Source organism: Panicum hallii, chromosome 2 (assembly GCF_002211085.1).
Source record: "Panicum hallii strain FIL2 chromosome 2, PHallii_v3.1, whole genome shotgun sequence".
Lineage (NCBI taxonomy): Eukaryota > Viridiplantae > Streptophyta > Magnoliopsida > Poales > Poaceae > Panicum > Panicum hallii.
In genome coordinates, this window is record NC_038043.1 from 8,207,478 (window position 1) to 8,316,011 (window position 108,534).

General features: G+C 44.8%; 11 protein-coding genes and 1 long non-coding RNA gene across 15 annotated transcripts; 7 read left to right on the forward strand and 5 right to left on the reverse strand.

Annotated features, from left to right (window-relative positions):
* Positions 1–4,791: 4,791 nt before the first annotated feature.
* LOC112882157 (rho GTPase-activating protein 2-like) lies at positions 4,792–7,918 on the reverse strand. The gene is made up of 5 exons (XM_025947144.1): positions 7,605–7,918; positions 7,349–7,469; positions 7,120–7,239; positions 5,773–6,003; positions 4,792–5,696 (listed from the first exon to the last, which is right to left on the reverse strand). The coding sequence occupies exons 1-5, from the start codon at positions 7,916–7,918 to the stop codon at positions 5,046–5,048; spliced, it is 1,437 nt and encodes a 478-aa protein (XP_025802929.1). The 3' UTR covers positions 4,792–5,045.
* A 4,227-nt stretch (positions 7,919–12,145) lies between these two features.
* On the forward strand, positions 12,146–13,670 carry LOC112882934 (lipase-like). The gene is given in 3 exon segments (XM_025948133.1): positions 12,146–12,424; positions 12,533–13,621; positions 13,623–13,670. Coding segments are annotated over 3 exon segments (1,416 nt in total).
* A 791-nt stretch (positions 13,671–14,461) lies between these two features.
* Positions 14,462–26,351, reverse strand: LOC112883037 (spermidine synthase 1). Of its 2 annotated transcripts, XM_025948257.1 has the most exons (10): positions 26,336–26,351; positions 17,785–17,982; positions 17,328–17,404; positions 17,098–17,220; positions 16,888–16,992; positions 15,899–15,971; positions 15,380–15,451; positions 15,108–15,303; positions 14,896–15,025; positions 14,462–14,808 (listed from the first exon to the last, which is right to left on the reverse strand). In XM_025948257.1, exons 2-10 carry the CDS (start codon positions 17,939–17,941, stop codon positions 14,743–14,745), a joined length of 999 nt encoding a protein of 332 aa, XP_025804042.1. In that variant the 5' UTR covers positions 17,942–17,982; positions 26,336–26,351; the 3' UTR covers positions 14,462–14,742. The 2 variants fall into 2 exon arrangements, with proteins under 2 accessions (XP_025804042.1, XP_025804040.1); XM_025948255.1 differs by lacking the exon at positions 26,336–26,351 and having other exon boundaries at positions 17,785–18,112.
* LOC112883038 lies at positions 23,152–24,688 on the forward strand. Its single transcript, XR_003226748.1, has 2 exons — positions 23,152–23,326; positions 24,461–24,688. It is a non-coding gene; the product is annotated as an uncharacterized LOC112883038 (long non-coding RNA).
* Positions 26,352–26,493: 142 nt separating the features above from the next.
* LOC112883036 (synaptotagmin-5) lies at positions 26,494–36,173 on the forward strand. Its single transcript, XM_025948254.1, has 11 exons — positions 26,494–26,900; positions 27,061–27,162; positions 29,378–29,428; positions 30,282–30,402; positions 31,178–31,296; positions 31,387–31,485; positions 32,338–32,418; positions 32,506–32,588; positions 33,673–33,898; positions 34,331–34,498; positions 35,512–36,173. The coding sequence occupies exons 1-11, from the start codon at positions 26,796–26,798 to the stop codon at positions 35,881–35,883; spliced, it is 1,527 nt and encodes a 508-aa protein (XP_025804039.1). The 5' UTR covers positions 26,494–26,795; the 3' UTR covers positions 35,884–36,173.
* Positions 36,174–39,331: 3,158 nt separating this feature from the next.
* LOC112881540 (protein Barley B recombinant-like) lies at positions 39,332–41,108 on the reverse strand. Its single transcript, XM_025946282.1, has 2 exons — positions 40,949–41,108; positions 39,332–40,732 (listed from the first exon to the last, which is right to left on the reverse strand). The coding sequence occupies exon 2, from the start codon at positions 40,603–40,605 to the stop codon at positions 39,595–39,597; it is 1,011 nt and encodes a 336-aa protein (XP_025802067.1). The 5' UTR covers positions 40,606–40,732; positions 40,949–41,108; the 3' UTR covers positions 39,332–39,594.
* Positions 41,109–41,298: 190 nt separating this feature from the next.
* On the forward strand, positions 41,299–43,620 carry LOC112881539 (D-ribulose kinase). Of its 3 annotated transcripts, none has more exons than XM_025946279.1 (7): positions 41,299–41,473; positions 41,555–41,772; positions 41,872–42,011; positions 42,108–42,505; positions 42,577–42,964; positions 43,076–43,145; positions 43,232–43,620. In XM_025946279.1, the coding sequence occupies exons 1-7, from the start codon at positions 41,407–41,409 to the stop codon at positions 43,445–43,447; spliced, it is 1,497 nt and encodes a 498-aa protein (XP_025802064.1). In that variant the 5' UTR covers positions 41,299–41,406; the 3' UTR covers positions 43,448–43,620. The 3 variants fall into 3 exon arrangements, with proteins under 3 accessions (XP_025802064.1, XP_025802065.1, XP_025802066.1); XM_025946280.1 differs by having other exon boundaries at positions 41,567–41,772; XM_025946281.1 differs by having other exon boundaries at positions 41,301–41,473; positions 42,598–42,964.
* Positions 43,621–46,193: 2,573 nt separating this feature from the next.
* LOC112881531 (calcium-dependent protein kinase 18) lies at positions 46,194–53,677 on the reverse strand. Its single transcript, XM_025946268.1, has 12 exons — positions 53,225–53,677; positions 51,757–51,887; positions 51,372–51,413; positions 50,729–50,840; positions 50,544–50,622; positions 50,278–50,447; positions 49,305–49,431; positions 48,636–48,751; positions 48,435–48,542; positions 47,599–47,661; positions 46,773–46,946; positions 46,194–46,551 (listed from the first exon to the last, which is right to left on the reverse strand). The coding sequence occupies exons 1-12, from the start codon at positions 53,492–53,494 to the stop codon at positions 46,396–46,398; spliced, it is 1,548 nt and encodes a 515-aa protein (XP_025802053.1). The 5' UTR covers positions 53,495–53,677; the 3' UTR covers positions 46,194–46,395.
* Positions 53,678–62,364: 8,687 nt separating this feature from the next.
* On the reverse strand, positions 62,365–76,276 carry LOC112880559 (protein EXPORTIN 1A-like). The gene is made up of 32 exons (XM_025945242.1): positions 75,922–76,276; positions 74,701–74,817; positions 73,821–73,913; positions 73,654–73,725; positions 73,409–73,516; positions 73,243–73,325; positions 72,875–73,013; positions 72,723–72,791; positions 72,485–72,562; positions 72,338–72,397; positions 71,688–71,732; positions 71,309–71,416; positions 71,149–71,229; positions 69,709–69,921; positions 69,560–69,619; positions 68,836–68,946; positions 67,995–68,092; positions 67,796–67,904; positions 67,478–67,543; positions 65,884–65,982; positions 65,728–65,808; positions 65,541–65,630; positions 65,019–65,104; positions 64,739–64,819; positions 64,487–64,669; positions 64,258–64,324; positions 64,063–64,173; positions 63,828–63,935; positions 63,614–63,751; positions 63,407–63,538; positions 63,232–63,336; positions 62,365–62,885 (listed from the first exon to the last, which is right to left on the reverse strand). The coding sequence occupies exons 1-32, from the start codon at positions 76,018–76,020 to the stop codon at positions 62,763–62,765; spliced, it is 3,213 nt and encodes a 1,070-aa protein (XP_025801027.1). The 5' UTR covers positions 76,021–76,276; the 3' UTR covers positions 62,365–62,762.
* A 3,036-nt stretch (positions 76,277–79,312) lies between these two features.
* On the forward strand, positions 79,313–81,568 carry LOC112879489 (60S ribosomal protein L8). Its single transcript, XM_025943750.1, has 2 exons — positions 79,313–79,842; positions 80,962–81,568. Exons 1-2 carry the CDS (start codon positions 79,403–79,405, stop codon positions 81,305–81,307), a joined length of 786 nt encoding a protein of 261 aa, XP_025799535.1. The 5' UTR covers positions 79,313–79,402; the 3' UTR covers positions 81,308–81,568.
* Positions 81,569–101,960: 20,392 nt separating this feature from the next.
* On the forward strand, positions 101,961–102,570 carry LOC112883554. Its single transcript, XM_025948864.1, has one exon. The coding sequence runs from the start codon at positions 102,034–102,036 to the stop codon at positions 102,274–102,276; it is 243 nt and encodes an 80-aa protein (XP_025804649.1). The 5' UTR covers positions 101,961–102,033; the 3' UTR covers positions 102,277–102,570.
* Positions 102,571–107,295: 4,725 nt separating this feature from the next.
* On the forward strand, positions 107,296–107,937 carry LOC112883045 (antifungal protein ginkbilobin-2-like). The gene has a single exon (XM_025948263.1). The coding sequence runs from the start codon at positions 107,392–107,394 to the stop codon at positions 107,827–107,829; it is 438 nt and encodes a 145-aa protein (XP_025804048.1). The 5' UTR covers positions 107,296–107,391; the 3' UTR covers positions 107,830–107,937.
* Positions 107,938–108,534: the final 597 nt, after the last annotated feature.

The window sequence follows — 108,534 nt, forward strand, 5'->3', positions numbered from 1 at the left end:
GTTTTCTTGTTAAGGGTGTATAACGCTGTACATCTATGATGCATTTTTCATTTTTTTTCCGTTCCAAAAATGCATACATTTTATGAAATGTTCTCTTTGAAATGCAATAACTGAATACAGAGTTATGACCACAAGCGGATTTCTATCTGAGTACTGGCAATAAATTTCATTATATGGCAAATCACCCTCGAATTAATAAAGCAAATTAGGGACCTCAGAATTTGAATCTGAATTCAAGGAGTGGCAACAAAAGAGATTGTTTTGACACTTATATAAAGGCAAAATTGACATAAAGAAACTTTCCAGTCATATATTAAAAAATTTCTGCATTCTCAACTTTAGAAAAAAAAACTTTGGAAGCTAGGAAATTACCTCCTCCATTTGAAAATGCTAGCTTCTGCAAATACAAATTAGCAAAGTAGCCTGTTGTTCCACTATAAACCACGTAGAAAAATGACACGGAATATACATTATTATCAATATTTAGGAAGAAAAGTTACAAATTGTTGTTAAAATCCTATATAGATATAAGATTTTCGTAACTTTTAAGTTAAACATACAAAACTCATAATTAAATTAGAAAACTTTTTTGCCTCACATATCTAAAACTTTCGACATCTGAACTTTCACACATATTAAAAACTTTATAATCAAATATCAGAAACTTATGAATTGTGTATACTAAACTTTCAACATCCGCGACTTTCAATTTACAAATTTAGACCTTCATACTTGGATTTCAGAAACTTTCAAATCACGTACACAAATTCTTTCTACATCCCTCTCTTCAATTCATGCATTGCAAACTTCATATTCGACTTTCATGGACTTTCAAACCATGTCTACAAAACTTTCTAGATCCCCAACTTTCAATTCATATATCTAATATATATATATATATACGACGAAACTAAAATACAACAAGGTGTATTTACTATAGCAAATGCACAGACCCTCCGTCGATCTCGCATACCTGCTAGTCTACCCTCATGCATGCAAAATTAGGTGGAGTCAACCAACCAGAGCTCACCCCTCTGCCACCCATCATGAAGCATGCATGTAGAGAATCTTTTCTTGATTCGGATCGGAAAAATGCAATATTTTCTAAACCGTAGCTCCGATTCCAGATCCGTTTTGCATCAGGTTGTCGGAAAAAATATTCTTAACAAACCGAGATCCATGAAGACTATATTTGATGATTTTTTTCAAGTATATAATTACAACTTAATTGTACAATGAGTTGCCATCACACACACAACACGATTGCAACTTGGATGTAGCGTAGTTAGCGCTTGTTGCAACCACTTAGAACCTAGTTTTTACCCAATTTCTACTAGTTGCAACTAGCTCCAACATAGTTGCAAGCTTAGTTAGTAAAAGTTGTAATCGTTACTACCCAATTACTACTTGTACAACGAGTTACTACTTATTGCGAGCCAGTTACTATTAGTTGCAACCATTACTACTAGTTGCAGTCAATTACTACTCATTTGCAACCCAGCTATTACTAGTTGCAATCAGTTACTGGTCAGTTGCAACCCAGTTACTGTTCCAGTTGCAACCTAATTACTACTGGTTGCAATCCGATTATGTTGCAATCAGTTACTACTCGGTTGCATCCAGAATTACAAATGAACCTAATTATAGAGATCAGATGTAAATAATACATATAGTTATAACTAGTTGCAACTCGATAATATACAGAGTTGCAATCGGTGGTATACAGAGATGCAATTCGTATAAAAAGAATAAAATATATTGATATTGGATCTAAATTTTGTTAAGCATATTTTTTTGAGTAAGATGCAACAAACGGTTTGTCAATCGGTGTTACGGTTTAAGAGAAATTTTATTTCAAAGAATCGAACCAACAAAAGATTCCATCCATGTATGCATGCAGTCTCCTTAAATTTTTGTGCTTCGTGGCTTTGTATGGACGGTAGATAGCACAAATTAGTATGGGAAGCGGTCGGGGAGGAGCATCAGGACGGTCTCAGGCTAGTTGATTGGACTAGACGCGCCAGTTGGTCTGGGTGCATAAATTTCCTATACAGAAGTCCATAAATTTCTAGCTTCCAAGTTAGACCACAAAAGTTCAAAACATTTGCACTTGGCATTCAAAAAAATTTGAATACACATGCAAAACATCATGCACTCCTAACTTCTAAGTCACATGTCAGAACCCTTTATTCCCAAATCCAAAAACTTTCAAATCCTATGTTCAAAACTTTCAAATCATATATTAAAATCTTTGTACATATTATTGCTCAAATTATCTGGCAAAAATAATTTGAGAATATCAAACCCTTGAGAAATATAAAACTAGTGCAAAAATATTGCTCAAGACAAAAACATATTATTTGGCAAATTGATAAAAGAAGCTGGTTGTGACGCCAGAAGTAGCGAGACAACATGAATCCTAACTTCCATGTGTCATTATCGTGTTGGACACATGGCGTGATCTGGTTGGTCCATGTGGGCCGTTTTCGTTGGTCCACGTAGGAGGTCCACAAGGAAGTTCCAGTTGTTCTTGGAAATCCATTTAGAAAATAATATTACTTTAGGCCCAAATATCTTCTAGCAACATTGTTCTGATTATTTTAAAGCCTATTGTAAATAATTAAAGAGATATATTAGTTACACATCATAAATATATTTACATATTCCACAAATATAACATATTAGGCACAACAACAGTTCCAATAGCACGGCATCAGCCAAAATCCAAGTAAATGTAACTCGTTGATGACATATGCTCTCTTGTCTTCTCCAACGCAGACATGCACCAGGCAGGCCTCACACAAAATGAGCAAATCACTATTTAAAGTGTAACATAAAACAATACAACAGCACAGTTTGCATATCGATGCCCCGTCAGGAGGAGTGTATTTAGCGACCGAGGACTATCATCAACAGAATTCGAGCTTTCATCAACAAGAATCTTTGGGAAATAGCACCTCGTGCGAGGCCATGTCGAGGGAGGTTGAGGAAGGAGTGTTTAGAAGAAGAGGATCATTTTTAATGTCTCATCTGTTTCAACATTAATTTCTCGGAAGAGGTACTGTAGGTAGCCCATCGTGTCCCCGTGTCAAGGTAACGTCCAAGATGTTTCGTATACACCAAGGAATATGTCTCGACATTGACCATCGTATTGTAGTCCGTAGGACTCATCTTTTTGTTCAAAGGATCATAGGGGCTAAGGTGATCGAATCGAGTGAACCAAACTCACATTCTTGTCCTCAATTATCAATAGATGCAAATCAAATCAAGTAATTCAAAACTCACATCTTATTTCTTGATTTTGATTGATGCCCAATAGAAGTTATAATCACACTTCATATCATTTGGACTTCTATTGGAAGCTTAGGATGGATTCTTTTGCCACCACATTCATCTTTGATAAAATGCAGGGCTTTCTACCTAAGGAGGCGATGGGTTGAAAGAAACCCATTTCCCTTGTGACCCGAACTCGGAATTGTTCCTATAACCCATAGAGTTACACATCCTCTTCACTAATGGGACCATGGACGTTCTTGAATTGCTCTATCCAGAGATCAAGCTACCCACTCCATGAGCTTGAAGTTTCATCCCAATTCATCACAAGGATCATGCTCATCCTAGATATCTCCAAAATCTATTGTTCGTTGTGCCAAGTCGCTACGAGTCATACGATCATCTAAGGGTTTCCCATCATAGATGCCTTTTAGGATGGTTGTATTTGGTTCTGCTTATCATAATATCTATGCAGGGGTCCGTAGTTCTATTTGTCCACTAACCTTGCAGTTTGAACGACGATAAGTCAACAAATAGTGGTGAAACTGGAAACTACATCACAATTGATAGCTGCAGGATGAATCCCACATGAGCGAGCTTGTGACCATAAATAAAGCATTGCCGAGAGATAGCCCGGATTTTCTTTAAAAAATAATAAATAAGTAAAAAAATATTGCTCCTAAAACAAGAACATGTTTTTAGGATAGTATGCACCTTCGGGTATCCTTGATTCTTACTATTTCAGGTTAACATTAAGAAGAGCCGGGGACATACCATGCCCGAGAATATGGGGCTGCATCAATTGTACATATTGATGCTCTCTAGTGATGCAACACACTCGAAAGGAGAGACCGAGATTGCACATTTGACTTTTATACAAAAGTCCAAGTGTGGAGGAAATCGTTGAGCATCTTGTTGCAAGTTCCAGTCATACCAGTCGTACCAAGAAGTATCCTGGTTTATAAAAGGTGTCAGCTCTGGCTTGTTTTAAAAAAGTGAAGAGAGAGAGAGAGAGAGAGAGAGAGAGGGAAAACAAGATAGATGAAAAAAAGAGAGAGAGAAAGGGGAGAAACAAAGAAGAAGAGAGTAAGAGTAAGCCAGCATGATCCACAAGGATCAAAGGCTGCATTATGAGCGGGCCTCCAAGGCATGGCATTGCACCTTGATAGATATTATTTCGCCGCCAGCTCCACCCAGCCTTGCTCTCGTTTACGCTTCCAAAGTCTTGGCATAATCATCATCCACTCTCAGCTTTGCGTAGCTTCGCTCCAGCAGCTCCTGCGCATTATGCAAGAGGAATGCTCCTCTTCCTTTCTATGCCTTTGCTGCTTCTCTCCGATTGTCACTTGTTCGCATGCATGGAAGGAGACGTACTTTGCGCAACATTCACAAATAAATCCGCAAGCGCAACTGGACGCATTAAAATAGCGCAAAACATCGTCTCTGAAGTCTAAACTGAAGCAATGCATGAATTGTGCACCTAGTTTCAAATGCGTCCGGTTGCAAGGGTACAGCTAGTTGCAAGGTTTGAAACCTTTTCAACAAAGGTCTCTGGAATAGTTTACCGAGGTCCAACTAGCTAGAAACTGGTTGTTTCAGCTTCAATTAAACCACACAACTACTCAACTACGCAGCTCATGCTCGAGAGCGTGCGAAGAATATTACAAGGACAAAGTTCTCTAGTCTCGTGTTGACTGAGGGACTGCCAAGAACCGACTTACAACTTCACATAAACTTACATGAAAGACAACCAGCGCCCTTGTGACGATAGCTTATGAGCAAAGAATTAGCTCGCCTTTTGTAGCATTTCTTACCTCTGTATCCGTCATTTCAATTCTGATTTCCATTTGCCTCAGCTCATTGATAGTTACATCAATGGCATTGCTTGTCACGTCTCTGTTTTCAACAGTTGTGTTACTACCTTCTGTAATACTTTCAGACGAGCTCAGCTGATCTGCCTCTTCCTTGGCTGCAGGAAAACTGCTAATGTTGTCTTCAGCAACACATTCCCTCACAGCTTTCCATTCTAGCCTTCTTAAGAAACATTCTTCAATATCATCCAGCGACGTGTCTTCATTGTCATTTTCAAATCCAATGAAAGGCAAATGGCAGTCAATTGACGTGTGCCTCCTGGACGCACCAATTAGCTGTTCATTGTCGACTCTTAGTGCAGCAGCCTTGTCAATATCTTTTGGTCTTTTGTGATCATCGCAGTTACAGTTCTCACTGCCACTATCATTTTCATCATCCTGTTGGTCATGACCCTCCTCATCGATTTCTTCAGATAAAGATGATGAAGATGAAAATGATGAATAGGCTCCTGCATCATCATCGTCACGTTCCCGAAGTGTTTTGAGAATCAAGGTCTTGAGCAAGTTCATGACTTGAACAGCATGCATCAGAGCAGTCAGCGGATCGGACATCTGATTGGAGGAAAATTTCAGTTCTCTTGTTAGCGCTTGTGTCAATAAACAAGGTTGATCTGTTAGAGGGCAATACCTGTGTCATATTAGGTGCAAAAACCATGGCAACATTTCTCGCATTCATCTTATTTGACTCCTCTTCCTCAACAACATCAGCCATGAGCTCTACGACCCAATGAAGAAGTGCAGCTTGAGTTGGTGGAAGAAGCTCCACGAGCTCAATGCACTGCTCCTCTGTGTTGCAGTGAAGGACTTGCTCAGGTGAGAGGCTGTCAAGCACACCCTCAGGGAGTTCTCTGAACCAGGCCTGTATCACATGTGCAGTACATAATGTAAAAGATCAGACCACAGGAGATTCAGTGCCATTGCTCCATTCACGGTTTCAGGATTGCTCTAGTGCCAATGTTTAAAGGAATATATGCTAACAGCACTATCAAGTATATTAAAACTATTCCCATACAGAGGACAGCATTGTTGATTTTTATTTTTTAAGAAAGCCATGTGCAATGGGAAAAAAGGAAAAAGTATGCAGATAACATGACTTCATGACTTCCGGATTAAAAATCAGGATATATACAGGGTTCAACTAAACTAACAAGAAGCATCATCAGACTTATTTTTCTTCTGAAAACAAGCATACATCAGATCTAGGGAGCCCAACTTCATCTTAAGATCTGAAAAGGTTAACTTAAGAGTTACAGACTCTCAGGTCACACCTATGTCAATAAAATTAGATAACTAGCATTCAATCTGTACTGCTCCATCTGCCTAAAATGTATGCAGTTTTGACTCCCAAATGAGGGTGTAGTCTACAAGAGATCTTCTATCACAACATGTTGGTTAACTCTGAAATTTCAGACTAAAAGTTTTTTCATGGAAAGAAAAAAAAAACAAGAACTGCCAACACATCACCCCAGTATTTGAAAACTTTGAGCACAGATTCTAAAATGGCATCCATTTGTATATTGAATAGCATTTCAACAAGCATATTTTAGTACTAGTACCGATTTTAGGTGCTTGAATTAAGAAACATCTAACCAATTTGGTTTGGCTCTTCCAATAAAAGAACAACAAGACTGAACAAGTGAACAGGCAATCAGGCATGGCTTATATACAGAAAAGGCACAAGCGTTATAAGATGCAGAATGCTGCTCATGCCTCAAGACTAACACATCAGGCTCACCTTCCAACTTGACAGGACATTATCAAACGGCTTTTGTTTCAGTGTCTTGAAATTTCTTTTAAGAGAAGTATGAGAATACTAAGGCGAAAATGCTTGTTAATTCCTAGAGTAAATTTCTACTAATGACCATCGTTTTTCTGATTAATTGGGTACAAACAAATATATTAAACATTTAATGCCAGCACATCGGTTTTCATCTGTTTGATTGCCCAGACACACCAGCAAGGCATTGCCGCTTACCTTGATCAAACTGGCCAGGCAATGCACGTCGATATCGTCAGGCACGATACCACTGTTGAGCTGCTCCCTGACATGCTCCTCCTGGCTGTTCTCCGGGGTGATCCGGAAGATGCCCTCTGCCTGAAATTCCAAAAATAAATAGGAAAAATACTTAATTCAACTGCGCTCGGACACCTGTGCAGCTTCCAAACCCCTATTGATAAGGCTTGAACGACCGAAAGGCTCGTACCTTGAGTCCATCCTGCGCGTACAGCCGCTCCTGCATGAGCAGGAGGATCTTGGGCACTGAGTTCCCCTTGTCGTCGTAGCCGCACTGCATCGACTCCGGCGACACCCCGAACACGCTCGCGCTGCACGAATTCAAAAAAGGTAAACGTTAGTAATCGAGGCAGCTTGGGATTGAACATTCGGGCCTCAGCTGGGCACACGAGGAGTGAACAGAGGCCGTGTTCCCAGACACGCACCCCCCCCCCCCCCCAACCGACCTGGCGCTGGGGACCTGGCCGGGGATCTCGAGCTCGAACTCGACGGGGAGGCCGAGGAAGCCGTGAAGGCGGTCAAAGGTGACGTGCGCGACGTGGCGGACGTCGGTGGGCCAGCCGATCTCCATCCCCCAGGACGCCCCCGCGGGGTCGTCGGCGTCCGCCATCTGGCACGGCAGCACCACCGACTTGCGGAGCGCGGCGAGCACCAGCGCCAGCACCTGCCCCTGCCCCTGCTGCTGCCCCTCCTCCGCCTTCCCCTCGCCTCCCCCACCGCCCCCGCCGCCGCAGCCGGGCGCCATCACCACCTCGACCATGGCGTCCCACCCGTCGCTGGCCGCCGTGGCTCCTCACGGGCGCTCGATTGAGCTGGGCTGAGCTGAGCTGAGTTGAGTGATGCAGGGTGAGGAGTGAGGGCAGCCTCGATTTGGGGAAAGAGGTGGCCTTTTAAACGTGGTCAGGCAGGAGAGACGGGGCTTTTGGTTCTGTGTCGTTGCGGTTGCGATCCGCGAATTTGAATTGGGGGGAAAGCTCGTGGGGCCCAGGACCAGACCGCGGGGGGGGGGGGGGGGGGCTCCAACGGCCGTGAAATTCGAATGTCCGGCCGGCTTGTTTTGCATCTGGGTACCTTGAGTTTTACCATATATCGCAAGGGTAACAACTGCCTATAAGGACCGTGTCAAAAAAATTGTGTCCAAAGATTAGAGATATTATCGGAGATAATATCTTTTTAACGAACATAGAGAGGATGGTTTCATTTCCATAAAATTGTTATCATGACTAAAGTGTAGTTCTTTGAACCCAAAATAAGCATAAATCCCGTAATATGAATGCAAAAATTTGGTGTTTTTACCAATCAATAGAAGAATAGAGACAAGACTAGAGATGGAAGCACAACATGAAGCCAACCAAAACTCGGTAATCTCTCTCTCTCTCTCTCTCTCTCTCTCTCTAAGACAAATGGAACTATGTACACATATTCTAGCCCTATGTTCCATTTGTATTTTGCACCGTGACTAACTAAGTTCTTTTTTTTTCTATCCATGTGTTTGTTTGCGTTTGCAGTTTTTCCTTTGTGGGTCTCACAGACTCACACTAGCTTATGTTGTGCATCCATGACTTGGTCCAATTTGGTAAAAGAAGATAGACAAATTTTAGTTGTTACATAAGCGAGCAGTCTTTCGTTAAAGTTTAAGCTATGTTTTTTTTAGCTAAAACACATCCATCCACCATAGTTCGTGTGTATAGTTTGACAATCGTGCAGGTCATTCACTGATTCACCTTGCCTAAAACCGGAGGTTTGCGAGGCATTGGATTTATTTAGCCACATGAAATGGAGACTCGAAGCCATGAGTTGCGGTTGGGTGTGTGAACCTGCTGTCGCGGCCATGCTCCGAGACAAGGACGTGTCTACCAGAGGGCATGGCGTGCCATAGGTTTGAGTTAGGGATATCCGCCGCTCCAACCCAAGTGTTCGTACGCTTGTCATTTCAAAGAAATGCAACAAGCCTGTCAGAAACCACCATTTCCGATAGAATATGTATTGGAACCAACCAAGTGTTGCGACATAGAAATGAGGATCGCAGATAAGGTTTGGAGTATTTGCCACAGGTCTAGACTACTTGCTAAAGAAAGAAAAGGGCTCCCTGGCTCCCTGCCTAAAGTATCCGGCACTCTTCCAAAAGAATTATGTTTCATTTGCTATAGACGCAAGGTTTGTGGAGACAGTGAAGGAAAGCGACGACACGAGGAGAAGGATAGGAGCAACGGATGTGCCGTTATCTTTGCGCAAATGAAAAAAACGCCGTGAGCTTTTTTTTTTACCTAGCCTGTGCCTGTCCTGTGTCACGCGAGATGGACCCACTGCCTGACTGCCAGGTGGGTTCCCGGGGCGCAGCGTGCCGGCCTGTCACGTGGGGACCAGCCCCGCGTTCGCGTGGCGTGCAGGGCGCACGCCGGTTTGAGCTCGCGCGGCGCGCCTGGCCTGGTGGGCTGGTGGCTGCTGCTCGGCAGCTGCGGCGCGGCGGTTTCGAATTCCTCGGGAGGGAAGCTGAGAAGCTTCCGCTTTCAAGTCGCCTGTTCCTTCCTGTCCGGCGGCTGGTCCCCTGGATACATACGGTGAGGGTGTGCGTGCTCGCGCGCGTCGCGTGCGCGGCTAGCCGGCTACGGTACACTGACCACCTGCGCTGTAAAAAAAATGGAGAGCTAGAGAACGGCGTGCGTTTTGGAGGCACCTCCGGAACTTGGTTGGATAACAAGCTGGCTCGGCTTGATCCAGAATCTAGCTCGTTATTTTAAGGAGCAGAAGAGCCTGCTCGGCTCGGCTCGATCCAGCTCGGGCAGCTCGCGAGCCGCTGCCTATTCCGTCGCAGGCACCCTCGTGCATCAGAGGATGGAGCCAAGGGCATGGTGGCCTACCGGCGCAGCAGGGGGTCGGGCCGGCCGGGGTTACCGTACCACGGCGCGCTCCTTCTCCTTGCTTCTCCTTGATTCAATATTGGGTAGGGCCTGCTCGAGCTCCTCATCCTCCATGGCGGGCGGCGGGGAACGGGGGTCCTGGTGGCGGCTCCTATGGTCGGGTGCCTAGTGTCTACGTCGCTAGGAGTAGGGATGGGTCGGAGAGGAGAGAGCAGAGGGACCGCAGAAGGGATCAGGCAGAGGCTGTGGGCGGCGTCACCTCCGCGCCTAGCAGACCATGCAACTCGGAGGAGTGGGGGAGGAAGGCGGCGCAAGCTGAGGGAGGGGGAGAAGCGATAGGAATCGGAAGAGGGAGGGGCGACGGGCGACGCGAACTTGGGGCGGCGAGCAATGTGAGTCCGGGGAAGGGGTGACGTTGCGACGGGAATCAGGAGGACGGGGAGGGGCGACGTGAAGACGGGAATAAGGAGGGGGCGGCTCGAGGTCTGAGGGGGTTGGTCAAGTACCTAAGGCCTTGATAGGCTCTAGGGTTTAGAAGTTCAAACTGTATGTTGGGCTGGTGACCGGTGGCCTGATAGTATGGGCAGCTCGCGAGCCAGCTCGGAGCTGGCTTGTTATACTAACGAGTATAAAGTCTTGCTTGGCTCATTAGGAATTGGACCGAGCCGAGCTAGCTGCGATTACAGCGAGCTAACAAGCTACGAGCAATTTTTCCAACCCTGCACCTACCGCGCATACCTGATGCACACTGCACGCACGGGGGCTCCCAAATTCGGACGCTCGAATTCAGACAGGAACCAGACAGAACAAAAACCCATCACTACTACGCACGGATTCCTTCTCCTTACCGCCTCCTCTTCATCCTCCGCCGAGAGCACGCAACCACAACGGCCTGCGTGCATCACACCAACGCATTACGTATCCGCATCTAAAAAACAAACCCTTTTGGTTTACTCAACATGTGATTCAGAGAAAGGCTGCTTATTTGTGTTTAGCTCACAATGACTGAGCTCCTCTCGTATCCAAATGGTCGTAAACCATAGTTTGCAACCCAAGCTTACGTGAACCTGGTTCTTGTTGTTTGTTCAAATCATACTTGGTTAAGCCTCTCGCGAGCTACCAGTTGATTTCTCGTTGCACTCATGTTACTTTAATATCAGCACACTGCTAAGATGAATACGTATTTGGTGGTGATTCTGGGCGTTCTTTCAAGATGAAAATGCTGACTGTTTTTCTATGGGTTTCGTGGGGGGGGGGGGGGGGGGCATGGTTTGCCATGTTTCATTTGTAAGAGTCAGCCATGATGCAATTCCAGTAGCTAAGGTTATTTGGTAGCCGACATGTAGATTGGCAATTATTCAGACGCTAGATCTATTGTCACATATCTTATGCTCGTGTGGACCGGTTCAAAGATAGCTATCTATGGGCTGACAAGGCCCACGTTGAGGGGCATGTCGGTTATGGGCTGTGGTCAAGTGTCCATGATACTTTTGTACAAAGCACTTAACTATTTTTTAGAAAAATTAAAATACAGTAATTGCATAGCACAGACCATGTATGCTAGCACATACACATTCAAAATATTAAGTTTGCAAATTAGGTGAATCTCAAAAAAACCTTTTCTTAAATTTCTTTTGGAAGGTTAAATCAGGGCAAACAGTTTGAAAATTTTCAAACGGTGCATGTTGAGAAAACACTTAAGAATTTTTGAAATTTAATAACACTAACTAGGTAATGTCCATTGATGACCATATATGCAAAATGAAATGCGCACATTTTAATAGCATGTTTGTGAAGTTTTATAAATTTTCAGTTCCGTTGCTCCAGCCATCACATTTTAATAAGCTGCGTGGGCCCACATGTCAGCCTCCGGTTCGGATCCCGGATGAAGCCGAGGGGAGAAGAGAGGGGCCCTCCACCAACGAGCACGAGCACGGCGTGGAGCCGTGGCCAACTCAGCATTGCAAACTTGTCTCTACAAACCACCAGACTTCTCCGGATGGGTTTCCCTCCAAAAAGCTTGCACAGCACCGGCCACCATCGCCGAGCAGAGCAAACCACGCGGGAGAGAGCAGCGGCAGCGGCAGCGGCAGCGGCGGCGGCATCGAGGTGGGTCTCGTATGACTATGAGGAGCTGGGTGCGGGCGGCGCTGATGGGCGCGCTGGGCGCCGCCGAGCTGCTCGTCAGCGCGGCCGTCCACCTGGGCTACGCCTTCTACGTCTTCGGCACCGCCGTCGCCGCCGACGTCGCGGCCTCCCTCGTGAAGGGCCTCATGGCCGGCGGCTGTGGCGGCGGCGTGGCCAAGGGCGTCGCCGTCGGGAGCGTGGACGAGGCCGCGGCCGTGCTCGACGGCGCCGTGCCGCCGATCGTGCTGGTGCACGGCATCTTCGGCTTCGGCAAAGGCGTGCGTGGATGCTCACTCTGTTCTCCTCTCGCTGAATGAATGCTCTGCTTTCCTCTCGCTCAACGCCCTCAAGTCTCATCAGAGGTCGTGGGTTTGTCGCCGTTGCAGAGGCTGGGCGGGCTCTCGTACTTCGCCGGCGCGGAGGAGAAGGACGACCGCGTGCTGGTGCCGGACCTGGGCTCGCTGACCAGCGTCCACGACAGGGCCCGGGAGCTCTTCTACTACCTCAGGGGCGGGCGCGTGGACTACGGCGAGGCGCACAGCGCGGCGTGCGGCCACGCCCGGTTCGGCCGGACCTACGAGCGCGGCCACTACCCGCTCTGGGACGAGGACCACCCGGTGCACTTCGTCGGCCACTCCGCTGGCGCGCAGGTGATCCGCCTCCTCCAGCAGATGCTCCACGACGGCGAGTTCGCGGGCCACGCCACCTCCGAGCGCTGGGTGCTCAGCGTCACCTCCCTCTCCGGCGCGCTCAACGGCAGCACGCGCGCGTACATCGACGGCGTGCGCCCCGAGGACGGGCGGTCGCTGCGGCCCATGTGCCTCCTCCAGGTCTGCCGCGTCGGCAGCGTCCTCTACCACTGGCTCGACCTCCCCTGGCTCAAGCGCTACTACGACTTCGGCTTCGACCACTTCGGCATGTCGCGCCGCCTCGTCGGCGTCAGGGGGCTCGCCGACATCCTGGTCGCCGGGAAGCGGGGCCCGTTCGCGACGGGGGACTGGATCCTGCCGGACCTGACGATCCAGGGCGCGGCGAGGATCAACGCCCGGGTGCGCACGTTCCCGGGCACCTTCTACTCCAGCTACGCCAGCCGGCGCACCGCCCGGACGCGGCGGGGCGCCACCGTCCCCTCGGGGCTGCTGGGGATCCACCCGCTGCTCTTCCTCCGCGCCCTGCAGATGTGCCGCTGGCGCTACCCCGCCGGCGCGCCGCCGCCGTACGAGGGGTACCGGGACGAGGACTGGGAGGACAACGACGGCGCGCTCAACACCTTCTCGATGACGCACCCGCGGGTCCCCGACGAGCACCCGAGCGTGCCGGTTGAGGAGGACGGCGCCGGTGGCCGCTCGCTGCGGCCCGGCGTCTGGTACTACCGGATCGTGGAGGCGGACCACATGGCGTTCGTCATCAACCGCCGCCGGGGGGGCGTGCAGTTCGACCTCGTCTACGACAGCATCTTCCGAAACTGCCGGAGGCTATGTCTTCCGGACCGCGCCGACGCCGACGCTTCCGGATCAGAGCTGAGTCCGGACCGAGATCTGCGACCGAATTAATGAAATCCATCCGTTCTTTACTTGCAGTGATTCTTCTTTCGGTAATGCTAAGATTAGAGCATCCGACGCGTAAAAAAAATCGGACGTTCCGACCCGTTGCAAGAGACAAGTACCGATGTTTATGAAACGTGATATTTTCCATCCTCAAATCGGATATCAAAGTTATTTGTATACATATTTTTTTGATGTTGCAAACGTTGATTTTTAATATTGCACCTCTTATTTATCAATATTGTGACTAGACTGTCCCATCGAAAAATTCTGATCGGACTTCCGGGTGCTAGCAGTGCCAATATTCTTTGGACAGGTTCCTGTGAATATCATCGGATGATGATGATGATGGAACTTTTGAATAGCTTCGTTCCCGCTACCGCCTGAAAGTAATGCATCTCCTACTGATTGAATGTGGCCCATCAGAATTGAACTACTGGTGGTGAAGTACACTCAAGCAGAGCAGACTATCAGACGGCCATGAACTTGGGCTCCGCGGTTTCAGCTCTGTCAAGATGACCTGCTTGCACGATTTGGGATATCGCTGTAAGAACAAGTTTCACTAATTCACCTGTAGAGAAGCAATTCAAAAGCATATATGGGTCAGCAGATGGGAGGCCATCGCCAAACGCCCCAAGCTGCTGGATTCTGGAGCGAATCAGGGAGCTGAACTGGCTATTTTGTTTCACCTTAGCTCAAGTCTTCTTTATTTCGCGACTTAACTTGCAAGTATGAGTTTTGGTTCAGATCTTTCATCCAGGTATGGAACCGGAAACACAATACATGATGCCAAAACTCATATTGATAAAATGATCTGAGGACTGCCGAAAACAGCTATCGCAAAATGTTTTCATGGCTGCACCAGGCAGCCAAGACATATGACTAACAGAATCATATGGTTCGACGACTCCGATAACTGCTAGCATCTCATCTCCGATGCTTATTTCAAAGGGAAAAAAGGAGATGCATCCCCTTTTCATGCTACAACAAATTTTGTGTTGTTCCTAAGGTACTTGATCCAACTGACCAGACTTGATGTAATCCCTTGGCATCTAGTTGGCCTTTGATCCAATGACCCTCTTTGCAAAAGAGGGCAAACAAAATGATGCTGTGTGGATCTGAATAGCAGAAATAGGATCAGGAAACAGCCACGTGAATTCTCATGCAACGGTTGTAGGGACTGGGAAGTCGGTAAAAATACAAACCTCGGAGTTGTAGAACTTCAGCGGTCCTTTCGATTTTGTAGAATGCTCATCCTCCTCAATGTTAAAAACAGGGTGCTGGAAATCAACAGCAGGCCCCTCGGTGGAGCAAAGCATGAAGCCAATCACACCGCTGCAGTGGAAGCATGTAAGGAACGGTAGCTAAAGAGGGAAACTGGTTCAGTCACATACTAGACAGCATTGGCTGAGCATACCTAGGGTATGTAGGTACTGTTGTCCAAGCATAGTTAACCGAGCCTTTGAAAACTTGGCGACAATTGGCAACAATGTCTTCAATGATGTGCATATGTAGCCAAATGCTCTCTGCCTGGGTGCATACAACTCCACCTGGATGTAAAGCCCTGGCCACCAACTGGAAGAAAGGCTTCTCAAAAAGCTCTTGAGCAGGACCTAGTTATGCAGAGAAATGCTGATGAAACATGAACAGCACAGGATGCACAAAAAGCACGTGATTCACAGAAGTTACCAATCGGATCAGAGGAATCCACAATCACTGCATCGTAAGTACCCTCTGGAACGTTTTTCAAAAAGGCCACCCCTGCATCAACAAATCAACAGAGTTTAAATGCACAAAAATATTAAGGATTGACAACTAAAACATTCCTCAAATAAAATTCAAATTCAAATAAGTGAAATGAGTATAGACTTTTTTAAAAATACTAGGGAAAAGACATGGCTTAAAATACTTACGCTGGGACATCAAGAAATATGTTAATGATGGAATCAAAATGCAGTGTGTTCTCATTAGAAAGAATAAACAGCTGAGAAATTCCACATCGATGCTATTTAACAAATATTAGAATAACATATCATTCAGAAGTCCATCACTAATTGAGATAGGATGAGACAAAAAATAAACTGAAGATATTCACAGGAGTAGAAGCGTTGAAATCAAAAGTTGCACATCCCATTTTCTAGAGCAGTCATTGCCACATAAACAAAGTATGATACAAAGTAAACCACCCTCATATAGCATGCTACTAACCATCTCCGATGTGTAATGATACCCGAGGGTCCTCAAATCCAACAGCCAGATGAGGGAAAAATTCCTTGGAGACCTGCATGATTGAGCAGACAAAATAATAAGTACAGAGAGAAGGTTTTAAGAAAGAGTTTTGCTAAATCTAGAGAGTACATCTCAAGTGCATGCACAGCAAACTCTTGATGATTAACCAACAAAATGCTATTAGAGCAACAATACACAGGACAGTAATTTGAAAATGATGGCAAGATTACAAAATTTTATCAATAAAGAAACTTCATATTGAGAAATCTCAGCATGCCACATGCTTTCCATTAATTTTATGGAAATGAATGAAAATTAAATTGAGGTTATATGGCACAAAACAACGGCCAAACGGTATCATTTTAGCAATATGGACTCTGTCGGTACACTGTCATAACCGACGTGGCAAAAAGATGTGAAGTGAAAGAACCATGAAGTCAGCCAACAAAATCACCCAGTAGATCTAGAATTGCAGCAGGAAACTTACACGAAACAAGACATAAAACCTTAGCAAGATTAGGTTCAATTAGAAATAGTATCACTTCACTTAACTATTACTATAATTCAGATGCTAGCAAAGCACAGCACAAAGTACAGTACGAAAGTATGAAAATGAATGACTCTTAAATATTGCAAATAGAATGCCAGAAGTAGCTCATGTCACTGTCAAGAAATCAAGTGATGTATGTCAAATCAATTATAGACCTAAACTTGAAAGGAAAACATGAATACTAGTTGAGCCTTAAGCCTATTTATGAATAACTCCTTTGACTAATTAAGGCTACTGCAAACTGGAGAAGAACATTATACGGATTACACAAACAAATCCAAAAGAAAGCAGGTCTTATTTGATGCATCAAACATCTAGAAGTCCTTATGCCACAACCGTTGAAATTGAATAGTTATTACACAGAGAACAGTAAGAGAAATGGCCATTATGTGTTAGTGATAAGAGAAGGGTGTCTTACATCTACCACCATCTTGTCAATTTCACAAATGTCAATTTGTTCCACAGAGGAATGTCGTGAAACCTCACGCAGAACACCACCGTCTCCTCCTCCAATAACCAACACCTGCACATCATGAAAGAAATAGAGATTAACCCCAATAAGTTTACCTTCTTGAGATTAACCAACAACTGCAAGGATATGACAGCAAAAGGGGCCCATGGGATTTACCTTCTTGGGATCTTTGATGGAGCAAAGGGGAAGGTGGGTAATCATCTCTTGGTATGCGCACTCATCCCTCTCAGTAACCTGAATCACTCCATCCAGCACGAGCACCTTGCCGTACGTAGAGGACTACAGGAAAATACGAAACAGAGAAACAGATTATCGCCCACTGTGAGCAATGGCACACGACGAATTGCAGACGGTTTGGGCGCACGCAAAATAATAATAACAATTACCTGGAAAACCATGACATTTTGGTAGTCCGACTTCCCTTGGAACAGCACCTTCTCCACCTTCAACGAGTGCGCCTCACCTACCATGGAGACAAGAGAATCCGTGAGAAAAAGCAGCTAAAACACGCGCATGGCATGAGTTGCGGCGAGAGAATAAAACGCATCGATATCATTTCAGTAGTAGCAGAGCAAAAAAAAAATTATCTCTTATGCCTAAATAAAGCTAGCTCAGAGTACAAAATTAGTCTCCTCCGCAAAAAGGATAATCAGGTTTGTAAACAAATTTAGCACCCCCCGTGCGCCATCCCTGCCAAAAACTGCAAAAGTACTTGCAGTGACGGCACGAGGCATCTGCTAGCCGAAGAGCAAACCCAAACCGAATCCGCGGAGCAGCACGGCACGGAAGAACGGAACAATCAGCAGAGGGCAGAGCAACGAGCACAGGGCAACAGGGACGCACCGGGCCACATGGGGCTGATCTCGGAGAACCACCCGGGGATGACGGCGGAGATGCCCGCCTGCTCGCCGGCCCCGGCGGCCGCCCCGGCCCCCGCCCCCGCCGCCACGGCGTCCTCCGCGGTCTCCCTCGCCCTCTTGGCCGCCGCCTCGGCCTCCATCCCGAGAACCCGGAGCGCGCGCCGAGGAGGAACGGAGGAGCGGAGAGAGAGAGGGAGGGAGCGCCGGCGAGCTCGGCGGGCGTGTGGCGGCGGCTGGGGGGAGGAGGGACGAGGAGAGGGGGAGCGCTCGCAGCCGCGGCCTTGAGATTAGGGCTCCCCTTCCCGGATGTGTGGCTTTTGCGGGGGTTTTGGGCTTCCGCGCCGTGCCGTTATAAATAACGGGCCAGGGCGAGCGGCGCGGCACCCATCCCATCGCCGATAGATTCCGGCCTTCCGGGGCTCCCCTACCGCCACGCGCGGCACCGCTCGTACCCTCCTCCTACTCGCTGATGTGAGGGTCCTCCCTCTTGTGAGGGCCAGAGTGTCAGTGACGGCGCCCGTCTGAACCGCGGAGACCGCTGCGTTTATTCGGCGGAGTGGGGGCGTCCCCGGTTGCTCCTTTCGGGACGGGGACTCCTTTATTCCATGATGCCCGGTTGATTGGCCTGCCTGTCGTATTGGGCAGCACGCACGCCGCAGAGACGACAGAGGATGCGTTGGTGCTGCTGGCTAAATGGCTAAATAGACGTTTTAGTCTCTTAACTTTGAGCCGAGCAGAGTTAAATTTATTTCTTAACTTTTAGATTGGTTGATATGGTCCTTTAACTTTCATTTTTCATCAAACTTATATACTGCGTAATAATATAAGATTTATGTAAAAATCCTCTTTACGCTTAACTCATTCCCTTCTAAATTCATTTAAGAGCTGAACATTATAAGTGTTTAATTTAAAACATAGAATTTTATTTATCCATGCATCGTATTATATTGCGAACGCATGGAGAGTAAAATTAAAGCTACTTATTGCATAACTACATACCACCATATAAAATATTGCGGAAAGTTGAGCGAAACAGTGTTTTACAGTGGAAATTGAGGAGGGGAAAAACAAAGGGTAAAAAGGACTTTTTGCATTTATTGCATGTTATTGTAGAGTGTAATATGAGTACAAGGACGAGTTTAAGTTGAGAAACTAGTCAATTTGAAAGTTGAAGGACGAACCTGACTCTCGGTACGAAGTTCTGAAGTTGAGGGACCAAAATGTTTTTGCCTAATCTAAATCCGTCAGCGTGGTTTGATCTTTAATCTAATTATTATTATTAAAACAAAATTTGACATCGATCTAAAAAAAGAGAGCAAAAAGGAAAGTATTATTCAATTTGGCTGCAGCTGGGAGAAATTTGGCGTTAATGTGAGAAGAAAAAAAATGGAGAGGAAAAGGAAAGCTGTTACTATTTCAATTCGGCTGCAGCCGATCCGAGCTCAACTCTATTGTGTTTTACTCTGAGAGCGCCTTGACGCCTGGTGTCACCGCATGACCGCAACTTCTGACCGCTGACCGATGCGGCGGGCGGATGATGGGTGTGCCTCATGTTCTCGCAGACTTTTGCTCTGTGCTGAGCCGCACTTCCGTTTCGGCATGTTTCCAATTTCCACCTCCAACAACTCCGTCCAGCGGCGCTTGCGCGTGAGGGCGGTGACTGCTGCAGCGGCCGTGCGCGGCGTAGAGCTTGACAACAGCAGAGCCCTCGGTCAGTATGAGTGTGGGGGCGGTCGGAGCGCGGGTGGCAGATCAGCATCAGTGGGCTGGGACCGATCCTCCACGTCTCACGAGTGATGCATACACGGGAATATGTATCCACGTGTGATGCATTTATGCGTAGGGGAGGCATAATCGAGGGCTCACGGCCTTTCATTTGTCTGTTATATATGGGTGCATGTAACTTTTGTCATTTTGTGGTTGTGATAGCGAATAATGGAATCAAAACAATGATTTTGCTTTTTGCTCTTATTTCAACCAGATGTGTTCAATGTTAGAAAAGACGGTTCTAAGCGACCGCCTAAGCGCGACTAAGCGCTAGGCGAGAGGGTTCCGCCTAACCTAGGGGATAGGCGGTCCCCTAGGCGGCCACCTAGGCGCGACTAAGCGCTTGGCGATAGGGTTCCGCCTAACCTAGGGGATAGGCGGTCCTCTAAGTGGCTCCAGCTCGTCAGCGGGCGAGAGGATGGCCCATCCCTGGTGGCCGCCGCGCAGATCCGCCAGGCAGGGACATGTAGGGGAGGTGGGGACGCCATGCGTCGGCGAGGGAGGAAGGGATATCAAGTGGAAGTGGCGCGCGGAGGAGGTGAGAGCCTGAGAGGAGGAGGCGGCGGCGTCTTATGCGCTTGGCGGCCGCGAAGGAGGCTGAAGCAGAGCAAGTGGCGGAGGAGGAGGAGGTATGAGCAGACGGACGGGCGACATCGTCCTGGGCAATGGAGGAGGAAGCAAGGGCGGGAGGGTGGTCATGGCCTGGGCAGCAGAGGAGACGGGTGGAGGAGGAGGCAGGGTGGGGAGCCGATAAGGTCGAGGCTAGGGATAAGATGGGATTGATTGTTGAGACTAGGTTGGGCTGTTTGGATGGGCCTTCTATCTAACTTTAGGTCCATTGTTTTCTGGTTTCCCTTTTTCTTTTAGAGATAGTTGATGTGTATGACAAGAAATGTCTACATATACAGCACTGCCTAGAAAATCGTCTTGAAACGCCTAGGCTCGCCTAGGCTCTAGGCGGTGGGTCACCGCCTAGATACTGCGTAGCGCCTTTTTAAACATTGAATGGGTTCTTGTTCCACTAGAACAAATCTCTACTATTTCTAAAGCAAGCAATGATTCCTTGGCCCGTTAATTGTAAACCTAATCGAAATCGAACAGATTAATTGGAACCCTAATTGGAACCTGGGCAAATCAATTGGAATTCCAATTGGAACCCGAACAATCAATACCTCGCGTGGTTACGGTACGGCTTGTACATGGAGTGAAAAAATATAAAATTGGTAGTCTTATGTACGTCCGGGTAAAATTTATAATACCCGTACCAACGCACAGGCACTATGCTAGTCCAGATATAAAGTACCTACTTAGCCTAGTTAAAGAACACCCTATTTGGATGTAAATATTCAGCTTTAGAATTCGGAATTGATATTTGTTAGCTTCAAGTACGGTTGTTTGGATGGATTGGAATTTGGAATTGGAAACTTAGCCCAATACGACTTGATATTCTGCACCTGCGCACCCTCGCCTGTGAGGCCAAGCCTGACCCCTCGGTATTGCGCTGAATCGGTATTCCCCTCTCAGGCGCCCCTCTTGCCGCGCGTGGTCCCTCTCCTCACGCGCCGGTCTGCTCCCTCCCTCTCTTCTCTTGGGATCCCCTCTCACCTGTCGGCCCCTCCCTCCTTCCCTTCCCCAGCGCAGGAGGTCGGGCCCCCTCGCCGCGGTGGCGGTGGTGGCGCAGGAGGTCGAGCCCCCTCGCAGCGGCGGCGGCGCACGAGGTCGTTTGGCGTCTCTTTCCTTTTGTTCTTCCTCAACGCTGGCGCCCATTTCCTCCCGCCGAACCGGATGCCGCTCCGCTGCGGACCTTCTTCGCAGCGCCGGCTCCCTGCGCCACCGCGTCGGCCCCTGCACCACCGCACCGCTCCCTGCTCTCCTTTGCCCCTCCCTCCACTCGTATCCCGTTGGCTCGGAGCTTCGCGAGGAGGAAGAAGAGGAGACAGCAGCGGGCGATTGTCGCAGGCCGATTCTAATTTCACAGCACGCACATCCAAACGTGAATTGGTATTTGCCTCCAGTTGAATTCCATCAATCAATTCCATCTACATCTAAATAATAGCTTTGGTATTACTATCCATTTTTAAAACTAGTCTAATTTGGTATTCAATCCAATTCAATAGCAAGCTCTTCAATATCGACATGATCCCTTATTACCTGCTTTGGGGGAGCTTTTAGAAGATAAGTTGAGCCGTGGAAGAGGCTGGTATTGGGGTGGACAGCCGAGGCACTGGAGACGCCAGCGGAGGACTCTTGGCCTATTGGGCGGCACTAGACTACTAGGACTTGGAAGCCATGACGAGAGCCTTTCAGTTTCAGAGGGATAGAAGAGGGCAAGGCGTGATAGGGAGTGAGACGAGAAAGATAATACGTGTTTGTTGCAGCTCTTTCCTGAGGAGATGAACCACATAAAGAACAACACTATAGCGCTTCTCTTTCTCTCTCTAAGCACTGTATTGTGTGCGTTAGTATTGACTATTTTGTCCGTTGAAAGACACATGAAAAAAGAAAGTTTGCTCTGACGTTGGATGGCTAATGTTATCCTGTCCTTTACTCGAAAGCGCAAGCAAAAATTCGAGCTTTCCATGGCCGAGACATTGACGGAAAAAGCATGTTGTACAGTTGGTTTTGCAAGGGTCAATATATGCTTGTAATAGTATAGCACTTAAGAAGACGTGCCCGTCATTCTCCAGCTACATTACTCAAATACTAACACCGCGGACACATCAACGGAAAACCTAAATAAATCAAGATGTTGTGTAAAGTCAGTCCAACTTGCTTAGCAAAAAAAAAAATTCTAAATTGATACTACACGCAAAACAAGAGTGCAAATAATTTTGTTTTCCTACAACAAGGGGCAGCTGGATGAGCCAGAACATGTCTGATCTGCTTGTTTCTAGCTCAAGCAACTCGTAGCTCTACAGAGAGTCGAGAAAACCACGTCGTGCAACCGAGCTTTCCGGTTTTGCGCAAGAGAAGGTGACAACCAGCTGAGGTGACTGATGGAGAGTTTATGCGAGAGGCCCGGAAAATCTCCGGTGAAGCAGATGCCCTCTTCCAAATCGAATTCTCAAGTTGCTTGGCCGAATCGAATGGAGTGCTTGGTATCTTTTTTTTTCTTTGTGAACTTGTAGGGAACCAGGGACCGGGGTGGTGCTCCAAAAGGATAGGCACAATTGTGTTGGTGCCCCCAAGAAATCAGCGGAAGAACTCAATGAGTCGGCGGTGTTTGCCCACGCTGGTTTGTTATGGAAATATAATCGAAATGGAGCACCTTGCAGGATTGAATTGTCAAATTTATAGAAAAAAAAGCTGCACTTCTTTTCGGCCAATGTGACTCTTTTTTCTTTCGAAATTTCTATCTGCCCATCTGGTGATTATCTGTGTTATTTTCACTCAGTTTTCTACGTCCATGTTTCCTTCAAGATTCGTGCATCAGGTGCTAAAATGGGTAGGTTTTATGTTCTGTCCTGTTGTTGTTTGTTTCATTTGATGGCCCGTTTGCTTTAATCGGCCCGTGGCCCATTACTCAGCTAGTCAGCTGTCCTTTATCCTCCTGGCAGCTCTAGTGGGCGTGGGTGACTGCGTTTTTTCTCATGATGAGAGGCTGTCGTGCTCCTGGTAGCGAGCCGCAGAGCAGAAGACGGTCAGCGCAGGCGACGGATAGCAAGACGGCATCGTAGTATCGATGAAGGTTAGGACGGATCGCGTCTTCCTCTACCTCTCTCTACCCGGTGCATCTCAACCGCACCTCACTAATCAAGGTTTCTCATTGGTGCCTCTCTTCATTTATTTTTTCAGTTCATTCGTGGCCTGATTTTTATTTCAAATTTGCAGTAATTTGCCTTGTGGATTCATGAGCAGGGCGATTATCAATTTTTTTACTTTAGGGTTAGTTATTTTGGTTAACGAACCGAATGTCTTGTGCACATGCCGCAATCGGGTGGATGAGTTCTTCTTCTTCTTGTTCTTCTTCTTCTTCTTCTTCTTCTTGCTATTCGGGTGTGGTGTGGTGTGCTGTGTTGAGAGTTTGCCGGATTTAATGGCTCCCATTTCCTTGACTATATGTTTTTTTTTGGTGGTTCTCCCATGTTGGAGCGTCTAGACATTTTGTTCAGTCTCTCAGTAATTTGCCACTGTATTGTGAATGGTCCTTTCTTTAAATGGAGAACCTGTTCAAAGAGAAGCAGCGGAGAGTACATAGTGCTGTATTGTGCTATTGTTTAACGATTTCATGTCCACCACTTATTTTCAATCATTAGCTGCCAACTAAAAACATACAGGAGCCTGATCTTCACTGATCACACTGCTACATACAGTGGGAAATCCTACATTCAAGGAGCACGCATGCTTTTTCATTTTTCCATAAAACCAAGCAGAATGATAGTTAAAAGATCTATTGAATCTTTCCACTCCTTGAAATGGCAGTCAGTTAAGTCAGGTTACCTGATTCTGAATGAATGGCAAACGAATCCTCCGCAGAGGGGCTCGGGTTGCCGGTGAGGACAGCAAGCAACAAAGCAGCAATAAACTAAGTGAAAGCGATAAAGCACCACCTCAAGTATTTAAAGTAAATCAAAATTTAAAGAAAGATTAATAACTCTATATGTGTGTGCTTGTGGTCAATACTAGTTTATTGTAAGAACTTTTGTTCTATAATTTAATAAATATGTATTTTTGGATGTGTGCTGCTGATGAGGGTTTATCCCCCATACTCCGACTGTGTTTTTAGGGAAATACATGTGTACTAGCAATTAAATATTTTATATTTATTTTTTGGATTTGGTTTCTTATTCAATTCCTCCTATCTTTATTATTAGTGTTTCTAATTTAACTATGCATTGTGTTGATCACTTGTCTGTAGAGATAAAGAAGCTCCTATTCTATTTTTTTTTCAGGTTATTGATAACTATGACAGCTTGTTTACGAGGATCACGATGGCAAGTGCGGCAAGTCCTGCACCTTTCCCATTGAGGATTTAGTTTTCAGTTTTACTTTTCAGCTTAGATGTTCTGCATGTTCAGTTTCACTGTTCACGGTTCAGTTTCTGTTTCAGTCAACAGTATCTGCGTTTTACACTATTTTTCCCACTAATATATGTAGATTGTATGCAGTCAACTAATTAACATACTCAGTGCCAATATAGGACCAATCTAATGTTTCATGCAGTTTTTTTGACATATTCAGTGCCAATTTTGTATTGATGGGAGAGGGGGAGCAACAGAAATCCTGATGTTACCTATTGTTAAATCTGTGCTCCCGTATTTGGTTTGGTTTAATTTGTCTTTAGTATAGTTCCAATTCTTACTGCATGGTCCCTTATTTCACGTGGCATGGGAAGTTCGATCATGTCATGTGGGTCTCAGAAATCTAAGTAATTTTTCTTTTCATTATCACTCACTTTTCATTATTATTTTATCTTGTGTTTGTGAGTGATTTTAGTGGCTGTATCAACCATCTTTCATATTTGTTGTACTGATGGCGTGTTAACATTCTATTGGATTAAAAAGTGATTGAGAACTGAGTGAGAAATCACGCGGATGATAGGTAGCAACTCCCTTTTTTTTTAAGAAGTGGTTCTCAGGTCTTTGATTCTCGAATGCCTGAAGTTGGCATTGGCATTTACGCTTAGCCCATCATCTTGTTCTCAGCCTCCGACTGGGGTTAGATAAGACTAGGGTATCAGCTCACAGGAACCTACTACTTCCGCGGTGCGAGAGGACAGCAAAATGGAGGGTGCCCGGCCCAATTCTAAAAAGAAAAGATGTCGACTGTGTTTTTTATGTTTTCTTCTTAAATTAAATTGGGACTAGACAGCAGACAGGGTTGGAACAAAATTGGCTTATATATACTCCTTTTTGTTGAACTTGTGTTCCACTTCACGTTCTGGTTCATCGATATCTTTGTGACTTTGTGAGGATCAGAGTGAAAATATCAACTTAGAAAATTAGATACAAAGATGATTTGTGCAAGTTTTCACAGATCCGTTTGCATGTCTGTTGTGTTTGAACTTTCTCCAACGGTCCAACCCCCTCTTCGTGAGGGAGTGTGTGTGTGTGTGTCGTTTCGCATGTTCCTATATAGTAGTATGCTGTATGCACGAAGGGTTTAACAGAACTTCAAGGGCTAAGGAGATAAAAAAGAAATACAGATCATACACAAATAGTTAAAAGGTATTAGCAAACCCAACATGAGTTGCTTTGAAGAAAAAAAGTGCACGATTCTAAAAAGATATAACACTATTTGTGTAGTGCTACTTTTTTTTTGATAGAGGAACCATTCCTACCAACTTGAGAAAAAGGCCCGAGCCCATCCCTAGTTTGGAGCTAACAATTCCTTTTTGGCGAGGAAATGTGGGATTTGGAAAATGGTTGGTTAAAATTTGCCGTCAAGTGGAGTATTCTAAGGATGAAAATGAGACCTAGGAAGTATCTCACGATGAAAACGAGAGCGAGGAATCAAAGATAGGAGCATGGCGCAAGCCATGGCTTAGGTGCTTAGCGGAGAGCGATCGTATTTATGCCCATGAGGCATCAAACTTTGTGTTGATGTCGTGTACTTGTCCGTTTCTCATTAGTGCAGCTATTACTTTAGTTGTAGATGATACCATGCTGTGTCGTCCTGTGCTAAAAAAAGTGCCGTGGGATCGTGCAAGCCTAGGAGCGTCCACGTAAAAAAATTGACACACCACGTCACCACAGCGATGTTAACCATTTCCTTTTTCCAAACCTGGTGGTTTCTTTTTCCAGGAGTAAAAACAAAAAGCAAGAGAGAGAGAGAGAGAGAGAGAGAGAGAGAGAGAGAGAGATCCAGCTCACGTGGCCCGCCGGTTGCCTCCACCCGCGGACACGCCGCGCCCGCTGCCGACGCGCTGTTTTGTCCTAATCAACTCGTTATCCCCAGACCGCCAAGTTGACCCCCCTCCTCCCTCTTTCCGCGGGCCTCCTCGCCTCGGGGGTTACGACCACCAGCTCATCCCTCCCTCCCCCTCCCCCTCCCCCTGCTCGTTAATCACCCCACTAACCACGCAATTAATCCTCTCCCGGAACTCCCCACCATTCCCCAGCCACAAACCGCGAGCGCGAGCGCAGACCCCCGTCCTCTTCTTCTTCGCCAAGACTCCTCGCGCCCGCCCCGGATCTCGGGGCCGGTCGCCGCCTCATGAGGTAGGGGAAGCCGAGGCGCGCCGGGCGGAGCGGTGAGGTCAGGCGGCGGCGGCGGCGGGGGGACAGGATGGGGCTGATCTCCGGGATGGTGATGGGGGTGGTGGTCGGCGTGGCCATCATGGCCGGCTGGAGCCGCGTCATGCTCCGGCGCAGCAGGAAGCGCATCGCCAAGGTGGGTTCGCTCGCGTGAGGGGAATGCCTCGTCGGTTTCTCGCTCGCTCGCTGCGCCGGAGTTGGATTTGGCCAGGACTGCTTGCGTGTGACAGTGTGAGGCTTGGTTTCCGCGGGTTTCTGATGAGCCTTGCTGTCTGGGTCTCTCTTACTTGCTGCAGACCGCGGATATCAAGGTGCTCGGGTCTCTCGGCAGGGACGACCTCAGGAAGCTGTGCGGCGACAACTTCCCCGAGTGGATATCCTTCCCGCAGTTTGAGCAGGTTAGAGGCACTCCTGCCACCAAAATGCCCGTGCCCCTTGAACCGGGCCATTCTGGTGTGGTCACTTCTGGGTTCACAGGGTTTAAATCGTAGTGATTTTCCTTCTATTTTTCTGGGAGGAAGTAAGTTGCCTGTACTTGTTAGAAGGAATAGCTTAACAAAAGTCTGTTGGTTTGCCTGTTTCGAAACTACATGTGGGTGTGGGCAGAAGCTAACTAGGTGGACCAATGTAAGTCTGGCTCAGTCCTGTTGCCCAATGAAACAAAAATGCTAAGCATATATGATATTGATCGTGTGGATTGCGAGATAGCTGAGCTCTTGGTTTGTAGTTGACCCAGTCACAGGTGATGTTGGTTTAGGGAGGGCTTGTCGTGGGTGTGATTGATGTTTTGGGGTCGCAATATTTGGACCAGCCAGCCGGCCACTAGGGTAGGTTTTAGCTTCTCGGTGCTATGCATGGCTACTGTCAATTTGATGCACAACCACTGTAGGTTCAGATAGCATTAATCATGAAACAGGGAGTCAAAGTACCCTAGGTTGAATCTAATTGCATAAGACTAACGCTAACTTCTATCCACCAAGGCGTACGGAAAATACAACGAAGTGCATGGTTGATTGATATGAAACTTGTGCACCATCCATTATGATAAAATATATTAGGTAAAATTACGGTAGGGTCATTGAACAATCTGATATGCTACATGTTCTATGAACATTATTTAGATTGAAAGAAAATAATTGCACCATCCAAACTTTATGTCTCTCTAAACCATTTGCTCCGAATACTGTTGCAACATCTGATAGAAGTTCTTTGCGTATGTGTACTTGACTGATAGAAGCTCTTTGAATTTCTGTTAACCATAATTCTTTACTGATAATGTAAGCACCGAATCATGAGTGTGGAACTGCTACATTAGGTAGGTATGCATTGACAAAAAACAGGCGTGTGATTTGTATCGTAGTGGCTGTTTTGTTGGCCATGATTGAGAGCAACAGAGGGGCAGAGTGTGAGGAGCCATTTGAATTGTCTTTGATTCAAACGAACATGTTGATGCCCATTGAAGCTGAGAGCTAACATGTAATCAACCGGGCAAGAAACATGTTAGAACACAACTAAAATTCTGGATAGCAAGCAGGTACCGTTCATTTGAAGTGAAAACAACCCGGGTTCATGAGTAGAACATGTTTAATCACCTTAGGCTGCGAAATTGAAATTTAATTTCACCACAAGCTTCACATGAAACAAGCAAATTACAATCAGATTTCAAATTTGATTTGAATTCAATCATCAAACATGACAACAGGCCTATTTGGTTGGCTCCTAGGCAGAGCTGCCCGGCTCAGCCAGCATTTCCAAGCGTCCGATTTCGTTCACCTGCGGCTGGGATCGCTGCTCAGCCAGTTAGCTGCCTGCCAGAGCTCGATCCAAACACACTCAACATGTGGTGCTACAAAGATGAAGAAGCTTTTGCTCATGAGCATGAAGTCTGAGATGTGACAGAGTGACTAGAGGAATTGATGCCCGGTCCATATGCGTCCACTGCTTCAGGTTAGGGATGTGGGATGCTCAGCTTCTGGATGTAGATTGTCAATGAAATGGATGGAGTAGTGGCTGAGGAGAAGCTTGGAACCCCTTGTTCCACTGCTTAGTGAATCGATCAAAAGACATTGATCTTGTACATTCAGCGGCCATGTCTGCTTGATGTTTCCCTTAGATAAATGAGTGCTTAATTCACAAAAGGGTGCCAGTAGTTCCCTGTCTTCATAGGGAAGTTCTGAACACAAGGTTTGGTCGTTAATTATTAGCAACTGAAACATTTTGTAGTGATCCAACACAGAAGGGTGTTTTCTACAAAGTGAGGGAAGTGGAAGGGTGTAATATTTTATTCCCCAGCTCTTACTTCATTATGGGACTACAGAAGTAACAACTGTTGAATTTGTATATTTAGATATTTTGTTACTTTTATTTCCTCGCACTGTTATGTTATGATGATTGGTTTGACTATGTCGACTGTTATGATATCATGGTAGTTCATAGAGTTTGTACTATTAGTTATTTCCCTTTCCTACAGAATATTCTGTACATACAATATTGGGATCCTGACATTTGAACATTATCTTATTAGTTCATTTCTTTGCAAGAAGCCAGGAAGCTGTTCATGGTCATCTGTACCTCATCTGATCTGCAAAATTAATATTTAGTTGTTTGCTACAGGTGAAATGGCTGAACAAGCATCTAAGCAAGCTTTGGCCATTTGTTTCAGAAGTAAGTTTAAAGGTTTTTTTGGGTCTTAATCTTAGTTATAGTTCTGCAAAATCATTTGCTTATTGTAAATCCTTTCTAGTAATGATAATCCATATACTATTCCATTATAGTGATTTTCATTCCTTGTATGATGTTTCGTCTTACTGTTGATTTGCTAACTTGTGTGTCTAATTGTATTCCTTATTATTTTTTGTTTTGTTGATGATGTTATTGTTCTGCCTACCTGACCTCTTGAATCTGTTGTCACTGTATTGAGCACAATAGAATTTTCTGAGCATTATAAATAACTAGGTTTTGGGCATTTGGAGTCTCCACTTTGTTTCTATCAAGTGTCCACAGCTTAGGCTAGTATAACCTTCAAATTGGACTTGAGTTTAATCATAAGGACAATTGAATGATCATGTACATGGCATTTTCTATGCAATTAATTGCTCTTTGGGTAAGGCCACAGGGTTGATTGGGTTAGAATTTGATTCAAACTTATCCATCCGATTCCTAGTATTCTAGATTCACTGAAAAATAAGAATATGAGACATGTTAAGTGGTCCTGCATTTATAAAATTTCGAATCGGTACCTTATGAGTACGGTTTCAGTCAGGGATGTATAGAGTAAGCCATTTGGTTATCCATCTTTGTCAGCTAAGACATGGCTAGCTGTTTGTTTTACTGCATTCTTGTGCCCTAAGACATTGTCTAGCAATACCAATTTCATAGAGCTTGCTTATCCATCTTTGTTAGCTTAGACATGCCTACCTGTCTGTTTTGCTGCATTCTTATGGCCTAAGACATATTGTCTAGCAATATTGATGTTCATAAGCCCCATGTGCTGAACTTACTTGAAATTTGGTTTTAGGCTGCAACAGCAGTGGTTAAGGAGTCCGTTGAACCACTGCTAGATGATTACCGGCCACCAGGAATAAAATCTCTGAAGTTCAGCAAATTTTCTCTTGGGACCGTGTCACCAAAAATAGAAGGTTTTCCTAGTTTATATGTTTGATATTCAATTTTATTTATCTCATATTTATCTTCTTTGGTGCATACATTTCTCACCATTGAAAATTTCCCACAATATTTTTTTCCAATATGCAAAAGGAAAAAAATAGTTCATTTCAGTCCTATCGTGAAGACAACTCTCAATTTTATCGGGATAATAGAAGCAACATATCCTTAAATAACTTGGTGGTTCGTATGTATATGTTAAAATACAGTAAATCTTTGAATCAGCACCTTAACAGAAAGAGTTTCCAGGAAGGTGGTTTCTAAAACGTCTATGAGACTGATCACGCCTGGTCATTTGCAGGTCCAAGCGCATATCATTAATATTCCTCCTCCTGTCGCTTCTTTCTATATGATAAAAGTGTTTATACACAACATTGATATTCTGCCTGTAAATCTTTGGAAATCAGGCATGCTTCTTTTTTATCATAATTGACATTACCTCCTATGGAAGATTATTGGCTGAAATCACTCAGACTTAATGAAAAATTATTTCCTAGAGATTAACAGTGACAAATACATGTCAACTAGTTGGGTTTCCAGCATTTATACTTGATGTAATCCTCATTCCTGAAGTCAACTGTGTAGGGTATAGAACTTCCTTGTTTAAATGAGTTTGTGATTTGATATTAGTAATGCCATTCAAACCTAAATTGTGTTTATCATGTATATCATCTTGAAGCTTGCTGCAGGACTTCATAAAGATGACTTAAAAGTATGTTGTGTTTTGTTTGTTTGTTGTGATTTCTGTAGGTATTCGTATTCAAAATCTTCAGCCAGGCCAAATCATAATGGATATAGATTTCCGTTGGGGTGGTGATCCAAGCATAATCCTAGCTGTTGATGCTGTTGTTGCATCACTACCTATTCAGGTTTCATCTTTTTGATCTTCACCACATGATGATATATGGAGACAACTTTTCTTGATTAGAATTACTTATATTTTACCAACCAACTTGCAGCTCAAGGATCTTCAGATCTACACTGTCATACGTGTCGTTTTCCAACTGTCAGAAGAGATTCCTTGCATATCTGCTGTTGTTGTGGCTCTCCTTGCTGATGCAAGTTCTACTAACCAATATCGGTTACTACTTACTTTTTATCTGATGTTTTAGATTTTCAGTACATCGACCACATTTCCTTATTAAATCTACATCTTTCGCAACATTTGAACTATAGTGCCCACCTTTCCGCAACAGTTAAGCTTTTGAATGGACTGGATGGTGCATGAAACTCAATATGCCTTGAAAGTCCAAGGTCCTGAATTTGAGACTTTGCAAACAAACTTTGAAGGGAAAAAATGTGGCACACTTTTAATCCATGTTTGTGTTGAAGTTAATTGCCCACTTTTCCTGAATAGCTTTAGCTATTGCATGAAATTCAACATTACATCATTAATTTTTTTCTATCCCCTAAACTATACAATAATCTGAGTGGCTGATGAACAACTATATTAAATCTTGTAAAAAGCATATATTAAAAGAAGTGGGGAAAATTAGGAAAATGTAGTCGTTTGCTTTCAGAAATTGTATAAAATCAGTTAAAAGAGAGTACTTTCACGCTCCTGAAACTTCAATGAGAAAAGAGAATGGAGGAACCACTATTGTTTGGTGAATAATGATGCTATGAGCATCTTTTTAATCATGATGATAACATGAATTCTCATTTGGGAACATTTATTCATGATATCTGGCATCTTGTTCATGCGATTTGTTTTTACATTTTTTTCCTGCACATTTTGAATCCAAAATTTGATCTGGAGGTTGACTGACAAGGACATTGTGTGAATGAGGACATAAAATGGGACAAAAATTGACAATGCCACATGGATTTATTTCAATATTGAACAAGAAATCTTAACTGATTCTTGCTTTTCCCATGTGTTTCTTTTAATTGGGTTCTTTGTGCTTCAGCCAGAGCCAAAAATTCAGTACACCCTGAAGGCCATTGGAGGAAGCCTAACCGCAGTTCCTGGACTTTCTGACATGATTGATGTATGATGACTAGACAATATTTTGAACATTCTAGTCCTACCAACTACCGAATATAAATGTAACCATGATTCCTCTACCTTTGATTAGGATACTGTGAACTCAATTGTTTCTGATATGCTCCAGTGGCCACACAGGCTAGTTGTTCCACTTGGTGTTAATGTTGATACAAGGTGAGTTTCTTCAACCTATTATTTTTGCTCTTCTTTTTCTTTACCATCTTAGAATGCGCACTGCAGTTATTAAATAAAAAATGAGCTCAACAAAGATTCAGCTGAGTTTTGCTGACTATTTATGGAAATTCCATCATGATAGATGAAAATATGAGTACAGTACTACTCAATTATGTTGATTGAGATAATGGAAATTTGAAAGAGCAGTGCATTGGGTTGCGTCGTCCAACGCTGCTCATCCAACGAATTGGCGTCATCATTTTTTTACATTGTAGGCCCAGGCAAAGAGCACGAAACTGTAGTCTTAAACTGGTCAGACAGTTGGGTTGGACATGTAGTCTAGTCATTCTCAACTTGAAAATGGCACTGCAATGTTGCAGACAGTAGGCATGCTGATTACAGAATGCAGTTTCGAGATGGATGCATACTATTCCCTGGTTTTACAGCGTCATATGCAGGTGGCCATAATGAACCGTTAGGTTGCAATGGTATATTTAGAATAGGCTTGTTTACTTTTGAAAGAATATGATTAAGCTAGTTTGATTAAATTAGCTCTTATCCTTTTTTTCCTGAAAGAAACAACTCTACCTTTTTTGAAGGATCTAAGAAACACTCGATGTATTAATCTAGCAAGGTTCCAACAGTAGAAGATAAAATTTAAAGGGGAAGGATTTCTAATCAAATCACACAGCTAGTATGAAGGATTTGTTTATGATCATCTCACTGCCTGAATGAGCCAATCTGTATGACACTGTTCAGCTGTAATATGCTGTCATGTAGAAAAGAATTTGTCATGCACCATTGTCCTAGAGTTTCCAAAATTTTTCTTGACATCATGTTAGCAAAGAGATCCGCTGCAGTCAATCCTCAACTAGACCTTAAGACTGCAATTGCAGCTAGATACTAATTATTATGGTAACCAATCATGTATATTTTGATTTATGAACCATTTTAAGTATTTCTTGCTAGCTTAGAAGGAAACGCTAATGATAATTATAATTTCTTTCTGCCTAGCTGGAAATGGTTTCTTTATCAGATCCCCTTTGATGTTGGTTGACTTGTACTGCCTGTTCTTTCTCTTCAGTGACCTGGAGCTTAAACCTCAGGGAAAACTTTCTGTTACTGTGGTAAAAGCAACTTCTTTGAAAAACAAGGAGTTGATTGGTAAATCAGATCCTTATGTGAGACTGTATGTGCGACCAATGTTTAAAGTCAAAACAAAAATCATAGATGACAACCTGAATCCAGAATGGAATGAAACATTTGAGCTGATTGTCGAAGACAAAGAAACCCAATCTGTCATTTTTGAGGTAATTCTATATTTCTATATTATGTTCAAATGTATCCCATTTTCTTGTGTCATTTACGTTTTAGGCTTCAGAAAACACTAAGAAGTAAGGATTATATGAATAAAAAAGGCACTAATGAACAGTCCATGATAACATTATCTAGCTCATCTTTTATCCTGGAAATGAAGCCTCTAGCGTATTGGTCATTTGATGAAGTCTTGTGGATGGCTGATAAACTTTGCATGGAGCAAACAGTTTTCATTTCTAAACTTATTCTCTGTGGAGGCTTAATAGAAATGGCTTCGATCACTGGGGAAAAAAAAGAGACTAGACAACCTTTTCAAAGTGCCTGGCTTCATAATTATGCTTTTCATATTGTTAACACTTGTAATCCAATCTTCTGAATTTTGTTCGATGTTATGGAGTTAAATATGTTCATGGTGGATTTCACAGGTTTACGATGAAGACAAACTTCAGCAAGACAAAAGACTTGGTGTGGCTAAACTAGCAGTGAACAGTCTTGAACCTGAGATCACCCGTGAAGTCACTCTGAAGCTGCTGCATTCAGTAGATCCACTTAAAAATAGGGATACCAAGGATAGAGGCACATTGCATCTTAAGGTTAGTGCGGGTTTTATATATTCTTTTACATCTTTGACCTTAAAATATCTATTTCGTGCAAGCTAAAGATCCTACAGGATCTGTGAACAAGAAATGCATTTGTGCTACATAGACACGCCCTTTTCTGTTTGCCCATCAACATTACCAATCCAGCTTAGTATTTCTCAGTCTATTAGTACATCCTGTCACATACTCACATATGGTTTGGAAAAATCCATATGATACACACCAACCAAGCCTCCCAGGGCCTTCAGATTGCGAGCAAACCATCCAGATGTGCGCTGGCAGCCCACATTTCAGATACTACTTTGGATCACCAGCTAAAATACCCTGGGCCTGACTTGCTCTACTCCCTCATCCTAACTTCTGACTTGCTGGCAAAGGCTGCTGCAAGAGTCCTGCTACCCCTCCTATCTGCATTATGCCACCACCTCTGCACTCCCCCTCGCAATAATGATGGTGACAGATGGCTTGATCTGTGCCTTGATGGCTGAACGGCACCAGCATCAGCCAACGGCAACAGGCAGCTGCATGCTCACCCCTGACCACAATCCTGATGATGTTTCTTTGCCAAATATGTAAATAACATTTTAGATCACATGCTACTGCATATATATAGCTACATCATCTTGTTTTTACTCCTATGTTAGGAGTTACTCTATGTATAGATCAACCATATTTCAACCTGTAAAATTTGGGCTCCATCTAGCCATCTGGTAGCTATTCACACAAAACTAATACAAGAAGATGAACTGAAAATGAATTGCACATGAATCCTAAAGTATTAGCCATTACTCTGCCATTATAAACTGTTTCTCCATTTGTCTGTAGAAGTTCTTGGTTTATCTATTTACCTAGGTTTGGTGAGGAACAGGCTTCCAAATTTTGAGTCTCCGGATTAACAGGCGTTCGAAATCTAGATGGTTGCATCTGCATAGTGGCAACATTGGTAGTTGGCCCGAAATGTGTACAATTTAATATGATGGTGCTGATATATTGTTTCAACCCTTCAGGTCATGTATCATCCGTTTACAAAAGAAGAGCAATTTGAAGCCCTAGAGGCGGAAAAGCAAGCCATAGAGGAGAGGAAGCGTCTGAAGGAGGCTGGGATAATTGGTAGCACAATGGATGCAGTTGGTGGCGCTGCATCACTAGTTGGTTCTGGTGTTGGACTTGTGGGCACTGGCATTGGTGCTGGTGCGGGGCTTGTTGGCTCTGGTATTGGTGCTGGCGTCGGGCTTGTTGGTTCTGGTTTTGGCGCAGTCGGCAGTGGCCTTGGTAAAGCCGGGAAGTTCATGGGCAAGACTGTGGCAGGGCCTTTCAGCATGTCCCGCAAGAACGGCAGCAGCTCTACTGCTCCCCAGCCTGATCAACCTTCCAGGTAGTCTGATGTACAGTGAAAGACAATTCCCATTTGTGACAGGGTTCCCGTTCTACTTTCTGTAAACCTGCGAGGCTGCAATATCTGGGATTATACGGAGTTTTATGTTTGCATTTCAGCACACTGCCATCCGCGGTGCTGGTTATATGAAATATCTGCTGGTTTATTTTGTTCGTTGTAACGGTACTTTTATAGTAAAGATTACTGTAAATTAGATCGCTTTGACAGATTGATGTAACAACGCCGTCGTATTGAAGTTTACGGAAAGTCTATGACGTGCTAGTCTGATATTAATCCGTTCATGTTAATTGTTATTATCTCGTTGGTTTTCTTTGGTCTATTTATATTCGGGGTGAAACGATAATCAGTTTTGATTTTTTTTTCTATAATATAAACTTCTAAAGAATGAGAATGCGACACATCGCCTATAGTATTTGAAGGGGAACCAGCCATATTCAAATTTCCTTTTTGAAGCTAATATGCGTGAATCCGAGCTTGGCAACGCACACGAGAGCTACATTTCACAATTCTTTGTGTCAAAATTTAAAGGCATGATTTGGTCCTCCGTCTTGCTTTTGGGGTTGGTGCGGCCACGTGGAGAACCAAAATGACGTCACTAAAAAATATTTAATGCCTCTATTTTAAATATATGATATTGGTCCTTCACCCATTTTTTTTTTTGATAAAAAGTCGTTCACCTTGCTTTTGGAGTTGGTACGACCACGCACGTAAACCAGGAGAACCAAAACACGTAAGGAGGCGGTGGTGGGCCGTAGGCGCGTGCCACTACGCTGCAGCACAAAGTGATTGTGCAGGGTGTTTTACTTGTCCTGGTGTTGCAAAAATTCCCGTAACAGTAAGTATAATGCTGTTGATTAAAGAAAACGTTCATCAACCTGATGTGGCCCAGATTCGACACAGCCAGGGACTAACAAAAAACATCCCCCAAAAAGCCACGCAAATCGTGCAGGATCAACCAATACCAACACACCAAAATGAACTTGAGCCCCAATGAGCTCTCAAAGGAGAATAGAAACATTCTTTTACAGTTTTACTAAGGGCGAATGTATCATGCTCACTTGCCTATCAAAATCCAAAAAACGGTGAAAGGAGGTAAAGTACAACATTCAGAGGAAGCAACCAACCCAATATTCTGCAGGTCCCTTCAACAACATAATTTTGCTATACCCCTGATAAAACAAAAATCTATTCCAAACAAGGAGACTAAAATCACTAAATCACCCTATTTGTTAGCTATATGTGCATGCACCACATACTTCACTCTACTTCCCAATACATCAAGACAGAAGATCCATTTTACCGTACTGTCTGAAACCTGTTACTAGACAAATCATAGTAATAGTTCCGAACCACATTCCTGCATCCAAAATCTTGCTGCAGAAGATTCAGGGTTAGGTAATAACATAAGACAAGTCCCATACTGCCCATGACACATTCTCACATTGTATTCTTCATCACTTCAAGATGTGCACTCGATGTTTCAGTGACATATGTCTTGAGGGCTACATGCAAGTGAGCCATAGGTGCCAAATCCTGAATGACAGCTAGGGTGGCAAATCATAATTTTTCCCACAAATAAATGCTCTAGGGTTCAAGGATAGCATCTTCACTCTAATATCAGTAACCAGGACAAAATTGAAGTTTAGTGCAAACAAAACTAAATAAAACTAAATATTACATCATCCGATGCACTCTTTCAGCAGGGAAAAGAAACTACTCATACAATCCAACTTAATAGCAAATGTTAAAGTGCTACGGCATTTTCAGGGTAGTCAAGTAAGGTTGCACAATATAGACCTAAGCACATCTTTGCATTGGAGGTTAAAGAGGGTAAACCATCAAGGATTCTACTTCCTTGAATCAAAGGAGATGGGAAGCATCAGGTCAATAGGAGTAAAGGTAAACACTACTTGCACAATATGAGTACTACTCCCTCCGTTCCAAATTACAATTCGTTTTGGCTTTTTTAGATACATAATTATTGCTATGTATCTAGACATAGTGTACATCTAGGTGCATAGCAAAATATATGTATCTAGAAAAGCCAAAACGAATTGTAATTTAGGACGGAGGTAGTATTTCATAAAAAAAAAATGTTGAAAGAAGTAGCATGTAGCAAACGGAAAATATCTCCTAGCCCAAATATTGCTAGCAATAGTCTTTCACATAAAAATCCTCTACATCATACAATTAAAAAAAACCAGAGACACAAACATTGTTCACATTAATTTATACCATCTAAGTTAGAGACTTGTGCCGCTTCAACTTCTAAACATAAAGACACAGACAGATCTCCATGAATTTGAGAGCTGTATTATCTGATACAGGCATGTAAATTAATTCCACAGAACTGAGAATGGCTACAAGCTGTAAAACTTCTCCAGATTGGCACATACAGAATAGATATGTTCAGAAGGTCTCAAACTCAGGACAAGCATGTCATTTACCTGATTCTTACAAACTTGTTTGTGCCATGCTTAGCCTAAAAGGTCTCAAACTTCAAAACTATATGTTCAGAAGAACATGATCCAATACCCACAAAAATTATAGAAGTTTATCCTAGCTAGTAACATAATCACACAAATTTTGAGAAAACTATCCGATACTGACATCCCAAAGTGCACAAGACTCCCATAGACTAAAAGAGAAGGATGTATCATACCAACTTGACTATCAAAGAAAAGTAGAACTACAAATCTCCAACCAGATTAAACAAACGAAACGACTCAATTTGTCTTGGATTGCCCTGCAAGAAATAACAATGGAGAAACCAAACAATATGAAAATTACTTAGTTTTGCTACATCTACATATCCATTCAATGAAATGAGGAATCAAATCATAAATATTACAACTAAAATAAAGCCTCTGCATTAAGCACATACTGTTTGCACCATGGAATATTTCAACTTTCCAAATATTCCACCATGACCTCGGATCCATATTGTCATACAGTTGAAAATCTGCTTCGCCAATCACATCTTTATACAAGCTTTGTAACCAGATTTGAACACCTGAACTCTTGTAAAAAATTGCCCGAAAAGGCATTTCTTATCTATTGATGCTCATGGTGATTCCATAAGACTTCTCAACCATTTTTGACACTAAGAAATGGTCCTAGGCTCAACTATAGCCTCTTTATTCTAATAAGGAACCAAAGCAATCAAATAACCTCAACTTCACACACTCTTTCTGAAGAAATGCTACATGCCAACTAGCACTTGACAAGAACAATACACCGTAAATTAAACACAAAGTTCTATGCACATTTCACGTTGAGCAAGATGGCCATAAATAACAAAGCTTGCTTTTCACAACCTAAGATACCGTGTACAAAAATTCACAATTAGCTCCTTGTCCAAAAATGCCGGTAAATGCCTTTCGGCTTTCGCTATAGAAAACCTCCACATAACGCCACTAATTAAACAGATATTTAATGCAGTAAAATTCATGCCATCTAAATTAGAGACTGTTAGTGTACACTACAATTTGCAAAGTGAAGGATACAAACCGACTTCAATGAGTCGATATCTGAAGCTCAAGACAGGCATGACAGTTAAGTCAGTGAAACTGAGCATGGCTACAAACTATCCTAAAAGTTTCTGCAGATTGGCGCATAGAGATACAAGCAATAAATCAGGCCTAACTGCAGCTCTACAACCTACAAAGCAACAAACATAGCCTGCCTTTTTTCTTTACCTGATCGTTACAAACTTATTTGTGCCGTGCTTGGCCCAAAAGGTCTTCAAGTCAATTGGATTAGCAAGGTTGTAGCCTTCACCAACTAACTTCTCAAGCACCTTTTTGAATGCACCTTGGCTCATCTTCCTTCCAGCAATACGTGCGCCCCGCCGCTTTGTGTTCATTGGCAGTGGATATGTTGAGATAGAAGTTGTGCAGCACGCAGACTGCCAGCCACCTGCACCCCACCGGTAGCATTGCTGGGGAGCTCCAGTGCACGAGCACACCGGTGTTGGTATGTTTGAAAGGTCCAACTCAATCCCATTGATCACCATCCCCACAGTCTTCTTAGGTCCCCTCCCTCGGGGTGCATGACCATTGACTGCCCTATCCTCACGTGGAACAGCAACCTTCTTAGGCTTCTTAGGCTTCGGTGACTTAGGCTGCCTACCCTGCTGCCTCTTCTTCACAGGCGGCTCAGTCTTGACCAGGGATTGATCCTCAACCAGTGGAGGGGGCACGTCATCCTCCTTACATGGAGGAGGCTCCTGCAGTTGTGACTGAAGCTGTGGTTGCACTTGCATCATCTGGAGTGTGTGTGGTGCATCTGTCATCATCCCATAGCCAGTAGGTGGGTGATGCACAGCATGTCCGCCATGCCCAGGATGGCCAACATGTCCAGCTGGCCCGACAGGCCGAGCATGAAGGACCTTCTGCTCGCGGGGGTGTTGGTGGTGCGACGGGTGCAACCAAGCTTCGTTGCGTGAGAAGTCCATGTGAATAGACTGCGGCTCAGTGGGCATGCCGCCGGAGGTTCCGGCGCCACCAGAGTCGCGGGAATGGTGCGAGTGGAGCTGGTGCGGGGCATTGTGGTGCCCATGGTGATGCAAGAAGGCACCGGCTGGGAGCAGCGACTTTGTGTCCCTGTCGGCCGGCACGGACGACATGAGCTGCAGGCCGAGGCTGCCTTTCACTGTGTCGTAGAAGCCCCAGTTCCTAATGCCGAGGCTGCCGTCATCGTCCATCTCCGACTCTGAACGCGGACCAACCAAATCCACCTACAGAGACCGCAATCCGGAGAAGGAAAACCGAATCTCCCCGTGGTTCCGGTCAGCCCATCTCCCGCAATCGCCCTCCTCCAATCGCCAATCCCTACACACCCATTCCGCCAATCAGATAAAGCACCAAGGTTCCAACAGAAGCAGGACCTAGAAATCGAAAATTCCGGGGCATTCTAACCAACCAAACCCTAGGTACCAAATCGAAGCTAGTGGGTATCATAGACAGATAGTTGCAACCGGGTCAGATCCGGATACGAATCGCTCGCAGCTGGGTTCCGCGCAGCAGGAAGAGAAGGCGCGGGCGTACCTGGTGGACGCTCGTCGCCGGCGAAGAACCCGACGTGTAACCGGCGAAGGGCGCCGCCGCGCTCCCCAGTCGTCGCCGCCAACGAGAGACAGAGCCGGGGCACGGGACGTGAGGCGAACGGATCCCTCTGGCGTTTTTCCGAAACTACGTCGGCGGCGACCGGGCAGCGCCCACCGGATCGAACGCCCTCGTGTAGTGGTGGGCTTCATAGCTGCCGCCCAGATGTGCGGCCCAGTGCGCAACCCACGAGGTCGGCCCAATAGAGCCCCCACTGTGCGTCCGTTTCTTCAGGTCCGGCCCAATAGAGCCCCTACTGTGTCCGTTACTTCATGCCCGGCCCAACAAAGACCCGTGGCGCTCCGTCCAAAGGTTCCTTATCCTTCTTCCTCGGCCGGCCGCACGCGCCGCCGTCTCCGTCACCGGCCGACACAGTATCACCTCCTCCTGCATCGCACCCCATGGTGCCAGCTCTCACTCTCTCCGTGGAGCCGCTGGCTCACCGCCACCACCACCCTGCAAGACGAGGCAAGTGATCGTTCATACGCACGCGCTGCTGATCCAATCCGAGGCCCGCAACGTGTGGCTGATTCGGCGCGCATTTCCCAGCACCTTGTTCAGGATCATCGGGGTTTCGGAGGTCTCTCAATCGTGCAGTGACATCGAGGGCAAGGGTCACGATGCTCAGCCGGCAGGATCCGGGAGCTGATGGCGCCGCCGGCACGCCTCTGTTCCTCGGGATAGACTTCGGAACATCCGGGGCAAGATACGCTCTGATCGACAGGCAAGGGGCCATCCATTCCGAGGGGAAACGAGCTTACGCACCTGTAAGATTTCGGTTATCCATGACAATTGGGTAAAATTGTGCGTCGATCTTGGGCATCTCATCATGCAAACTTGATTGGATCATTGGAGTTGCTAGGCAGGTCGGCGACGCCGCGGGCTGGGCGAGCTCCTGGCGAGCGGCGCTGTTCCAGCTCCTCGGCGACATCCCACCGGCTCACCGGCCGTCCATCTCCTCCATCTCCATTGACGGGACCTCGGCGACCACGCTCATCGTCGACAGGTCTTCGTCGTCATCCACACCGTACCGTCACGACGAGACACGGTAACAAGTGTGTGACAGTGACAACATTCTTTTCTTTATCTGCGAGGGATGCAGCGAGACCGGAGAGCTCCTCGCCGGCCCGTTCCTCTACAACGAGAGCTTCCCGGACGCGCTGCCGGCTGTGGAATCGATCGCGCCGGCGAACCACACGGTGTGCTCCGCCTCCTCCACCCTCTGCAAGCTCGTGTCGTGGTGGAACACGGCTGGCAGCGACGGCACCGGGTCCGGCTCGGCCGCCGTGCTGATGCACCAGTCCGACTGGCTCCTCTGGCTCCTGCACGGCCAGTACGGCGTCTCTGACTACAACAACGCCCTCAAGGTCGGCTACGACCCGGAGGCCGACGCCTACCCGAGCTGGCTCATGGCGCAGCCGTACTCGCGCATGCTGCCCTCCGTCATGGCGCCGGGAGCGCCCATCGCCGCCGTCAGAGACGACGTGCTCTCTCAGTACGGTAAAAACACCACCTCGTCAGCAATGTCTCTCATCCACGGAGATCATCTTTGTCTAGCTGAACATGTGAAGGTCTTGCCGCCTGGCCGGCAGGGCTCTCCAAGGAATGCGTCGTCTGCACCGGGACGACGGACAGCATCGCGGCGTTCCTCGCGGCGCGCACCGCCGGGCCGGGGAGAGCGGTGACGTCGCTGGGCTCGACGCTGGCGGTCAAGCTCGTGAGCGAGGCCCGCGTGGACGACGCGAGGTTCGGCGTGTACAGCCACCGCCTGGACGACGCGTGGCTCGTCGGCGGCGCGTCCAACACCGGCGGAGCCGTCCTCCGGCAGCTCTTCACCGACGACCAGCTGGTGGTGCTGAGCAGGGACATCGACCCGGCCGCCGCGTCACCGCTCGACTACTACCCGCTGCCGAGGAAAGGCGAGAGGTTCCCGGTCTCCGACCCCGACATGGCGCCAAGGTTGATGACAACAATCTGAAACCCATTGATGCAGGGATCTCCTCATCTGCAGATCGACCACGAACTGATGAACACATTGCAAATTCACCGTTGGCTTTTTTGCCTCTGAAGGTTGCAGCCGCGCCCCGAGAGCGACGCGGAGTACCTGCACGGCATCCTGGAATCGATCGCGCGAATTGAGGTTGAAATCAAACTCTAGTTCATCGGACACACTAGCTCCCAAGTAGTCTTTGAAAATGTTTCTGAGTTTGTGGCACGAACAACTAGGCCAAGGGGTACAGTCTGCTGAGGGAGCTCGGCGCGACGGCGGTGGAGGAGGTGTTCACGGCGGGAGGCGGAGCGCAGAACGAGAAGTGGACGACGATTCGGGAGAGGGTGCTTGGCGTGCCGGTGCGGAAGGCGGAGCAGACCGAGGCGGCGTACGGAGCGGCGTTGCTAGCACTGAAGGGCGCGGATCGCCGAGTAGGAGCAATAGCTAGCTAGAGCAGATGCTAAAGAACTCTGGGCAAGTACGACGCTAAAATCTGGACAATCTATGATGAATTGTGTAGGTGACATATGCTTGAAAATTCTTCCAAGATAGATTTCTGGTGCAAAGAGGAGAAGTGCAGATGATATCTTCTTTTACAGAGTAATAAGGCCAGCTTTAGCCTTTAGCCTCGAACCTTTTTCAAAATTAAGCTGCAGATTAGAGTTGATTCGGATCCAAAATTGTCTGCAAGCTCAAAGCTTTTTTCTTTTTTTTGCAAAGCATATTGATTCCCATGATAAATCTACCGGTTAACTCATAGAATAAATTTAGAAACATGCGAATACCCACGTTGGGCAGGTCTGACCACAAGGAACCTTAAGAGTTAAGCTAGCTCACCTAGCAGCTCAAAGCTATTTGCCTCAAAGCATAAGTCTCCATCAATGCTAAAAGAAATAATAAAGAAACCATTCTACAATGAATCGACCAAGTCTAACCATGAAGTTCATTGTTTTCCAATACGGTTCATATGATGGTCACTCGATACCATCCATCTCCCTTCCCTTCCTATTGGTTATACCATCTATCAGAAATTACATCTTCTTTCTTATGATATTAAATACTGTCAACATGTTTATGCAATCACTAGGAGAAAGTTTACTAATGGATTGAGACAACATTTCATCCCTGTTGTCTCCATTGGCCAAGTACTCATCGAAAAGGGACGATATCTCATTTTCTATGCGACATAACATAGTTATGAGATCAAGGCGCCGCCTCATGAAGGAGTTGTAAAGGTGAATGTTCTCTTCTTTCTCGATGCCAGGAAGAGCGGTAAAATCCTTAAAGACCTGACAAGCACTCCGTTGAGATGGGTGATTTTTTGGCTGAAAGATTATAGGGATCTTGATGCCATAGTAGGCACTTAGATTAGCCACCCTCTTCAGTTGGTCGCGTTGGTGCCTTTCAAATGCTCGGCGACCCCTAATACGTCTAACAACCCATGCAATTTTGATCTTTATGGATTTCATTTCTATGATGCAAACTAGTTTGTGGGACTAGGCTAATTGTTATGATATTTATAGGCAATTCAAGTTGGTTGGATATGCATCATTAGTAGTATGTGCCCAATTTTTATTATGTGAAATATGGGCAATATTTAAATACGGCTTATATTAAAAAGTAACAGAAATATAGGTCGAAACATATAAGTTAATTCTTAATGCAGCTATATCGGTCTATACTATGGACTCTCATGCTTTGGAAGCAATTTGATGTTGTACAGAAAAATATAATTTTTTGGGGGGCCGAATACATAGTGACTTTTAGTTTAAATTATCCAAATCTAGAGGTGGCGCTGTGGATCTAAAATGCAAATCTTGATGCAAATTGTACAATTCCTTGATGTCGTAACCTACCCTCATAGTTGCCTGCATTAGCTGTGTGCTCTTCTTGAGAAACAGTTGATATCTTATGTTCTAAGCAAACCAAATAGCGGCTATGACATCAAGGAATTGCTCTCATGGAGTTGTGAAGGAATTGTTTCCAGCTTTCTTGATGCCAGGAATTATGTTAAAATCCTTGAAGACCCAGCAGCATTCCGTTGACATGGTGGTCATCATGTTGAACAACTTGAGGGACCTTGATGTTTTAGGTGTCACTTAGATTAGACACCCCGTGTCTAAAATCCATTTTTTCAGTCTAGCTCCTTTAAGTGGCATGCATGAACTGCATACGCATAATAGCTCTCCTACACTTTCATCATTGTTTTATGTAAAATGACTAACCCAAAGATGCTATATTTGGAGTTACAATGATTATAATTTGGTCTCAACCCCTAAACTTCCAAAATGGTACTAAACCATCACACAACAACCAGGCACATGGGCCAACAACAACTGCTACTATAGTACATCCTCTTATGTATAGATCTTGTTGTTATCTGTCCTCTATTTGGCTATCCTTGCTATGTCCAAGGACCATTGCAACATTGATCTTTGGAAGCAATTTTGTGGGACCACGGGCTATTTTTTTGTAATATTTATAGACAAGTAAGCTTTGTGATTGGATATGCATCATTGTAGGGTTTGCTAAATTTGTTATGTGAAAGATAGCTGAGTTTTAAACGAGGCTAATATCAGAAAGTAACGGAGATGTGTGCCAAAACACGTGTGCAATCTCCTGATGCAACTATATTCTTGTATACCACACATTCTCATGCTTTTTGGAAGCAACTTACTCTCGTCACGAAGCACAACTTTTTGTAGACCACATATGTATTGTTTTTTTTATTGATGGAGTAAATATTGTTACAACAGTAGAGGCAACGTTCTACATTTGAGGCCATGCAGATATGTAATTTTTAAGTTTCTGCTACTCTACATTTGGTTTGTTGAACAAGTGTACATTTGTTCTTGTTGCAAGAAGACTGACTAGATGTTTCACAACTAGTGGTTGTCTTGGTTTGTTGAGGAAGTATATTTGTTCTGGTTGTCTTAGATGTTGCCGACGGTGTTTCACATCGTTGCACACGTGTGACCAATATGTTTCATGAGGTTGTAGACTAACATCAAATGCTGTGATGTGTCGGATTTTCACGTTGTAGGCTAACATCCTTTTTGTTGTAGATCAAACCTGATGAAGAGCCTGTTGAGTCTGCTTCCTAAAGTTAAGAGTTGCCGCATTCGATTTCATATTTTCAAAGCTCAATAGCAGAACTTGCTGGAAACAAACGAAACCAAAAACAGACACCACGAACCATATGTGAAGTGCACTCCTGCATAGGAAAATACATCTTCAAGGAACAACTACAGGTCGGCTCCATTTCATGTGCATTGATTGTATAATTTACATCAAGAAGCCTTTCCGGCAACAATTCTCAATTACATGTGCCGCCGAAAAACATCTCACTGTTTGCTGCTCCCTAGCTTGTTCAGTGGAGTGAACTATGAAAATTGAGAAACTATGACATGCGAACGCCCCTCGGAGTTTGTACAGTGCGCGCGCTCATGCTTGCAGTTTTCAAGAGCCTGCGGAATTCATCTAGGCTTATTTTGCCATCTTTGTCAATGTCAGCCTCCTCTAGGAGGGGGTCAATAGAACCCTTCATTCCTGTATGCTGTAGACAAGGATCAACATGTCAACGACCAGCCAAAATACATTTATAATTCAATTTCTGCACTATATAACAATACAATAAGTAAAATGTCAATGAAAAACCAGAAATGCATAAATAACTGGGTTCCAGTACTAGTAAAAAATTAGGAAAGTACAGCAAAGAATGAGCTAAGTAACCAAAAGAACAAAGAGAATAAGCTCTGGCAATTTTCTTAAGCATACCATTCTAAGTTCATCAGATGTGATATAGCCATCACCATCAACATCAAATTTATCAAATGCAGCTTGAGACAATGATTTCCACTTTTGAGTATCATGTTCCACCAGCTGATGCACGTGTAGTGTTGCCGCAACAAACTCTTCAAAATCAACTAGCCCATCTGTATTACTATCAATCTGCCCAAGAATGGAATGTTGGCTGTCAATTCCTGAAACTCGAATGAAACATTTAACTATATGCATTGATGCTAAAAGGATTAAAAGACAGCCATGTTTTAGCCATACAGATATAGGAATGGCAGTGGATGTATTTGTATCATTCCAATCAAATAAAGACATCAGGGGAACAAGCACTTAGTTCTAATGGCTTAAATACATACTACTAAAAAGCATTGTTACAGTGAACATGCAACATATACCATTAATTAAAAGAAAAAAACAGTCGGGAAATTATTTTAGCAAATCTCATTATCACCATTCAGAGACAAAGAAAATGTTACAGTTCTTCCAAGTTTCCTACAAGAAATCGTGTAAGTATTTTAAGCTATTATAATCATGAAACTGTAACAGGTATAACACATAGGTTTGGGAATTCGTGAGTTGTGATCCAAGACCGCAAAGCAGTATAGTACATAAATCAAACAGACTAAGGAGTCGAAACGGGCAAGAAACAAGGAAAACTGCTACACACATATACACATTAACAAATACCACACTTAAAATAACACACACTTTGTTCCAAACAAGCATGTCCCATAAAACATGTGAACTTAAAACCAATACGTGACAATACTGCTACAGTGCTACAGCATAAGCCAAAGTAACATACCGCCTCTATAATCTCTAAAACACGAGGACCCTTTAATCTCCACGGAACATCCTTTGCAAGAGCCTGCAGATTAGTGTTGACACCAAATTATCATGATTGATGAGTATAAGATCAATCACCAAACACAGGTCCTAGAACAAAATAAGGAATCTAACTGCCAACTTTTGTCTGTTCCTGAGAAGAAAATTCAATACCACATAGAATTTTTCTTTGTTTTGAGAACAAGAAATGTTTCTCAAATTTATAAATAAATAGTACTGGCTTTGTAAAAATTTGTGAGTATAAGTGAATAATACTGATCAACTTTAACTAAATTAACATACTATAAAAGGGCATCTCTTTAGAAAAGATGGAGCAATACAAATACAAAAGTCAAAAAAACATTTTGCAACAACTGGTTATTTTGAAGCATCAGCTGACAATTGAAAGAACTACATTCTTTCATTTTTTTAAGAATGTTGTGTGTTGCTTAGAATACTGGCACATGATTAGTCTTGTGGTGGGCAAAACAATAGGATACGGTGGCAACACCCCTAGCATGGCTAATTTTGAGGTAAGTCTTATGGTAGTTCAGAGAGAAATCTGGAACTAGTTCAGACCGGCGACAAAAAAGCCAGCTAGCTGTTCATATTAGTCGTAGATAACCTTGCGTCTTTTCTTATGCAATAGTTAAATTTTGATGTGGTTTGCTTAGGTTTCCAATAACTGTGAACTCTGATAAGTGTCTTACAATTGAGAAGCTCATTCTATGCAGTCCAGAGTTTTTTTTTGTAAGAGTAGTCCAGAGTTATGTTAGAAAAAACAGTTACTCAGCAAGGACATCCAACCAAACTTACCTGCTTCAATTCCTCCAGGCTAATTGTTCCATTTTTGTCAACGTCAATGGCATTGAACTGATCACGAAGATCAGACAGCTCTTCTGAGTTTAATGTAGATGCTAATGCCTACAAAAGTTGTATCAACCATTTCAATTGACTTGATCAAATCTCCTGAAGTAATGTTCAAGATCTTCACAAATTCTGGCACCTTTAACTTACCCTTAAAGCAAATTGCTTGAAACGACTATATTTCACAAACTGTCGCATATTATGTAATACTGATATATCCAAGGGTATTTCAGATGCCTTTCCTCCTTCTCTCACCCAATCATGTGCTGGAGAAGAACACAAAATTAAACAATAAATAACTTTAGAAGAAACACTATGATATACCTAGTCTACAAAAACAAGGTTCTTTTTGTTTTCCCCCAAAGGACACTTTTTCTGATAACCAATCATAGTCAGCACGAAACACTCTGTAGTCTGTAGTCACTGATAGTAGTAGCATCCTAGTTACGTTTTGATAATACTGTAATAGCTTGGAAGATTGTACCAGCCCTTGATCATGTCACCTACTATGCCCAACCGCGAGAAATGACAGAAAGGAAGTTTCTATGAAGTGGCATAAAGGCCTAAACATGCATAGTTTATACATGGGCAAAAAGGAGCGAAAAAAATCAAATCCCCCCACACCAAACAAGGGAAACTAGACAACGAGCCACTGGCATTAGTTAACAGGATATACTGCAAACCCATCCTTTGGTCTAACTATGACCATTGGATAGTGAGGTGTGACCCCTCATATAGTCAGATTTGTATTAGTTACACTAACCAGATTAGCAAACTTAAAGAGTTAATATTTTTCAGGATGGTAACATAGTCACATACATAATGCCTGTGCAGCAGTTAGTCTTGCACGGGGATCCTTAACTAGTAACTTTTGTACAAAATCTTTTGCAGCTGGAGTAATATTTGGCCAAGGCTTGCGGCGAAAATCTGGCTTGTTTTTTAATACCTGCATCAAAAAGAAAATAGCAAAATCGGTACAGTAATCATACAGATCATAACTAGGAGACACTAGCTGAGTAGAGTAACCACATACATTCATGCTTTTGTACATGCAAAGGTGATGTTTAGGACTGCTTTCGTAGTTTTGTTAGTGCATTAAAGCTAGGAGAAAAGAGAGGAATGATGATTCTCCCCAAGAGGTGAATCTAGAGGCATCCATGCTAGAAATTTCTGGACATTGAGCCTTCACCAAGGATGGTTTGTTCCTACATTATCCAAATAAGCATGCTTTAATTCAGACAACCCTAGATTTTCCTTTGTTGCATAGGTTTAGGAAGATAAGAGAATTTAAGGTTTTTCTTTCAAGACCCAGTTTTGTGAACACCAAAAGAACTTGTGAACCCAAAAGATCGCTTGCTCCTAATTTGTATTCACGTATTTCCAATATACATCTTTTGGCTTGCCATTTCCTGGATCGTTTTTCCAGCAATATCCTTGGATGACATCGTTATTTGGGAACAGGAGTTCTAGTGATTCTTAGTCACTTCAAGTACATAATTGTTCTAGTGCAACGCTAATAAGGATAAATTGGCGAGAAAATTCCCTATATGGCACTAGATAAAAACTTGGTTCCCTATATGGCAATAGAAAATTTTACTTCCCTTCACTGACACTGAAAATTTTAATCTGTATTCAATTAGAATTAGGAAATGATATCAAGATCATGTAGCAACATTGTAGAATAAAATGGAAAAATAATTAATATGGGACATGTCAATGAAAAAAAGTAATATATAGAAAATGAAAAACATGTAAAAATGATTACAGGGCAGAGATAATGTAGGCTAATAACCTCTTTAAATATTCCATCTTCAGTTTTGTCCCAGAAAGGCCGTCTTCCACACAGCAAAATATAGGTAATAACGCCTATACTCCAAACGTCAGATTCTGGCCCTGACTTACGCTTGAGTACTTCTGGTGCCACATAGTAGGCACTTCCGACAATGTCACGGAATTGCTTTCCTGCAAAAGCACACAACAATGTTTAAGTGCAAGCTATAACCAGCACATACAGTGAGTCAAACAGGGAAAACCACGTAATAGTAAATTAAAACGTACCTGGTCTTATGAAGTCTGAAAGGCCGAAATCTGTAGCCTTAAGGGGTGAGTCCTCCTTTGTTGATTTGAATAGGAAGTTCTGGAAACAGGAAAAACACACCAAAACGTTAGGTATTCCTTTTTGTCGAAATATATTATCAGTTACTCTTGATGACAAGATTCCATCGTATACTTTCAGAGTATACCTCAGGTTTCATGTCCCGATGAACCAAACCATGCAGGTGGCACTCAGCTGCAACCTTGAGCATCTGTCGGACAATTACTGCAGCATCTTTCTCGCTATAACGGCTATCTTTCCTGTTTGGACACAAAATATCTGAGTCTCAGCATGGCAAATATCTTCTACATACATCAGAACAAAGACTCTTGTATAAAAGGGTATAAACATATCATACAAGAGTAGAATGTCCTTTTTCTACTGTTGCTGAAAAGTGACTAGGATACTCCACCTCTACCAATCAATAAATGCTGTAAATCCATATTATGCAACTCCTTACAGTGTGGTGCACTATTTGCAGTTGAGAGAGGAATCAAACTGTGGCTAAGCCTAGTAGGCACAGTTATATGGAAAAACTATCCTTCAGAAAATAAATCAATGTTTGTATAGTCCAAGAAAGAATAATAATAACAAAATTTGAAGACATATTTTAGAATAAACTTTGAAATGAGAAAGTATAATTCAAAAGGAACACTTAGCCGAACAAAAGAAGGAAACATTTTAGCTCAATAATGCAAATAAAAGAGAGAGAACAAGGAATGGAATATTTCTGCAATAAAGGTAGGAAGTAAGAACTGTCATAAACATCTAAAGGTTATAATATTTCTTACTTGGCTAATATCCGATCAAGTAATTCACCACCCTCACATAATCTGTCAGAAGATACCACAGAAAGTCAGATGTTTCATTTAGTATATAAAGTGATAAACAAAGAATAAAGACTGGAAAGCATCAAAATTGCTTGCCAACTAATCTGATCCCTGTTTTATTTTATCCTGAATTTTTATATAAACCAGCACTATCCTAGAATTTGTTCAGGAATAAAAAATTATGCTAGTTTGAATATAATGTCATTGATTCATGTCATTAAACCCCCAACTACCCCCCAGCCCCACTTAGCTCAACCCCAGCCCCATTCGGAGTTCACACAGGCCTTGTAGTGCAAAGGAAGCTTCAAAGATTCCAAAAGCATTTGAGAGATTTTCCAAAACTTACTCCATGACTATATACACAAAGTTGTCATCTTCAAATGCATTGTAAAAATGTACAACATTTTCATGCCCTTGTAAGGCCTTCAATATTTTAACTTCTCGCTTTACGTCTTCAACAGCAACAGGAAGGACCATCTGCAAGGAAAACAGACCTTTCATACTAAGTTAATCCTGACCACTTTATTTTGCAAATATGGGTTAATTCAGTATGCTTTATATTCTGTAAAAATGAGAATATGAGTTAGTTCTGTACTTTCTTGATATTACGTACAAATTACAGTGGCTAAGATGTACCTATACTGAATATGCAAAAAAACATCTGCAAAGGCAAATAGCAGTTATCTCCATTTGGACAGACGGACAAAAGCCAAACATGCTTCCAATACATCTACGCTACTGTTATGATGTAAGGCCAAAGCAGAGCTGACACTAGCTATTATATGCTTACCGGTAACTTGTCTGATACTAACTTGCTCTAGAACCAGTGGCGGAGGACGGATAAAAACTAAGGTGTGGCGAAGTCAATCGATCTTCAAGCAACCAAACTTGCTATTTGCTGCGCGGATGTGTGACTGTGCAGGCCACTTGATCACTCCTGCTGCTGAACAAGAGCTCCCTCTTTTTCTACATTCCTCTACCATCAAATGCTCATTACTTAATGCTCATCCATAGCAGTGCCATAGGATAAGTACAGAACTAAACTGATCGATATTGAGCATTAAGAGGAGTAGACTACCATGGCAAAAACAAGGTATGGCAGTGGGCCATACCTTGCCATCACTATCTAGAACGGTGGACAGCCTGAGCAAGGACAAGTTGGCATATTGCCACTAACCATGACATAGGTACCGGTGACCTTCAGAAACCAGAACAAACCATCAGTCCTGTTTTGTGTAACATTCATGACTGCTATCTATCCCTAACTTGCACACATTATACAGATCCAATTATCCAAAGATGAGCAGCTATCCGACTCGTCCTCCTGAAAGGAAACTTGCCCGAGGTAGCCCATACGTACAGAAAGCCCAGATAAGCCAGCACGTCATTATTCTTTTTAGATTGAAGCACGTCATTATTCGGGAATCCGGTTCCTGCTGATTCGCCATGTGCAGTCTCCCCGGACAATTGGCGTTTGTCATCTCGTGCTAGCAACTTTGCACAAGCTATACGGCAGCATCGCGGGTACCACCGCAGATTCCCGCATTTGGCTTTCCTATCGGCACCTCCCCCAATCCACGTGGTAAACGGGAAGCACCCACTCCACCACCCCCCGCAAGCTCGGCCAGGCTAGCCCAGCTGTCGCGACGCGGGCCGAGGAGGTCCCAGGCCTGGCCCACCCGTCAGCCAGACACACGGCACGTCCACCGTCCCGCCTCGGCTCCTCCGCAAGAGAAACGGCCCGAGAAAAAAAAAACAGAGGGAGGGAGGGAGAAATGAAGACCCGGTCACCACCGGCGAACGGAGCACGGTACCTTGTTCTTGTCGATGCGCTTGACGGCGACGCGGTCGCCGGACGCGCGGTCAACGGCGGCGAAGGTGTACCCGAACTGGCCGTGCCCCAGCAGCTTGCCGAGCGAGTACCGCGCCTCGAAGTCCTTGTCGTAGCCGAAGTCGGTCCGCTTGCCGCAGGCCACGATCCCGCGGCCCTTCTCCTTCTCCCTCTTCCCCGCCGCCGCACCGGCACCGGCGCCGGGCCGCCGGGTGGTGTCCGCGGCGGCGGTGCAGGAGCTGCAGAGGCCCATCGTCGTGGTCGCCGGCTCCCCGCTACCGGTGCCCCCGCGACCATCAATGGAGTGGGGATTCCGGGGAGGGGTCAAAGCCGGAGGAGACTTTGTAGCAGTCTCTGCTCGCTGGGGATCTCCCACTGGTGGCGATGTCGTCGCTCTCCGCTCCCCCTCTCCTCCTGGTTTCGCGAGTAAGAAAATGGCGGTGGCCTACCGCGACGCGGTGGCCTGCCCCTGAGGATGACGCGGTGGGGACAGGGGGTACAGGGCCCCGCGTGTCGGTGGGGCGCGCGGGTCGGGAGCCGGGTGGGGTTTGTTTGGGCTTGGGTGGTGCGGGGTGACGTGGCGGGGGAAATGGGGAGGAAAGGAAGGCGACGCGATTTGGTGCGCGGGTGTTGGTGACCTGGTGGGTACTCGCTCGCGTGTGCTGGAGGCCCAGCGCGGGGCCCGCCACGCGGAGAGAGTTTTTTTTTCTTCTTTAAATTAAATTAAATGGGGAGACCGAGACCGAGGCAGCAGCCAGCAGAAGCTCGGCTCCTGCAAGACTTCGAGTCTCCGATAGCATTGCGTTTCGCGTGTGGACTTGCGTATTTTATATATACGCGGTCGGGTACTGAGATACGGGGGGCAAATAGAAAATCGAAACTGAGAAAATAATGCAGGAGGGTACGATGGAGGATCCTCGAAAAGAAAAGAAAAAGGTGGAGAGACAAAAAAAAATGTGGAAATAAGTGGATGCATTGCGTGGATGAAAAAAAAAAAATGGGCGACTACAGGAAGCGCATAAATGATGAGGAGTGTACTAGAAATGTACTACTTGTACACGTTTCAGTATAATCTGTATGCTGATCCTATTCGCTCAAAAATTTAGAATTTATGAAATGCTTAACTTCTTCAGCTTGTTATTAGTGGAGGGCACATGAGGAAAGAAAGGGAAATGCTATTGCGCATGTGATTGTTTTTTGATACATTTTCTACCGATCAATGAATGCTTTCATTCACGGACTTCCTCCGAATAGAATGATACGTAGCTCTTCAAGAAAAAAAATGCTATCACGGACTTCATATCGTTTATCTTCTTTGCACGGTTAAAAACATATGCCACCGTATTAGCGGCGTCCTCTAGCGTTCCTCCCTCACCGTCTGTCTCTCTTTTTCTCTAGTTTTCCACTCACCTACTGCCGCTCATCTAGTCATCTCCTAGCAACACTAGAACAGACCTACAACCACTGTCAGCCTACCGAGTACCGACTCAATTCAGTCCTCCTTATTACAACATCTTCAGCACATTACTCATACACTAAAAAATTTCCCTCCATAACCAATAATTATATATTTATATTTTTAAAAATAGTTGATGCAGCACACTATCAAAGGCTAATTACCGGTAGATAGGGTAGAGAGATGAATACCATTCATTCAGATAAGAGGGAGGTGTGTTTTTGTGATTAAAGAAATGGTAATGATAATTGGATTATAATCTGCCAGAGCATCTGCATATCCGATTGCTAAATGCAGGCTTGACCTGCTGGAAATGCTCACCGACATCCCTCCTCTAATACTGGCAGCCTCTTTGCTGACATCGTGCTGCCGGTATGAGTTAGCCATGAACTGAAACTAAAGCTGATTCCAGGCCCATAAAGATATAGCTGTGATGAACTTTTATTTTCTGTTCCAACTGGATGAACTTTTCTTACCACTTCTATATCATACACCCCTGGATGAAAATAAAATTTCATTGCTACGAGATAGTTTTTGAACTGGCTACAACGTGATATAGTAGTCAGGGCGGCTACGTGATGGCCTGGTAAGACCGCAACTCGGAAAGACATCAAAATTGATAGCACTCTACGCTCCTATGAGCTACTATGAACAATCCACCTGGCCCCCATAAAGGTACATATAATTTGTTCTGCGTGTGAAACATATTAATTAACAAAAAATGTGAGCACCTATTCTTAGACGAAGAATTGAACCTAAGGGAACTGCTTTGGCTAGAAGAAATCTAAGCAGTGACCCAACCCAAGCATATGTAAAACCTACGATAAAGTCGAATTCCCTGTAGTATTGAGATACGCAACTCTTTTTTACCACCTATGCATCATATTTAGGTGCATCTTACTTAGTTTTAATCCATTCAGATGTAAGCTCTAGAACATCAAAATAGCTAGCTATACGTAGAAGTAAATTATATGACAAGTGATGCTGTGTGAATCCATGTAGATCTTTTATTACTGATTTGAATTAGTCATGCAATAATGGAATCATTATATATGTATAGTAAGATTCTTAGAGCATCTCCAGCAGTTCCGCTTTCCCCGATCAATTACCACTATTGGGAAAAAGAAGTATTCCAGCACTCCCCCCAAAATCTCTCCCTTCTCCTAATAATTATTAGTTTGTCCCAATAATTCATCCCACCTCCTCTCAAATAAAGGGAGAGTTCATTCTCTCCCAATACAATAGTTGTATTGGTAAGATTATTGGAAAACTGTAAGAGTATTTCTCCCGATAACTCATGAAAATAGTATTGGAATAACCTAATAATATCTTATTGGAAAGGTTTATTGGAAGACTGCTCGAGATGCTCTTAGAACACTATGATAATACATCAATACGAATAAATATGCAAGTTGCAACACCATATTAACTTTTTCCTTGTAATTGGAAAAAGAAAAAGGTTCCATATCTTGAACCATAAATATATACATATATTCCATTGAGAGATCTTGAAACTAGTAGGACAATAGAAAGTTTCAAAACTTTTCAGTGGGGAAGCAGCTGCTGCCCCTTTGTTTTATTTTCCCATGAGCAACTTGTGTTTTGTTTAGTCGGAAGAACCGATATGAATGTCTGCAGTGCACGTGGTAAAGGTGCCTGAACATGCACCACAACCACCACTGCAAGGAGGCCGAATAAATCAAGTAAATAGCAGATCTCGGGTTCAAAAATCAGGGCGCTAGCTGCAAACCTGCAAAGCAAAGGATTGATGAGTTGTTTTTAGTGAGATGCAGCATGGATTCATTATGTTAATCGTGCGTTTAATTCCAAAAGTAAACTAAACTATGGTCTGCGTCCTCATTATTGAGTCACTTCCGGTTCCTAGTGAACTTATCTGAACCAACTTTAATTTTTCTTAGAACCTTGATTTCATTAACAAAAACTACTATGTTATTGCACATATTACTACTATAACGAGTGGAAATTAATCTTTGTGGCGACCAGCATAGAACATCCAACGTATTACTCCTTCATCCGGTCGTTTTAACTTTTTACATAATTTTTGCTATGCACGTAGGTAAACACTGTATCTAGAAAAGATAAGATAACATATAATTTGGAACATAGGGATCAAGCACTAAGAAGAAATTATAACAACGTAAAATAAAAGATGATCGTCCTGTGTGCTAAAAAGGACATCTTTTATGCTACTGTCTTCAAAGACCGGAGAACAGGGAACTAATTTATTTGCCCTAAACATCATATATTTAAAAATGATGGAGTATAAGAATTCCAATTGTTTTTCACAAAACAAAGGGAATACAACTCTATCAATTCAGTGTTTGGGTGTTCTTGTCAAAACCAACCTACGAAGAATGAAGAATCTGCCCTTCCCTAATAACGTGCGCCACTGATCGATGGGTCAGAGACATGGTCCACATGGGAGTGCGTGCCGCGGCTTAGCCCTTCTCGTCAACGTAAACAAAGCAGGCAAAGCTCGTCTACTACACGTAGGGCTCGGATTATGGTATCATCCTACTTGTTGATCGTAGTGGGAACACGCGCCACGCCACCATTGATGCTGCGGATTTTATGCGTGTAAAAATGGAAAATCCTTTCATGTGACAACATGATGAGTGCTACAGGCCATAGCAATATAGTAGTATCTGCCGGTGCCAAGTGTCCCAGGACATGTGCCTCGACCGAAGTAAGTTAACACTCGTCTACTCCGATCCCTGTCCTGGCCTGGTCGATCGGGTGCTTAAACTAAGAGCAGTGACCCTGACACAAGTTGATTAGCTAGCGAGTCCAGTGGCCAACAGCAGCTGCAAGGACCAGCTCGATCATGGCGCTACTGGAAGGGGGGACCAGGATGACTGGCCTCATCACGATTCATATCACAAAGTCGCGGAAGAACCTCTATAGTTTATCGGTTGATGGAGGTCTAACAGACAGTATGATTGTTTGATCTTTTAGTTTGGAGAGTTCTGTTGACTGATGTCACGCCCCAACCGATCGATTGCATGTTTTCTCCGATCCCTTGGGTCACAAGTACGAGTAATTTGTGTACTACTCCCTACATTTACAAAAGATGAAAAGAGTGTTACTTCAGTTGCGCGGTTGGTACCTTCAAATCTGGCCACCAATACCAATTTAAAAGTTTTAATTGATCCTTTGAAAACAGTACAGCTAGATATTCCTTTCCGAATAGTAGCTTCATAATATTCCAACTTTTCTATATTTTGTGTACTCCTATTTTTACAAGACGCATTAGGATTTGGAATAATTTTCTAGAAACTATATTACATGACCACCAATTTCTCTTGCAATATATATAGTATGATCAATCGATACAAATTAAAACAATCATGAACAGCAAAACATGTAGCAGTTCATTCAGTAATAATGCATGGTCATGCTGACCAATACATCGCTATTATTTTCTAGCAGTCATTCAGCTTTGTTCATTCTGATTTTGGTGGTGCACAATAGGTGCACTGGCATCCCCCCGCAGCACAATAGCCCGCAGCTCCAAAGCCAATGTCGTTCCGGCAACTCTGAGAGCACGACGCAGGGGCGCATGGACCTGGGCGGGGCGGCAGCGTTCTGCAGTCTTGAGGCGCAAACGAGCCACCATGTCCACATGCAACCGCCTTTTTCGCCATCGCGGTATCTAAGGAGAAGATTGCAAAAACGAAAGATGCAGAAAGAAACATAACATTTCGAACGTACAAAATGAAAAAGATTTAGAAGGATATCTACCCAAAGAAAACTACAAATACCTGGGTACTGCGCCACCAGAGCAACGACGATCAATAGTATGCAGGATGTCCTCATCCTAGCTAGGTTTGTTTGGGGATGGTTGTGACTTGTGAGGCAAATTCTGGTGCTTTCCTGGTTGAAGTGCCCCTCCTGGGGAGGCGGCTGCCATAGGTTTTATACTTGAAATATGACCCCGCCATTGATGGAAATTAAAACAATAATTGTGTATACTACAGCTGCAAATGAGTTTTATGGAGATTTTGTATTGTAACCCAGGGTAGATATGTGTACAGCTCACCGCTAGTTATTCAGGTTCAATATGGAGCGATATTTTCTGGTGGATTATTGCTCCTTCAATACTCCACTAATTTCAGTAAATGCTTTCCAAATTTTAAGCACCATCTCAGCCTTCCTTGTGTGTATAATATACTATCTGAAATAGTAATGTGAAATAAAATAAATACACTGCAGATCTCCTAAATAAAAAAGGACTTATTTATCTAAGAGAAGGAAACAAATTATCACCATCCTACAAAGTAGAAACTGAGTGCTGGGCACTACCCTGAGTAAAATATAAAGGGTAAAATGTTAATAAAAATGTTTTGGATCTCTATAAGGGGCTAGCAACTGTGACACTTTACAAGGGAAAACTGTTTATCTATGGGATTTCTGGACATATATTCGGGGGAAATGGCTCCTACAGTCCTGCAAAGCATACAGAGCTCTCAAAGGTCACATAGGTACTCGATCATCAATGGTATTCCTGGCTTTGGAAAAACACCTGCCAACTTAAGCACAAGATCTTTTCCTGGCTGCTCTTGAAATACAAATCAAAAACCACAAAATTTTTAAGGAGAAAAAAATATGGCAGAGTTAAGCATGGGTTCTCTGTTCACAAAATGTACAGAAACCTTTGCAACATCTCTTTCTGCAGTGCCCATTCTCAGCACAACTTTGGGGTATTTTGCAGCTACAAATAACTCCAAATATGCAGCCCTTCAGGATCCTGGAATCACTGAAACTGCAACTGAATAAGCCCTTCTTCATGGAAGTTATTGTCCTCATGGCATGGAGCATATGGACAACCAGAAATGGAGCAATTTTCACTCATCAGCAGCCAACCATACAAATCTGCAAACATATGTTTAACATGAATTTGCCACGGTTATACATTTGACAAAAAGAAATATTTCCCACAAGTAGTAGAACGGCTAGATCACCTTGCGTAACCTCTCTTTTCTTGCTTCATGTAGGGGCTTTCACCTCCCATTGCCTCAAACGAAAATAAATATACAGAAACCGGTATTTACTACCATATATAGTATAAGCTCTAATAAATATTGACTATATTGTCACAAGACACTAGAGCTACTACCAAGAACGGTGCTACCTAATTTTCCCATCATCACTAGGAGTTATTAGTCTAACTTTGGGTGCATATTTTTCATTCCAATTGCTACTCTACTCCTGTAGAAGTTTGATACTTCGAACAAGCTGCCATCCTAAACTTCATGGAAATTGGTAGTCAAATTGGCCTGTTTGGATGGGTTAAAGTTGAGTACTAAACTTTATCACCTGTCAGCACTCGTACCACACATACTAAAGTTTTTAAATTTTGGCTAAAATTTAGACCACCCCGTAAGCACTCCTATTTAATAAGCTAATGCTAAAGTGTGCACTTTTGAACATTAGCATTTGGATCCATTTGACTGAAGCAGTAGCCTTCATTTCACATAATTTACTACTTTAGCTCCCACTAAAGTTGCTATCCAATACTGTACCAGCAAGTCAAAAAACGAAAAAAGAAAAGAAGATAAACTACTGTTATTCTTCCTACATGAGCGGATGAGCCCACGCCATCTTCCTCTCCAGCCGTGGTATCCTATTTCCTATCTCGTCAATGGCGGCACAACAGGAGCTCAGAGTGCTGCTGCGCGTAAGGTGGTCAAGTTCAAACCTAACACGGGAAGCAAATTTCTCCTTTTCTGGAAAGGAGCGCTTGGGCTTAAGCTTAACGCGCTCAAACTTCTTCATCCGACAAAGATATATATATATATATATATATATATATAAATAGAGCACGCTTTATACTGTTCATACACAAGGTTCTGAATAAGTGATGCACGCACAAAAACTAATCTAGTAAGCTGAACATCAGCAAATCAGAAAAGCTTTCCAATCAACGAAAGACTATTCCAGCGAACTCTGGTAATAATTGCAGTCATATTCCAGGTAAAAACGGTCGAACAACACTGTCGGAGGAAATCTCCAGCCGGGTGGTAGAATGCACCCACTAATTTAGGATGAGTTTGGAGGAGACCTAGGAACATTTGATTAAAGGGTGGATGAATACGGAAAAGGCACTGGGATTTAGAGTGGTTCGGGCCGCCGGAGCGTAATACACTACGTCCACTTGAGTGTTGTATTGCTTGAGAAAGCTTGTGAAATTGTTGGGCTTTGTGAACCTTGTGGACTTGTTGACCTGTGTTCTAACGAGCGCACTCTCCCTTTTATAGACTAAGGGAGGTGCATACACTGAGCGGGACCCCGACAGGTGGGCCCGGCGACTGGAGCCTGTAATATGAGAGATACGTGATCTTCTTCTCCAGCTCCTTCCTGTAGTCCTCTCGATAGGGAAGTTGATGTGCGTATCTCTCTCGATAGGGAAGTTGATGTGCGCATCTACAGCTAGGATATGGTCATGTGCCGCCTTACCGGCACAGTACCTGCTGTCAGTGTTCGCACAGTGGAAGACGTGCTGTCACTGTTGTTGGGTCAGTACCCTCTGACAAGTGAAGGGGCTGCGCTGATCCGCCGCGCCGTCGCCTCCGCGCACACTGTGGCAGCGCACGTCTCGGCTCTTCTATAGCAGATGATCATCACTCCTTGCTCACGCGCTCGACGCCGTGAGTTGACTGTACGTGGTCACCGTGGAAACAGGCGAGCTTACCGTGGTATCAGCACACCTGCCCAGTGCGGCGGTGGACAGGCCATGCCCTGTCTTGGGCGCGCGCAGCCCACCTACCCGTATTTAATGCGGTAGCTGGGCTGGCGTCCCACGGAGGGCCTTCTGCCACAGGCGCGTGGCAGGGTTGGCCCCGCAGTCGCCTCCTTGGCAGCTCGAGGCGGCACGTGGCGGCACCGGACCCCTTTCCCGGGGGAAAGTGAGGTCTGGACCCCCGAGGCCAGTCCGGATGGACAGGCCCATGGGATCTGGCTCCCACATGTGGCGGCGCCGGACCCCATGGGGGGTCCGGGCCAGTGGAGGTTAGACTCGAGCACCCTGGCCTTGTGGGTACGTGGAGGCGCCGGACTTATAAGAGCACGGGAGGAGGTCCGGAGACCATGATCCCAGCTGTCAAGCCCGGACCGTACGCCTCGTCTCCCAAAGAGCAAGGGCGTGGTCACGGATAACTTTGCGCCCATCAGGTTGGACACTCTGTCAGATGACTTACTGACAGACAAGGCCCGCGGAGAGGCAAATCTCCTCACAGCGAACTACCACGACCTTCTAGTCGTTGAGCAGCTCCTTGGCGATGATCGAGGAAAGACGACCGAGCATGTGATGGCGCGCGTCCACCACAATGCGCTTGGCGCATACGCCAGAGCCAGACACCATCGCGCCCTTACCAATGAGGCGGCGGCGACGCTCTGAGGGTTTGGAGGTGATGGAGGCGGATCACGTGTCCACCATGATACGCTTGGCGTACACGCCAGGACTGGACACCCTATCAGGAAGTACCTCTATCCGTATATACCGACAAACACCTAGTAGATTATTATGCAAAAAATGATCAGCCAATTTACATGTAGAACCAAAAACAACTCCAGGAAGCAACAATAGAGATCATTATATTTTGGCACCAAGAAAATGAAGCAAGCAAGTGGTTCTCAGAGTAATACACTAATACAATGTAGCATGATTTCAACTCGATTACTGTGATCCAACAGTTGAAACTCATTCTATAAAAGAAATGAAAATGGAGCGTGGTCTGGATATCATCATAATACAAAGCGGTGCAGCACAGGCACCACTCTCCGCTAAATACATTGAACGTAACAGCCACTGCTACCAAATCAGCCAATACAACCCAATACACCAATGGCAGTCTGAAACAGCTCAGACAACTAAATATTTAAACTATCTACTTAAGAAACCTCTGAACCACCAGTGTAACTATGGAGAATGTTAAAGCTAAAGCCAGCACTTCTTTCATCGCCCTAGCAAAAGAATTGGGCCTTCGACGCAAGGGCTCCAGAAGTTTAATGTCAAAGCAAGCATTAAGAGGCAAACTCAGATGCACTACGAATCCACCATCTCGTCCTGCAACTCATTTGGGGCCACAAGTCCGGGAATGGAAAGCATACGTTGGCGTTCCTTTTCCCTCTGTAAAGCAGCCTCCTCAGCATATAGATCTTTGTTATCCTGGCACCACATAACAACCAGAAGAAAATCAGCAGAGGGATTACAATTTTACACTGAACACACTCAAATAATATATAGGGCATCATTAAAAGCTAGGTTATACAAGAAGGATCTGAAATGGAAGGCCCTTCTAATTTGTTGCTGTGGCCTGATTGATGTAGACTAGGGTTTTTTTTTTTTGCTCTGATATGATACTAACTAGAGGTGAGAGGCTGTCCACTTCATTGATCAGCATGTAGGTATACATATATTTAACAGTTTCAAATATGGTAAAATATTTTCATTCCAGCAAGGCCAAAATGAAATAAATTTATTCAAGATGATATAGGCAATTTTGTGACATTACCTGAGCAGAAAACTCCTTCGATTGAACAAGGAAATCTCTTATATGGTTCTTGAAGTTTGGAAGATCAGCTTTTGAACTAAAAAGTCCATCAACGAACTTAGCTACCTGCAGGAATATGGATTCAAATTACCTGCTGATTGAACTAAGAATGCATGTACACGAGAGATAAAAATACCTCTACAGGCGTCATGTTAGGAAATGATGAGCTCAGAAGTTTGATAGTGTAGTCACGGACAAACATTGCATTATTTGTGTATTGAGAAGGAACCATTGTGGCATCCCAGAGAGGCTCCGTTAGACCATCAACCTAATATGCCAGCAAAGATAGTAACCTAAGACACACAATCATCAAAGATAAAAAAGTGTATAAATGTATACATACCACATAGAACAAATGTTGTAGGACAGAAACGTGAAGCTTGAAACCAGGTTTGTGGAACGTATCTGTGAGCACTGCAAATATCTCTTGCTCAATATTTAAGAAGTATGTCTTGTAGAACTGATTTTGGAACCCCGACCCCTGCTAGGAAATGGCATCACTCAAATTAGCTTCAGTGTACTGACTGTGTTAATCAAGGATAGAACAAAAGTTGCACCTCAAAGTTCTTTAAAATTTCCAATAACAGGCTTAGGCCAGTCTCAGCAATATTTCTCTCTGTATGTCGAAATGCCCAGCTTATGGAATCCATTACAAGCTTCAGTTGCTGAAACAGACAAATGAATAATCAAGGAAATAGTCAACAAGTAATCTGCAAACACAATAAGCATATGTGATGATGCTATTGTAATTTACAGAACTTCCGAAAAATGAAATATCAAGTTCCAACTTACCTGACTTGAGAGATGAATAAAAGCTTGGAAACAATGTGTACCAATTGCACGAAGCAAGGAGAAGAATTTAAGACGATGTTCAGGATAGTCTTCAAAGTTTTTGGTGATCATCTGATATGGATAAGAATTATATCTTGGTTATCAATCAGAATTATATTTACCAGTACATGAAACATGTTAGTATTAACTATATACCTCAAGAGTACACTGGAAGACAGCCTCAAAGATGTGTGGTACTTCCTCGAGCATCTCACCTTTGTACCTACATAGAAAAGGAAGTATTTACTTAATAACAAAAAGCCTTTAGTCCCAAGCTAAGGATAGGGTAGAACCAATGCCAATCTTTTCAAATAAAAATCCAGCAGACAATAAATCTGAAGTTAGCGAACAAATCACAAACCAAATGGATGAACAGAGAACTTACTTGTTTATAATTGTCGCAAATAAGGACAAAACTTCAGATTCTCTTGCATCAGGTACATTTCTAGCATAATCACCTAGGACAGGATCCATCATTGGAGGAACAAACTGTTTTCCTAAGTGTGGTAAATCTTCAGCCTTGTCCAGAAAAGTCTCGATCAATTTTAATGTCTCCCTCTTTACTGATCTATTTATTACAAAATTATTTAGCAAAAATTACACAAAATGAAGAGATGCAGAGATTAATCATGCACACCTCAGAAGTTTTACAAATGATGTCTTCGAAGCAAAAGCCCCTCCTTCACAAATAGTGTTTGACACCAGCTCGCTGTACATTCTGATGTACAGGCAAGGATATTAGTAGCTGAGACATTATCTCTGTAGTTCATTAGCAGGTGATAGAGATGATATGAAGAAAGCAAGACTAACAGAGAAACCAAATTTAGGAAGACAACTCTAGAATAAGCATACTGGACCAATTTCAATTTAAGAAAATAAAGGCATAACAATAACTTTGGAAACTGCAAGTAAAATACCTATACACTGTCAGCATGTCCAGGAAGATTGCTGAAATTTGCGGGAAAAAATATGGTCCAAGTGAGCATGCAACACTTGTGTTTGTCTGCAAGCACCAAAAACCATGTCCGATAAGAACAAGAGCAAAAAAAGGTGAAAAAGAGTACTGCTAAACAGAAAGTTGCCTGAGCAAATTTAAATGGACTAGAACGTGCTTCTAATAAAGTGGTCAATACAATTATCTAAAATATAATATATGAAGGAAGTATTACAAGATTGGAGAAAATGAAGCAATTGGGTGAGTAGCAATATGGCACTGAAGTATGCTTCTGATAAAATGATTTATGGAAGGATATTCTAAGATTGGACCAAAATTAATAACAAATTGAGCATCAAGTTTAATGAGGGATTGTCTCAGTATCAGGCACCTAGCCCTGGGTGGCAACAGGATGACACTGATTACAACATTAGATAAGCAATAGAAACTTAAGAATAAAAATAGCCTCTTAGGACTTAAAATCTTCATAAGTCAATTTTATTACCTGTAAGATGTTTAGAACAGATCTGATAACATCTTGGGTTTTCAGTATATCAGAGCTTCGGCCTGCCTCCACAATTATTTCAGCCCATTTCTGCAAAGATTAGAATAAAACAATGTTACAACTTACAACTAGAATACTAGGTAAGAATCATAGCAAAATTGGACGGCAAAAGATAAAATTGTGGAACCTGATTGGGAAGGCTCATCAATCTCTTGAGATACTCCTCCCTCTTTGTATTGACAGATTCAGCCTGAATCATCTGACCAACCTGAATAACGATAACAAACATATAAGATATATCCTTCATTAACCCACAGCAAAACTGTTAATTTTAACAGCATACCGATTCGTAGAATGTGTGGATCTGATGAGGCTCAAGATCCGCTATTGTGGTTGAAAGGTTGGACAGCAGCACAGAAACAAATGGTTCATTTTCACCCACCTGTGCAACCATGAGTAAACGTGAAATTAGATGTTAACAGCCACACGTTACCCAGACATAAACATCAGTACATGCTCATGCGTTCCATACTTATGACTCAAAATTACGATAGGAAAATATAAATGGCAATCAAGGCCACCAGTGTGCGTGTGCAAACATTCATTTTTTTTTTAGGCAAGAGAGCTACCCATCATTGTACTAAGAAAAAGCTAGGCCCACTGTACAAAAACAAGAAAACAATGAAGCAGAAGAAATACAAGGAAACTAACTGACAAATATATATCCAATAGTACAGCCAACTACTATCAGTGTGACTATAGCATGCTCCCCAAATTTGATAAATTTAATAGTGGACAATATGTGATAGGTCCCTATAAGCTGCACCATTGCAAGCATGTTGGAGCATAAGAATAGAGTTTCTCTTAGTGTTATCCCATCTCCATATAGTCTAATGTGGACAAGCTAAAACTTAGCTGAGGCATATTGTTAAATATGCCCTAAGGTACAACATCAGTCCAGATGTTGTGGATGCCTTTGTTAGCCACAACTACTCACATGGGATGACCACAGCTCCAACAACTCAGGTGGGCACACCTAGTGTGAATGTGTTTGTTTGGACTCCTTTGTGGGCCAAACGTGTCAGAGGAGGAGATGCAACAAGCAGGATTGAGAAGATTTAGTTAATTAGTAGCAGGGAAGATCTTCAGGAGAGTTGTTAGTTGGGTTGTTAGCTGGTTTTGTTAGGCTCAGCAGTATATAAGCCGTAGCAGATTAGAAGACGGGTATGCAGAGATTGAGCTAAGAGCCTAAGAGTCCTTTCTCAAGGAGGCTGGACCTCGCTCAACCTGCCCTTGTTATCTCTAGTTCTCCATTAAATAAAGCCTGAGTTCCCTGCCCCAACAGTGTTGGTGTGAGTGGCTGGGCGTGTGCGTGTGGTGGGTTTTTGCTTTGTAGGGGCTCTTGACCCCCTTCTTTTCACTCTTAATATTAAGATATGCAGCTCTCCTGCGTGTTCAAGAAAAAAACTTGTGCTTCAAATGGGTATGCATGATCTGAAGATATAACAAATGTCATGAAGTAATTATTTCAATGAACTTGGAAAATAGGGGACATTTAGGGGGACTTGGGCCCTATGATGATAATTAACGTGGAAGGAATTCATGAAATTAGTAAGAGGCACACCACAAAAGCAGGACAACATTATTTACTGAACTACAACGACAAGCTCCCTATCTACTTAATGTCCACTCATTAGCTGACAACTTCACCTTTTTAATGGTTCCTGGCCCTTTAAAAGGTCACAGGTCATTCTAATTTTTAATGTCAGGACAGAAAGTATATATTGAGTTTAATTGCAACGCATGATATTGATGTATTATACTTCAGGTTATGAAGCTTTTTCCAAAATAACACAACTTGAATACTTCGCTCAGCTGTATAGGCATGATTTTAGAGAGCTATACAAAGCTAGACTATTCAACAATACCAAACTTACCTGAAGTGTCACAAACTTGCGCTTGCACTTCTGAACTATTTTCAGGAAAGTGTCACATGCCATATCCTGCAAGCAAAACATGCTTTAGGTTTTATATTGATAGAACAGTGCCGTTATGGCAGAATAGTAACATAAACTAACAAGCATCCTTGCTACCTGATACACAGCAGAATATGACTAAAGATTAGCTGACCTACTTGCTAAAACTAGGGGAGGTAATCATCATGAATATAACATTAAGACAAAAAAACTGCAGAACCAACTGAATAGCAGATAAATGCATTTTTCTCTAACAAATAAACAAACAGAAATTCTAACCTGAACTCCAGGATGCATCTCATGCATGAATTCAAATAATTTGTTGACCACTGTTTTTAAAAACTTCCAGTGCGCCCTTAAAAACCTTGGGTATTGTCCCACAACATACCTATTCATGGAAGGAAGAATAGCAGCATACTGATCATTCTGAATCCCAACGAATAAAGGCATGACAAAATAAAATGAAAGCAATACTTACATAATATTACTAGCAATCACAGCTTTGTTATCTTTCCCTTTTGTAATCTCACAAAGGTTTAACAAATCACGAATAACCAAAACCAAAAACCTGTTTTCCTGCAGAAGATTCAACAGGGAGATATTCAGAGATTTTGTACATGAGCTGACCCTAAAATTACATTACAATGAACAACATTATATTGTAGATGTGAGAAAGTGGCTGATCCAGAAAGCTAGAAACATTGGTGTACAACTATGCGTTGACTGTCCAAGGTGGCAGACCTCAAATTAGGGTCTGATCAATTCCACGAGGACTGAACAAGAGAAGATTACATAGTTGTCAGTTGGAACAAAACTTAAGTGTTTCCTGGTGCAAACTTGGTCAATCTAACGTGTTAAAGACTCAGTCATTTTAAAGAATAGTCTATGTTGCTTTAAACGGCTCTAGTCTATAAAAGGGTGATAGATTCGAGGAATTAGTACTAGACCCCTACAGTCAAGTTATCCCACCTCTTGTTTGGCTAGACGAATGGGAGTATGGATGACTAGATGTATGAGCACAAATGACATACTGTACCAATACAAAAATGAGTTGCGAGATCATGCTACAAAAGTCATGCATATCCTCACTGCCTCAAGATGGACCAACCCATTCTTATATATGTAGAGGAGAGCTCAATGTGCAAGTAAGGAAGAGAGATTGGGAACTTGGCTGCAACCTAATAATTAAGCTATTTGCAAGTTTTGACAAGTCAGTAAAAAAAAGGATTATACTCTGGGGTTTCTAAAGTGTTTGGGGGTGTTACTGAGGAAGCCACAGCAATGGAAAGGTCTTCAAATTATGAGTACAGTCAACGAACCTGCTCCTCCACCATAGAACCGGAAATAGATCCAATAGCCCAACATAGAGTATTTAAGTTGTTCCAGCTCCAGTCTTCTCCATTCAGTTGCTTACTCAATTTCTTTAACATCTGTAGTCAAACAAATGAAGAATTATATCATTTTTTTTAAAAAAAAACATCTTGGAATCTACCAAAACTTTCTTAATGTTCTAAGAAGATAAGTATGGCTTCTACATCACCAAAGAATAACTATCATCTCTAAAGCCTCTTTCTGTTTCCAAGGTTCCAATCGGAAAGCAGGATGAAAAACACCAGAGTAGAAAATAAAAGGCACCGGAATAAGATAGAAATCCAGGTGAAAACAACAAAAAGTTGAAGGCGATAGTGTCTGAAGTGAAATGGCACAGGATACACTGTTGCAATCATATGCAAGCAAGATAAAATTAGGTCACAATTGTTTTTTAGGTTCCTGTGTAACTCTTATGAATTTGTTTTATTTTTCCAATGTTCAAAACTGCCCAAAAGTGCTTATAGATTTGCCTGTGCATTTTTTTTAGAGAATCATTTGTTCCAAACAGGTTCCAATTGTTTCTCTTGTTTGTGTACATTTTACCCTAAACCTAAGTACCTAACCCAATATCAAACGGAAACAGCATAGTGAGCAGAGTTTATAAGCACCCTGAAAAGGTTGAATTAGGATTCATGGAATCAAAAGATTACAAAGCCCTTTGGTAAGACATACCTGCTGCTCTGTATCTACATGATCAAGATGTGACAAGTATATCAGTGTTTCCCTCATGATCTAGAATAAAACAGCAGATGACAACAAGAGGAGGTTAATAAAAGGTCCCTATGATATCCTGCACGAATTGCCATTCTACGTGTACTAACCTTATATTGAACAAGGACATCATTATCTTTCAATGTTTCTCGTACAATATTCCCGTTCTCATCTTCAACAATCAAAACCTCCTCTGGCTTCGCCATCCGACAGATCATTAATGTTCGTAACTTTGAAAGTGAACCTGAATAAAGTTGCCTCCTCTGTCGAACAGCTATCAGAGTACCAACATCAGTTCCAGGAATCCGCTGAGCTTGACATTTCTGGATGTGGTAAACGATTAGAAATGAAGTAAACAGAATTTAACGACAAGAATGAACAGTAACACACCAACTATACAAAGAGGCTAGTTGTATCAAAGCAAATTATTAGAAAAAATGGAAAACATATCATTTACAAAAGATCAGACCTGATCATAATCAAAAGTATCAGAACCTCTGGAATATTTCTATAATAGCATCATGAGTGGCGAACCAATTTATCAGTTTAGTTAAGCATGTACATGACACAGAAGGGTAAAGTTAGTGATGCAATTGATGGACAAGCACAGAAAGCTCTAACCATCCTAGGGGCCTGGTCGATCTGGAGGCATCGTAACAGATGAGTTTTTGATGGTACTGTTCCAAGAGTCCTGATGCCTTGTTGCTGGCCAGTGAAGATATACAGTGGTGGTGTATGGCCGGGGCTCAGGGTCTTTCCTTCCTGACTGCCCATGTGCCAAGAGGTGGTTAACACTTAGGTCAAGGTCATTTTCTCAAATAAATCATGGGTGTGAATGTAATTTAAGAAACTATTGGCGTGTAACTTGTGCAGGGTGTGTTTGTAAGGGTTTCTACCCATTTCTCTTCTTAATACAAAGATATACATCTCTTGTGTGTTCGAGGGGGTGGAAAGTGGCACTGAAGAGGCAACGATATACCACTTTACATTAACAATTACTTCGCTCGTTTCACTGCTTAACTATTTTCTCAGGAGTAGACATTCCATAATGTATGGAATCAGGTGTTTTTTATTGCAGTTTCCCTAATTCGACCCTGACTTTGAACTGAACAAATTTAGTTACACGACAGTACACTTCATTTGACAAGGATAGACATGTTATTTCTATTCCAGTTTTGTACCTAAATTGTTTCTACATGGTACGATTATTCTGAAAAAGGAGGTTTTTAAAGGGCAAAATGTCAAATTAGCAATGACCTACATATCAACGATGGCCCCAAACTAAATATATAAATTATATAGCACTGCACTGTTAGTGCCGTGTATGTGCCACATCTTTTAAATGGCAAAACATTAATAGCTGACATAAAAATTACAAACAGAGGAAACAGAAAGTCTGAAACACAATGCATTAACAGCTTGGGAAATTTCAAATTTATCTGGTTCTGACATATCTCACTAGGTGCTGCTAAAATTAAAAAAATGATTAAATCATATTATCAAGATCTAATCACATCCGAAAGCAAGAAGCAGTATTAAATTAGAAGAACCTGAAGTCCCATCAATCGCTCCACTTGGTTGTAAGTTTCAAATAGTTCTAAAACAAACAGATTCCAATAGTCCAAGCAGACCTGTTTATCAACAATCAACATCATGAGATGACCTTTAGACAATACTTTATACAGCCCAGAATTTGGCCAAGCTTCATACCTTAAACATCTCTGTGTCTTCAACAAATGAAATTTCAATGAGGTAGTCAAGGCCCAGAAGCAATGCAGCTCTATTTTCAGGAGTTGATTCCAGTATACGAATGTGATTCTACATTTATCAACAATGAAAGAAAAGTAATATAATTGAAACTGGAATGGCTTATAGTACAATAAGAAACAGCATTTTTATTTTTCTTGGTTATAAATTGAGCATGAAACTAGCCTGCATTCTACAGTTGAATAAGATAACTCCAACTTTTTCTTGTAGAGGGAAATATAGCATCAACTGAGTATATGGGCTAACCAGAGCATTTGAATGAATGTTAACAATAAAAGGTATATTACCAGACAGCTTTGATTCACAATGCAGTGATCATTACCTTGAAGAAGGATGTCAAAAAAAGCGCAAGATTCTGGATAAATGCCTGCTCAGAGAAACAAGTATGTATTAGTGCATTATATGGGAGCAACATGCTCATTATGCAGAACTGGACTCCACAATCCTTTAAGGCCTATCAGAATTCCATTATAACACAATATGTTAGCATTATTGGCAAATAAATTAAATTATGATAATTAATAGCTCTAGTTGTAATCATGTTACTAGGCACCTATAATTTCCCAATACCAGAAAGGTTGGTATGATAATCTCATTATGAAAAGGAAATGCCTTCACTTCAAAATTTCAATTATGAAATCCAAGTTCTTTATTGAAATGTCCAGCTTTGAGATATCATCATCAAATTTCAATTCTGAAATTTGACATTACTTATATTACACATGTATGTTGAACATTTTGAATTTTAATTGGTCAAAACTGAGCTGAAGCTTCTAAACTCTAAAATCTCCTATTTAAAACCAGAAGTTTGCAATTTCCAGAAGGGGGCGGGGACAACTGAAAATTGGACTAGATGCTGTATGATTAAGAACAATCAGATGAACACTCCAACTAGATAAGGTAAGTCTAAGTAATTTCTAAGAGGAGACAAGAAAAAAAAATAACTGCTTCTTTAATTTGGATAAAGTATACCTGTTCTTCATTAGTACCATTACCATATCCATCTGAAATTGTTCCAGAAGGAAGCATTGCCTGCTCATCCAGAAAAATAAGGAGTGAAAAAAGCCACCAAACAAGCTAGACAAAAGTGAACATAGTTTTTGACATTATGTAGTATACCTGCAATTGCAACATGAAGACCGTGTACATCTGAACATACTGTGTGTCATAGAAATCACCAAAGTGAAGAGCAGCAACCTGAAATAACTTAAAACATCAGTAAGAGCCACCACCTGAATCCTGATTCAACTCTCAGAGGTAAAGCTCAATAGTTATCAAATCCAAATAAACTGTGTAGACTAGTTACTATACTGGAATAACGCGTTAGAAATGGCCAGAAAATGGCATCTTTGTTTACCTCTGTTAGGCATTGAAGTGTAAGATTCCGGTAAGCAGCAATGGGGAAAAACTTCAAGAGTGTCTCCAGCTAAAAGGTTAGATGAAAAGGTTTAGTTGGAGCAGATGCAACTTTCCATAAGAGCATTCAAATTATAAGAATGGACTACAAACCAGCGGCGACTCAAATATGAAGCCAATGGGGATCCATGACAAGAAAGCATGAAGTGTGGCCAATGTAGCACAAAGAAGTTCAGGTTGTTGTGACTGAGATAGGACATTTAAGCAAAGCTCATGAATAAGACGAAATTCACTGTTGAAAAATATAAGCCATTGTATTAGTACTCACAGATAAACATTTTACAAATAAAAAATTGTATTGAAACTTAAAGAGAAACTATTTTTACATACAAATAGGAGTTATATTCCAATCCACACAGACAAAAGAAATATGCCATCGAAACAATGCACAATGAATGAAACGAATGAGCAATCTATCAAGTAGAAGCTAAAAGTTAGCAAAAGAAGATAGAAATCTATACCTATTTAGCGAACCCTTTAACTCTTTAATCTTCTGTTGTGTCATTTCACCTCTTGAGAAATCAAAAATCTCTTCACTTAGGAGCTGCATATTAGTTGTCAAGTGAGACAACCAATTCAAATATGGTAAAACAAATAGGTAACAGACATACTGAGCGAGTAACTTGCCTTCAGTATTGCCATACAATTCTCGCATATTGTTGGACTACTTGTTGCTGCTGCAATAAGGTCAGGGATGAAGGTTGTCCACCTGGCAGGCCACTCACGCTTTAAAACCTATTATAGCGCAAACATGCAACATAAGAAATATATATCTAGTGTGCCTTGAAACCACGATAGTTCTTGCAAACATATCTGCATACTTCAACAAAAGAAAAGGTGCTTCAGAATAGAATCAAAACAGTTTAGCCTACCTGCACCAGGATAATGTTGAGCTTATTTACATAAAGCTTCTCTTGTCGAAAGGAAACCTCATTTCCTGATAGCTAGTAGAAAGTGAAAACAGAAAAAGAAAATGAAGTCAGATAGAATCGGCTTTACAAACCGCAAAAGATCATCAGGTTGACATGTTGATCATTACCTGAACAATGACATCAGATATATAATTCTTTATGCCATCACGCTGTTCAACAGGCAAAACGTTCCATTTATATTTGATAACATTTTCAAGTACCTAAAAAATATAGGATTAGAATCAAACATAAATTCGTGTTCATAGCCAAGGAAACTAACAACTGCATTGAATTAGGGTTTTTTCCCTAATAAAATAGAGAATATCCCTATTGAACATAAGTCACAATGACAGAAATTATATATAATCTAGGGCACATCTAATAGGTTTCCTCAGTGATTGTAGCCAGCTTGTTCTTCCGTTCTTCGTCTTTCATATGAAGACTTATTTAAGCGCACTCTATTATGCTGTTTATTTATAGGTCAGGATAAGTATTGTAGTAAAGTACAAGTTGGCATGCAATCTTTCACACAAGAGAAATAGCATAAAACATAAGTCTGGACACTGTCTACCCACGGCCCAGCAGTGTGATCAGGCATAAGTTTTATATGATAGTAGCAATTCCTGATGACAAATTTGAGCATGAACTCTAATAGACACATCAAAATACAATATAAGTCAAGGTGTCTAAGAAACTTTCACAAACAACCCAGACTATTTGCACTGTATTTGATCTGAGGAATGGACCATCTAATCCTAGCTCCAAACTAACCAACTAGTTTGGTTTCGGAAATGGGATGTGTTGGTCCATCACCGCATCAATAATAGTACATGCCCAGTTAGCATGGTGCCCATCTACTAAAATAATGGGGCGATCCCGTAGGAACATCCCATGAAATACAAAGGACCCCATAAGTAAGCAGTATTTCCAAGGATGAGTCCCTGTTCAGTTTCAAATTATTTAATGTTTACAATGTCACGTGCAAAAACATCTCAAATCAAAACTTACTTGGAGAGCAAAGAACTTGGTATTCAAATTTTGAGAGTTCTGCAGAATGTGAACCACTTGTAGCCACATATCTGGATTATTCTGCAGCTCCCGCAAGATTTGATCTGCAGCATGCCTCTGAAACACAGCAGCAGCACATATAAAAATGGCCAAGGTTACCTCACACAGGAAAATAATAGAAGCTTGTCAAATACATGGCCATAAAATGAATTGTAATAATGCCCAAAGAAATATTCCTAAAGTTTGGCTTTTATTGCTTTTGCCAGTTAGAAAGCATGCATATAAACAGTTTTATCTAACAGTACTATTAGATTCAGCTGTCAATAATGCAAGCAAAATGCAGTAACTGTGTAAGAAAAAAGAAATGCTTCAGGCTGAATTAAAATTTGTAACATTACACATGCCACAGTGCATATGATGCAACTATCCTGTCAATCAAAATGATGTTGGAAGAACACAATGAATTGCTAGAAATTACTTAAGATAGCTATTGCTGGTAGGTATGCAAAAATCAATTCAGATTTAGCTGATGATGCAGGCATCATACACTTTCCACTGTGCTAATATAGACTGACAATTGGTGATCCAGCAGTCTGCACCACTATAGAACTACAGCTTATATGCTTCTGATTCATTGAAAGAAAAAATTGCGCTAGAATGCGGTATTGGGCAATATTTTGAGAGTATTTTCTTCACCATTTCAGCTGTCATATATGGACCATTGGTTATTCAGTTCACAGTTCAATCCTTGAATACAAATGTTGTTCCGTACCATTATTGATAGTCCAATTTTTTTTTTTTGAAAATAATGGTCCAAATTTTACAATTATGCAATTTAAGTGTTAGACATGGATAAGTTGCACAAAATCCAATACTGGATTCTAGAAGCATTTTGTAGACTTCAATGCAACCAAGCAGGGTAATCATCATATCAGCACTCACAAATGACAAACCTATGCACCTGATCAACGCAGATGCGTCGACACAGGAAAGCGGCCATGCTGCCCCTTCCGCTGAGGCGCGATCACCACCGAAACACAGGCCAAAAAACCAAACGTCCCTACCCCAGTGAGCCATTCACCATTCACCGCCCAAAACCCTAGACCGCCCGCTCCCATCAATCGGCCGCCGAAGGCCGGACACCCCCGAACCCCCCAAACAAACCCCCCGGGCACCCCGTGACAACCGCAGCATCCAACGGGTTCAGGGGGGCGCGGTTACCTCATCACTGGAGCCTGTGCCGTAGAACGCCGCCACGGTGGCGTCGAGCAGCGGCACGTCGATGGGCCGGCTCAGATCCCGCAGCTTCTCCGCCGCCATGGCGCCCGCGGCGGTGAGCTCGGGGCGAGAAGTTCGGCGGCGGACTCGTGACTCGTGAGGCCCGAGAAGGTTGGAGGAGGTTACGAGGCGGCGGAGCGGCGGGGCGATGCGGCCCAGGAGGGGATTCCGGGTGGGGGTGTGGACGGATTGGAGGAAGGGATTTTGAATTGATTCGCCGCAGCCGCGGGGTTTAAGCGGAGAGCGGGGGAGGAGGCGAAGCCTTGCGGTGAAAGGTTGCTGGGGATTCACGCGAACTCGGGGGAAACTTGCGCGCCGGCCCTTCATCGATAATTTAATCGTGTACGAGTACTTGTGATGGCAGTGATGCATAAGAATGAGGGTGATTTTGTAATTGTTCCAGGGGGCTGGATCATGGACGGAACTTGAAAAGCCGGGGTCTCCGGTCTGCGCTGGGCGTAACTGTGGCCTTCTGGGTCGTCGCGGCAGTTTGAACTTTTGGAAAAGGTTTCACGCCCGAGCCCCGACCACATTTCTCGACTTTGTGGCCTTTTTTCTTTTCTAGATTTGGCCAGACTTTATGGCTCCTAGGGTATTTTATTTTATTTGTGTTTTGCTTTTTCATGTGAGACTTGTGTTTTGTTTATACACATTGTCTGCGGAAATATTTTCACCATTAGCTTAAGCTCGTGTTTTTCGCAACTATTGCTAGGATTCAAAATTTGTCGCTCAATTTAAGTAGTCAAGAGGAAACGAGGACTTTCAAATAAATCATGTTTCATAGTAATGAAAATAATTGATACAAATCGCCAGCTATCTGGAGACATAATTCAACTGGGAGAGTTAAAGCCAATTTAGTAGAGCTCCGCTCCCTAATTCTTCATCTCTAGCTCCCAAATTATCTAATACAGTGATTGTGGTGGGTAGCATAGTCGATGTAGATAAGAAGTGATCCTAGAATAATTTTAGTATAGAATGGGGAAGTAGATATTTTAGCTCCCACCTCGCAGTGTAAATGGAGAAGTGTTTCTTATCAGCTCCTACTAGAATCAAGTTGTTGTCTTAATCGTTTGGTATAACATCGTAGAATCCGCTCCGAAAAAGCTAGAAGTGGAGTTCTACCAAACAGAGCCTCTTAGAGTTTGCTAACCTGATCCGAACGTACAAGGTTAGCGGGAGGGTAGAATTTGCGTACATATGCCCTGAAGAGGATGGATCCCACGAATATAATAGGATAGCATGAAAACTTATCTCTTCATGACTCACTAGCGTGGTGTTTTTAATTGTTCTCTTTATTCCACATAGATAGAAATATGACATCGATTAGGTCCGAGCTAGATTGTTAGAGCTGCTCTAATGGAGATGAGATATGGAGGAAGAAAGGTTACCTAAAATAATAAGGTTTCAGGTGACAAGTGGCAGCAGAGGGTCATTATTTCACGATGATGGAAATATGCCGGATGGTTTTTAATTCTTCCCAAATAATTTAAATATCAATCATTCATCCATGGAATAAAAAAGTAAGATGTGCCCCTTACTTTTTTATTTTCTTTTAAATACAATAAAGTTGGAATCAGTTTGTTTGGATAATATTAGAATTATTGTTCATACTTCCAGCTTCTTTCTCCTCAAAGAATGGACATGACCATTATATGCTCTAATGGCCAGATTGGAAGTATAAATTAATTATTTTGTTAATATGAAAAATACCCCTTTGCTATACTTCAAAGAAAAAGCAAATCATTTTTTACTCCAACTCCATTTATCTCAATCTCACATTCCTTCCCATTATATTCCCAAGCTCGTGTCACTTTTCGACTTCCATATCACTTTATGCATACTATCACGAAAAGTGTTACTCTAGCAATGCCATTTGAGAGCAACGAAGGAGTGTGTCTCAATCAAAGGAAGGTTTGATAGGGACTTTAGAAAGGCCCAAAACTTGATCAGCATAGGCTATGGTGAGAAGGATGGATGATGGTAGCATACTGGCATGACACCTTTTTCTTTTCAATTTGTTGCAGTTCTTACCTGCGAAGTGACGCATTTTTTTCTTGCATATACTCTGATGACTTTTGAAGCCTTACACTATTCTTCTCTTTTGGGTGGTGTTGGGTTTATATTTGGGAAAATTGGATGTGTACCACTAAAAGATGCTATCTTTTGCTATGCACCATCAAAAGAATCATCTCTAGCTATGTAGCATCGAAAGATCATGTTTTTTTTTGAAATTTACCACTTCCGTTAGTTTTTCTAACGTCTGACTCTTATAAGCCAAACGACGTTCAGAGCACGCCGGAGGTGAGCAGCGCGGCGGAGCTCACCTGGCCGCCCATGGCGGAGCACGCCCACCCACATGCAGGCACGCGGCGGAGCTCACCGGCTAGCAGGAGCGCGACGGAGCTTGCTGCGGGCCGCCCGTGGTGGAGCTCGAGCGGCCGCCCGCAACGGAGCTCACGGGCCGCCTGCGCGGGCGTCATGCTCGATGCCGCGGAAGGGTAGAGTGGTAGTGGCGGCGACGGGTGGAAGGGGCTGTACTTGGATGATGAGACCCGCATGCCGAGCTTCTCCCACAGATAGAAGGCGCGGATGTCGCCGGTGCCCGCTTTAGCTGCCGCGATCGCGCCTGGCGGGTACGTATACTCGCTGCAGTACACCGCACCATCATGATCCGCTGCCACCGCTACCACTGCTGCAGTCACATCCACCGCTTTCTCCTCCATTCTTGAATCGATCAAGCTACCGCTTCTTGGCTATACGAGGACTGGTCCCCACATCACTGTAGCTGCTTGCTCTTGACTCGGCGAGCTAGCTCTTCTTGGATAGAAGCAGCAGAGGATATGATGAGCACCTCTTCATCCGGATTTGCTGCTTCTCCACGCACGGACGTGGAAACAAGCTAGGGAGGCAGAGAGATTGGGAATGGAGCCAGTGAGTGGCACAGGCGGCCAGGTGAGCTCCGCCGCGCTGCTCGTCTCCAGCTGATCTGAATATTGCTTGGCTTAGAAGGGTGCAAAATAGTCGGACGTTAGAAAAATTAACGGAAGCGGTAAATTTAAAAGAAACATGGTATTTCGATGCTACATAGCTAGAGATGATTATTTTGATGGTACATATCAAAAATAGAATCTTTTAGTGGTACACAAATCCAATTTTCCATTTATGTTTTGGGACTTCAAACACTTTGGGATCGTTTGGTGTTGCAAAAATACGTATCCCATCAAAGCTCGCGGAACCAGCAAGGTAGCCATCCTCCACCACTGACACCCTGGGACCACTACGAACCCCTAGCTCGTTCCCGCACATCCGCCACCTTCATATCCAACGGCCCACCCTCCTCGGCCATTCCGCCCCCAAACCGTAACCCCTCTTCCGTCGTCCCCCTCCGAAGCCGCCACCCCGCCCCGCCGCCACCGCCGCCGCGATGGGCCGCGTGATCCGCGCGCAGCGTAAGGGTGCGGGGAGCGTGTTCAAGTCCCACACCCACCACCGCAAGGGCCCCGCCCGGTTCCGGTCCCTCGACTTTGGCGAGCGCAACGGGTACCTCAAGGGCGTCGTCACCGACGTCATCCACGACCCCGGCCGCGGCGCGCCGCTGGCCAAGGTCACCTTCCGCCACCCGTTCCGCTACAAGCACCAGAAGGAGCTCTTCGTCGCCGCCGAGGGCATGTACACGGGCCAGTTCGTCTACTGCGGCCGCCGCGCCACTCTCTCCATCGGCAACGTGCTGCCGCTCAGGGGGATCCCCGAGGGAGCCGTCGTCTGCAACGTCGAGCACCACGTCGGGGACCGCGGCGTCTTCGCCAGGGCGTCCGGGGACTACGCCATCGTCATCAGCCACAACCCGGACAACGGCACATCGAGGTGACGAACGCACTAGCCACCACCACACTCTCTGCCTAAAGTCTGCATATCTCCCTGTGTGCTTTTTTTTGTTGCATTTGCTATGTCTGTATCAGTAGTTGGATGTGATGCGTGTCGATGTCAAATTTTCTTTAGGCTCTGTTTTCGTTGGGCATGATGGTGATTTGTGTATTTTTCTTGTGGAGAATTTTAGTGAGTATGTGTAGTATACAGTGTACTAGTTGCATTGTGAAATGGTTAGAAATGAAGATCTTATCTGAAATGTTTTGAGACTGTTAGCATTTTTGGATATAGGAAGCTTGTGAAAACATATGTGTAGGCCCTTTTGTGTGGTTCATACAACATTTCTTTGCAATCTAGCTAATCTGTCGAGGCATTTTCTCTTAGAGACACTTGAATTGATCATGTTAGCAGTGTAGTCAACAATTTAGTATTCATCAAATGCTTCCGATGCTGTAAATTGAGTAACAATATAGTTCTGTAATTTTAGGTACAGGTATTCTGTCATTGTGTGATTTAGCTGTGCAATTTTCAATGATTTAACCCTTTGGACTAAAGTAACCTATGTGGAGTCTTTTATCACTGCCACGCTTTAGCCTGGAAGTGTTGAATTATTTAACTGTTGAACTAGGCTCTGTAGTAAGCTGTTGTCCTAGACGCTGAATATGGTAACCTATTGTACTCGGTGCAGAACTGTTCTGTTTTTATCAAGACGCCAGGATTGTAATCTTTTGATTTTATGTAGATTTTTCCCTACCAGGTTTTTGTGCTTATGGTGTCATTCTAGTTCAATGCTTGAATAATTCATGCATTTTTCATTTCACTTTAAAACCACTCTCTAACGCTGCCAACAATAAGCAACTAATAGAAGAGGCATCTGGTGGAAATATTCCTCAGGAACCGAGAAAAGCATCTTGAACTTTTGATGTACGCCTGACCAAAACCAACTTCTTAGGACAGACTATCCTTGTCCATTTGATACATGGTATTTGTTTTTAGCTTGCTGACTGCACCATTGTTCCTTGTTTTGTTGGTACGTCGTGGACGCTTTCGGTGAACTTTGGAGTTAGTTTGTATGGAACAGTCTTCTCTAGGAACTAATGGTATCGTGTTTTTCAGGATCAAGCTCCCCTCTGGTGCTAAGAAGATTGTCCCAAGCAGTTGCCGTGCCATGATTGGGCAGGTTGCTGGTGGTGGGAGGACTGAGAAGCCAATGCTGAAGGCTGGCAATGCCTACCACAAGTACCGTGTGAAGAGGAACTGCTGGCCTAAGGTGCGTGGTGTGGCCATGAACCCTGTTGAGCATCCTCACGGAGGAGGTAACCACCAGCACATTGGTCACGCCTCCACTGTCCGCCGTGATGCTCCTCCTGGCCAGAAGGTTGGTCTCATTGCCGCAAGGAGAACTGGTCGTCTTAGAGGCCAAGCTGCTGCTACTGCTGCCAAGGCTGATAAGGCCACTTAAATCAGTTATTTTTGCCATATTCAGCATTAGCTACCTTATAGATTAAATATGATTTCCTGCATGGATGTTAGTTTTGGTCATGTTGATGAGATTGGGCATTTATCAGTTTGTGGCTATTATCGAGATTTTTCGTTCTATATAAACAAGTTGAATTGTATGTTTTCATGTTTTATGTCTAGTGCTCTCACATGTGTTACAAGACTCAGTATTTCCTGAACTGTATGATGTATTGCTGTGGAATGCACCTATCTTTATCTCCCACTTTTGCAATCTTCTTTGTTGCCAGCTGAACAGTTCTTGAGTAGTTGTGTATGTATTTTTTTTGTCATTTTGGCGATAAGATCAACCATTGATGATCCGGTACAACCTTTGTTGCTAATTCATGTTGGATTGTTGTTGGTTAAATATAAACCTTGAATGTCAACACATAAGAATAATTGTATTTGAAATTATATGTTGCTAATCATAATGCAATACTGGAGACGTTGTCTATGATTAACTAATCAGAGCAAGCAAACTCCATGGTGCAACAGCACGGGTCAAAAATAGATTGCAAGGTCTAAATGCACAGCCAGAATTGCACAAATGAATCATGCTGTACTATTGGTGTTTAGTGTCCTCTGTCCCAAGATCGACAATCTCCCGATACCTTGGACGCTATGCTAAGCGCTCTCACATACGAGTGCTGTATGTTATAACATTCTACATTCGTGGATAAATTTCGTGACTACTCTAGGCTGCAACCTACGGAGCCCATGCAACGTCTGTAAAATTTTCCAAAGAAGCATTCAAACTTCCTTTCTAAGATGAAGTCGGTTGGATGTTAGCTACATGTTTTATCTTATAGGATTCCTCGATCTGTAATTTAAAAAAGGGGTTATCTTTGTGAAAATGGCATAAATATTGAAAATAGTAAAAATTCAGCAAAAAACATAATAAACCTTTTTTTAAAAAAGAAAACGCACTACGTCAAAACAGCAAATAGGAGCAAGCAATCTGAGACAAGCCTCTAAGGGCACGTCTCAGATTACAGAAAGAGAGTCGTGCCAAAAATGCGGGCGCGGCGCTGCGTGGGGTGGGGGAGGGTAAGAGACAAATGCGAGACGCGCCGTGGGAGGGCACGTCTCCGATCGTTTTGAGATCTGAGATGCGTCTTAACGTGGCTCGTCTCGCATTTATTCCCACCTCAATGCGCCGTTGGTGGGCTTGAAAGTAATGCGAGACGAGCCTTAGTAAGGCGCGTCTCTCATAGTAATGCGAGACGCGCCTTAGTAAGGCGCATCTCGTATTGATCCAAAAGGGGGGGCGGTGGGGCGCGTCTATAGCGTACAATACAAATTACATATTACATTACGTACATGGAAGGAATTCCTTGAAACCGAACGAACATTCCATTACATTGTCTCAAATACGAATAATGTCACAATACATTACAATGTCTAGGCTAAATCCAGCAATTATTATTACATCGACATCAATTATTACATAGATATTAAATCAGGCATTGGAGCTGGCTTAGGAGCGCTAGCAGCTTCGCGAGCTGAATCATGGTCCTGCCCCCTGTAAGCGTTGTTGTTCCCCGAGCTACAGCAGTTTAGGGTGACATTGGTTGAACAGTCGCTGCAGGGGACGCAGCTGCCGAAGCAGCTAAACAGCTTCGACCAGCTCGGAAATTTCATCCTGGACCAGCTCGTGTTTCGTGGGTTTGGTGAGACAATAGAAATCGATAGAGTAGTACCACTGAAGCAAAGAAAGAAAAGCTTCCTCCGTGGGTTTCGTGGGTTTGATGCAGATTCAGGCAGAATGCGACGATTGCAACAAATACATGCAACAATGGGGGGTACCCGTGTCGCAGATCTGCGGCTGCTGGTGGAGAAGCCCGGGGATGTTGGTGGTGAAGGGAGCTGTGGTCCCCGTGTCGCAGATCTGCGGCTGGTGGTGGAGAAGCCCGCTGGAGGAGGCACCGCAGATCTGCCGGTGTCGACCGCCGTGGTCTCCGAAGCGGTGCAGTCCGGGAGCGCGGCGGTCTCGGAGGATGCGCCGAAAATGTTGATGCCAAGCGCCGCGGTCTCCGGCACGCTGGGGAGGGGGATTTTGGTGGTGGCGAGGTCCTCGGTCTCCGGGACGCTGGGGAGGGGGATTTCAGTCGTGGTCATCTCGTTCAGCAGTACATCTCGTGACTATAATTTTCTATCGATAAATAGCCGGGACGCGTCTCGCTTTACTTTACTGAGACAAATGGGAGACGCGCCACTGCAAAGCGCGTCTCAGATCGTGCAGATGGGAGACGCGCCATTGGATGGAACGTCTCAGATCATGCGGGCTCGAGTTCGACATCAGCCAGGCGCTCGTCGTCTCGCTTCACAAATGGGAGACGCGCCATTGGATGGAACGTCTCAGATCATGCGGATGGGAGACGCGCCACTGGATGGCGCGTCTCAGATCATGCTTGCATTTTTTCCCACCTCAGACAAGACCCGCCTGGGGGTCCGGAGGTCCGAACAAGCTGTCCGAACTTGCAGTCTGATACTTTGGTGGTGCGGCTGGGTGGATCTGGGGAAAGTGGTGCTGGCGGATGTGCGGCTGGGTGGATCTGCCGCGGCGGGCGGTGGAGATCTCGTGGGGAGCGTGTCGCGGCGGGCGGCTGGAGCACGATCGTGCCTCTTCTTGCTGTCGTGTGTCGCGGGGGCAGTGGCAAGGTACCTCCGATATGATATCGATTATTTTGGGCCAATAAAATTTAGCGCAACTCTAGATCTAAATGACCGTCGTACTTGATATTTTTTGTAGCACATGATATCATGTCATTTGCCATCTAACAATATTTGAACTTAAACACTATGAGAATCCTAACGTTTTGATTTCATATTCTATATAGATGTCGTATCGGCGTTGGATGTATGGTCAACGCCTTTGCAAGGAGTTTATGGATGGTGTTCAAGCCTTCATTAAGAACGCGAAGAAAGATATGGTGGACAATGGTATACAGTATCTTTCTTGCCCATGCAAAAATTGCAAAAATAAGAAGCGATATCTTCAAGAGCACGTGTTGCAATCACACTTGATCAAACGTGGATTCATGGAGGATTATCGATGTTGGAATAAACACGGTGAAGAAGGACTTAATGAAGCAGAGAGTAGGGATTCCTATGTGGAGAGGGAGGTCATCCATAGCGTTGTCGAAGAAGAGGATGACGATGTGGATGAGGCGGATATACTAGGGTTGAGCAATGCCGACATCATGGAACAGGTACTAATCAAACCCGGCCCCATAATAAAGCTTACAATTAGTATAATAAGGTCATGCTAATATGACTTTTCATGTCTGGCTTGACAGGTTGATAACATAGAGGAGATGGTTTGCAATGCTGACAGACACGGCGACGATGAGTTCAAAGGAGGCGAATTCGGAAAGTACAAGAGGATGATCGAAGACTCTAAGAAACCTTTCTATCCTGGTTGTGGATTGAAATACTCAAGGCTATTTGCAATGGTGAAGCTTTTCCAGTTGAAAGCAATCCATGGATGGACTGATGGCAGTTTCAAGGAGTTGTTAGCACTCCTTAAGGACATGCTTCCACAAGGCAACACCGTCCCTGAGACCGTTTATGAGGCCAAACAGATTATCTGCCCGTTGGGATTGGAGGTGGAAAAGATCCATGCGTGCAAGAATGATTGCATTCTCTATCGTGGCTCGAATTATCAGGACCTTGAGAAGTGCCCTGTTTGTGGACTCGATCGATTCAACCGTAGAAAAGATGGTGGTGATGATGAGGACTGCAACAGAACAAAGGGCGGACCTAAAAAGGTGTTTTGGTACTTTCCAATTGTTCCACGATTGGTGCGCTGGTTTGCAAACAAAAAGAAGTCAGAATTGTTGCGATGGCACAAGGAGAAGCATAAGGTGGACGGGTTGATAAGACATCCTGCTGATGCCACTCAATGGCGGAACATAGATTTGCGATATACTAAATTTGCGGAAGATCCGAGGAATATTAGGATTGCAATGAGCACAGATGGCATGAACCCATTCATGAACAATAGCACACATAGCACCTGGCCAATTGTTCTGACGATATACAACCTTCCGCCTTGGTTGTGTAACAAACGGAAGTACATTATGCTGTCGGGCTTGATACCGGGGCCACATCAACCTGGGAATGACATCGACACTTATTTCAGTCCTTTGGTTGACGATCTGAAGTTGCTGTGGTGTAAAGGAGTGGAGGTCTGGGATGAGTACAAGCGTGAGTACTTTCAGCTTCGAGCCATTTTGTTCGCGACTATCAGTGACTCTCCAGCGGCACGGAACTTGTCCGGACAGAGCAAGAAAGTAGGTTGCGGGTGCCCACATTGTTTGAGAGAGACAGACTCTGAGTACTTGAGTGAGTCAAAAAAAATAGTGTACATGGGACATAGACGCTACCTTGGAATGAAACACCCGTTCCGGAACATGTGTGATCACTTCAACGGTAAGGCCGAGAAGAGGCATCCTCCACCGCATTTCTCAGGTCATGATGTCTATGAAATGGTTACGAATGTCCATGTTGTCCTCGGTAAGCGGAAAGGAGAGAAGAAAGGCAAGAAGGGCAAGAAGGTCGTTGTTGAAGAAGATGACATGTGGAAGAAGCAGTCGATTTTCTGGGAGCTACCGTATTGGAAGGACTTAGACGTCCGTCACTCTATTGATGTGATGCACGTGGAGAAGAATGTCTGTGAGAGCCTTCTCGGCACATTGCTTAACATGGACGGAAAAATGAAAGATCACGCACATGCACGAGCTGATCTGAAGAAAATGAAAATTAGAGAAGAGTTGTGGCTCAATGATGACTCCGTTAAAGGAATGGAGCTGCCCACATCATGCATCACCCTTTCGAAGAATGAGAAGAAGGAGTTTTGTGAGTTCTTGAAAAGTGTGAAAGTTCCAACTGGCTACTCAACCAACGTCTCGAAGCTTGTATCAATGCCTGATCTAAAGCTATCTCCCGGCATAAAGTCTCATGATTACCATGTATTGCTGACGCAGATGATTGCCGTAGGAATTCGGAATATCCTACCGGTCAATGTTCGGGAGGCTATTATGAACCTTTGTTTTTTCTTTAATGCAATTGGTCAAAAGGTTCTAAGTGAAGAAGATCTTGAGTCATTGGAAAAGAAGCACTATGAAACTTTGTGCGTTCTTGAGATGTATTTTCCACCTGCCTTTTTCGATATCAGCCTTCATTTCACGGGCCATCTTATCAAGGAGATAAAGCTACTTGGTCCTGTGTTCCTTCACCAGATGTATGCGTACGAGAGATCCAACGGCATCTTGAAGTCGCTAGTAAGAAATCGAGGTTTCCCCGAGGGCAGCATGGTACAAGGATATTCTACAGAGGAAGCCATTGAGTGGGCCCTAAACTACGCTGACCCGAGTAACCCGGTTGGTGTCCCCAAGTCTCGTCATGAGGGGAGGCTCACAGGCACGGGGACGATCGGGAAGAAGGCTATAATTCCAGATCGAGATTTATTTCATAGGGCTCATTTCCACGTGTTGCAACAAATGGACATTGTGTCTGAGTACTTTGATGAGCACAAGGAGCTGTTGCTTAGAGAGAATCCTCTACACAGTGAATCATGGTTAGCAAAGGAACACATGAACAAATTCTGTGGTTGGCTCCGGAATCGAATTTCACGATCAGATACTCCTATAAGTGAACAACTCAAAATTTTGGCTCTTGGTCCTATATTCACCGTTATGACATAACAAGGGTATGACATAAATGGATACACGTTCTACACCGAACGACAAGATAAGAAAAGCATGTATCAGAATAGTGGTGTACGTGTTGATGCTTACGATGTTAACGGAGAGGACAAAACTGCGTACTATGGTCAAATACAAGAGATATGGGAGCTTGACTTTCACGGTTTTAAAATTGCTCTTTTCCGTTGCAATTGGGTTGATGCAAATAGAGGTGTACAAAAAGACAAGTACGGGTTCGTTAGTGTCGATCTTAGCCGTCACGGATACAAGACGGACCCTTTCGTCCTCGCACAACATGTGGCTCAAGTGTTCTATGTTTCCGACACCACAAACAAAAGACTCAAGGTGGTTATACCTGGAAAACGGCGAATCGTCGGTGTTGAGAATGCGGTCGACGAGGAAGAGTTCGATCAGTTTGATGAGATACCTCCTTTCGCCACCTCAATGATCAAGCCAAGAATACCTTCGGCCAACGAAACTCCCTACTTGCGCAACGACCATAAAGAAAAAGTCAAGAATTTCAAAAAACCAAGGGAACAACGGAAAGTAGCAAAATGATTGGGCACACAATGTATATTAATTGTTCCTTTGTCAAGTATGGGAATTGTGTGACTTTAATTGTTCCTTTGTGAAATATGGTAAAAGTGTGACTTTAACAGTGCCTTTGTGAGATATGATAATGTGTGAATATTTATGAAGTACGAATTCATATTTGTGAGATATGAATTTGTGTGAATTTTCAGTTCCAGAACTGAATGGTTGTGACTTTAATTGTTCTGGACATTCAGTTCTGGAACTGAACAAGAAAGGCGAGACGCGCGTTACCTACGGCGCGTCGCTCATATAAATGAGCGACGCGCCGTAGGTAACGCGCGTCGCTCATAAAACCTACTCCGGGAGGAACCCAGGGACCCTTGGGCACTTGTGCCTAAACAGAGAAAACAAAAAAAAGTTACCCCGGTTGGGGGTCCGGGGCCACCGGGCTCAACCTGCAGGGTACCACGAACAGATTGAACGGGTTCGACCGGCAAGGGAGCCCTCGGGCCCCAGACCCACACCGCCAGCATGGGCAAAGAGAGGAAACTGCGGCTCAAAGGTACATGTATTGTGAATTCGAAACGGCGAAGACCGACCAAGCTTATAAGCTGGACGCACTCGCCTTGCGTTGGCGAGGTGGGACAAAATCCCCTCCCAACGCGCGCCTGATCAGGCAACCATCTCGGGGGCACCAAAGGCGAGACGCGCGTTACCTACGGCTCGTCGCGCATATCATCATGCGCGACGCGCCGTAGGTAACGCGGGTCGCGCATAAGATTGAACGGGTGCGCCCTCGGGGCCCAGTCCCACACAAATGCGCGACGGGCCGTGGGTACCGCGCGTCGCGCATTCCCCGGTATCTGCAATTATTTTTCCGGTTCTAAGGGGGTCCGGGCAGAACCTAGAGGGTCCGGGCGGAAAACACTTGTGCCTAAAGAGAGAAAACAAAAAAAGTTACCCTGGTTGGGGGTCCGGGGCCACCGGGCTCAACCCGCAGGGTACCACGAACAGATTGAACGGGTTCGACCGGCAAGGGAGCCCTCGGGCCCCAGACCCACACCGCCAGCATGGGCAAAGAGAGGAAACTGCAGCTCAAAGGTACATGTATTGTAAATTCGAAACAGCGAAGACCGCCCAAGCTTATAAGCTGGACGCACTCGCCTTGCGTTGGCGAGGTGGGACAAAATCCCCTCCCAACGCGCGCCTGATCAGGCAACCATCTCGGGGGCATCAAAGGCGAGACGCGCGTTACCTACGGCTCGTCGCGCATATCATCATGCGCGACGCGCCGTAGGTAACGCGGGTCGCGCATAAGACCACGAACAGATTGAACCGGTGAGCCCTCGGGGCCCAGTCCCACACCAATGCGCGACGGGCCGTGGGTACCGCGCGTCGCGCATTTCCCGGTTAGAACGCGCCGCTCGGCCTTCTTGGGACTTAGGTCAAATTTTCAAATCGTTCACACCCGTTCTCTGCTCCCCGCCGCCGCGCCGTCCTCTCGCGCCGCCCGTCGTCGTTGAGCCAGACCGTCACTCCCTCGCGGCCGTCGTCCCCGGCCCCGCAGCGCCGCTCCGCGCTATCGGCGCCCCCCGGGCCCGAGCTCCCATCCCCGCGAGTGCCGCCATCGTCGAGCCTTCCCCGAGCCGTCGCGCCGTCGTCCCCGGCCCCGCGGCGCCGCCCCAAGCCACCGTAGCGTCGTCCACTGCCGCCGTAGGTGAGCTTTCCCCCTTTCTAATTAGTCAGTATTCATACCCTACATATGGATGTATGAGGCAAGAAACATCTTCCATGGACACACATAGTATGTTTTGCTACACAGAATTGCAAACAAATCAAATTATCAAGAGCAAAAAGAGACCAACCTAGCCAAATAAAAAAAAAGAGCGGTTAATGACCAAAGATTAAGTCATATATTTCAAAAAATAGAGATTACTTTGTGAGAATATGTATCACTAAAGCATTAAGCATGTATAGGCCTAGGTATGGGATTCATGCGGTTACTCTATGGTTGTATCTGATTTGGAGCGTTTACTCTATGGTTGTATCTGTTTTTTTTTCTTTCTCGTGTAGCACGATGTCCAGTGGTCCGGACAGTGTGCAGCAAGCTGCAGGCGGTGAGGACAGTGTGCAGCAACCTACAGATGACAGAGCATCATCAGGACGGCCGGCACGGTCACAGTCAGGAGCTAGCACGTCTGGTGCTGCCAGAAAGAAAAGGTCACAGACAAGGTGGCCATCAGATGTGAAAAGTTGTGGCCGGCTCAATTCTGAGGCAGCACCCGAAGACCCGTCAATCTTGGTGAGATTAGCACGGGTTTGTGGCCTCACTGCCCGGCAAAGGGTGCCACTCACCTTGTAACATTTCGATGACTTGTCTTGGGACGACAAAAAGAGAATCTTCGAAAACAATATTCAACCCTATGTTGAATATCCGATAGAGTTGCACGATAAGGCTACGAAGCATGCTATGAAGATCATCTCTAAAGCCTGAAGGAGCTACAAGAACAAGTAAAGTGTTGTCACTTACTATTGTCATTTACTAACATTTTTTCATTATCTACTGTCACTTATGCAGATTTATTGTTTTGTCGTGCAGGCTTTTAAAGTGTTGGAAGAAGAAAGAGAACCCTTTTGACAAGTATGCGGACTTGACCAAAGAAGCCTGGGACGAGCTTGTTGAAAAGTGGAATACTCCCGAGTTCCAACAGTCAAGTGAGTATTTTCGGGGTCTCCGAGCGCGGAACGAGCTTGACCACCACCTTGGCTCAGCGGGATATGCTGGAAAGCAACGCAAGTGGGAGCAGGAGGATGAGATGCTGGCAGAGAGGGGCATTGAGAATCCCTATGAATCGTTTGAGGGACGGCTGGCACCATTTATGCGTGCTAGGTCAAAGCTCACGGAGGATGGCAATATCAGTTTCTACAGCACGAGCGCTGAGGAAGTTGCTCAAAGGGCTTTGATAGAGAGCAGCCAAGGTTCAAATGAAGGAGTGAGGGAGTTTGATGCGCTCACCAGGGCTTTGGGAACCCGTGAGCAACGGGGTCGTGTCCGTGGTGTTTCCAGTCAGTTGACCTGGAAGGAGGGGTTCCCTGAACACAAAGGCAGATACCGGAAGCGGACTCAAGACTCCTCATCAAAGGTTGACATAGATGAGATCAAAAAGCAGGTGAAGATGGAGATGTATGGAGAGCTAAAGACTGATATCGAGTCTCAGGTGACGGTGAAGATGTTTGGAAAGCTAAAGACCATCTTCGAGTCTCAGGGATTGTCATTCCCTGATTTGCTGGGGAGTACGATGAGTGAAGAGAGAAGGGACAGCTTCGCTTGTACTGCAGCGGGTGCTTCTCAGAGTAGAGGGACAGAGAGGGCAATTGTGCCTACATCAGTGGAGCCGGATACGATAGATGGCTTGGCTCGTCCGACCCGATGCAGTCTTCTCGTGCAGCTGGTCGGAGATTCATCTTTCATGGAGGTCGGGAACGGGCTTGTGTATCCCGGTATGTCCCAGCTTGAAGGTGTCCAGGTCAGTGCATTGGTCTTTGCCTCTCTTTTCTTTTCTCCTATTTCTTTTTGTTTTTTTTTCTTTTGGTATGTACAACTTGCTTGAGATTTAAAGGCTTTGTTGTTGTTGTTGTTGTTGCAGGTCAGGGCTGATTGTGCTGTGGTCAAGATTGACTACGTGCATGAGTTTGCTAAGAATATCAAGCTGGAGGTGCCACCAGATGACATGACCACCACTATGCGGGATGCAGTTGCGAGAAGGGTTCAGTGGCGGAGAGATGGTATTCATATTGATCCAGCAGATGCAGATTCAGTACCGACCAGTCAACCTCAGCCACAGAGTGCTGCAGTGCCACCGACGTTTTCTGAGCCATGCCCACAGCTGCCGGATACACGGGAAGCGTTACCGGATCCGCATCCTCCTGTCCCTACTCAGCCTCAGGTTACCCCCCCTCCACCTGTTCCGACAGAGCCAGCTACCGCTACCAAGAAGCCAAGCAAGGCTAATCCTGTGAGGAAGAAGCAGAGTAGGCCGATGGCGACGAAGTGGGAGATCTCAGAGGGTAAGAAAAAGGTGGAGCGGATAAAACAACCGGTCACAAGGGCTTACACTTCTGAGAATCCAAAGTACAGGGTTGGAAAGGCCTTGCTTAGTGTCTCTGAGCTTCGGGCAACAGGTCAATATTGTGTGGACCTGCACAACTACTACATGCAAAATGTCAATCAAGCCGAGGAAATCATGGTATCATTCGAAGAGCGGCACTTTCTGCAGCTTGAGGGCAAAGGCAACATCTTTATTGTTGACTGGAGCGATTTGTTCGACCTTTTCAACCTCGACGCTTTGGATCTTTCTCTCATTCGGTGCTTTGCATTGTAAGTCGATTAAGACTTGTTTCCATTTCAATGCATTTGATATACGTTCAACAATTTAAGTCGTTTCTATTTCAATTCATATGGATCGTGTAGGCACATGCAACAAGAGACAAGGCGTCGAACCGGAAAGAAGTGTGGGTACATTGACCCACAGCTGATGACGGTGACATTTATGAATTCAGATAGAGATAGCTTGGTCAGGTGCGCACATGCAACAATTAAACTTGTTTTCATTTCAACTTGTAACCACATGTAGTCACTTGTTTCCATTTAACACATGTAACCGCTTGTTTCCATTTCAACTTGGTTAGGTACATGGTGAAGTGCATGCGAGTACATGCTGACAAGGAGCACATTGTGGTGCCGTACAACCCAGGCAACCATTGGGTTACACTCATCATCAATGTCAGGAGCAAGCAAGTCTTCTACCTTGACTCGAGCATTCCATCAGATGAGTCGGGCGCGCCTCAGATACGTGATTATTCTCTAGTCATCTCAATCCTTGACGAGTAAGTTTGTTGTGTGCTTTAGTTTTTTATCATTTGCCCATTTCAGAAGCATTTGTAATATAACATCCGGATGTCTATGTTTAGGTCTCTTGACAGGCATCTTAGGGCCACAGAAGGATACAAAGAGCAACGTCAAGCTGCGTTTACACATCACACCGCGTGGATGGTAACTACTATAACTAAATCGCTTTACTATTACGATGTTTTCTTGGTTCTAAGTGTCGCAAAATGCTAATTTCTATCTATCTTTGACATGTAGTGCACACGGCAACCCTCGGGTAACTCATGTGGGTTCTATGTTGGCCACAACATGCTTCTAGTTGCAGAGAAACCGGATTTCACGGTAAGAATTATCACGTGTTCTAATTAAAAAATATCTGTCTTCATCTTATATTCTAACTGCTTGTAATTATATTTCGAAGGACGAAGATGATTATTTCAATCAAACGACGCTTGGTAACGTGAAGGATATCCGAGAGAGGCTAGCGGGGTTCCTCATGATGGAGGTGATCAACATAAAGGGGGAGTTCCATTCACGATAGCACGGCAGGCGACATTGAGCTAGATTGAGAGACTTGCTTTGCATGTACTCTATTGTTCTTATCGATCATTGTTGCTAATTGATTGTACATGTGTTATATAATACTATCTTTCCTTGTGTGTATCGCACTGTGTGAATTGTATGGATGCGTGCGATGATTGCGGTGAATTCTGTGAATTGAAATCTTTTGCAGGTATTTGATTGCAGCTGCCAAATCCTGGCTAGTTCCAGGATGCAGCTGGGGAAAAAAAAGACCCCTGTTGGAGGTAGACTAATGCAAGACGCGCCTCGCTTAGGCCGCGACTCTCAATAGGCTCCCAGGGGCGCCTGTGTGAAGCCAAGGCGAGACGTGCCGTAAGTGAGGCGCATCTCGCATCTGTGACTAATGCGAGACCCGCCTAACCTAGAGCGCGTCTCGCATTTGGCTCCCAGGGGCGCCTGTGTAAAGCCAAGGCGAGACGCGCCGTAAGTGAGGCGCGTCTCCCATCTTTGACTAATGCGAGACCCGCCTAAACAAGAGCGCGTCTCGCATTTGGCTCCCAGGGAAGCCTGTGTGAAGCCAAGGCGAGACGCGCCGTAATTGAGGCGCGTCTTGCATTTTGGTAATCTGAGACGCGTGTGAGGCTCGTCTCAGATTACTTTTTAATCTGCGACGCGGTAATGCGGGACGCGACCCCTGCGCGTCTAGCATTTTGCCTAGCGCGCGTCTCAGATTAGGGCTTCTGGCGTAGTGACGTTTCACAGGTGTACATGCATCTGTGTTTCTATATGCACACAAAACCTCAAATTCAAATTCGATTGTTTTGAAAAGATGAAAAAAATGTTTGTCATGTACTGCAATTATTGCATCCAAAATTTGTCCTTCTTTTTGCATCTTTTTAGTGGCATCAAATTTGGACTTCATGTGTGTACATAGAATATGGACGCACCTACACTTGTGCGACGTCTCAATCTTTTTTGAAAACCGTTTGTACGTTTCGGACGAATTTTCACCGTGTTCCACTATTTGTGCTATTTTCATGGGGCCATCTCTGGTGAAAATGGCCAAAGGAGATATCAGACCTTACATGCTGCTGACCTTCTGGTTGGAGTTTTGGTAGTACTTGCCCGGTGCGCAGAGCACTTCCTTGCCGCCGCCGCCACCCCGGAGCACATGCTCTAGCGCTGATGCGTTCCGAATGGCTCTTGCCGTGCCGTCCTAGTCTTTTGGATCCGCAGCACCGGGAGGGAGCGTCGTCGATCGTACGTGAATGGACGCGCTTGTCCGTCCCTGCGGCGGAAGCTAGAAACTCCGGGCGTCGCAACTTGCGTCGTAGCTGCTGGTCGTACTACGGCACCGTGCACCAAGGAGGCAGGGGCATGGCCTGTGGCTCTGGTTGGGTGCCGCGCATGAATTATCCGTGTTGCGTTTTCAAAGGTTAAACTTTAGATCCGTCATATAAAAAAAATATCATTTAGAAGTATTAAATAAAATTTACTTAAAAAACTTTTTCACATATGAGTGCTAATTCGCGAGACGAATTTAATGAGTCTAATTAATCCATAATTTGTAACTGTGATGCTACAGTAACCATCCGCTAATTATGGATTTATATATGTTATTAGATTCGTCTCGTCAAGTAGCCCACAAGTTCTGCAATTAGTTTTATAATTAGATTTCATTTAATACTTGATTCTCTTTGAAGTTTAGCTCTAAGAAACCAAACACTTCCTAACAAGAATGAAAAAAGATTCTCGATCCTTATCTGGATCCAATGTGGAGGCAAGGTATATTCATCATCTCATGACTCGTTTAGGAATAACCAATTCGTAGGTTGGTCGGAGTATTTCAGGAGGAACTGTTTACTTGTAAACCTTTTTGCCTATGGCTCTGGTTTACACGCGCGCACTTTTCGCATAAATATGGTTACGTTTCTTTTGCCATCAGTATATTCCTTTTCTGTCCGTTAACAACGGTGATTAAAAGTGTTGATACGTTGATATACGATCAATACATCCTGAGTTAATTGGATGGTTACCAATTTTAATCAGTGGAGCATCATTATATATAACTGAAACGGTTAGCACAATGATGCCATCTCCTCTATAGAAGGCTATGGAAAGTCTCCAAATCAAATCCTCTCTTTGCTTTCTCCTTTTCCTGTGTTGTGTCACTGAGCTGTCGGATTCTTTTCCTCGGCGTGTGAGGTGGAGGATTAGCAGTATCCCGAACCATGGGTGTTGTGAAGCCTGCACGAGAGGCAGGGAGGCACAAGTATCTGGGCAGCACAATTGCGCCACCACTTGAATCTATCGACTACATTCTGCGTGCCTCATCTTCATTTTCTTCATTTCGCGCTGCACCGAGTAACTTTGATACTGAATCTACATGAGAAGAGCGATAATATTAAATAGATAGTAAGATAATGCAACTGTCAGTTACACTATACCTAGGGTATTTACATTCTTACTAGCTATATCTATGCACCAGTACTATAAGCTTTATGAAAATGTCAAGAGACTAGTTTGATACTGTTTGAACTGGTGGGTATTATTTCTGCTGTAGTTTACAGCAATGATGGTGATGCTTTGGTCTGGCAGTATGACAACAAAGGCACATTTGTATGTTGTGGTTAATTTTAGGGGTGTGGTACCAGTTTACGTTCCTTCGGTTTGGAAAATAAAAATGCCTCCAAAAGTGCATGTGTTTCTTTGGCTCTTGTCGAATAACAAACTCATGACAGTAGATAATCTAGGTAGAAGAGGTGTGTCAAAACCACCAGAATGTTTGCTTCTGCCTAGAGCATGAATCGATCCACCACCAGTTTTTTGATTGCGTGATAGCTAAATTTGTCTGGCACACTTTCTTTTGCTTTTCAGGAGTGAAAATTGATTCGTATATTGATCTGGCCAGCAAATGGCCTTGTGAGAAAAATCATGCTCCGACTCCGACTAACAGTATATCTGCAGGAATACTGTGGGGCCTGTGGCTGATTAGAAATGACTTTGTGTTCAATCACCAGGTCTGGAGAGATGTGAAGGTAATGCTGAGGAGAATCTGGCTTTGCATATGGTGGACTGGAAACCTATCTTTAAAGAGAATCTGGAGCAAAGTATGGCACAATGGCGTATTTTCTTGAAGGCGCGCGGCCCTCGAAACTCCGCTGGCGATCACATCCTCGTGAAGAAGAAACTCAAGAAGGGTGAATGGAAGGGTGGCGTCCACTGGGCGTTCTGAGCGCGCACGCTCTTCTCCTGCAGCCTCGTCGAGTTTGCTCTGTGCTGTTATCCTCTGGATGTCCGGTTTTGCAAGCCGTGTGTTGGCTGTTATGTCACTGGAGGTGACCGTACCCCTCCCTGAACCAAATTCTGTGCTGAAACTTAGCCACGGCTAAGCCAAAACTCGATGCTTCGTTTTCCAGTGGAAATGGGGCATGGCTGTTAAGCCTGTCTATCTAAAAAATAAATAAACAAAGTTTGATACTGACAAAGTCACCATCCCTATACCACCACAAAACAGTTAATTACAGTATTGTACTTCTAGATGGATATGTTTTTTAGGGAAAAAAACACTAACCAGCTGACGCTTAATCCTGGTCCTCGAACCGTCGAACGTATCCACGTAACAATATCTGCTCATGCTATGCCCATGCTGGGAACGCGACGTGCCTGCGCGGTTGATCACCACCTGCTGTGGGTGCGGCGCATTGCGTCCGAGCTCCGGATCCGACATAGAATTTTTATTTTAGAAAAAAAATGTACATCGCGAAATACCCCTATAACTCTATTTATATATATAAACGAAGGTAGGGTCGATAAATAGTTTTATATTGTGACAACTTCGAAATAAATTATCCCCATAAAAAAAATAAATTATCAGTTTCTAGGTCAGATTGATAAATATGTAAGCTCTACTTCAGTCCTACAGAAATATACCGGCCAATACAAATATGATAATATGGATTCTTTTTTATGGTATTTACCGAGTTACTTCGTATCTAAACCGCATGACTACTTCGAGAGGTCCAATTCAAGTAGTTCCCGTCTTTTGCATCGTCTGATGATAGTCTTACTATCCGATAAGAAGGAAAGTTAATGTGTGCAAGTTTGTTACTAAACCTTAGAAAGTTTTGACTGCAAAATTACGCACGTTTGTGAAACAATCAGGTCGTAATGGATTGCATATGTGCAATATTTTATTTTATTTTTCTGCGAGTATTCTTTTATCTTATTCCTCCGTTAGTATATAGATTGTTGTTTTCTTTTTTCTTCAAAGACAGATTTTTACCATCATTTAATTTCTCTCAAAAGATATCATTTACAGCTACAAAACATTGTTTAGAATCACTTTGAAATGTGTTTTCAATTGTAAAGAATTTACACACTCAACTCCGCTTATAGTTTAACTAACTGTTGTTAAAAAAAATTATAAGGTTTGACTTTTTTACAAACAAAGTATGCCTTGATTTTGAACAGAGGAAATATTTATGATAAAAAATCAGTGTTTTTTTCAAACAAAGTATGTCTTGCCTTGATTTCAAATAGAGGTAATAATCTGGATTAGAGAACTTCTTAGAGTGGTGGTTGGGCACGAGGATATAATAAGTTCAAACACTGTTATTGAAATTATCGTGTTTACGATTTGCATGTGTAGCGGTGTGTACGCGACGTGACCTTGTGAAAATGGAAACAAGTATTTTTTTTGTTTTTTGTTTTTTGCTGCGAGTATGACCAGCATGTTTCCCATTCTCCAAAGGTGGTGCACATAACTGGGCAAAAATAAAAGAAAGAAGAAAATCCCTGATACTTGTAGGTGTGCAGCGGGCTGTGGGATGCATCATACTCCTACTTGTCCCAACCACTCCGAACTTCATGCAGGTTAACTTTAAGATTCGTTCCTTTCACAAAAAAAAAACGTTAAGATTCGTGCACGAACAGTGAACTGATATTCATGAAGTGCACCGGGAATCGTTGGTCGGTCGAGCTCCCTCCGGAGTAGGACGACCGGTTTCCACGCTTGGAAGCCTCGCCCTTCTCGCAAGCAGTGATGGAGGACGCCGAAAATTTTAGGTGTGGCGGGGCTGCGGCCGGCGGCCGGCGGCGCGCGGGGCTGCGGGCGGCGGGCGGGCGGGGGCGGGGGCGCGGGGCTGCGGGCGGCGGGCGGGCAGGGGCGGGGCTGCGGCCTGCGGGCGGCGGGCGAGCGACGTGCGGGGGCGGCGGCGTGCGGACTCGGGAGTAGAGCTGCAGAGTAGGAACTGGGGATAGAGTTAGATTTTTTTTAGTTGGGCTGGGCCGGACCGAGGTATGGCGAGCGCCACATCTCGCCACACCGGGCCCTCCGCCGCTGCTCACAAGGGCACACCACCAGCTATAGCCGACTTACTGCCGGTGCAGCATCATCAAGATTCACACACACGCAGCCTGGCAGCCTGCAGCGTCGCGCGCTGCCCTGCACTGCGCGCACGCCTGAACGAAATGATCGCCGGCCGGCCGGCTACTCGCCGGTGAACCTTGATGATGCCGCACCCGCAGAAGTCGGCTTCAATTCTTCGACGACAGTCGTTCGAGGCGACGGGCGGGCGCCCGGGGACCTCACGACACGAGCTAGACCGCTCGGGAGGAGCATGCAGCAGCTAGGCCAGCGCCATGTGTGCATATATAGGCGCGCGCGTGGCGGCGGTGGACGGAGCCGCGCACGTCGATCCGGGCGCGCGCGCGCGTGCACGACCATGCCACGACGGTGCGGCGGACCGGGACGGGCCTCGGAGCGGCCGCGGCGCGCACGTGGGCCGCGCGTGCGCGCCATGCAGCCGACCGGGCGGGCGGGCGGGGGCGTGGCGCGCCCAGCCTATCTGCGGCGGCGGCGGCGGCGGGCGCCGGCGCTGGAAGCAAGCGAGAGCGCGCGCGCCACCGGGCCTCGGTTGGTTGGGCCTGGCATGGGTGGCCGGGTTCGGGTCGCGGAGCCAGAAGGGATGGATGTGCTCTGTAGTCTGAACAGGTGGGAACGCAGACCTCCTCCTCAGCCCCCCTACTACTTGGCTGACGAACTTGCCAAAGGCTGCTACGGAGTACTATTTTTTTATAAAAAAATGGGAGTTCATAGTTATATTATTCATCAGAGGAAAAGTACTACGGATATGGGATGGAGGAGCTGATCCCGGCCCATCCAATCCAAATGATTCTAGTTCCAAATGCACCGAACAGTGTGTAGTAGGTAGGTGTGAGCACGCCTGGCCTGGCAGGAGTACAAGCAGCCGTGGAGGAGAGACCAGTGGCGGCCTGGCTGGCTGTGTGGATGGATGGAGAGATGGCCGCTCTGTGTGTAGCAGAGGCAGGATGGATGGATCATGGACTGATGAAGACGCTGCACCAGGACCGGGCGGCTCGTGCCGTTGAGCATGCTGGACCGTCCTCGCGGAAGGAGGGCTAATCCTGGAAGAAGCATCCCGTGGTTTGGTACCATGGATTCAGCCATAGGTCAGCAACAGTACTTCGAATTTGATTTTTTCCAAGAACTTTGCCCGGACAAGCATTTCATTAAGAAGAAGCAGGAGTTTACAATACACGCGACCTCAAACCTAAATAAGTTTTACCAAGATTACAAAACAACAAAGCTGAAAAAACGACCTACAACTAGTGAAAGAGAAAAACTAGCCATCCAAAAAAAAGAAAAAAAAGCTAGTCTACCATGCTGGCTGAGATCCAGCACCGCGCTCCTCGATAATGCGGCTGATCCTCCTGTTTATAGTTAAGGGGGTCTCTTTTACAGAGGAACTAAAGGTAGAGAAACATAGCGATAGAGAGTTCCTTACCCCATCGATCGGGGTCACCAACTCTGTCAGTCGGAGTCCTCAGACGGCCACCGCCCAAATCCTGTGTCGCGGAGTGGGCGTCTTGTTCTGGCCCTGTGCATCGTGCTTCGCGAGTTGGAGGGGCGTGCGCTGATAAGCACGGTATGACAGTTACGCTCCATCCTCAACGTTACGCCCTATCATTCCGCCATGATGGAGGCGTGCCCGCCACGTCGTGATGACGTCGTTGTGTTCCGTCCTCTCACAAGGACGGTAAGGTGAAACAACGCTTCCCTCTTATGGTAGCGAGGCGGCACTATAACCCCATGAGGGAAGTGGTTAGCCTGTGCGGTAAGTTGATTCCGGCGTGCATCCTTATCCGCCGCACCTGCTCACAGGGTCTGGCTGGCCTCGGCCAGGATAGTGTCACGTGTAAGGCGGAGCCTGGTCGGGGATCTCAGTCAGAGCTATGGTACGGATACAGTCCCCGATCGTCTCCTTGGTTGGGAATGCAAGCCATGCTTTTGCCGATCAGCCTGCCGGTCGGGATCATGGCCAGGGCGGCTTGGACGAAGTCGTGGCCCATGAAGATGGGCGTTCGTTCCAGATGCTAGTCGGAATGCCAACAGGAGGCGGGTCCACTAGGACCCCGTGTCCCTGGATCCGTCAGAGTGCAATTCTAGAGATTGGATTTTAACTATCTATCTAACTAAGTGGTCAAATTTGATTTGCATGCCAAAACTAACCGCATGAGGCAAATAAATAAGGATATGAGAGTTTTTTCACGCCACCACTAATCTATTTGAAAAAATTTAGAATTGCATTTTTTATAGAATGGAGGAAGCGGATGTCCGCTCTTCTTCTGCACCATGCCACCTAGAGGTGCGGATGATAGCTGCCGTGACTTTGCAGGAAACTTATTAAGTTCTTACTAGTGAATACTAGAATAATGTTTAGCCATATCGTAGCTGTGTATGGATCCAATCACTGACTGAATCAAGGTTGGCGTGCCAGCATGGTTTTAGGGTGTTTTGGCCTTGGTAGTTTTAAGCTTAGATCAACATTTATGGTAACTGAACTCGTAAGCTTTGGAACGGTCTCGCTGTGTGATAAGCATAGGGTGGCCCAGGTGCACGGTGTTGGGCTCAAAGTCAGCAACTGGGAAAATGGCTTCGATTGGTCCTCGCATGCCTGGTGTGTCTGTACAGCGGAGAGCTAAAGAGGACAGACGATTTGGCCCAGTTTGGAGCTTGTCCTGACTGACCGACCGAACAACTTATGCCACATGTTACTGATTATCAAATGGCACTTTTCCTTCAAAAAAAAAAAGATTATCAAATGGCACTTGATGGACACCTGAAGTTTAATAGTGCTCGCTGCAAGCGAACGGAGCACTCATTGATTGCGAGGACAAACTAAAAGAGGTGGGGCGATAACGACAGTAAACATACTATTGGCTAATATTTGGCTTCTACATTTTTACTATAGCTAAATCTCTTAATACTACTTATCCGGAGGGCCTTGGAGAAGCACGGGTCGATGAACTGTTCACTGTATTTTAATTCAGTGCAACCCTTTATGGCCGTCCTATCATGCTAGCTGCTCGGTTTGCTTGGTATGGCATCATTTTTGTTCCTTTTTTTTAACCACTGTAAATATTCTCAAAGTTAGAATTTGAATATAATTTCAATGACTTCGGCTTAAATTCTTAATGTTTGTTTCGTTCCATATATATGCAATTTCATACGGGTGAGTCCGTGTCCGTTCATATAGAGTTGGGTGTGCGTGCGTGTATACAAGTGTCCATGTGTGTTTTGCATTGAGAAAAGTACATGTGCAAGGTGAGCACATCTATATGGTTACTCGTCGTGCAACATCACTTCCTTTTTTCCTTTTCCAACCAATGGAACTCTCAGGTGCCATTATAAATTGCTGGAAGATACCTCTTGATTCTCGCTAAAGGTCGCATCTGCTATTTGATCTTTTCCAGGTCACACGATGATCGTACGATGTTGACTACGTGGATCATCCTGTGCATCATTGAGGAGTAAAGCAGCCAGCTGTTGGAAGGGCACCACTTAGTTACGTTGGAACCGCAGCCCTGCAGCAGCAGCAGCATTGACCCCAAGCTAAGCGCGGCTATAAAAGGCTCATTAGCGGGCAATTAGGAGATCACACGCACAAACATCACCAATTCATCAAGTTTCTCAGATCCGACGACAGATCCACCGTGACGGCAGCAGCTGCCATGGCGCGTCGTGTCAAGGCACCAGCGCCGCCCATGGCGGTCGCCGCCACGGCCCTGCTGCTGCTGCTGACTGTGCGCGCCCAGGCCGGCGGCGACGAGGCGGCTGCCTGCTCGAGCATCCCCGTGTTCATGGCGTGCATGGGCCCGGAGGGGCTGCGGGCGCCGACGACGTCGGCCGACCCCGACGAGCACAAGGCTCTGAGCGCCGAGTGCTGCAACGCCTTCGCCGGCGGCGAGCGCTAGTGCCTGTGCCGCCTCCGGGACGAGCTCCGCCGCCGCGGGGTCGACCCCGAACGGTTCCTCTGCACCGCCGACACCGGCTGCCATGACGCCTGAGCGACCAGCCCGCTCACTTCAGTTCCGGCTCAATTCGGATTTAATCCTCGCGTCCGTTGTCGCTGTCGCTCGGTTTTATTTCCCGCTCAACTTCTGCGTTCCAACTTCCAAGTCACGGTTTCGTTTTTCCAACTTATTTTTCATGTCCGCAAGGCAATAAATAAATAATACTCGTAGTATTCCAATGTTTTGAGGCATCCATCGGTCGAATTTTATGGCATTGACACGTGTCTTGACTCTGAGGTCCGTGTGTCTTCCTGGGGGTGGGAGCCTGATTCCCTATCATGCCATTGGAGCACTCACTCTGATCCAATGTACTGTACCCATCGCATACGTGCACGTACGTATACCGGCCGCGTTGCTGCCCAAGCATTCAGCTCTGTTACTATCAGCTCCTGCTCGTGCATAGCAGCATTGTCTACCGATGGGCGATGGCTCGGTGAGTCTGGCCTGGCCTCCTTTGCAGCAAAGCCTGCCTGCTCTATCGAAGCTGCCAGGGCCCTTCCTTGTGAGATTCAACGCACAATGTGGTCAGATCTGTTGGATCTTTTCGATGGATGGAAGGCACTGCCAAACTACAGAGCGTACATCAGATCTGAATCCACGCCAGGTGTAATAAAAATGGGTTACTGCAGCTGCCTGGGCGTGCTTCTGCATCGTCAAGCCGATAGCCGGATCCAGGCATGTTGTCTGGTTATTTTCTAGCTCGAATACCATTTCCTTCATGCCATAATTACTCTAGGCTGTGTTTTATTAAATTCACTGTGAAATGTGTTAGTGTATTTTTTTAATATAGGATTAAACCAGCCTTCTATATCCATATCGTGGATATATACGGCCAAACGTTACAAGATTTCTTATACTCTAAACCTCATTTTAAACCTCAAATGAGGAATTTCACGAAAACAAGAAAGACTACAAAACAAAGAAAGAAACCTAGAAGACTAAGTTTCAATCTTCTTTTTCGTTCCATTTCAACCTTGTAATATCTTCACGCAGCACTAATCAATCCATCTCTCGTCTGCTTAGAAACTTGATGTTTGGATTGTCTGTTTCTTGCCAAATCTTTTCACGTAAATCTCCGTCTAGCATATGGGCGTGAGGTGATGTCGACATCGCCTTCAGGAAGGGAGTGACACCACGAGGTGTCACCAATGTTAGTGCCAGCGTAATGCCAGAAAGGATTACCTCAAACGGTTTCCTACGGCACACTGATGATAACACGGACCTCTAGATAGCGCATCGGCAAAGCCTCTAGCAAGAAAAACGACGCAAGAAGCGTCATCATTGCCGGCCGACGTGAGGTCGGAGTGAAATTTCTCCCTGCGCGCTGCGCGCCCCGGAGTACCCTAAAGCCAACTCCGCACACATGCGTCCACTAGGAGCATCAACTGGCGGTCCACCTCCGAGGGCCGAGCCTTCACCAGCGATAGTTGCCGCTGTCACCCCCATTATGCCATCATGCTGGCTCCTCGGGCGAGGCCGTACTTGGCCTCACTGGCCCTGGATTTGGCGCCAATCTCCGCCCCGAGCGCCTGCAGGCATGCCGCCGCCTAGCGATTGCGCGGCCGCCCGCTGGGAGGGGAGCGGCGGTAGGGTAGTGCGATGATGGTGCGCAGATCTGCCTAGGCCGCACGGGGGCCCCGACCTGGGCTCTGCTAGATTCGGAAAGCACGCCAACGGCGGCAGCCGGCCATCCTAGATAAACGCAAGAACACATGGGGGAAGGGGGATTCGGGGAAGATGTGCCCGCCGCCACCTTCATTGCGGCCATGTGGGCTTCCAGCGGCAGCGCGGCAAGGGGAGGAGGGAGCGGGGACGAGAGGGATGGGAGGCGGCGTCGCCCGAGTCGCCCCTGGGCGAAGCGGGGCAAACGAAAGACCTTGGCAAATGAAAAACTGTTTGAAGGTACCATATCTCAATGTATTTATATGGTATTGTACTAGATATTATTTTTTTGTTTTTTCTAGAAAAAAGGGTTTTCCTGTTTTATTCACTACTACAAAAAGAATTTTTAGGGGTGGGTAAAAATATATTTTTAGGGGCGTATACGGTACCTGCCCCGCTAAAAATCGATTTCTAGGGCCGGTCATGGCATGACCCGCCCTTACAAATCAATTTCCAGAAAAAATAAAAAAATTGAAAATAGCAAAATAAAAAAACACTACTACAAAAAAAATTTAGGGGTGGGTAAAAATGTATTTTTAGGGGGTGGGTAAAAACGTATTTTTAGGGGCGTATACGGTACCCGCCCTGCTAAAAATCGATTCTTAGGGCAGGTCATGGCATGACCCACCCCTACAAATAAATTTCTAAAAAATTTAAAAAAAATCAAAAATAGCAAAATAGAAAAAAAAAATATTGCAGCCAACCAGCCACCACAGGCCCCTGTACTATATAATTTTTTATGAAATATGCACACTTGCATCACCCAGGGTTCAAACCGCATACCTCAAGTCTCGTGCATACCTTTCTCTCCACCACACTACACAGTCACTTATGACTCTATAGGGTTTGCTATTGTTTTATATTAACTCTAAAATTAATTTGTAGGGGCAGGTGACGGGATCATAGGCAACAGATACCCAAAAGTACGGCCCTTAAGGGCCTAAGTAAGGGTTAGCTAGACGATGTAAGGCGGCTCGGCCCGTTAAGGCATTGAATGCGGCCGAAGCAGGCCCAGCAGCACAAAGCAACGCCCAAGCTCGGGAGCAGCCGGGCACGGGCCACGTGGAGCCCTCCCGACTCCTCGCGCCGAAAGGGATATGCGCACGTCTTATCATATCTTGGGGAGTTAATGCCCTGCCGCGTCTTCCGTAGGAAGCCATACGCTCGGGCTCCCTGCCGACTGGAGTGCCGCCTACGAACCAGAGGACTAGCGAGAGACACCGGGTCTGACGGATCATCATGACGTCGCGACCGGCGGACGCGCTGGTCGCACCACCACTCCATCAGCACAATGCGAGGGATCGTGCCCGGGTCCCCTCCACGGCTAGGCGTAGGGAAGGTAGGCCCGCTGAGCTAGCAGGCCCTACTACGGACCCGGTGGCCGCCGAACCCAGGCACCCGACCTCCCGACCAGCGAGGAGGAGGAGGGAGCCAGCCAACTTAGCGAGAGGCCCGCCTCCGGCGCATCGGGGGAAGGGCACGAGGAGAGCATCGCCATCTCCTGACAGGGGATGGAGGATGTGACCAAGGACGTGTCAGGCGGCGCCACGGACCGGACGAACGGGACTTAGACTTTGGCAGGCGTAGGAGAACGAACGGAGGCGGCCTCGGTAGGATATGTGTAGGGCAGCCGACCCCGGAGGAAAGAGAAACCCCTCTCTCACGCAATGTTGCACAGCCCGCCACGTATATAACATGGAGCTAGGCCTTCTCTGGAAAGCATCACGCGATCTCTCACGCAATGTTGCACAGCCCGCCATGTATATAAGGCGGAGCTAGGCCTTCTCTAGAAAGCATCACGCGATCGCGTGATCATACAACACATACACCGCTCGTAAGCGCCCCGTTGTAAGCATCCAGCATTCGAACGTGAGGAACATGAAGTGAGCCACCCCATACTGGACGTAGGGCTTTTGCGCGAACTAGTCTAAATTCTTACCTTCGATTGTTAGCCATCGAACCACCGAGAAGCGTGGCGCAAATTACTAGCCGGTGATCGAAACACCGACAACGGGTGATGACATCACCCGCCCCTAAAAATATTTTCTATTTTATTCTGAAAATTTATTTAAATCTTTACACATAGCAAAACAAATAAAAAAATAAAACTTCTACACTATGGTTATAGTGAACTGTAGATAAAAAAATATACCAAGTATATTTTAGTGTATATAAAGGTTGAGATTGTGGAAACCTCAAAGTATGACTTGAGTTGTATGAGATACTATATAGTCATAACTATCAAACAAATTATAATAATTTTTTGGGCTATTAGATGACCTTAAATGAAAAAGTTATCATGTATCGTCAATCTCTACAATTTTAATATAAAATTTGACTTCATCCAAGATCATATGAAAAAGTTATTATTTTTTTACGTGGAACTATTTGCAGGAGCGGATAATGCTATCACCCGTCCCTAGAAATGGTAGTCGTTTTTAGGGATGGATGGCGCCATCATCTGCCCTAAAAATTCATTTCCAAGAGCGGGTGGATTGCTACAATAGTCCCCGCTCCGTTTGTAAGAGCGGATTATCTTTTGGACCGTCCCTGTAATAAAACATAGCGTCCCTACAAATCTTAAAAGTTATTCTAGAGGGATAAAACGATTCAATACATGAGACTAGGCGGAGACAAATGTTAACTTTAACGCGCAACATAAAGGAAATGATTGTTGTGGCCCAAGGCTGTGCGGTGCACACCCTTACCGCGGACATGCTTACATTCGCCTCAGCAGGACAGCAGGAGCAGAAAGAGCACCGGCCTCTGCAGAAACCTGCTTCCCCGGACCCTGCTTCTAGTTTTATGTTTTGCAAGAAAATACCAAGAAAGACAAAGACACAGCGAAAATGAGCCACGAACATTGCGTGATTGCGTCCAGCCACAGTCCGGTCGCAGAAATCTGCAACCGACACAGTTCGGCTAAAATCATGAAGTTTCGAATCTGCCGAGTTTCGCTTGGCTTACAATCTCCACGTGGATCGTCGATGCTAGCGTTCCCCACCCAACCCCGCAGGTAAACCCGCACGATCATCCTCATTCTTAAACAAGGCAGAGAGAGAGCATGGCCACACCACCATGGCGTTGCTCACATCATCCACAAATAATGGAGGCCGGCCGGCAAGGCAAGGCAACAAACGAATCGTCTCCCAGCATCACGCCATGACAATGACCTGCAGGACCAACCAATGCCCGGACCGTCCGGCCAGTCCGTGTCCCTCCCCTCCTGCCCTCGCCAGCTCGCCTTGCACTCTTCTCCATCACAATTCACAACGCCATCACCCAGAAAAACACAAGATCACAGTATCACACAAGCCAAAAGCGTGCACAAGCTAGCACCCTTCACCAATCACCATGGCATCCTCAACCCAGCCACCACCGCTCCTCCTTCCTGCCATCTCGCTGCTCTCCCTGCTGCTGACGCTCGCCTCCCCGCGCGGCGCCGCGGCGGCGCCCAACACGGCGGCGCTGTCGGTGCTGTGCAACGGCGCGTCGTTCGGCGCCGGGGACCCCTTCACGGCGAGCCTGGCGTACGTGCTGGCGGAGCTGGTGTCCGCGACGCCGGCCCGGCCCGGGCGCGACTTCTACAACATCTCCCCGTACCCGGCAGCCTTCGCGTACGGGTACGCCGCGTGCCGCCAGGCCGCGGCGCTGCCGTCGGCCGACGACTGCGCGGCCTGCCTCCGCTCCGCCGTGTCCCAGATGGAGGCCTCCTGCGGCCGCAGCGTCGGCGCCAGGGCCGTGCTCGTCGACTGCAGCGTGCGCTACGAGCAGTACGCCTTCGCGGACTAGTTGATAACAAAATGATCCCATGCCGATTTCTTCTTAGTTTCGATTCGTGTCCCAAAATCCACTTGTCCAACACTTCCCGTTGCGATTAGCAATTTAATTAGCTTGGCACTTGGTCTGTCGTCCTGTGTGGTTTTTGACTTATGTTCGTTAATTTGTTGTCTAGCTTGCTCATGGATGATTTGTTTGCCAAAATCATAAAAACTGAACTAACTGGCCAATCTAATGCTTAACTTCTCAAGCAAGTTCTGAAAGGAAAAAAAAATCCAATTGCCCGGACTAGCTGGTAAACACGTTTGGCACATCTGACCTCGGCCTGATGTAGCTTGATCAAGATGTTGCACAATTGCATAGGGTAGCCATTAAACATATGCCTCGCGCGCCGAGCTGCACTGGGATGCTAGAACCATTCCGAAGAGGTAGTCACATGACTTGTGAGCACCTCATGTTTAAGCACCAGGTGGAGCGACCTGCGAACCGAATTATTAGGCTTCGTCTTGCTGGCGGTATAGTGAACCGATGTAGATGTTGTAGTATAAAGTATTTTGGCCGCCTTTCTCATCAGTTGAGGCCTTTGGGCAACTAGTATGCACCTTAATATAGTATTAGGGGCAGAGGTCTCGAATTTGAATTCTGGCTATGGCAATTTGAGAAATGAATTGTTGCTCGCTCCTAATTCAAGCATGACTTCAAAACTTAAAACTTTGG

Excerpts from the sequence above, each read along its gene's own strand:
- LOC112882157 (XM_025947144.1), bottom strand. The coding sequence starts at position 7,918 with ATGGTCGAGGTGGTGATGGCGCCCGGCTGCGGCGGCGGGGGCGGTGGG. Across the intron at positions 7,470-7,604 it reads GGCCAGGTCCCCAGCGCCAG|CGCGAGCGTGTTCGGGGTGT; the intron begins GTCGGTTGGGGG and ends GAATTCGTGCAG. Across the intron at positions 6,004-7,119 it reads GCCTGGCCAGTTTGATCAAG|GCCTGGTTCAGAGAACTCCC; the intron begins GTAAGCGGCAAT and ends CATGTGATACAG.
- LOC112883037 (XM_025948257.1), bottom strand. The coding sequence starts at position 17,941 with ATGGAGGCCGAGGCGGCGGCCAAGAGGGCGAGGGAGACCGCGGAGGAC. Across the intron at positions 17,221-17,327 it reads AAAATGTCATGGTTTTCCAG|TCCTCTACGTACGGCAAGGT; the intron begins GTAATTGTTATT and ends ATTTTCCTGTAG. Across the intron at positions 15,452-15,898 it reads ATCATTACACATCGGAGATG|GGGTGGCCTTTTTGAAAAAC; the intron begins GTTAGTAGCATG and ends TTGTTGATGCAG.
- LOC112883036 (XM_025948254.1), top strand. The coding sequence starts at position 26,796 with ATGGGGCTGATCTCCGGGATGGTGATGGGGGTGGTGGTCGGCGTGGCC. Across the intron at positions 31,486-32,337 it reads TTGTGGCTCTCCTTGCTGAT|CCAGAGCCAAAAATTCAGTA; the intron begins GCAAGTTCTACT and ends TTTGTGCTTCAG. Across the intron at positions 32,589-33,672 it reads GGTGTTAATGTTGATACAAG|TGACCTGGAGCTTAAACCTC; the intron begins GTGAGTTTCTTC and ends CTTTCTCTTCAG.
- LOC112881540 (XM_025946282.1), bottom strand. The coding sequence starts at position 40,605 with ATGGACGATGACGGCAGCCTCGGCATTAGGAACTGGGGCTTCTACGAC.
- LOC112881539 (XM_025946279.1), top strand. The coding sequence starts at position 41,407 with ATGGTGCCAGCTCTCACTCTCTCCGTGGAGCCGCTGGCTCACCGCCAC. Across the intron at positions 41,474-41,554 it reads CCACCACCCTGCAAGACGAG|CACCTTGTTCAGGATCATCG; the intron begins GCAAGTGATCGT and ends CGCATTTCCCAG. Across the intron at positions 42,965-43,075 it reads GACCCCGACATGGCGCCAAG|GTTGCAGCCGCGCCCCGAGA; the intron begins GTTGATGACAAC and ends TTGCCTCTGAAG.
- LOC112881531 (XM_025946268.1), bottom strand. The coding sequence starts at position 53,494 with ATGGGCCTCTGCAGCTCCTGCACCGCCGCCGCGGACACCACCCGGCGG. Across the intron at positions 50,623-50,728 it reads ATCGGGACATGAAACCTGAG|AACTTCCTATTCAAATCAAC; the intron begins GTATACTCTGAA and ends TCCTGTTTCCAG. Across the intron at positions 49,432-50,277 it reads AAGATGGAATATTTAAAGAG|GTATTAAAAAACAAGCCAGA; the intron begins GTTATTAGCCTA and ends TTTTTGATGCAG.
- LOC112880559 (XM_025945242.1), bottom strand. The coding sequence starts at position 76,020 with ATGGCGGCGGAGAAGCTGCGGGATCTGAGCCGGCCCATCGACGTGCCG. Across the intron at positions 72,398-72,484 it reads TCTTCATGTTGCAATTGCAG|GCAATGCTTCCTTCTGGAAC; the intron begins GTATACTACATA and ends CTGGATGAGCAG. Across the intron at positions 67,905-67,994 it reads GTGATTGCTAGTAATATTAT|GTATGTTGTGGGACAATACC; the intron begins GTAAGTATTGCT and ends TTCCATGAATAG.
- LOC112879489 (XM_025943750.1), top strand. The coding sequence starts at position 79,403 with ATGGGCCGCGTGATCCGCGCGCAGCGTAAGGGTGCGGGGAGCGTGTTC. Across the intron at positions 79,843-80,961 it reads CCGGACAACGGCACATCGAG|GATCAAGCTCCCCTCTGGTG; the intron begins GTGACGAACGCA and ends CGTGTTTTTCAG.
- LOC112883554 (XM_025948864.1), top strand. The coding sequence starts at position 102,034 with ATGGCGCGTCGTGTCAAGGCACCAGCGCCGCCCATGGCGGTCGCCGCC.
- LOC112883045 (XM_025948263.1), top strand. The coding sequence starts at position 107,392 with ATGGCATCCTCAACCCAGCCACCACCGCTCCTCCTTCCTGCCATCTCG.